Source organism: Mobula hypostoma, chromosome X1, assembly GCF_963921235.1.
Source record: "Mobula hypostoma chromosome X1, sMobHyp1.1, whole genome shotgun sequence".
Classification (NCBI taxonomy): domain Eukaryota; kingdom Metazoa; phylum Chordata; class Chondrichthyes; order Myliobatiformes; family Myliobatidae; genus Mobula; species Mobula hypostoma.
In genome coordinates, this window is record NC_086128.1 from 28,285,938 (window position 1) to 28,430,116 (window position 144,179).

Genomic DNA, 144,179 nt, shown 5'->3' on the forward strand with positions numbered 1-144,179 from the left:
CCTCTTCTGCACCCTCTCCAAGGCATAGACATAGACATAGACATACTTTATTGATCCCGAGGGAAATTAGGTTTCGTTACAGCTGCACCAACCAAGAATAGAGCATAAATATAGCAATACAAAACCACAAACAATCAAACAACAATATGCAAACTATGCCAGATGGAAATTAGTCCAGGACCAGCCTATTGGCTCAGGGTGTCTGACCCTCCACGGGAGGAGCTGCAAGTTCGATGGCCACAGGCAGGAACAATCTCCCGTGCTGCCCAGTGTTGTATCTCGGTGGAATATGGCCGGAGTCCAACAGCAAAAAGTTCAATGTCCGGTCTACAAACACGTTCTTCGATCGTAATATGACCAGGCTTGCACCATCTGTTGTTAACCAGAACAGCAAGCCCCCAACTCCTTTACGCTTACCACTCTCAGTGCACTTACGGTCAACCCGAACGGTCTGGAAGCCCTCCATGGAAAAGTTTTGGTTGGGTATGTCCACGTGCAGTCCAAGTGGAGAACTCCTCTTCTCCATAAGTCTCTGTTGTCTTGACCCAGTCCTCTTTCCTCACCTTTTTGATCCCCCTCTGCATCCTCTGTGTGTTTTCCTCCAGATTTCAGCCGGGGTGTCCGCCGCTCTGTTCGCTAAACCGGCCGGCATAAGCCTCAATATCCTTCCTATAGTGGGGCAACCAAAACTGTATGTAATACTCCAGATGTGGCCTAACAAGCGTCCTATAAAGTTGCAACACATCCTCTTGATTTTTGAACTCAATGCCTCGTCTAATAAAAGCAAGCATTTCATAAGCCTTCTTAACCCCCCTATCAACCTGTGTAGTCACTTTCAAGGAGCTATGAACTTGGATCCCAAGATCTCTCTGCTCACCAACACTTTTAAGGTTCTTTCCCTTAACAGTGTACTGTCTTCTTGCATTTGCTCTACTGAGGTGAAACACCATATTTATCTGGGTTAAACTCCAGCTGCCATTTCTCAGCCCATATCTGCAAATGATCTACATTGTGCTATATTCTGGAATGGTGCAATAATCATAGGGTTGTTGTGAAGGAAGATTTTAACTTTTCTAGTATTGATTGGCATCTCTTTAGCGCAAGGGGTTTAGATGGGGTGGAGTTTGTTAGGTGTGTTCAGGAAGGTTTCCTGACACAATATGTAGATAAGCCAACTAGAAGAGAGGCTGTGCTTGATCTGGTATTGGGAAATGAACCTGGTCAGGTGTCAGATCTCTTGGTGGGAGAGCATTTAGAGGTAGTGATCACAACTCTATCTCCTTTACCATAGCACTGGAGAGGGATAGGAACAGACAATTAGGGAAAACATTTAGTTGGGGTGGGGGTAATATGATGCTATTCAGCAGTAACTTGGGAGCATAAAATGGGAGCAGATGTTCTCAGGGAAACGCACAGTAGAAATGTGGCAAATGTTCAGGAAACATTTGCATGGCGTTCTGCATAGGTATGTTCCATTGAAGCAGGGAAAGGATGGTAGGGTTAAAGTACCATGGTGTACAAAGGATGTAGAAAATCTAGTTAAGAAGAAAAGAAAAGCTTATGAAAGGTTCAAGAAACTAGGTACTGTTAGAGCTCTAGAAAATTACAAGGTTGTCAAGAAGGAGCTTAAGAATGAAATTAGGAGAGCTAGAAGGGGCCATGAGAAGGCCTTGGCGACCAGGATTAAGGAAAACCCCAAGGCATTCTACAAGTATGTGAAGAGCAAGAGGATGAGCCATGTGAGAATAGGGCCAATCAGGTGCGATAGTGGAAATGTGTGTACGGAGTCAGAGGAGGTAGCAGAGGTAATTAATGAATACTTTGCGACAGTATTCTTCAGGGAAAAGGACCTTGGCAACTGTGGGGATGACTTACAGTGGACTGAAACACTTGAGTATATAGACATTAAGAAAGAGGATGTGCTGGAGCTTTTGAAAAGCATTGAGTTGGATAAGTCACCAGAACCAGATGAGATATACCCCAGACGACTGTGGAAAGCGAAGGAGGAGATTGCTGAGCCTCTGGTGATGATCAATAGGGACGGGAGAAGTAGTGTATATGGATCTCAACAAGTACAAAGCTCAGACATTACTACACACTGCCATTTCCCTTCCTGTAAGGCAATAAACCTGTAGTTTCTTTTCCTGGAGGCCTAATGTTAGCATCTTGCTCAAATGTCAAAATACTTTTATATTATTAAGACTGAATCACCTCAGGCAGCAATGGGAATACTACAGTTGGCATAAAGCTCTCTGAATTGTGATGTGACAGAGAAAGAGGGTATCATCTACTCTTGGTCATCAGATACATGTAGTGTATATGGATTTCAGTAAGGCATTTGGTAAGGTTCCCCATGCAAAGCTTATTGAGAAAGTAAGCAGGCATGGGATCCAAGGAGACCTTGTTTTGTGGATCCAGAATTGGCTTGCCCACAGAAGGCAAAGAGTGGTTGTAGATAGTTCGTATTCTGCATAGAGGTTGGTGACCACTGGTGTGCCACAGGGATCTGGTCTGTGACCCCTACTGTTTGTGATTTTTATTAATGACCTGGATGAAGAAGTAGAAGGGTGGATTAGTAAGTGTGCTGATGACACAAAGGTTAGGGGTGTTGTGGATAGTCTGGAGGGCTGTCAGAGTTTACAGCGGGACATCAATAGGATGCAAAACTGGGCTGAGAAGTGGCAGATGTAGTTCAACCCAGATAAGTGTGAAGTGGTTCATTTTAATAGGTCAAATTTGGAGACAAAATATAGTATTAATGGTAAGACTCTTGGCAGTGTGGAGGATCAGAGAGATCTTGGGGTCCGTGTCCATAGGACACTCAAAGCTGCTGCACAGGTTGACAGTGTTGTTAAGAAGACATATGGTGTGTTGGCATTCATCAGTTGTGGGATTGAGTTTAAGAGCTGAGAGGTAATGTTACTGCTATATAGGACCCTGCTCAGACCCCACGGAGTACTGTGCTCAGTTCTGGTCATGTCACTACAGAAAGGATGCGGAAACCATAGAAAGGGTGCAGAGGAGATTTACTAGGATGTTGCCTGGATTGGGGAGCATGCCTTATGAGAATAGGTTGAGTGAACTCGGCCTTTTCACCTTGGAACAACGGTGGATGAGAGGTGACCTGATAGAGGTGTATAAGGTGATGAGAGGCATTGATCGTGTGGGTAGTCAGAGGCTTTTTCCCAGGGCTGAAATGGCTAACATGAGAGGGCATAGTTTTAGGGTGCTTGGAAATACGTACTGAGGGGAGGTCAGGGGTAAGTTTTTCACACGGAGTGGTGGGTGCGTGGAATGCACTGCCAGCGACTGTGGTGGAAGCGGCTACAATCGGGTCTTTTAAGAAATTCTTAGATAGGTACATGGAGCTTAGAAAAAATGGAGGGCTATTTGGAAGGGTAATTCTAGGCAGTGTCTAGGGTAGGTTCCATGGTCGGCACAACATTGTGGGCTGAAGGGCCTGTAATGTGTTGTAGATTTCTATGTTCTATGTATTGTTTGCCATTCTTCTACACTATCCACAACTCCACCAATCTTGGTATCATTTGCAAATTTACTAATCCACCCATCTCCATTTTCATCCAGGTCATTTATATACATTACAAATAGCAAAGGTCCCAGCACCTGCAGAACTCCACTAATCACAGACCTCCAGCTCGAATAAGTCCCTTCAACCACTACCTTCTGTCTTCTATTGGCAAGCCTCTTCTGAATCCAAACAGCCAATTTGCCACGGACCCCAGGCATCCTAATCTTCTGGATTAGCTTCCCATGAGGGATTTTGTCAAATATCTCACTAAAATCCATATAGACAACATCCACTGCCCTACCCTCATCGATCTCTCTCGTTATCTTGTCAAAAAACTCAATCAAGTTGGTGAGACACGACCTGCCCCACACAAAGCTGTGCTGGCTTTCCCTAATTTGGTCATGGGTTTCCAAATACTCTTATATCTTATCCCTAAGAACTTTCTCCAGCAATTTCCCTACAACTGATGTGAGACTCACCCACCTACAGTTCCCGTGATTTTCCCTTGTTCCCTTCTTAAATAGGGGTACAACATTAGCCACTCGCCAGTCCTCAGGGGCCTCGCCTGTGGCTGGAGAAGACACAAGGATACTGTTCAAGGCCCCAGCGTTCTCATCTCTTGCCTCCTTCAATAACCAGGGGTAAATCCCATCAGGCCCTGGGGACTTATTCACCTTAATGCTCATTAGGAGACCCAACATTTCCTCCTTCTTGACCTCCAAACACCCTAACATATTTATACACTGATCTCCTGGTCCTCCATGTCCTTTTCCTTGGTAAATACTGAAGCAAAGTATTCACTAAGTACCTCACTCACATTCTCCTCATGCAAACAAATGTTCCCCCCTTTATCCTTGAGTGGTCCCACCCTCTCCCTAGTTATCCTCTTGCTCTTGATGTATGTATAGAATGCCTTGGGATTCACGATAATCGTACTTACATAGGACTTTTCATGGCCCCCTCCTGGCCTTCCTAATTCCCTTCTTTAGTTCTTTTCTGGCTCCTTTAATTCTCCTCATGAGCTTTGTCGATCCTAACTTCCAAAGCTTTACATACTTCTCCTTTCTCTATGGAACAACCTATTGTCCCCTCAGTTTTCAAGGTGACAACATTCATCCCAGGGCCAAAGGAGGCAACAGTAACCTGCCTAAATGACTATTGTTTGGTGACATTAACATCAACCATTACGAAATGCTTTGAGCGGCTGGTCATGGAGCACATTAAAGCTTTTCTCCCGGCTACACTGGACCCCTTCCTGTTTGCTTATTGCTCAAGTACATCCACTGATGATGCCATAGCCTCTGCCCCCCCCCCCAACTCTGTCCGGTTCCACCTGAAAAATGGGGTCTCCTATGCCAGACTGGTGTTTATAGACCTTATTTCGGCATTTGACACCATCACACCCCAGAAACTGGTGGGGAAACTGTCCTCGCTGGGTCTCAACACCTCCCTCTGCAACTGGATACTGGACTTCTTAACAGTCGGGTCACAGTCAGTCTGTGTGGGCAGCAACATCTCTAGTCCCATTACGCTGAGCACTGGCGTTCCCCAGGGCCGTGCGCTCAGCCCGCTGCTGTTCACACCACTGACGCACGACTGTGTCGCAGGATCCAGCTCAAACTGTGTCATCAGGTTTGCAGATGGCACAACAGTGACTGGCCTCATCAAGAACGACGATGAGAAGTGGAGCGGCTGGTGGATTGGTGTGAGAAGAACAGCCTGAGCCTGAACGTGGAGAAGACAAAGGAAATCCTTGCGGACTTCAGGAAGCTGCAGGCAAACCATCCTCCTCTGCGACTACATGTCTCCTCTGTAGAGAGAGGGTTAAGTGCACCAAGTTCCTGGGAGTTCACATCATGGATGACCTCACCTGGTCCCTGAGTATCATCTCCCTGAACAAGCAGGCACAGCAACACCTCCACTTCCTCAGAAGATTGAGGCAAGCAAGGCTCCCCCACCCGCTCACCTTAACTGCATTTTACAGGAGCATCACTGACTCTTCTTAGTTCCTACCTAATGCCCCCGTAATTTGCCCTGCTCCAATTTAAAATTCTCCCGCAAGGACCATACCTATCCTTACCTATAGCTATCCTGAAAATTAAGGAGTTGTGGTTACTGTTCCGGATCTGCTCACCCACTGAAAGGTCAGTCACCTGGCCAGGCCCATTACCCGACACCAGGTCCAGTGCAGCCCTCCTCTCATTGGACCATCCACATATTGATTTAAGAAACCCTCCTGGATACAATTAACATATTCAGCCCCATCTAAACCCCTTACAGTAAGAAGGTCCCAGTTTATATTAGGGAAGTTGAAATCCTCCATAACAACAATCCTAATATCTTTACACATTTCCTTAATCTGATTACATATCTGTTCCTCAATGTCCCAGTGGCTACTGGGGGACCTGTTGTACAATTCGAGCAGTGTGATTTCACCCTTCCTATTCCTGAGTTCTACCCAAATGGAGTCAGTGTCTGACCCCTCCATTATGGCTCCCCTCAGTGCAGCTGTGACATTGTCCTTGATTAGTAGTGCAATTCTCCCCAACCTTTTACCTCCTCCTCTTTCTTTTCTAAAACTTCAAAAAACTGGTACATGAATCACCCAGTCCTGCCCCTCCGTCAACCAAGTTTCAGTAATGGCTACAGCCTACAACCAGGATATAGGTTCCCCTCCAGTTCAGGTGCAACCTGCCCCTCTTGTGCAGGCCATCCCTTCCTCAGAAAAAGTTCCAATGAGCCAAGAACTTGAAACCCTGTCCACTGTCCTCCACAGCCACTCATTCATCCATGCTATCATCCCATTCCTACCTGCACTAGCCTGTGGCACAGGAACTAATACAGAGATTACTTCACATTGGATTTTTTTGCAACATTTTCTATGAACTCTAGAGACTGTTGTACGTGAAAATCCCAGGAGATCAGCAGTTTCTGAGATACTCAACCCACCCTGTCTGGCACCAACCATTTCATGGTCAAAGTCACTTAGATCACATTTCTTCCCCATTCTAATGTTTGGTCTAAACATAACTGGACCTCTTGATCATGTCCGCATGCTTTTATGCATTGGAGTTGCTGCCACATGATTGGCTGATTAGATATTTGCATTAACAAGATCCTGATTTTGATTTTGAGCAGGTGTACCCAATAAAGTGGCCATTCAGTGTATATGTACTTCGATAATAAATTTACTTTGGATTGTAATATGGAAGAAAATGGACAACACACCAATCCCACAGATAAGAAAATCTGCAGATGCTGGAAATCCAAGCAAAATACATAAGATGCTGGAGGAACTCAGCATCCATGGAAAAGATGAAACAGTTGATGTTTCGGGCCAAGACCCTTCATCAGGTCTGGAGAACAAAAGATGAGAAGTCAGAATAAGAAGGTGGGGGGAGGGAAGGAAGAGGTACAAGGTAGTAGGTGACAGGTAAAACTGGGAGGGGGAGGGGTAGAGTAAGGAGCAGGGAAAAAGATTGGTAGAAGAGATAAATGCCTGGAGAAGGGGGAATCTGATAGGAGAGGATCAAAGACCACAGAAGAAAGGGAATGGGAGGAGCACCAGAGAAAAATGAAGGGCAGGTAAGGAGATAAGGTAAGAGAGGGAAATGGGAATGGGGAATGGTGAAGGAGAGGTGAGGACAATTACTGGAAGTTTGAGAAATCGATGTTCATGCCATCAAGTTGGAGGCTACCCAGACGGAATATAAGGTGTTGTTCCTCCAACCTGAGTGTGGCCTCATCACGACAGTAGTGGAGGCCGTAGACTGACATATGGGAATGGGAAGTGGAATTAAATGGGTGGCCACCGGGAGATCCTACTTTTTCTGGTGGACAGTGCATAGCTACTCAGCGAAGCAGTCTCCCAATCTATGTCGGGTCTCACCGATATACAGGAGGCCCCATCGTGAAGGGTCTCTTCCCAAAATGTTGACTGTTTATTCCCCTCATTAGATGCTGCCTGACCTGCTGAGTTCTTCCAGCATCTACAAAATTTTTTGATGGAAAAATGGACAGTTGATGATTTGATTTGAGGCCCTTCAACTTCCTCGTCCCTGTGTAAAGAAATGCACTTTTGGTCAAACATGGCTCAAAATCAAAATGATTGCCATACACACATGTACATGTATGTGCAAGTGTAATGAAAATCTTACTTGCATCACAGGCACATAGCATTAGAGACACAATGTTCACAAGATAAACAAGCATAAATTATGCACAATTTTTACAATAAGGAACACAATTAGAATGTAAAAACTGAAGTGAATTGTAGTGCAAAGTGATCACAGTGTTGCTGTACTGAGGTGGTGATCAGGATTGCGTGGTTGCTTCAAGAGCTGAATGATTGAAGAGAAGTAACTATTCCTGAACCTGGTGATGTGGGACTTAAGGCTTCTGTACCTCCTGCCTGATAGGAGCTGTGAGAAGATGGCATGGCCTGGATGGTGGGGATCTTCTATGCTGGATGTTGCATTCTTGAGGTAGCGCGTCATGTAGATACTACTGGTATTGGGGAGGGATGTGCCCGTGATGTATTGGGCAGAGTCCACTGCTCTCTGCAGCTTATGTTCCTGCGCTTTTGAATTGCCATATGATGTAATCAGTTAGGATTATGCTCAATATTTCTTTTTGCTATCAAGTGTTGTTTACAGTTTGACCACAAGTCTATAGGACCCAACAACTTTAAAGATACTCAATAAATGGAAATTCTTATTGTATTGGATGCAATTCAATCCAAGCACTCACAATTTTAAAATCATACATTCTGTCCACATATTTATCTGTTTCCAGTATAAATTAGTGTGAACACTTTAAGAATGATATTTCATGGTGGAATCACAGGTGGGGGAGGTGGGGTAGTGGAGGAATAGAAAGGCATCAAATATCAGAATGGATAGCCTGCTCATTCCATTTTCTGAATAGGTGACTGACCTGAAGAGAAATAACTGTCCTGTGCATCTGCAGAGCCAGGACGTTTCCCTCAAGTGACAGGCACCAGAGTTGGCTGGGTTGCAGATGAACTATTGTACAAGGGAATGTTTTCAGTTTATTTAACACTGAAACTTGTACCTTGTACTTATATTGAGAAATAACCAGATTATCAGATATAGGAATATTCCAGATGTAACACAAACAGGAGAAAATCTGCAGAGCATTAGGGATGCCAGGCAAGATAGTGGAATGCTTCTCTTGCATGATGTGGGAAGGCAGGGAGCCCTCCAGTGTCCCTGATGACTATACCTGCAAGAAGCGCATTCAGCTGCAGCTTCTAGCAGGCCATGTTAAGGAATTGGAGCTGGGACTGGGTGAACTCCAGATTGGGAGGCTGAGTGGTTGACAGATAGAGAGGTAATTACACCCAAAGTGCAGGACACAGGTAACTGGGTGACCATCAAGAGGGACAAAGGGGATAAGCAGCCAGTACAGAGTACCTCTGTGATCATTCCCCTTAACAACAGGTTCACTGCTTTGGATACTGGTGTGGGGTTTGGCATAGCAAAGGAAAGCCACAGCAGTCAAGTCTCTGGCACTGAGTTTGGCTCCGTGGCTCAGAAGGGAGTGGGGAGAAGAGGTGAGCTGTAGTGACAGGGGATTCATTGGTTATGGGAACAGACAGGAGGTTCTGTGGATGAGAGTGAGATTCCCGGATGGTACATTGTCTCCCAGGTGCCAGGGTCTGGGGCATCTCAGATTGAGTCTACGGCATTCTTAAGTGGGAGGGTGAGCAGCCAGAGGTTGTGGTCCATGCCGGTACCGATGACAGAGGTAAGAAAGGTGACGAGGTTCTGTAAAGCGAGTTCAGGTAGTTAAGGGCTAACTTAAAGGACAGGACCTCCAGGGTTGTGATTTCAGAATTGCCACGTGCTCAGCCAAAAATAGGAAGATCATACAGTTTAGCACATAGCTAAGGAGATGGTGAGGGAGGGAGGGCTTCAGATTGTGGAGTGGTTGTGGGGAAAGATGTTATTAAGCCTTCGTTCAAAGTCGGGAATCAAAAGGTTAGGCATGGTAGGACTAAAATTCTCAGTTGTCTATATTTCAATGCAAAGGGTATTGTAGGAAAGGCGGATGAGCTTAGGACATGGATCAGAATTATGATATTCTAGCCATTAGTGAGAGTTGGTTGTAGGAGGGACAGGACTGGCAGCTCAATATTCTGGGGTTCTGTTGTTTTAGACTTGATAAGAGTGGGACAGATTAAGGAGGGAAGGATGACATTACTAGTCAGGACAGACTAGACAGCTCATCTACTGAGGCTTTATGGGTTTAACTGAAGAGTAAATAAGGTATGACCACGTTAATGGGATTATATTAAAGACCACCCAACAGTCCACGGGATTTAGAGGAGCAAATTTGTAGAGAGATCGCAGACTGTTGCAAGAAACATAAGGTTGTGATAGTAGGTGATTTTAACTTTCCACATATTGACTGGGATTCCCATACTGTAAAAGGACTAGATGGGATAGAGTTTGACAAATGTGTTCAGAAAAGTTTCCTTAATCAGTACATAGAAGTTCCAACTAGAGAGAATGTGATACGAGATCTCCTGTTAGGGAATGGGGCAGGGAAGGTGACAGAAGTTTGTGTGGGGGGAACACTTCGCATCCAGTGATCACAATGCCATAAGTTTCAAGGTAAATATAGAAAAGGATAGATCTGGTCCGTGGGTTGAGATTGTACATTGGAGAAAAAACAATTTGATGGTATCAAAAAGGATCTGACAAGTGTGGATTGGGATGGTTTGCTTTCTGGCAAAGGTGTACTTGGTAAGTGGGAGGCCTTCAAGAGTGAAATTTTGAGAATACATAGTTTGTATGTGCCTGTCAGAGTAAAAGGCAAGGATGACAGGTTTAGGAAACAACCTTGTTTTTGAAGAGATATTGAGGCCCTGGTTAAGAAAAAGGAGGTGTAGACAGGAAAGAACAAATGAGGTACTTGAGGAGTAAAGGAATTGCAAGAGGACAAATAATAAGGGCTAAAAGAAGACAGGTTGCTCTAGCAGACAAGGTGAAGGAGAATCTCAAGAACTTCTATAGATATATCAAGAGCAAAAGGATTGCAAGGCACAAGATTGGTTCTCTGGAAGATCAGTGTGGTTATTATTCATGGAGCCGAAAGAGATAGGGGAGATCTTAAGTGGATTTTTTACATCTGTATTTACTCATGAAATGGACACAGTCTGTAGAACTGAGGCAAAGCAGCAGCAAGGTCATGGACCCTATACAGATTACACAGGAGGAGGAGTTTGCTGTCTTGAGGCAAATTAGCTGAATAAATCCCCAGGGCCTGACAAGATGTTCAAGATGGATCCTGTGGGAGGCTAGTGCAGAAATTGAAGGGGCCCTAGCAGAGATATTGAACACATCCTTAGTTCCAGGTGAAGTACCGGAGGATTGGAGGATAGCTAATGTTGTTTCATTGTTTAAGAAGGGCTCTAAAAATAAGCCTGGAAATTATAGGCCAGTGACCCTGACATTAGTAGTGGGAAAGTTATTGTAAGGTATTCTAAGGGACCGGATATATGAGTATCTGGATAGACATGGACTGATTAGGGATAGTCACCATGGCTTTGTGCATGGTAGGTCATGTTTAGCCAATCTTATAGAGTTTTTCGAAGATGTTACCAAGAAAGTTGATGAAGACAAGGCAGTGGATGTTGTCTACATGGACTTTTAGCAAGGTCTTTGACAAGGTCCCACATGGGAGGTTGGTCAAGAAAATTCAGTCACTTGGCATTCAGGATGAGAGAGTAAATTGGATTAGACATTGACTTTGCAGGAGAAGCCAGAGAGTGGTAGTAGATGGTTGCCTTTCTGACTGGAGGCCGGTGACTAGTGATGTGCCACAGGGATCAGTGCTGGGTCTGTTGTTGTTTATCATCCAGATCATTGATATTGATGACAATTTGGTAAACTGGATCAGCAAAGTTGCGGATGACATCAAGATTGAGGATGTACTGGACAGTGAGGAAGGCTATCTCAGTTTGCAGCAGGATCTAAACCAGTTGGGAAAAATGAGCTGAGAATTTAATGCAGACAAATGGGAAGTATTGCACTTTGGGAGGACAAACCAACATGGGACTTGCATGGTGAGCGGTAGGGTATTGAGGAGTGTGGTAGAACAGAGGGATCTGGGAATACAGATGAATAATTCTTTGAAAGTGGCATCACAGGTAGATAGGGTCATAAAGAAAGCTTTTAGCAAATTGATTTTATATATCAAAGGATGGAGTACAAGAGTTGGGATGCTATGTTAGAACTTGTATAAGACATTGGTGAGGTCTAATTTGGAGTATTATGTGCAGTTTTGGTCACCTATCTTTAGGAAAGATGTAAATAAGTTTGAAAGAATGTGGAGAAAATTTATGAGGATGTTGTCAGGACTTGAGGATCTGTGTTATAAGGAAAGTTTGAATAGGTTAGGACTTTACTCCCCGGAACATAGGAGAATGAGGGGAGATTTGATAGAAGTAGATAGAATTATGAGGGGTATAGATGCGCTTTTTCCACTGAGATTGGGTGAGACTACAACGAGAGGTCATGGGTTAAGGGTGAAAAGTGAAATGTTTAAGGGGGACATGAGGGGGAATTTCATCACTGAGAGGGTGTGAGAGTGTGGAACAAGCTGCCAGCACAAGTGGTGGATCTAGGTTCAATTTCAACATTTAAGAGAAATTTGGATGGATGCATGGATGGGAGGGACTTGGAAGGCTATGGTCCAGGTCTGGGTTGATGGACTAGGCAGATTACCAGTTTGGCATGGACTAGATGGGCCAAAGGGTCTGTTTCTGTGCTGTACCTCAGGTGTGAATGTTTGGAGAAATCCAGAAGAGACCATGGTGGGTGTTAGTATTTTGTGATCCTGTAATACAATTCCTCAGTCATTATCAGGTCTTGTCCTCGCCTAGTTCTGGAGTCCGAGCCCGAGTCAAATTCCAGGTTCTGGGTCCTTGCCCAGTCTCTGGCTCGGAGTCCATACCCAAGCCTCGAAGTACCCTAGACCCCAAGCCAGTCTCCAAGCCTCGTGCCTCAAGACCCCAAGCCAGTCTCCAAGCCTCGAGCCTCAAGACCCCAAGCCTCCAGTCCTGCAGTCATGTCATGTCCTTGCCTGTTCTGCCGCCCAAGCCCGAGGTTCTGGATCCTTGTCCAGTCTCTGGCTCGGGGTCCAAGCCCAGGCTCCTAGTTCATAGTTCCTTGTCCGGTTTCCCTGTTTCTTGTCCATGTCCTAGCCCAGGTCCTGCTTCCTAGTACTTCAGTGTCTGTGTATTGCATTTGGGTCCATTCCCAATGCCCCCATTGTGACAGTAGTTACACCCAAAGTGCAGGACACAGGTAACTGGGTGACCATCAAGAGGGATAAAGGGGATAAGCAGCCAGTACAGAGTACCTCTGTGATCATTCCCCTTAACAACAGGTTCACTGCTTTGGATACTGGTGTGGGGTTTGGCATAGCAAAGGAAAGCCACAGCAGTCAAGTCTCTGGCACTGAGTTTGGCTCCGTGGCTCAGAAGGGAGTGGGGAGAAGAGGTGAGCTGTAGTGACAGGGGATTCATTGGTTATGGGAACAGACAGGAGGTTCTGTGGATGAGAGTGAGATTCCCGGATGGTACATTGTCTCCCAGGTGCCAGGGTCTGGGGCATCTCAGATTGAGTCTACGGCATTCTTAAGTGGGAGGGTGAGCAGCCAGAGGTTGTGGTCCATGCCGGTACCAATGACAGAGGTAAGAAAGGTGACGAGGTTCTGTAAAGCGAGTTCAGGTAGTTAGGTGCTAAGTTAAATGACAGGACCTCCAGGGTTGTCATCGCAGGATTGCTTCCCATGCCACGCACTGGTCAGAACTAGGAAGATCATACAGTGCAACACGTGGCTAAGGAGATGGAGCAGGAGGAAGGGCTTCAGATTTCTGGATCATTGGGCTCTCTTCCAGAGAAGGTGGGACCTGTACAGAGAGATGGTTTGCACCTGAACTGGAAGGGGACTAATATCTTAGCGGGAAGGTTTGCTAGAGCTGCATAGGAGGGTGTTTAAACGCAGGAGGGAGTTGCAGGAGGATGGGAACCAGAGCACCAGAACAGATAGTGGAGAGGTTGTGGAGAAAGATGTTGTTAAGCCTACAGAAGGAATGGAAAGGTCGAGCATGGTGAGACTAATGTTCTGATCTGCGAATATTTCAATGCAAGGGCTATTGCAGGAAAGGCAGATGAGCTCAGGACATGGATCAGCATGTGGAATTATAACATTTCAGCTGTTAGTAAGACTTGGCTGCAGATGGTTCAGGACTGGGTTCCAGGGTTTTGTTGTTTTAGACGTGATAGTGTGGGGGGGATTAAAGGGGGAGGGGTGGCATTACTAGAAAGGGAAAATGTCACAGCAGTGCTCAGTCAGGACAAAATGGAGAGCTTAGTGAGGCTTTATGGGTAGAACTGAGGAATAAGAAAGGTATGACCACATTAATGGGATTATATTATAGACCACCCAACAGTCCACGGGATTTAGAGGAGCAAATCTGTAGAGAGATCTCAGACTGTTGCAAGAAACAAAAGATTGTAATAGTAGGTGATTTTAACTTCCCACATATTGACTGGGACTCCCATACTGTAAAAGGACTGGATGGGATAGAGTTTATCAAATGTATTCAGGAAAGTTTCCTTAATCAGTACATAGAAGTTCCAACTAGAGAGTGCAATATGAGATCTCCTGACAGGGAGTGAGACAGGGCAGGTGACAGAAGTTTGTGTGGGGGAACACTCTGCATCTAGTAATCATAATGAAATTGGTTTCAAGGTAATCATATGTAACCCCCAGGGTTTGTTGGGCTGCGTTAGTCTAGGGACAGGCACTCTCCAGCCTGCCAAAATTGAGAAATCTCGTTTGTGTGGATGCGGCGAGATCTTTCCCCCTGTTACAAATCAGTACCACGAAATAACAAACAGTACACCATATGCAATTAAATGATTTAGCTTTATTTAATTTAACTAGAGGGTTAGTAAAGAAAACAAAAAGAAAAGGGCCCATTTTAATGGAACAGTCTAATGTGCACGTTGAAGCTCACAACTTTCCCGTCTGTCCGTTCTCCATCAATATCCCCCAGGCGTCGCCAACTTCTGACCCCATTCCAAGTCCACTCTGTCCTGCAGTCTACAACCTCTCCGTTCTCACATCTTCTCTCTCTATCTTCTGCTGGACAAAAGCCCGCAAATCCCTCGCTCTCTGGCACACAAGAAAGAAAAACACTCCCCTCATTGGATGCCTCAATTCCAAAGCCCCCGTTATTGCTAGTCATAATCCAAACACACTGCTGCTACAGAGAAACCATTACATTAGCAGTGAAACCTTTACCAGGGTGTTACACTCTCTCCCCACCAAATTTAGTCATGTCCTCATGACTTTGAGATAATTTGCCAACCCTTCCTGCAAAGCACAAAGTCCAACCCAGGTGTAAAAGGCAGTGACATAGCTCCTCACAGCAGTAGGGGTCACACTCTGTTCCCCTGGTGCTGCATGGTCCAACCTATCCGGTGGTCTCCTGATTCTGTGAGACCTCCATACCCCCTCATCTACCTCTTCATCTTCCAACACTACTGAGGATACTTCTGGTCTACCTGGCGAGGCCTCACCTGGCCTATCACTCGTGCCCACCTGCAACATGGACCTCTCTGTCCCTTGGCTAAGCCCCGCTTCATACCTTGCAGGGTCCCACGGCAACCCAGGCTGTCCACAGACGGCACCCCCCCCCCCAATTTCACGTGACTCAGCGTGAGAAGGGTTGGGAGTCTCTTTCTCAATCAGTGGGGAGTTAGCAAAAGGCAGCATATACCACACCCCCACGTCCTCATCCTCTGATTCAGTATCCCTGTCAGGGTGGGGGCTGGCCTAACCTCTCCTGCTGTGGGCCCTGCAGTCGCCCCACGTTGCTGCAGTGTCCTCTCCAGGTTGGGCTCTGGGTCAGAATGCAGAATCTTGACAGGCCCATTCCATAGAACCATAGAACATTACAGCACAGAAACAGGTCTTTTGGCCCTCCTTGGCTGTGCCGAACCATTTTTCTGCCTAGTCCCACTGACCTGCACCTGGACCATATCCCTCCATACACCTCTCATCCATGTACCTGTTCAAGTTTTTCTTAAATGTTAAAAGTGAGCCCACATTTACCACTTCATCTGGCAGCTCATTCCACACTCCCACCACTCTCTGTGTGAAGAAGCCCCCTCTAATGTTCCCTTTAAACATTTCCCCCTTCACCCTTAACCTATGTCCTCTGGTTTTTTTTTTCTCCCCTAGCCTCAGTGGAAAAAGTCTGCTTGCATTCACTCTATCTATACCCATCATAATTTTATATACCTCTATCAAATCTCCCCTCATTCTTCTACGCTCCAGGGAATAAAGTATTCAACCTTTCTCTGTAACTGAGTCTCTCAAGTCCCGGCAACATCCTTGTAAACCTTCTCTGCATTCTTTCAACCTTATTAATATCCTTCCTGTAATTTGGTGACCAAAACTGTACACAATACTCCAAATTCGGCCTTACCAATGCCTTATACAACCTCACCATAACGTTCCAACTCTTATACTCAATACTTTGATTTATAAAGGCCAATGTACCAAAAGCTCTCTTTACAACCCTATCTACCTGTGATGCCACTTTTAGGGAATTTTGTATCTGTATTCCCAGATCCCTCTGTTCTACTGCACTCCACGGTGCCTTACCATTAACCCTGTATGTTCTACCTTGGTTTGTCCTTCCAAAGTGCAATACCTCACACTTATCTGTATTAAACTCCATCTGCCATTTTTCACCCCATTTTTCCAGCTGGTCCAAATCCCTCTGCAAGTTTTGAAAACTTCCTCACTGTCCACTACACCTCCAATCTGTCAGGTCCTGGGGATTTATCTACTTTGATTTGCCTCAAGATAGTAAGCACCTCCTCCTCCTCCTCAATCTGTACAGGTTCCATGACCTCACTACTTGTTTGCCTTATTTCCATTGACTCCATGCCAGTTTCCTTAGTAAATGCAGACGCAAAACATCCATTTAAGATCTCCCCCATTTCTTTTGATTCCATACATAGCCGAGCACTCTGATTTTCAAGAGGACCAATGTTATCCCTTACTATCCTTTTGCTCTTAATATACCTGTAGAAGCTCTTTGGATTATCCTTCACCTTGACTGCCAAAGCAACCTCATGTCTTCTTTTAGCCCTTCTGATTTCTTAAGCTTTTTTTGCACTTTTTATACTCCTCAAGCACCTTATTTGCTCCCTGTTTCCTATACATGTCATACATCTCTCTCTTCTTCTTTATCAGAGTTCCAATATCCCTTGAGAACCAAGGTTCCTTATTCTTATTCACTTTGCCTTTAATCCTGACAGGAACATACAAACTCTGCACTCTCAAAATTTCCCCTTTGAAGGCCTCCCACTTACCAATCACATCCTTGCCAGAGAACAACCTGTCCCAATCCAACGCTTTTTAGATCCTTTCTCATTTCTTCAAATTTGGCCTTTTTCCAGTTTAGAACCTCAACCCGAGTACCAGATCTATCTTTATCCATGATCAAGTTGAAACTAATGGTGTTATGATCACTGGAACCAAAGTGCTCCCCTACACAGACTTGCGTCAGTTGTCCTAACTCGTTTCCTAATAGGAGATCCAATATTGCATCCCCTCTAGTAGGTACCTCTATATATTGCTTTAGAAAACTTTCCTGAACACATTTTACAAACTCTAACCCGTCTAGACCTTTAACAGTATGGGAATCCCAATCAATATGTGGAAAATTAAAATCCCCTACTATCATAACTTTATGTTTCCTGCAGTTGCCTGCTATCTCTCTGCAGATTTGCTCCTCCAATTCTCGCTGACTATTGGGTGGTCTGTAATACAACCCCATTAATGTGGCCATACCTTTCCTGTTTCTCAGCTCCACCCATATGGCCTCGGTTGACAAGCCCTCTAATCTGTCCTGCCTGAGCACTGCTGTAATATTTTCCCTGACTAGCAATGCCACCTCCCCACTCTTCATTCCTCTGCCTCTATCACGTCTGAAACATCGGAACCCTGGAACATTAAGCTGCCAGTCCTGTCCCTCCTGTAGCCAAGTTTCACTAATGACTATAATGTCTTAATTCCATGTGTCAATCCACGCCCTCAGCTCGTTTGCCTTCCCCACAATACTCCTTGCATTGAAATAGACACACCTCAGAAGATTATTACCACCACTCACAACCTTTCTATTTGTGACTTTGCGTGAACTCTTCACATTATTTATTTTCACCCCCACTCCACTATCTGCTCTGGCACTCTTGTTCCCATCCCCCTGCAAATCTAGTTAAACCCTCCCCAATAGCACTAACAAACCTCTCTGCAAGGATATTGGTCTCCCTGTAGTTCAGGTGTAACCCGTCTCTCTTGTACAGGTCCCACCTGCCCCAGAAGAATTCCCAATGATCCTGAAATCTGAAACTCTGCCCCCTACACCAGTTCCCCAGCCATGTGTTCATCTGCCAGAGCATCCTATTCCTACCCTCACTGGCACGTGGCGCAGGTAGCAATCCTGAGATTACCACCCTCGAGGTCCTGCTGTTTAACTTCCTACCAAGCTCTCTATACTCACTCCCCAGGACCTCCTCACTCTTTCTTCCTACATTATTGGTACGGATGTGCACCACGACATCTGGCTGGTCACCCTTCCACTTCAGAATGCTGTGCACGCGATCAGAGACATCCCTGACCCTGGCACCAGGGAGGCAACAAACCATCCGGGAGTCTCTGTCACGACCACAGAACCTCCTTTCTGCACCTCTAACTATCGAGTCCCCTATCACTACCGCTCTCCTCTTCTTCCACCCTCCCTCCTGCACTGCAGAACCAAACTCAGTGCCAGAGATCTGGCTACTGCAGCTTGTCCCAGGTAAGTCATTCCCCCCCCCCCCAAACAGTATCCAAATCGGTATACTTGTTGAGGGGAATGGCCACAGGGGAACCCTGCTCTGCCTGCCCTTTCCCCTTCCCTCGCCTGACGGTAACCCGATTACCTGTGCTCTGCTCCTTTGGCGTAACTACCTCCCTGAAGCTACTATCTATAAACACCTCATTTTCCCGAATGATCCGGATTCCCATCCTCTGGTTTCACCTGGAAAACTGGAAGGTTTGGCATCTGACTCTCCACCACATAGGGTGTAGCCGTCCAGTAGTCAGCCAACTTGTGCTTTCCAGGTAGCCCCAAATTCCTTATGACTCAGTCTCCCGGCAGGAGTTGGGAGAACCTCACTTTTGATTGTACCTCCTCTTATTTCCTTGATTCTGCTGGGCAGCCGCGACCCCAGCTAATTCACAAGCCCTTTTCAACTCTCTTCTCATATCAGACACATACTTCAGATAAGTCTTCGGTGGTAAGTCACCCTCGTCAGTCCCAAAACAAAGGTCAATGGATGACCTTGCCTCGCGCCCAAACATCAGATAATATGGCAAGTACCCAGTAGCTTCATTTCAGGTACATTGTAACTGTGGACCAGATGCCCGATATGTTGACTCCACCTGTTCTTCTTGCTGATCTCCAGGGTCCCGAGCATGTCTAGCAAGGTCCAATTAAACCTCTCAGGCTGGGGATCACCCTACGGGTGATAAGGCGTGGTCCTTGACTTCTCGACTCCAAGCGTGCCCAGTAACTCATTGATGAGTCTGTTGTCGAAATCCCATCCCTGATCACTATGTACCCACCTGTGAAGGCCATAATAGATTAAATACTTCTCCCATAACACTTTTGCCACCATGGATGCCCTCTGATCCTTGGTAGGAAAAGCCTGAGCATATCTGGTGTAGTGGTCCGTGATGATTAAGACATTTGCCTTGTTGCTGGCATTGGGTTCTATTGACAGGAAATCCATACACACCAGGTCCAGAGGCCCTGCACTCTGCAAGTGGGACAAGGGAGCTGCCCTCGCAGTGTCTTCCTACGTAAGCATCGAATGCTCGACTTGCAGTATTCTTCGACCTCCGACTTGATTCGGGGCCAGTAAAACCGGTCTCTGAGCAATCCATAGGACTTTTTCACACCCAAATGTCCAGGATCATCATGAAGTGACTTCAACGCAATCCTTCGATACTTCTCAGGCAAAACCAGCTGGCAATGCCAAGGTTGGTCTGGGGGTGATGTGATCTGGTATAAGATCTGGTTCTTCAATTCCAACCACGGCCGTTCTCTCAGTAATGGAGGCACCGATGCGTGTCTCGTCTTCTCCGCCTGAGCCATGTCTCCCTCTTCAACAACTGCCCAAATAGTACCGATGTCTGGGTCATCTCGCTGAGCAGCTGCCACTTCCCCAGAACTCAATTCCAGTAACTGATTTGTCTTCAGAGCAGTCAGGTTACAGTAAACTTGTGGAATGGCGACATCAGAAGCTCCCGATTGATCTACCGCTCAGTCCTGCCCTTGCCTTCCCTCAGCCTTCATGGTGATAGCAAACTGACACATGGCCTTCACCCCAGGGGCAGGAACACTCTCCCACTCCTCATCCCTGACCAGTCCCTCATGCGCCTGTCGGGGCAAAGCATCCGCATCAATGTTCCGGCTCCCCGGCCAGTACTTCAGGCTGAAATCATAGGCAGACAACGCCACCAACCACTGATGGCCTGAGGCATCCAGTTTCGCCGAGGTCGGGATATAAGTTCAGGGGGTTGTTGCCCGTCCTCACCTCAAACTTGGCACCATAGAGGTAGTCACTCAGCTTATCCACCACCGCCCATTTCAATGCCAGGAATTCCAACTTGTGCGTGGGGTAGTTTTTCTTGGAGGGTGACAGACTCTGGCTGACAAGTGCCACAGGTCTCAACCCAATGCCCTGATCCTGATACAGGACGCCCCCCAATCCCTCTCGGCTGGCATCCGTGCACAGTACATATGGCAATCGGGGGTCCGCAAAAGACAGCATCGGCGCCTGGGTCAGCAGCTCCTTCCGTGACTGAAAGGCCTCCTCACATTTTGCATCTCACCTTGGTCCAAAGGTCTCTGATGGGCGAAGATACCCTTAACCCTCCTCTCCTTTGTCCTCCTCCCTTTCTTCTCCAAGGGAGGGTAACTGCACAGAAGCTGATTCAAGGGGTGACTCACTTTCACGTAGCCTTTCAGGAACCTCAGAAAGTAACTATAGAGCCCAAGGAATGAGCACAGAGTGCTCACAGTCTGGGGCCTTGGCCAAGTGATCACCGCTCCTATCTTAGCCGGGTCAGTAGCTACTCCATTCCGTGAAACTATGTGACTATGTGCCCAGCATAGCTAACAAACATTTGGCAGAACTGGCACTTGTCCAGGGAAAGTTTGAACCCTTCAGCTTTCAGGCGGCCCAGCACCTTCAGTAGCCTCGCTTCATGTTCTTCCAAGGTGGATCCAAATACAATGAGGTCATCCAAATACACCAACGCCTTAAGCAAGTTCATATCCCCCACTGTCTTCTCCATGACCTGCTGGAAGGTTGCAGGGACTCCCGATATGCCCTGGGGGCATCCTTTCGAACTGGAAGAATCCCAGGGGACATATAAATGCCGTCTTCACTCTGTTGGCCTCACTCATCGGGATCTGGTAATATCCACTCCTCAAGTCCAGTGCACTGAACCACATCACACCACTCAGACTGGCCAACATGTCTTCGATCCTCAGGAACGTATACGGGTCAGGGATGGTGCACCTGTTCAGAGTTCTATAGTCCACACACATCCGTACCTTCCCATTCTTCTTCCTGGCCACCACTATTGGGGATGCATAGGGGCTTCTGGACTCAGTGATGATCCCAGCTTCCTTCAACTTACACAAATGCTGCTGAACATCCTCCACCTCTGCAGGGGCCAGTTGCCGCGACCTCCCTCTAAACAGGGTGTCCTCGGTCACCCATATAGTGTGACGCGCACTCTTGGAACAAACCACATCAAACCCGTCAGTAGAAAAGACACCTTCCAGTTTCAACATCTTCTCTACCATCCTCCTCTTCCAGCCCGCAGGTACCAGGGGGTCCCCAAAGTTGAATGACTCAGCGGTCAACTTTCTCCCTTTCGCAGATAGTTTCTCCCCGGCTTGTCTCACAGGGACACTAGACATTACCGTCACCAGGGGCATCTCCCACTTGAAGGTGACCTCCCTCTTCGTAGTGTTCCTGACGATCACTGCCATCCTGTTCGCTTGTACAACCGAGGGCTTCTGCAGTTTGGGCCTCACCAGTATCCCAGCAGGAAATCCCAACTCCCCCTCGTGGTCTTCTGGAGCGACCACTAAGGGGGCTTCGCCCTCAGGCACTCCGGGAAATTTGAGGTTTTCCATCACTCTCGCTACTTCCCAATTGGCTTTGACTGGGTGAACCACACAGTCCCTCGTCTAAGGTCATTATCCGGCCCAGTGCAGCCACGCACTTCCTCAAAAGCAGCTCGACACACCAGGTGAACGGACATTGTCTTCAGAAAGCTCTCTCCAGCTCTCTCCTTGCAGGCTCCCATGAGCCTTCTCACAACAGGAATATTTATTCCCACAAGAATTGAAACTCTGCCCCTCTCAATGGGATCCAGGCAAACCAGCGCTAATGTATCAAAGGCCTCATCGGCCTCCGAAAGCTCCAGCTTCACTGACAAATGACCATCATACGGATAATCACCCGCACTAAGACCCCAGATCTCTAGTGCACTGAATGGCGTCAATGGTAAATGTGTCAAATACTGGTTGTAAAATGAATGGTACGGCAAAGTGACCTGTGACCCAGTATTGAGTATGGCTCTAGCATAAATACCCTCTATCCATAGCGACACACTGGAGCTTGGTCCCACTAAGCCTTCAGGAATAGGGTCTTTTGCTTTCGGGAGTTCCTTGGTACATCGCTGGGAACGTGTTCTCCTAGAGACACCAGGCCGTTCCCTCACTGGGTCTCCTCTAAGTTTTCCCAACACCTCTCTCTGCTTAGGTACCCGGGGGGCTCATTCTCCTTCTCGCATGACATTGGCTGCTAGCAGCCCTCTGCATTGTTCGTCCCCTTGGGGAATCCGCCCCCCCCCCATCAGCTCCATCATATGGGAGGGAGGGATCACACCCGCTGAGAACAACCGGGACATCTCAGTCCTCTACCACTCCCTGGGGCAGGCTACCCGTGGTCACTTCACCGCAGGGGACCACTACTGAGGACTGTACCCTGCTGACGGATGCCTCCCACGCCTCCAATGCATTCTCCTCCTCTCATACCTCTCTGATCAGTTCAACAAATGAGGGAGGGGTTGCATCTTACAAGACAGTCAGAGACTCCAAGTAATCTGGTCCTGGGACCGGGCGCCCTTTGCTATCTGGTCCATTCTTAATTGATCCACCTCACCCGCCTGAATGACCCCTCTGCGCCACAAGGAATTTAACTGCCTCTCTAGCGGAAAAATGTAGGCAGAAAGCTTCTCCCCTTCTCCTGACGCGTGTTCTGTAACCCCGTCATGAGCTCTACTGGGCTCCCTGTCATGCCAAATTCCTTTTCCAATGCCCCCATAGAATCGACAGCTTGAGCTACAGGGTACCTCACCACATCAGCAGCCCGCCCACTCAAACTCTCAACCAATCTCTGTTGCTTTACATCATCAGAGCACTGCCACTCATCTAACAACAGAGAGGTCTGCTCCGCCCAAGCCTCATACTCCTCCTCCCCTTTAGGAGTGGGCGTTATTCCAGAGAATAGGCAGAGCGGACCATAGCAGGGACTTTGGACTGGGACATTTTTCCATTTATTCACCGGAGAGGTAAAGGTGGACTCTACCTCAAAATTCTCTGGGGGACAGGGACTAATTAGACATTCCAAATCCGACCACTCCTTCTCCTCACTCCCCAGAAACAATAGAACCCTGTCTTTGAACTCCTCGCCCCCAGCTACGGGAAATTCGACTTGTGATTCGGCCTACTCCGCTGCCGTTACGTCAGCGCTGGTCTGCAGTAAAATGAGGTCTGCGCCCGCCATTTTATCAAACCTCCGCCCAGCAATTGTAACTTAACAGGCGAATTAACAATTCATCCGGAGTACGAATATCTACCCCACTCAACACGCATGCATTAATTACCAGTAACCCCCCGTGGATGAACACCACCGCTCCACCCCAGCAGCATCCATACCAGCACAGACTTAAAGACGCAACCCACTGGTTCAATGCTCTGGCAATCACACAGCATCCAACGAAATCAATTCCAGATTGATACTCCCACAATACTAACCCTCAGGTTCGGCCGGCTGCGTTAATCTAGGGGAAGACAGCCTCTGGCCCGCCAAAATTGTGAAATCTCATTTGTGTAGATGCGGCATGATGTTTTCCCCTGTTACAAATCAGTACCATGAAATAACAAACAGTACACCATATGCAATTAAGCGATTTAGCTTTATAATTCTTAATTTGACTCGAGGGTTCGTTAAGAAAACAAAAAGAAAAGGGCCCATTTTAATGAAACAGTCTAATGCGCATGTTGGAGCTCACGATTTTCCTGTCCGTTCGTTCTCCATAGATTTCCCCCAGGCATCGTCATCTCCCGACCCCATTCCAAGTCCACTCAGTCCTGCAGTCTATGACCTCTCCGTTCTGGTATCTTCTCTCTCCATCTTCCGCCGAACAGAAGCCTGTGAATCCCTCACTCTTGGGCACACAAGAAAGAAAAACACTCCCCTCATTGGACACCACCAGTGGAGGTGTATGGAGGGATATGGTCCGTGTGCAGGTCAGTGGGACTCGGCAGAAAATGGTTCGGCACAGCCAAGAAGGGCCAAAGGGCCTGTTTCTGTGCTGTAGTTTCTATGGTTTCACACATTCCAAAGTCCCCATTATCTCTAGTCATAACCCAAACACACTGCTGCTACAGAGAAACCATTACATTAGCAGTGAAACCTTTCCCAGGGTGTTACATATAGAAAAGGACAGATCTAGTCCTCAGATTGAGATTCTAAATTGGAGAAAGACCAATTTTGATGATATCAGAAAGATCTGGCAAGTGTAGATTGGGACAGGTTGTTTTCTGGCAAAGGTGTACTTGGTAAGTGGGAGGCCTTCAAAAGTGAAATTTTGAGAGTACAGAGTTTATACGTGCCTGTCAGAATAAAAGGCAAGGATAACAGGTTTATTGAACTTTGGTTTTCGAGTGATATTGAGGTCCAGGTTAAGAAAAAGAAGGAGGTGCATAGCGGGTTTGAACAAATAAGTTACTTGAGGAGAATAAGAAATGCAAGAGAACACAAGAAGGAAATAAGAAGGGATAAAAGACGGCGTGAGGTTGCTCTAGCAGACAAGGTGAAGGGGAATCATAAGGGGTTCTACAGATATGTTAAGCAAAAGGATTGCAAAGGACAAAACTGGTCCTCTGGAAGATCAGGAGAGTAATCTATGTGTGGAGCCAAAAGAGACGGGGGAGATCTTAAATGATTGTTTGCTTCTATATTTACTCAGGAGATGGACACAGAGTCTGTAGCTGTGAGGCAAAGCAGCAGTGAGGTCACGGACCCTATACAGATCACAGAGGAAGTATTTGCTATCTTAAGGCAAATTAGGGTGGACAAATCCCCAGGGCCTGGCAAGCTATTTCCTCAGACCCTGTGGGACACTAGTGCAGAGCTTGCAGAGCCTCTAGCAGAGATACTTAAAACATCCTTAGCCACGGGTGGGGTGTCAGAGGACTGGAGGATAGTTAATGGTGTTCCATTGTTTAAGAACGGCTCTAAGAATAATCCAGAAAATTATAGGCTGGTGAGTCTGATATCAGTAGTGGGAAAGTTGTTGTCAGATATTCTAAGGAACCAAATATTTAAGTATTTTGATAGACAGGGTCTGATTAGGGATCGTCAGCACAGCTTTGTGCATGGTAAGTCATGTCTAACCAACCTTATAGAGATTTTCAAGGAAGTTACCAGTAAAGTTGATGAAGGCAAGGCAGTGGACGTTGTCTATATGGACTTTAGCAAAGCCTTTGATAAGATCCTACATGAGAGATTGTTCAGGAAGGTTCAGTTGCTTGGTATTCAAGATGAGGTAGTAAATTGGATCAGACATTGCTTCACAGAGAGTGGTAGTAGATGATTGCCTCTCTGTGTGGAGGCCTGTGACTAGTGGTGTGCCATAGGGATCAGTATTGGGTCTCTTGTTGTTTGTCACCTATATCAACAATCTGGATGATAATGTGGTAAGGTGGATCAGCAAATTTGCAGATGACACCAAGATTGGGGGTGTAGTGGATAGCGAGGAGGGCTATCAAAGTTTGCAATGGGATCTGGACCCCTGGAAAAATGGGGTGAAAAATAGCAGATAGAATTTACTGCAGACAAGTGTGAAGTGCTGCACTTTGGGAAGACCAACCAGGGTAGGTCTTACACAGTGAACGGTAGGTATGATATCTGGGAATACATATCTATAATTCATTAAAAGTGGCGTCACAGGTAGATAGTGTTGTAAGGAGAGCTTTTGACACATTGGCCTTCATAAACAATATGTTGAGTACAGGAGTTGGGATGTTATGTTGAAGTTGTACAAGACATTGGTGAAGCCTAATTTGGAGTATTGTGTGCAGTTTTGTTCACCTACCTACAGGAAAGATGTCAATAAGATTGCAGAGAAAATTTACAAAAACTTTGCCGGGACTTGAGAGTCTGAATTATAGGAAAAGATTGAATAGGTTTGGACTTTATTCCCTAGAATGTAGAGGATTGAGAGGAGATTTGAGGGGTATAGATAGGGTAAATGCAAGCAGACTTTTTCCACTGAGGTTGGGTGAGACTACAACTTGAGGTCATGGTTTAAGGGTGAAAGGTGAAATGTTTCAGGGGACCATGAGGGAGAACTTCTTCACTCAGGGTGGTGAGAGTGTGGAATGAGCTGCCAGTGCAAGTGGTGGATGTGGGATCAATTTCAACATTGCAAAAAAATTTGGATAGGTAGATGGATGGGAGGCGTATGGAGGACTATGGTCTGGGTGCAGGTTGATGGAACGAGGCAGATTAATAGTTTGGCATAGACTAGATGGGCCAAAGGGCCTGTTTCTGTGCTATAGTGTTCTGTGCCTCTATGACTCCATGAAAAAAAAGTGTCTTCCTGGCAGCCCGGAAAGGAACAGCAGTAAGTAGGACGCCTCTGACCACATCTAAACGGTGCCCTCTGTTACATCTGCAGATAAACACAAGGTGCCCAGACACTCTACTCTAACCTGATTGCTCTTTAACCAGTCTGTGTCTGGTGTTGACAGAATATTCTGACTCAGTAAGGCCTATAAAAATTCTGTAAACAATAAAACATCCTGCGATGAAGAAAGATGCCCAATACAAATGCAATACCCAGAATCAAAGGAATGCCATTACAGTCCTGTGGTAGAGGCAATACTGAAGGAACACTGTAATCTGGGAGAGGCAATGCTGAGGGAGCAAGAAGGCAATGTTGATCATCAAAGATCCCTACCATCCAGGCCATGCATTAGGGTATTAATGCACTTTATTAGAACTAGCACAAATGCAATCCAGAAAGGAAAATATATGTCTGCAGTAGTAGCAGAACAGACATCAAAGTAATACTTATAATGCACTAAACAAGCCAATCTCTTACCACCCCCCCTCTCTATTCCCCATTCCCTTTTCCTTCTCTCACCTTATCTCCTTACCTGCCCATCACCTCCCTCTGGTGCTCCTCCCCCTTTTCTTTCTTCCATGGTCTTCTGTCCTCTCCTATCAGATTCCTCCTTCTCCAGCCCTGTATCTCTTTCCCCGTGAACCTGCTCCATGTTACGTTTTGGCACTGCAAATAGCAAGGTTTGTTGTTTGAGAAAAAAATGCATTTCTTTAAAAGGTTATTTAAACAAGAGGACCCCCGTGTGAGAGTAGCTGAGTCCAAGGGTGGACTGATAACAGTGAGGGCTTTGGAAGTCTCAATAACCCACCGATTGGTTATGGAATGCCAGTCATGCCCAGTGACTACTGACCTCATGTTATGAAATCATTAGAAAGACTGGTCTTGAACTCCTCCGGACCATCGTAAATCCATCACTGGACCACCTGCAGTTTGCTTACCAACCACACATTGGAGTTGAGGACGCCATAATCTTGCTGCTTCAACGGGCTTACACCCCTCTGGATGCGTCAAGCAGCACTGTAAGAATCACATTCTTTGATTTCTCCAGTGCTTTTAACACCATACGACCTGCTTTACTCGGGAGTAAGCTCATGGAGATGCAGGTGGATGCCCCACTAGTGTCCTGGATTACAGACTACCTGTCCAGACAGCCACAGTATGTGAGATTGCAGAGCTGTGTATCAGATACTGTGGTTAGCAGCACAGGGGCTCCCCAGGGGACTGTCTTGTTCACCACCTACACCTCAGACTTCATACACAACTCGAAGTCCTGACACCTGCAGAAGTTTTCGGACGATTCGGCAGTTCTGGGTTGTATCAGCTGGGGTCAAGAGACTGTGTACAGAAGAGTGGTGGACAACTTTGTTGGGTGGCGTGGGCAGAATCACCTGCAGCTCAACATCACTAAGACTAAGGAGTTGGTGGTGGACTTCAGGAAGGTGAAAACACCTTGCATTCCCATCTCCATCGAGGGAACAGATGTGGGAGTTGTCCAGGACTACAAATATCTGGGAACTCACCTGGACAATAAACTGGACTGGACTAAAAATACAGGGACTCTGTACAAGAAGGAACAGAGCCAACTGTACTTCCTGAGGAGACTCTGGTCAATCAATGTCAATCAGTACTAGGCTGCAGATGTTCCACGACTCAGTGGCGGCCAGCATTCGATTCTATGCTGTAGTCTGCCGGGGCAACAGGGTGAGAGCAGCCAATACCAAGAGGATCGATAGGCTAGTCAGGAAGACTGGTTCTGTTCTGGGGTGCAACCGGATTCCCTGGTGGTTGTGTCTGAGAGGAGGATGCTGCAGAAGTTACGGAGCGTTATGGACAATCCCTCTCACCCCCTCCATGACAAACAGAGGAGCACCTTTAGTAACAGACTGATTCCACCGAGGAGCATAACCGAATGCCACAGGAGATCCTTTCTCCCTGTGGCTATAAAACTCTACAACTGCTCCTCCTTACGTATGTAAGTATATAGTTTCATTGCACATCTGTATTCTGCACTTTAACTTTTTAATGCATATTTTGTATTTTTTTCACACCTCAATGCTTACATTTTGTATTTTTAAGTATATATTTCTGACTGAGCAACCTTGCAACAATAATATCCTTCAGGATAAATAAAGCTTTATCTTATCGTATCTTAGATTGGTCAGACCAGTTGGATTTTGCTGGGGTTAAAATTGGACACCACATTACGTCCATACTGAAAACGTTGGGTTTTCCCAGGAGAAAGGATAGCTGGCGAGATGCCTTCTGACTGTCTGCAGCAATTGTAAGATACCAGCACAAAATGATTGTGGGTCTTAAGTATGAGGTGGACGACCCAAATCAGCACTGTATCATTCTGAGCAAATCACTGTTGATGGCCCGACTCGGGCTGCAAAGTTTATAGAGATAGCTTGTCAGCTAATGAAGGTACAGCAATTAGAGGCTGCTCTCCTGTTAAGGTTCAAATTTTAATGTGGCGGGGCAATAATCCTGCTGTGTGGCTGGGGGGTGGGAATGTCTGGACTGGATGGTGAAACTGAGGGAGAGAGGATAGTGTGAACCTGCTTCAATGTTGCAGTATGTTGATATTTACTGGTGTCCTGCGTGTGTGTGTGTGTGTGTGTGTGTGTGTGTGTGTGTGTGTGTGTGGGGGGGGGTGGTGGTGTTTGCAGTGGGTCATGTGGAATGTGTCAGCATTTATAGGGTGTCCTGGGAAGTGTCTGCATTGACAGGGGCCCAGTGAATGTGTCGTTATTTACAGTTGACCCCAGTGAGCGTGTCGGTATTTACAGGGGGTCCCAGTGAGTGTGTCAGTATTTACAGGGCGTCCCAGTGAATGTGTCGGTATTTACAGTGGATCCTGAGCAGTGTGTCAGGATTTACAGATGGTCCTGGGAATGTTTTGGCATTGACAGGACACATCCCTGGGGAGTGTGTCAGTATTTACAGGGTGTCTGCGATGTGTGTGTCAGTATTTACAGGATGTCCCTGGAGAGTGTGTCAGTATTTAAAGGGGGTCTCCAGGAGGCTGTTGGTATGTACAGTGAGTCCAGGGGAGTGTAACACTATTTGGCGAGTGTCCCTGGGAACGTGCTGGTATTTTCAAGGGGTCCCCGGGAAGTGATTCAGTATTATAGGGGGACCCTGAGGATTGAGTCTATATTTACAGAGGGTCCCTGTGGAGGGTGTCAGAAGTTACGGCCGGTCCCCGGGGTGTGTGTCGGTATTTTCGAGGGGTCCTCAGAAGTGTGTCAGTATTTACAGGAGGTCCTGGGGAATATGTCTGTATTTGGATGAGGTCCTGGAGAACGTGTCAGTATTTATAGAGCCTCCTGGGGAGCGTGTAGCTATGTACAGGACTCCTGGAGTGTGTGTTGGTAATTACAGGGGTTCTTCAGGAGTGTGTCAGTACTTACAGGAAGTCTCTAGGATTGTGTTAGTATTTCTAAGGGGACGCAGGGTGTGTAACTGTATTTACAGTGGGTCCCAGGGAGTGTGCCAGTATTTACAGAGGATCTGAGGGAATGTTTCTGTATTTACAGGGTGTCCCGGTGGGGCGGGGGGGGGGTCAGTGTTTAAAAGGGGTCTCTAGAAGTCTGTCAGTATTTAAAGGGAGTATGTCACTATTTAGTGACTGTCCCCGGGAGTGCATCATTATTCACAGGGGCTCCCCTGGTAAGTGTCAGTATTTACAGAGGGTTCTAGTGAAGAATATCTGTATTTACAGCAGGTCCTTGGGACAGTGTAAGTCTTTACATATATAAGTGTAATGCCCTGATTCACTTGGTTCACATTTTTTCTCTGTTTGCTTTTCTGTTCTCTGTGTAAGCTGCTTGTTTGGGTTACTGTTGAAGATAAGAGTTAGGACAAACGTGTGCCATCCAATGGGGATGAACGGATTCAGGGGAGGTTTCTCTGGTGAGGGACACTAAGGTCAGGGTTGGGGCTTTTGAGAGGGGAGAAGAGAGAAGACGCTGGAGAGAAGAGGTCGGAGGAGTCGTTCCAGAGTGGGGCCATGATTCGATGAAGCCCGGGGAGATCAAAGGAGGATCGGTGAAGGGAAAACCGTGAGCTCCAACTTGTGCACATTAGACTGTTTCATTAAAATGGGCTCTTTTCTTTTTTGCTTTATCTTTACTAACCCTTTGTCAATTAAGAATTATAAAGCTAAATCTTTTAATTGTATGCTGTGTACTGTCTGTTATTTCATGCTACTGAGTTGTAACAGGGTAACAGATCACGTAGCATCCACACAAACGGGGGGATTTGGGGGGCTTGCGCTTCAATCTCCTACGTTTGGTGGGGCCGGAGGATGTCTTTCCTAGACTTATGCAGCCGACAGAACCAGAGTGTCACACAAGTATATTTATATATCGATATTTACAGGGACTCTCCTTCGAGTGGGTCACTATTGACCTGGGATTGTGGTGAGTGTGTCATTCTTTACAGGATTTGCCTAGAGAGAGTGTCAGTATTTACAGGGGGTCCAAGGGAACGGGTTGGAATTTACGGAGGGTCCCAGGGAGTATGTCAGTATTTGGAAATGGTCCTGGAGAATGTGTCGGTATTTACAGGTGGTCCCAGGGAATGCATCAGTATGTAAAAGGGGTCTTGGGGAATGTGTCAGTATTTACAGGAGGTCCAGGAGTATATGTCGGTATTTGCAGTGGGTCCCGGGGAGTGTGTCAGTATTTCCAGGGTGTTCTGAGGAGTTTGTCAATATTTACAAAAGGTCCCCTGGGTGTGTCATTATTTACAGGAGATCTCTGGGATTTGTGTCGGTATTTATAGGGTGTCCTGGGGAGTGTGTTGCTTTTTACAGGGGTTCGAGGTGTATTGCTGAATTTACAGGTGGATCCCAGAGAGTGTGTCTATATTTACAAGAGGTCCCCAGGGAATGTCAGTATTACTGGGGGTTTCCAGGATGTGTATCAGTATTAACAGGTGGTTCCCAGAGAGTGTATCAGTACTTGCAGGATGGTCTTTCCAGGAGAGTGTCGGTATTTACAAGGGACCCCAGGGCAAATGCCAGTAGTTATTGTGGATCCTCACCTAGAAGGTGCCAGCATTTATAAAGGTTATCCTATTGTGTTCCAATGTCTGAATGAGGAAGTGTCTATTGTAGCCATGTCAGCAGTTGCAGGGAACCCCAGGAGTTTTCAGTATTTACCAGGGACCTCTTTGGGACATTTAAGTATCTACAATAGATCCCCTGAATAGAGTTATCACTTACTGGGGGTCTGTCACATAGCGTTATAAAGCACACACTGGAGCAGAGTGATTGACAGTTTCCCGCAGGGAGAAGCACTGAGGGTGCAGTGAGGGAGGTGGATGAACACAGAGTAACCTGTATCCAGATCAAATCCACAGCAGATCATGCATTATAGCTGAAAAGCTCACCACAAGTTGATAAAGATTTTTAGTTCTAAGCCATGTTTATTCACTATTAATGCAAATAACAAAAACAGCAACATGTCAAAATAATGATTATCACCACCCAAGAGATCAATAAAAAAACACTGTGCCAAAATGGGAGCTGAGCCCCAAAACTCACTTTTGAGGAAAAAATAAAGGTTGTCAGTTAAAAGAGGAGATATACTGTAGATTTGACGGGGGTACACCATTGATCACATACCCAAATCACTACAATGACTACATGGCAACAGCACTGACTGTAAAACACATTGGGACATGTCCAAAGGGATGTAGAAGTGCTTTGGAAATGCAAATCTGTTTCTCTTTTCTCACAGGGGTGAATTTCCACTCCTTCAACTGCTGTAACAAATTGCGTTTCAAAAAGGTGTTTGTGCCAATACATTTAATCGCATCATTCATCGCCTTGTCTTTAAGCTTCCGGCAACGTGACCATCTTTGCTCTTCCGAGGGACCTTGCAAATAACCTAACTGCGATTTTGACTGAACCATTCCTTCAGTGTGAAAAACTGTACGTGTCACTCAGTTGTTTCAGGAAGGTGAGAGAGGGAAATTAGACAATTGCACATAAATCCACTGTTTTGGAAGTTACTGGAGTCCCCAGTCATTTATGGAATGACTGACTGAACACCACACCATTCAGATTTGACAATGCGCTAAAACTTATATTTTGAAGAGGTCACTCAACAAACAGGAGAATGTCTGTGAATGCTTCAAGGATTTCTAGGCAGCCCTTGGTAGTACCCCACAGAAAACCTTGTCACGCAAAGTTAAAGCTGTCAGCATTTAAGATGAGCAGTTGAATAACCTAGGCATGGGAGACTATAGGCCAAATGCTAGAAGATGGGATTAATATTGTAAGTATAGGTGCCCACTGATCAGTATGGACAAGATGGGCTGAATGGCCTGTTTCTGTGACTCTATGGAATTGAAGATGATGTTGACTTAACCAAGAAATAGACTGGGCAGCTGCCAGTCAAATTCCTTGATTTAGGATGGAAACTTCAGAAAGGTAGAAGGAGGCAGTAGATGAAGCATATTCTGCCTGGAGGTCAGTCACCAGCCGCATTCTGCAGGGATCTGTTCTGGGGCCCCAGCTCTTTGCAATTTTTATAAATAATTTTGATGAATAAGTGGAGAGGTGGGTAGTAATTTTGCAGATGACACAAAGGTTGATGCAGTTCTGGATAATATAGAAGGCTGTTGTAGATTGCAACAGGACACTGACAGGATGCAGAACTAGGATAAGAGAAGTGGCAGATGGAGTTCAATCTGGAAAAGTGTGAAGTGATTCACTTTGGAAGGTCAAACTTGAAGGCAGAATACAGGGTTAATGACAGGATTCTTAGCAGTGTGGAGGAATAGAGGGATCTTGGTGTCCACGTCCATAGATCCATCAAAGTTGCTGCACAAGTTGATAGGGTTGTTAAAAAGGCATATGGTGTGTTGGCCTTCATTAGTGTGGGGGTTGAGTTCAAGAGCAGTGAGGTAATGTTTCAGCTCTATAAAACTCTGGTTAGACCACACTTGGAGTATTCTGTTCAATTCCAGTCACCTCATTATAGAAAGGATGTGAAACTTTAGACAGGGTGCAGAGATGGTTTACAAGGATACTGTGTGGATGATAAGCTGAGTGAACGAGAGCTTTTATCTTTGAAGTGAAGAAGGATGAGAGGCAATTTAATAGAGGCATACAAGGTGGTAAGAGACATAGATAGTGGACAGTTAGCATGTTTTTTCAAGGGTGGCAATGGCTAACATGAGAAGGCATACTTTTAAGGTGACTGGAGGAAAATATAGGGGGAGGGGCTTGCATGGAACGTGCTGCTAGCGGTGGTGGTAGAGGCAGATACATTAGGGACATTGTAGGGAACCTTAGATATAGTCACATGAATGACAGAAAAATGGAGGGTTATCGGGGAGGGAAGGGTTAGATTGACCTTGGAGTAGGTTAAAAGGTCGGCATAACATCAAAGTGCATTTATTGTGCTGTATTGTTCTATGTTCTACTGTATGTTCAACAACCATCAGTGACTCCTGCAGTGGTCAAAATAGAGGTTACTTATTTAGAGATACAATGCGGAATAGGGAATAGGCCCTTCTGGCCCTTTGAGCCGTGATGCCAGCAACCCACCAATTCAACCCTAGACTAATCACAGTACAAATCACAATGACTAATTGTGAATACTAACTGGTACATCTTTGGACTGTGGGAGGAAACCAGAGCACCCGGGGGAAGCCAATGCATTCCATGGGGAAGATGTACAAGCTCCTTACAGAAGACATTGGGATTGAACTCTAATACCCTGACCTGTAATAGAGTCACAGTAATCACCACCCTACTGTGGCACCAGCAGCCCAGTCAAAACTTTCCCAGGTTCTTCCACAACAATGGTTCTGTACAAGTGAGAGACAGAAAGATGATCAACCCAGCAAGTTGCTGCACCAACTAAAGCCACTGCTGTAGAGCTTCAAAGAGGTTTGATATCAACGGGTTTGCGCTCTCATAGTGGTGTTGAAGTTGTTCACTGTGGTCATCTGGCAATAAACTGAAGATTGATCTCCTGCTCTGGCACCAGCAGAGTTCTGGTCATTGGCTTCACAATGCTGCCCTCAACCTCCTGTCTCACTTCAAAGTGGGTCAGGATCTGAAAAGGAAATGGCACGTCATGTCAGGTACTTGTTCATTGAGAAAGAGGACTTTGTGCTCTTCATAGTAATTCTGGCTGTTGAAAGGTTAAACTGCAAAGACCAGCTGTTCCCCCCTAAGAGTGATGGCTAACCCTTTCAAACATCCACAGCAAGTGAGGATTCAATATGTATTTCCTCTGGATGAAGAAAGAGTCCAGAACAAATCTCTTCAACTTAAAATTGGAACCAGTCTTCGGGGGGGTGGGGGGAATGTTGGGAAGCATTTCCTCACACAGAGGGAGGAATGGGTTTGCGCTCTCATAGTGGTGTTGGAAGTTGTTCGCTGTGGTCATCTGGCAATAAGTTGAAGATTGATCTCCTGGGAGGGAAAACTCTGAAACTTTCCCTCCCTAAAAGACGGACAGGTTTTCCTTAATTAAGGAAGGAGAATGGCGCAGAAGCAGAAGAGGGGGCTGAATGGTCTCTTCTGTCCCCGTGTAACCAGCTACGGGTCTGGAGTCACATATAAACCAGACAAGCCAAGAAGGACAGATCTGTTCATTACTAATTGCTCATTCCTCTCAAAATAAGAGCAGACCGGTAGATTTATGGTCACTGGTACGGATACCAACCTTTTATTCCTGTTTTGTAATGATATTTTAAGAACTGTATTTAAATTCCCAGTTTCCAAAGTGGGGTTAGAACTTGCTTCTTCTGCCCCTTAACCATCACACCATCCAATTCTATCAGGCTTAGCAAAGTGTGAATTCACCACAGAATTCATCACAGGCAAAGCTCTCCCCACCATTGAGTACATTTCCATGGAACGCTGCCACAGGAAAGCAGCATCCATCATCAAGGACCCCACCACCCAGGCCAGGCCCTCTTCTTGCTACTATCACGAAGGAGGAGGTACCAGAGCCTTGGGTCCCACACCACCAGGTTCAGAAACAGCTATTACCCCTTCGTCATCAGGCTTGTGAACTGATGTGAATAACTTCACTCACCACAACTCTGAACTGATTCTACAACCTGCAGACTCACTTTCAATGACTTTTTAAAACTCATGTTCTCAGTACTATTTTACATTTGCACAGATTGTCTTTTGCACATTGGTTGCTTGTCGGTCTTTGTTTGCTTATGTAAAGTTTTTGTAAAATTCTGTTGTATTTTTTTCCTCTGTGAATGCCTGCGAGAAAATGAACCCCAGGGTCATTTATGGTAACATATACACACTTTGATAATAAATTTACATTGAACTTTGAACTTTTGAGTTAAAATCCCCTAACTTACTCGCACTAGAGCCAGGTAGACCTCCAACTCTGCAATTCTTCTGCCAATACAGCTTCGCTTTCCAAAGCCAAAAGGGATGGAAGCATAAGGATGGAAACTTCTGTCCTTGTGAAGCCATCGTGTTGGCTGGAAACAGTCAGGGTTAAGGAAGATCTCTTTGTCTCGTGAGGTTGCATAGTGACACAGCGTGATCAGGGTCTGGACAGAATAACAGAGACCATTCAAAATCAGCAGGGCTTCATCAGAACAACAACTTGAGTCCCTATCTCACACCTACTGGTCACCAACAAAATTTGATACTCAGAGAAAACATGGGCGACAGATAGTTCAAAGGGAGATGCAAGAGACTGCAGGTGCTGGAATCTGGAGCAAAGGTTGCTGCTCAATGTGGAAATCATTTTCCTCATTCACTATTTTATATATTTTTCTACGTACATATGCAATAGAACATGCAAAGGGATTTGATATGGTAAGAACTACATTTAAATCTATTACGTGGTCTCAGGGTAGATGCAAAGTTGGTGCCAAATATGGGGCAAACCTCTCCAGGAGCCATCAGTGTGAAAAAAAAGGTCAGAAATAAATCCATTGGGGAATTCATGAGGAACTTCTTTCACTGAACAGTGGTAGGAAAGTGAGATTTGCTGAGAGTGGTGGAGGGAAACATCAGAGGTAGATCCAAAGCAAAAGTTGATAAACCCTCAAGGAGCGGGGAATCGAAGTATGAGGGTGATAGGAGGAGAAAGGTGGAGGGAAGTTTCTGTGAAGCAAATTGAAACACAGCAGAGGGACCAAATGGCCTGCTTCTGTGTAGTGAACAAGTGGGTGTGTCTGTCCCAAAAAGGAGATAGCGCGAATCTATACGAGACAGTGCGAATCTAAGCCAGTGAGGCAGCTCGCAAATCTATGCTAGAGAGAGGGAGAGTGCCAATCTATGTGAGACGGAGAGAGAGAACCTATGCAAGACAGAAAGCAAATCGACGCGAGATGGGGAGCGAATCTATGCGAGAGGGAGAGTGTGAATCTATGTGAGGAGAGCACGAATCTCTGCAAGAGAGAGAGCGAATCTACGCGCGACAGAGCGAGTCTACGCACGAGAGTGAGAGCGAATTGACGCTCGAGAGTGAGAGCGAACCTACACGCGAGTGTGAGAGAGAGCGAATCTATGCAAGAGAGAGAGAGAGAGAGAGAGAGAGAGAGAGAGTGATCTTACACGCGAGAGAGTGAGAGCGAATCTACGTGTGAGGGAGAGGGAGCGAATGTACGCTTGAGAGAGAGCTAATGTATGCACGAGAGAAAGAGAACCTACACGTGTGAGGGAGAGAGATCGAACATACGGGAGAGTGAAAGCAATCTTACGCATGAGAGAGAGAGTGAATCTACACGCAAGAGAGAGCGAATCTACACGAGAGTGAGAGAGAGCGATCCTACGCACGAGAGAGGGAGCGATCCCACACGCGCACGAGAGAGGAGTCTACGTGCGAGAGAGAGAGCGCGAGAATCTGCGAGAGAGAGTGAGAAAGTCAATCTACGCGCGAGGGAGCGAGCAACTCTACGCGAGAGAGAGAGAGAGAGAGAAAGCAAACCTACCCGTGAGTGTGAGATAACGCGAACGTTCGCGCGAGAGTGAGAGAGAGAGCGAACCTACATGCGAGACTGAGAGACAGTGAACCTACGTGCGACAGAGAGAGAGCGAGCGGGAACATAAGCGCGAGAGAGAAAGAGTGAACCTACACGTGAGACAGAGAGGGAATCTTTGGGCAAGATGGAGCGAGCGACTCTAGGCACGAGAGAGAGAGCAAATCCACGTGCGAGAGAGAGAGAGCGAATCTACGCGGGAGAGAGATCTACATGGGGGAGAGAGAGCGCGAATCTACGCAAGAGAGTGAATGCACGAATCTACGCGTGAGAGAGAAGCAAATCTACACGCGAGAAAAAAGCAAGCAAATCTACGAGTGAGAGAGCAAATCTTTGCGCGACAAAGAGAGAGCGAACTTACGTGCGAGAGAGAGAGAGCGAATCTACGAGTGAGAGAGAGACAGAGGGAATCTACACGCAAAAGCAAATCCACACGGGAGAGGAAGGGAGCGAATCTACGTGAGAAAGAAAGGGATTGAACCTATGCGTGACAGTGAGAGAGAGCAAACCTCTGCGCGAGAGTGAGAGAGAGTGATCCTATGCGCAAGAGAGCAAACATATGCGCCGAGTGAGAGAGAGCGAACCTACGCGCGAGAGTGAGAGAGAGCAAACCTACACGCGAGAGTGAGAGCAAACCTACACGCGAGAGTGAGAGAGAGGGAATGTACGCGAAAGAGTGAGAGGGCGAATCTACGCGAGAGAGACAGAGGGAATCTACGTGCGAGTGAGAGAGAGGGAATCTACACACGAGAGGCAGCGAGCGACTGTGCGAGAGACTGAGAGAGAGCGAATCTACGTGGAAAAGTGAAGGGCAAACCTACGCTAGAGAGAGAGGGAGCGAATCTATGCGTGAGAGAGAGAGAGAGAGAGAGCCAACCTGCGCGCAAGAGTGAGAGAGAGCGAACCTACGCACGAAAGTGAGAGAGAGCGCGAACCTACATGTGAGACTGAGAGACAGCGAACCTATGCGCGCGCGAGAGAGAGAGCGCGCGAGCGGGAATCTACGCGCTACAGAGAAAGAGTGAACCTATGCGTGAGACAGAGAGAGAAGGAATCTACGCGCAAGATGGAGCGAACGACTCTAGGCACGAGAGAGAGAGAGCAAATCCACGCGCGAGAGAGCGAATCTACGCGGGAAAAAGAGCGGGAGAGTGCTAGGCTACGTGGGGGGAGAGAGATCGCGAATCTACGCAGGAGAGAGAGAGTGAATCTATGCACGCGAGAGAGAGTGAATCTATGCACGCGAGAGAGAGTGAATCTACACGAGAGAGAATCTACGCGGGAGAAGGCGGGAGCGAACCTGCGTGTGAGAGTGACAGACAGCAGACTTCCGCGCGCGCGAGAGAGAGCAATCCTGCGCGCAACATAGAGATAGCAAATCTGCACGGGCGAGGGGGTGAGAGAGCGAATCTACGCGAGAGAGTGAGAGAGAGCACATCTACGCGCGAGAGTGAGAGAGAGAGCGAATCTACGCGCGCGCGGGAGAGGGAGCGGATCTACGCGCGCGCGGGAGAGAGAGAATCTACGCGCGAGGGAGAGAGCGCGAATCTACGAGTGAGAGAGGGACGGGGGAATCTACACGCGCGAGAGAGACAGGGAATCTACGCGGGAGAGTGTGAGAGAGCGAACCTACGCGCGGGAGTGAGAGAAAGGGAATCTACGCGTGAGAGAGCGAATATACGCGGGAGAGTGAGAACTTACGCGCGCGAGAGACAGAGAGCGAATGAATCTACACGCGCACGAGAGCGCGAATCTACCTGCGAGTGTGAGAGAGAGAGAGCGAATCTAAGCGCGCGAGAGAACGAACCCACACGTGTGTGAGAGAGAGTGAACTTACACATGAGAGAGACAGAGAGAGAGCGAATCTGCACGGGAGATGACGTGAGAAAGCGAATCTGCGCGCGAGAGGGGGCGTGCGCAAATCTACTCGAGAAAGACAGCGAATCTACGCGACAGGCAGAGCGAAACTCAGAGAATCAGAGAGGCGCAGAGAGAGCGCGACTTCGAGGGAGTCGGAAAAAGCGTAAATGTCAGGGAGGCAGAGCGAGCGCGGCTGCGAGGGTGTCAGAGGGGGGCGGCTGCGAGGGATTCAGAGCAAACGCGGGTCCGAGCGAGTCAGACAGAGCGCGACTCCGAGGGAATTAGAGAATTAGAGAGAGCACGACTCCGAGAGGATCGGAGGGAGCGCGAGTGCGGGGAGGGGAGGGGGTCCGAGGGAGCGCGAGACCGAGGGAATTGGAAGAGAGCGCGAGCCCGAGTGTTTCGGAGAGGACGCGAGCCCGATGGAGTCGGAGCGGGCGCGAGTCCGAGGGAAACGTAAGGAGACGAGTCCGAGGGAAACGGACGGAGCCCGATTCAGAGAGAGTCGGGGAGCGCACGAATCAGAGGATGTCATAGAGAGCGCGAGTTCGAGGAAGTCATAGAGAGCGCGAGTCCGAGGGAAACGGAGAGAGCGCGAGTCCGATGGAAACGGAGAGAGCGCGAGTCCGATGCAAACGGAGACAGCCCGAGTCCGATGCAAACGGAGACAGCCCGAGTCCGAGGCAAACGGAGACAGCCCGAGTCCGAGGCAAACGGAGAGAGCGCGAGTCCGAGGGAAACGGAGAGAGCGCGAGCCCGTGGGAAACGGAGAGAGCGTGAGTCAGGGGGCGTCGGGGAGCGCACGGGTCTGAGGGGATACGAGGGAGCGCGGGTCTGAGGCGATCAGGGCGAGCGCGGGTCTGAGGCGATCAGGGCGAGCGCAGTTCTGAGGCGATCAGAGGGAACGCGGTTTTGAGGCGATCAGGCTGAGCGCGGTTCTAAGGCGATGACAGGGAGCGCGGTTCTGAGGCGTTGAGAGGGAGCGCGGTTCTGAGGCGATCAGGGCGAGCGCAGTTCTGATGCGATCAGAGGGAACGCGGTTTTGAGGCGATCAGGCTGAGCGCGGTTCTAAGGCGATGACAGGGAGCGCGGTTCTGAGGCGATCAGCGGGAGCGCGTTTCTGAGGCGATCGGAGGGAGCGCGGTTCTGAGGCAATCGGAGGGAGCGCGGTTCTGAGGCAATCGGAGGGAGCGCGGTTCTGAGGCGATCGGAGGGAGCGCGGTTCTGAGGCGATCAGTGCGAGCGCGGTGAGAAACCATAGAAAAAACAGAAACAGGCCTTTTGGCCCTTCTTGGCTGTGCCGAAGCATTTTCTGCCTAGTCCCACTGACTTGCACACGGACCATATCCCTCCATGCAATTCCCATCCATGTATCTGTCCAATTTATTCTTAAATGTTAAAAAACAACCCGCATTTACCACCTCGTCTGGCATCTCATTCTGTACTCCCACCACTCTCTGTGTGAAGAAGCCCCCGCTAATGTTCCCTTTAGACTTCCTCCCCTCACCCTTAACTCAGGTCCTCTGCTTTTTTTCTGCCCTTGCCTCAATGGAAAAAGCCTGCTTGCATTCACTCCATCTATACCCATCATTATTTTATATACCTCTATCAAATCTCTCCTCATTCTTCTACGCTCCAGGGAATAAAGTCCTAACCCATTCAACCTTTCTCTGTAAAGGAGTTTCTCAAGTCCCAGCAACATCCTTGTAAACCTTCTCTGCATTCTTTCAAACTGTGGCGATCAGCGGGAGCGCGGATCTGAGGCGATCAGGGCGAGCGCGGTTCTCAGGCCATCAGAGAGAGCGCGGGTCGGAGGCGATCAGAAGGAGCACGGGTCTGAGAGGATCAGGGCGGGCGCGGTTCTGTAGCGATCACAGGGATCGCAGTTCTGAGGAACAGAGGAAGCGCGGTTCTGAGGCGATCAGGCCGAGCGCGTTTCTGAGGCGATGACAGGGAGCGCGGTCCTGACGCGATGAGAGAGCGCGCGTTTCTGAGGCGAGCAGGGCGAGCGCGGTTCTGAAGCGAGCAGAGGGAGCGCGGTTCTGAGGCGATCAGCGGGAGCGCGGTTCTGAGGCGATCAGCGGGAGCGCGGTTCTGAGGCGATCAGCGGGAGCGCGGTTCTGAAGTGAGCAGAGGGAGTGCGGTTCTGAGGCGATCAGGGCGTGCGCGGTTCTGAGGGGATGGCAGGGAGCGCGGTTCTGACGCGATGAGAGGCAGCGCGGTTCTGAGGCGAGCAGGGCGATCGCGGTTCTGAGGCGATCATAGGGAGCGTGGTTCTGAGGCAATCAGAGGGAGTGCGGTTCTGAGGCGATCAGGGCGAGCGCGGTTCTGAGGCGTTCAGGGCGATCGCGGGTCTCAGGAGATCAGGGCGGGCGAGGTTCTGAAGCGAGCAGAGGGAGTGCGGTTCTGAGGCGATCAGCGGGAGCGCGGTTCTGAGGCGATCAGGGCGGGCGCGGTTCTGAAGCGAGCAGAGGGAGTGCGGTTCTGAGGCGATCAGAGGAAGCGCGGTTCTGAGGCGATCAGGCCGAGCGCGTTTCTGAGGCGATGACAGGGAGCGCGTTTCTGAGGCGAGCAGGGCGAGCGCGGTTCTGAAGCGAGCAGAGGGAGCGCGGTTCTGAGGCGATCAGCGGGAGCGCGGTTCTGAGGCGATCAGCGGGAGCGCGGTTCTGAGGCGATCAGCGGGAGCGCGGTTCTGAGGCGATCAGCGGGAGCGCGGTTCTGAAGTGAGCAGAGGGAGTGCGGTTCTGAGGCGATCAGGGCGTGCGCGGTTCTGAGGGGATGGCAGGGAGCGCGGTTCTGACGCGATGAGAGGCAGCGCGGTTCTGAGGCGAGCAGGGCGATCGCGGTTCTGAGGCGATCATAGGGAGCGTGGTTCTGAGGCAATCAGAGGGAGTGCGGTTCTGAGGCGATCAGGGCGAGCGCGGTTCTGAGGCGTTCATGGCGATCGCGGGTCTCAGGAGATCAGGGCGGGCGAGGTTCTGAAGCGAGCAGAGGGAGTGCGGTTCTGAGGCGATCAGCGGGAGCGCGGTTCTGAGGCGATCAGGGCGGGCGCGGTTCTGAAGCGAGCAGAGGGAGTGCGGTTCTGAGGCGATCAGAGGAAGCGCGGTTCTGAGGCGATCAGGCCGAGCGCGTTTCTGAGGCGATGACAGGGAGCGCGTTTCTGAGGCGAGCAGGGCGAGCGCGGTTCTGAAGCGAGCAGAGGGAGCGCGGTTCTGAGGCGATCAGAGGGAATGCGGTTCTAAGGCGATCAGGGCGAGCGCGGTTCTGAGGAGATCAGGGCGGGCGCGGTTCTCAGGCGATCAGCGGGAGCGCGGTTCTGAGGCGATCAGCGGGAGCGCGGTTCTGAGGCGATCAGCGGGAGCGCGGTTCTGAGGCGATCAGGGTGAGCGCGGTTCTGACGCGAGCAGAGGGAGTGCGGTTGTGAGGCGATCAGAGGGAGCGTGGTTCTGAGGCGATCAGAGGGAATGCGGTTCTAAGGCGATCAGGGCGAGCGCGGTTCTGAGGAGATCAGGGCGGGCGCGGTTCTCAGGCGATCAGGGCGAGCGCTGTTCTGAGGAGAGCAGGGCGAGCGCTGTTCTGAGGAGAGCAGGGCGAGCGCGGTTCTGAGGCGATCAGCGGGAGCGCGGATCTGAAGCGATCAGGGCGAGCGCGGGTCTGAGGAGATCAGGGCGAGCGCGGTTCTGAGGCGATCAGGGCGAGCGCGGTTAGAAACCATAGAAAAAAACTACGGCACAGAAACAGGCCTTTTGGCCCTTCTTGGCTGTGCCGATCCATTTTCTGCCTAGTCCCACTGACCTGCACACGGACCATACCCCTCCATGCATTTCCCATCCATGTATCTGTCCAATTTATTCTTAAATGTTAAAAAACAACCCGCATTTACCACCTCGTCTGGCATCTCATTCTATACTCCCACCACTCTGTGTGTGAGAAGCCCCCAACTAATGTTCCCATTAGACTCCCCCACTCCCTTCACCCTTAACCCATGTCCTCTGCTTTTTTTCTGCCTTTCCCTCAGTGGAAAAAGCCTGCTTGCATTCACTCTATCTTTTCCAATCATTATTTTATATACCTCTATCAAATCTCCCCTCATTCTTCTCCGCTCCAGGAAATAAAGTCCTAAACTATTCAATCTTTCTCTGTAACTGAGTTTCTCAAGTCCCGGTAACATCCTTGTAAACCTTCTCTGCATTCTTTCAAACTTATTTATATTCTTCCTGTAATTTGGTGACCAAAACTGAACACAATACTCCAGATTCGGGCTCACCAATGCCTTATACAACCTCTTCTTAACATTCCAGCTCTTATACTCAATACTTTGATTAATAAAGGCCAATGTACCAAAAGCTCTCTTTACGACCCTATCTATCTGTGACGCCACTTTTAGGGAATTTTGTATGTGTATTCCCAGATCCCTCTGTTCTACTGCACTCCTCAGTGCCTTACCATTAACCCTGTATGTTCTACCTTGGTTTGTCCTTCCAACGTGCAATACCTCACACTTGTCTGTATTAAACTGCATCTGCCATTTTTCAGCCCATTTTCCCAGCTGGTCCAAGTCCCTCTGCAGGCTCTGAAAACCTTCCTCACTGTCTACCACACCTCCAATCTTCGTATCATCAGCAAATTTGCTGATCCGATTTACCAGATTATCATCCAGATCATTGATATAGATGACAAATAACAGCGGACGCAGCACTGATTCCCGTGTCACACCACTAGTCACAGGCCTCCACTCGGAGAAGCAATTCTCTACTACCACTCTTTGGCTTCTACCATTGAGCCAATGTCTGATCCAATTTACCACCTCTCCATGAATACCTAGCGACTGAATTTTCCTAACTAACCTCTCATGAGGGACCTTGTCAAAGGCCATACTGAATTCCATGTAGACAATATCCACTGCCTTCCCTTCATCCACTTTCCTGTTAACCTCCTCGATAAACTCCAATAGATTGGTCAAACATGACCTACCACGCACAAATCCATATTGACTCTCCCTAATAAGTCCCTGTCTATCCAAATGCTTGTAGATTCTGTCTCTTAGTACTCCCTCCAATAACTTACCTACTACCGACGTTAAATTTACGGGCCTATAATTTCCCGGATTACTTTTCGATCCTTTTTTAAACAACGGAACAACATGAGCCACTCTCCAATCCTCCGGCACCTCACCTGTAGACAGTGAAATTTTGAATATTTCAGCCAGGGCCCCTGCAATTTCAACACTAGTCTGTTTCAAGGTCCGAGGGAACATCCTGTTAGGTCCCGGGGATTTATCCACTTTAGTTTTCCTGAAGACAGCAAGCACCTCCTCCTTTTCAATCTGTACAGTTTCCATGATCTCACTACTTGTTTCCCTTAATTCCATAGACTTCATGCCAGTTTCCTTACTAAATACAGACGCAAAAAAACCTATTTAAGATCTCCATTTCCTTTGGTTCCACACAGAGCCGACCACTCTGATCTTCAAGAGGACAAATTTTATCCCTTACAATCCGTTTGCTCTTAATATACCTGTAAAAGCTCTTTGGATTATCCTTCACTTTGACTGCCAAGGCAACCTCATGTCTTCTTTTAGCCCTCCTGTTTTCTTTCTTAAGTATTTTCTTGCACTTCTTATACTCCTAAAGCACTTTATTTACTCCCTGTTTCCTATACATGTCATACAACTCCCTCTTCTTCTTTATCAGAGTTGCAATAACCCTTGAGAACCAAGGTTCCTTATTCCTATTCAATTTGCCTTTAATCCTGACAGGAACATACAAACACTGCACTCTCAAAATTTCTCCTTTGAAGGCTTCCCACCTGCCAATCACATCTTTGCCGGACAACAACATGTCCCAATCCACGCTTTTTAGATCCTTTTTCATTTCTTCAAATTTGGCCTTTTTCCAGTTCAGAACCTCAACCCTGGGAACCGATCTTTCCTTGTCCATGATCAACTTGAAACTAATGGTGTTATGATCACTGGAACCAAAGTGCTCCCCTACACAGACTTGCGTCAGTTGTCCTAACTCATTTCCTAACAGGAGATCCAATATTGCATCCCCTCTCGTTGGTCCCTCTATATATTGATTTAGAAAACTTTCCTGAACACATTTTTCAAAACTCTAAACCATCTAGACCCCTAACAGTATGGGAGTCCCAATGAGTATATGGAAAATTAAAATCCCCTGCCGTCACAACTTTATGTTTCCTGCAGTTGCCTGCTATCTCTCTGCAGATTTGCTCTTCAATTCTCGTTGACTATTGGGTGGACTGTAATACAATCCCTCTAATGTGGCCATACCTTTCCTGTTTCTCGGTTCCACCCTTAAGGCGATGGCGGTTCTGTGGCGACCAGCGGGAGCGCGGATCTGAGGCGATCAGGGCGAGCGCGGTTCTCAGGCCATCAGAGAGAGCGCGGGTCGGAGGCGATCAGAAGAAGCACGGGTCTGAGAGGATCAGGGCGAGCGCGGTTTTGTAGCGATCACAGGGATCGCGGTTCTGAGGCGATCAGAGGAAGCGCGGTTCTGAGGCGATCAGGCCGAGCGCGTTTCTGAGGCGATGACAGGGAGCGCGGTCCTGACGCGATGAGAGAGCGCGCGTGTCTGCGGCGAGCAGGGCGAGCGCGGTTCTGAGGCGAGCAGAGGGAGCGCGGTTCTGAGGAGATCAGCGGGAGCGCGGTTCTGAGGCGATCAGCGGGAGCGCGGTTCTGAGGCGATCAGCGGGAGCGCGGTTCTGAGGCGATCAGTTGGAGCGCGGTTCTGAGGCGATCAGGGTGAGCGCGGTTCTGAGGCGATCAGCGGGAGCGCGGTTCTGAGGCGATCAGTGGGAGCGCGGTTCTGAGGCGATCAGAGGGAGCGCGGTTCTGAGGCGATCAGGGCGTGCGCGGTTCTGACGCGATGAGAGAGCGCGCGTTTCCTAGGCGATCAGGGCGAGCGCTGGTCTGAGGCGATCAGGGCGAGCACGGTTCTGAGCTGATCAGTGCGAGCGCGGTTCTGAGGCGATCAGGGCGATCGCGGGTCTGAGGAGATCAGGGCGAGCGCGGTTCTCAGGCGATCAGGGCGAGCGCAGTTCTGAGGCGATCAGGGCGAGCGCGGTTCTGAGGCGATCAGCGGGAGCGCGGATCTGAGGCCATCAGTGCGAGCGCGGTTCTGAGATGATCAGAGAGAGCGCGGGTCTGAGGCGATCAGAAGGAGCACGGGTCTGAGAGGATCAGGGCCAGCGCGGTTCTGAAGCGATCAGAGGAAGCGCGGTTCTGAGGTGTTCAGGCCGAGCGCGTTTCTGAGGTGTTCAGGCCGAGCGCGTTTCTGAGGCAATGACAGGGAGCGCGGTTCTGAAGCGAGCAGGGCGAGCGCGGTTCTGAGGCGATCACAGGGAGCGCGGTTCTGAGGCAATCATAGGGAGCGCGGTTCTGAGGTGATCAGAGGGAGTGCGGTTCTGAGGTGATCAGGGCGAGCGCGGTTCTGAGGCGATCTGGGCGAGCGCGGTTCTTAGGCGATCAGGGCGAGCGCGGGTCTGAGGAGATCAGGGCGAGCACGGTTAGAAACCATAGAAAAAAACTACGGCACAGAAACAGGCCTTTTGGCCCTTCTTGGCTGTGCCGATCCATTTTCTGCCTAGTCCCACTGACCTGCACACGGACCATATCCCTCCATGCACTTCCCATCCATGTATCTGTCCAATTTATTCTTAAATGTTAAAAAAACAACCCGCATTTACCACCTCGTCTGGCATCTCATTCTATACTCCCACCACTCTGTGTGTGAGAAGCCCCCAACTAATGTTCCCATTAGACTCCCGCCCTCCCTTCACCCTTAACCCATATCCTTTGCTTCTTTTCTGCCTTTGCCTCAGTGGAAAAAGCCTGCTTGCATTCACTCTATCTATACCCATCATTATTTTATATACCTCTATCAAATCTCCCCTCATTCTTCTCCGCTCCAGGAAATAAAGTCCTAAACTATTCAATCTTTCTCTGTAACTGAGTTTCTCAAGTCCCGGTAACATCCTTGTAAACCTTCTCTGCATTCTTTCAAACTTATTTATATTCTTCCTGTAATTTGGTGACCAAAACTGAACACAATACTCCAGATTCAGGCTCACCAATGCCTTATGCAACCTCATCATAACATTCCAGCTCTTATACTCAATACTTTGATGTATAAAGGCCAATCTACCAAAAGCTCTCTTTACAACCCTATCTACCTGTGACGCCACTTCTAGGAAATTTTGTATCTGTATTCCCAGATCCCTCTGTTCCACTGCACTCCTCAGTGCCTTACCATTAACCCTGTATGTTCTACCTTGGTTTCTCCTTCCAACGTGCAATACCTCACACTTGTCTGTATTAAACTGCATCTGCCATTTTTCAAAATTTCTCCTTTGAAGGCTTCCCACCTGCCAATCACATCTTTGCCGGACAACAACGTGTCCCAATCCACGCTTTTTAGATCCTTTTTCATTTCTTCAAATTTGGCCTTCTTCCAGTTCAGAACTTCAACCCTAGGAACCGATCTTTCCTTGTCCAAGATCAGCTTGAAACTAATGGTGTTATGATCACTGGAACCAAAGTGCTCCCCTGCACAGACTTGCGTCAGTTGTCCTGACTCATTTCCTAACAGGAGATCCAATATTGCATCCCCTCTCGTTGGTCCCTCTATATATTGTTTTAGAAAACTTTCCTGAACACATTTACAAACTCTAAACCATCTAGACCCCTAACAGTATGGGAGTCCCAATCAATATATGGAAAATTAAAATCCCCTACCGTCACAACTTTATGTTTCCTGCAGTTGCCTGCTATCTCTCTGCAGATTTGCTCTTCCAATTCTCGTTGACTATTGGGTGGACTGTAATACAATCCCTCTAATGTGGCCATACCTTTCCTGTTTCTCAGTTCCACCCTTAAGGCGATGGCGGTTCTGTGGCGATCAAAGGGAGCGCGTTTCTGAGGCAATGGCAGGGAGCGCGGTTCTGACACGATGAGAGGCAGCGCGGTTCTGAGGAGATCAGGGCGAGCGCGGTTCTGAGGCAATCAGGGCGATCGCGGGTCTGAGGCGATCAGGGCGATCGCGGGTCTGAGGCGATCAGGGCGAGCGCGGTTAGAAACCATAGAAAAAAACTACAGCACAGAAACAGGCCTTTTGGCCCTTCTTGGCTGTGCCGATCCATTTTCTGCCTAGTCCCACTGACCTGCACACGGACCATACCCCTACATGCATTTCCCATCCATGTATCTGTCCAATTTATTCTTAAATGTTAAAAAACAACCCGCATTTACCACCTCATCTGGCATTCTCATTCTATACTCCCACCACTCTGTGTGTGAGAAGCCCCCAACTAATGTTCCCATTAGACTCCCCCACTCCCTTCACCCTTAACCCATGTCCTCTGCTTTTTTTCTGCTTTTCCTCAGTGGAAAAAGCCTGCTTGCATTCACTCTATCTTTTCCAATCATTATTTTATATACCTCTATCAAATCTCCCCTCATTCTTCTCCGCTCCAGGAAATAAAGTCCTAAACTATTCAATCTTTCTCTGTAACTGAGATCTCAAGTCCCGGTAACATCCTTGTAAACCTTCTCTGCATTCTTTCAAACTTATTTATATTCTTCCTGTAATTTGGTGACCAAAACTGAACACAATACTCCAGATTCGGGCTCACCAATGCCTTATACAACCTCTTCTTAACATTCCAGCTCTTATACTCAATACTTTGATTAATAAAGGCCAATGTACCAAAAGCTCTCTTTACGACCCTATCTACCTGTGACGCCACTTTTAGGGAATTTTGTATCTGTATTCCCAGATCCCTCTGTTCTACTGCACTCCTCAGTGCCTTACCATTAACCCTGTATGTCCTACCTTGGTTTGTCCTTCCAACGTGCAATACCTCACACTTGTCTGTATTAAACTGCATCTGCCATTTTTCAGCCCATTTTCCCAGCTGGTCCAAGTCCCTCTGCAGGCTCTGAAAACCTTCCTCACTGTCTACCACACCTCCAATCTTCGTATCATCAGCAAATTTGCTGATCCGATTTACCAGATTATCATCCAGATCATTGATATAGATGACAAATAACAGCGGACGCAGCACTGATTCCCGTGTCACACCACTAGTCACAGGCCTCCACTCGGAGAAGCAATTCTCTACTACCACTCTTTGGCTTCTACCATTGAGCCAATGTCTGATCCAATTTACCACCTCTCCATGAATACCTAGCGACTGAATTTTCCTAACTAACCTCTCATGAGGGACCTTGTCAAAGGCCATACTGAATTCCATGTAGACAATATCCACTGCCTTCCCTTCATCCACTTTCCTGTTAACCTCCTCGATAAACTCCAATAGATTGGTCAAACATGACCTACCACGCACAAATCCATATTGACTCTCCCTAATAAGTCCCTGTCTATCCAAATGCTTGTAGATTCTGTCTCTTAGTACTCCCTCCAATAACTTACCTACTACCGACGTTAAATTTACGGGCCTATAATTTCCCGGATTACTTTTCGATCCTTTTTTAAACAATGGAACAACATGAGCCACTCTCCAATCCTCCGGCACCTCACCTGTAGACAGTGACATTTTGAATATTTCAGCCAGGGCCCCTGCAATTTCAACACTAGTCTGTTTCAAGGTCCGAGGGAACATCCTGTTAGGTCCCGGGGATTTATCCACTTTAGTTTTCCTGAAGACAGCAAGCACCTCCTCCTTTTCAATCTGTACAGTTTCCATGATCTCACTACTTGTTTCCCTTAATTCCATAGACTTCATGCCAGTTTCCTTACTAAATACAGACGCAAAAAAACCTATTTAAGATCTCCATTTCCTTTGGTTCCACACAGAGCCGACCACTCTGATCTTCAAGAGGACAAATTTTATCCCTTACAATCCGTTTGCTCTTAATATACCTGTAAAAGCTCTTTGGATTATCCTTCACTTTGACTGCCAAGGCAACCTCATGTCTTCTTTTAGCCCTCCTGTTTTCTTTCTTAAGTATTTTCTTGCACTTCTTATACTCCTAAAGCACTTTATTTACTCCCTGTTTCCTATACATGTCATACAACTCCCTCTTCTTCTTTATCAGAGTTGCAATAACCCTTGAGAACCAAGGTTCCTTATTCCTATTCAATTTGCCTTTAATCCTGACAGGAACATACAAACACTGCACTCTCAAAATTTCTCCTTTGAAGGCTTCCCACCTGCCAATCACATCTTTGCCGGACAACAACATGTCCCAATCCACGCTTTTTAGATCCTTTTTCATTTCTTCAAATTTGGCCTTTTTCCAGTTCAGAACCTCAACCCTGGGAACCGATCTTTCCTTGTCCATGATCAACTTGAAACTAATGGTGTTATGATCACTGGAACCAAAGTGCTCCCCTACACAGACTTGCGTCAGTTGTCCTAACTCATTTCCTAACAGGAGATCCAATATTGCATCCCCTCTCGTTGGTCCCTCTATATATTGATTTAGAAAACTTTCCTGAACACATTTTTCAAAACTCTAAACCATCTAGACCCCTAACAGTATGGGAGTCCCAATGAGTATATGGAAAATTAAAATCCCCTGCCGTCACAACTTTATGTTTCCTGCAGTTGCCTGCTATCTCTCTGCAGATTTGCTCTTCAATTCTCGTTGACTATTGGGTGGACTGTAATACAATCCCTCTAATGTGGCCATACCTTTCCTGTTTCTCGGTTCCACCCTTAAGGCGATGGCGGTTCTGTGGCGACCAGCGGGAGCGCGGATCTGAGGCGATCAGGGCGAGCGCGGTTCTCAGGCCATCAGAGAGAGCGCGGGTCGGAGGCGATCAGAAGAAGCACGGGTCTGAGAGGATCAGGGCGAGCGCGGTTTTGTAGCGAACACAGGGATCGCGGTTCTGAGGCGATCAGAGGAAGCGCGGTTCTGAGGCGATCAGGCCGAGCGCGTTTCTGAGGCGATGACAGGGAGCGCGGTCCTGACGCGATGAGAGAGCGCGCGTTTCTGAGGCGAGCAGGGCGAGCGCGGTTCTGAAGCGAGCAGAGGGAGCGCGGTTCTGAGGCGATCAGCGGGAGCGCGGTTCTGAGGCGATCAGCGGGAGCGCGGTTCTGAGGCGATCAGTTGGAGCGCGGTTCTGAGGCGATCAGCGGGAGCGCGGTTCTGAGGCGATCAGTGGGAGCGCGGTTCTGAGGCGATCAGAGGGAGCGCGGTTCTGAGGCGATCAGGGCGTGCGCGGTTCTGAGGCAATGACAGGGAGCGCGGTTCTGACGCGATGAGAGAGCGCGCGTTTCTGAGGCGATCAGGGCGAGCGCTGGTCTGAGGCGATCAGGGCGAGCACGGTTCTGAGCTGATCAGGGCGAGCGCGGTTCTGAGGCGATCAGGGCGATCGCGGGTCTGAGGAGATCAGGGCGAGCGCGGTTCTCAGGCGATCAGGGCGAGCGCGGTTCTGAGGCGATCAGGGCGAGCGCGGTTCTGAGGCGATCAGGGCGAGCGCGGGTCTGAGGAGATCAGGGCGAGCACGGTTAGAAACCATAGAAAAAAACTACGGCACAGAAACAGGCCTTTTGGCCCTTCTTGGCTGTGCCGATCCATTTTCTGCCTAGTCCCACTGACCTGCACACGGACCATATCCCTCCATGCACTTCACATCCATGTATCTGTCCAATTTATTCTTAAATGTTAAAAAAAACAACCCGCATTTACCACCTCGTCTGGCATCTCATTCTATACTCCCACCACTCTGTGTGTGAGAAGCCCCCAACTAATGTTCCCATTAGACTCCCGCCCTCCCTTAACCCTTAACCCATATCCTTTGCTTCTTTTCTGCCTTTGCCTCAGTGGAAAAAGCCTGCTTGCATTAACTCTATCTTTTCCAATCATTATTTTATATACCTCTATCAAATCTCCCCTCATTCTTCTCCGCTCCAGGAAATAAAGTCCTAAACTATTCAATCTTTCTCTGTAACTGAGTTTCTCAAGTCCCGGTAACATCCTTGTAAACCTTCTCTGCATTCTTTCAAACTTATTTATATTCTTCCTGTAATTTGGTGACCAAAACTGAACACAATACTCCAGATTCAGTCTCACCAATGCCTTATACAACCTCATCATAACATTCCAGCTCTTATACTCAATACTTTGATGTATAAAGGCTAATCTACCAAAAGCTCTCTTTACAACCCTATCTACCTGTGACGCCACTTCTAGGAAATTTTGTATCTGTATTCCCAGATCCCTCTGTTCCACTGCACTCCTCACTGCCTTACCATTAACCCTGTATGTTCTACCTTGGTTTCTCCTTCCAACGTGCAATACCTCACACTTGTCTGTATTAAACTGCATCTGCCATTTTTCAAAATTTCTCCTTTGAAGGCTTCCCACCTGCCAATCACATCTTTGCCGGACAACAACGTGTCCCAATCCACGCTTTTTAGATCCTTTTTCATTTCTTCAAATTTGGCCTTCTTCCAGTTCAGAACTTCAACCCTAGGAACCGATCTTTCCTTGTCCAAGATCAGCTTGAAACTAATGGTGTTATGATCACTGGAACCAAAGTGCTCCCCTGCACAGACTTGCGTCAGTTGTCCTAACTCATTTCCTAACAGGAGATCCAATATTGCATCCCCTCTCGTTGGTCCCTCTATATATTGTTTTAGAAAACTTTCCTGAACACATTTACAAACTCTAAACCATCTAGACCCCTAACAGTATGGGAGTCCCAATCAATATATGGAAAATTAAAATCCCCTACCGTCACAACTTTATGTTTCCTGCAGTTGCCTGCTATCTCTCTGCAGATTTGCTCTTCCAATTCTCGTTGACTATTGGGTGGACTGTAATACAATCCCTCTAATGTGGCCATACCTTTCCTGTTTCTCAGTTCCACCCTTAAGGCGATGGCGGTTCTGTGGCGATCAAAGGGAGCGCGTTTCTGAGGCAATGGCAGGGAGCGCGGTTCTGACACGATGAGAGGCAGCGCGGTTCTGAGGAGATCAGGGCGAGTGCGGTTCTGAGGCGATCAGGGCGATCGCGGGTCTGAGGCGATCAGGGCGATCGCGGGTCTGAGGCGATCAGGGCGAGCGCGGTTAGAAACCATAGAAAAAAACTACAGCACAGAAACAGGCCTTTTGGCCCTTCTTGGCTGTGCCGATCCATTTTCTGCCTAGTCCCACTGACCTGCACACGGACCATACCCCTCCATGCATTTCCCATCCATGTATCTGTCCAATTTATTCTTAAATGTTAAAAAACAACCCGCATTTACCACCTCGTCTGGCATCTCATTCTATACTCCCACCACTCTGTGTGTGAGAAGCCCCCAACTAATGTTCCCATTAGACTCCCCCACTCCCTTCACCCTTAACCCATGTCCTCTGCTTTTTTTCTGCCTTTCCCTCAGTGGAAAAAGCCTGCTTGCATTCACTCTATCTTTTCCAATCATTATTTTATATACCTCTATCAAATCTCCCCTCATTCTTCTCCGCTCCAGGAAATAAAGTCCTAAACTATTCAATCTTTCTCTGTAACTGAGATCTCAAGTCCCGGTAACATCCTTGTAAACCTTCTCTGCATTCTTTCAAACTTATTTATATTCTTCCTGTAATTTGGTGACCAAAACTGAACACAATACTCCAGATTCGGGCTCACCAATGCCTTATACAACCTCTTCTTAACATTCCAGCTCTTATACTCAATACTTTGATTAATAAAGGCCAATGTACCAAAAGCTCTCTTTACGACCCTATCTACCTGTGACGCCACTTTTAGGGAATTTTGTATCTGTATTCCCAGATCCCTCTGTTCTACTGCACTCCTCAGTGCCTTACCATTAACCCTGTATGTCCTACCTTGGTTTGTCCTTCCAACGTGCAATACCTCACACTTGTCTGTATTAAACTGCATCTGCCATTTTTCAGCCCATTTTCCCAGCTGGTCCAAGTCCCTCTGCAGGCTCTGAAAACCTTCCTCACTGTCTACCACACCTCCAATCTTCGTATCATCAGCAAATTTGCTGATCCGATTTACCAGATTATCATCCAGATCATTGATATAGATGACAAATAACAGCGGACGCAGCACTGATTCCCGTGTCACACCACTAGTCACAGGCCTCCACTCGGAGAAGCAATTCTCTACTACCACTCTTTGGCTTCTACCATTGAGCCAATGTCTGATCCAATTTACCACCTCTCCATGAATACCTAGCGACTGAATTTTCCTAACTAACCTCTCATGAGGGACCTTGTCAAAGGCCATACTGAATTCCATGTAGACAATATCCACTGCCTTCCCTTCATCCACTTTCCTGTTAACCTCCTCGATAAACTCCAATAGATTGGTCAAACATGACCTACCACGCACAAATCCATATTGACTCTCCCTAATAAGTCCCTGTCTATCCAAATGCTTGTAGATTCTGTCTCTTAGTACTCCCTCCAATAACTTACCTACTACCGACGTTAAATTTACGGGCCTATAATTTCCCGGATTACTTTTCGATCCTTTTTTAAACAATGGAACAACATGAGCCACTCTCCAATCCTCCGGCACCTCACCTGTAGACAGTGACATTTTGAATATTTCAGCCAGGGCCCCTGCAATTTCAACACTAGTCTGTTTCAAGGTCCGAGGGAACATCCTGTTAGGTCCCGGGGATTTATCCACTTTAGTTTTCCTGAAGACAGCAAGCACCTCCTCCTTTTCAATCTGTACAGTTTCCATGATCTCACTACTTGTTTCCCTTAATTCCATAGACTTCATGCCAGTTTCCTTACTAAATACAGACGCAAAAAAACCTATTTAAGATCTCCATTTCCTTTGGTTCCACACAGAGCCGACCACTCTGATCTTCAAGAGGACAAATTTTATCCCTTACAATCCGTTTGCTCTTAATATACCTGTAAAAGCTCTTTGGATTATCCTTCACTTTGACTGCCAAGGCAACCTCATGTCTTCTTTTAGCCCTCCTGTTTTCTTTCTTAAGTATTTTCTTGCACTTCTTATACTCCTAAAGCACTTTATTTACTCCCTGTTTCCTATACATGTCATACAACTCCCTCTTCTTCTTTATCAGAGTTGCAATAACCCTTGAGAACCAAGGTTCCTTATTCCTATTCAATTTGCCTTTAATCCTGACAGGAACATACAAACACTGCACTCTCAAAATTTCTCCTTTGAAGGCTTCCCACCTGCCAATCACATCTTTGCCGGACAACAACATGTCCCAATCCACGCTTTTTAGATCCTTTTTCATTTCTTCAAATTTGGCCTTTTTCCAGTTCAGAACCTCAACCCTGGGAACCGATCTTTCCTTGTCCATGATCAACTTGAAACTAATGGTGTTATGATCACTGGAACCAAAGTGCTCCCCTACACAGACTTGCGTCAGTTGTCCTAACTCATTTCCTAACAGGAGATCCAATATTGCATCCCCTCTCGTTGGTCCCTCTATATATTGATTTAGAAAACTTTCCTGAACACATTTTTCAAAACTCTAAACCATCTAGACCCCTAACAGTATGGGAGTCCCAATGAGTATATGGAAAATTAAAATCCCCTGCCGTCACAACTTTATGTTTCCTGCAGTTGCCTGCTATCTCTCTGCAGATTTGCTCTTCAATTCTCGTTGACTATTGGGTGGACTGTAATACAATCCCTCTAATGTGGCCATACCTTTCCTGTTTCTCGGTTCCACCCTTAAGGCGATGGCGGTTCTGTGGCGACCAGCGGGAGCGCGGATCTGAGGCGATCAGGGCGAGCGCGGTTCTCAGGCCATCAGAGAGAGCGCGGTTCTGAGGCGATCAGCGGGAGCGCGGTTCTGAGGCGATCAGTGGGAGCGCGGTTCTGAGGCGATCAGGGCGTGCGCGGTTCTGAGGCAATGACAGGGAGCGCGGTTCTGACGCGATGAGAGAGCGCGCGTTTCTGAGGCGATCAGGGCGAGCGCTGGTCTGAGGCGATCAGGGCGAGCACGGTTCTGAGCTGATCAGGGCGAGCGCGGTTCTGAGGCGATCAGGGCGATCGCGGGTCTGAGGAGATCAGGGCGAGCGCGGTTCTCAGGCGATCAGGGCGAGCGCGGTTCTGAGGCGATCAGGGCGAGCGCGGTTCTGAGGCGATCAGGGCGAGCGCGGTTCTGAGGCAATGACAGGGAGCGCGGTTCTGACGCGATGAGAGAGCGCGCGTTTCTGAGGCGATCAGGGCGAGCGCTGGTCTGAGGCGATCAGGGCGAGCACGGTTCTGAGCTGATCAGGGCGAGCGCGGTTCTGAGGCGATCAGGGCGATCGCGGGTCTGAGGAGATCAGGGCGAGCGCGGTTCTCAGGCGATCAGGGCGAGCGCGGTTCTGAGGCGATCAGGGCGAGCGCGGTTCTGAGGAGAGCAGGGCGAGCGCGGTTCTGAGGCCATCAGTGCGAGCGCGGTTCTGAGGTGATCAGAGAGAGCGCGGATCTGAGGCGATCAGAAGGAGCACGGGTCTGAGAGGATCAGGGCCAGCGCGGTTCTGAAGCGATCACAGGGAGCGCGGTTCGGAGGCGATCAGAGGAAGCGCGGTTCTGAGGTGATCAGGCCGAGCGCGTTTCTGAGGCAATGACAGGGAGCGCGGTTCTGACGCGATGAGAGAGCGCGCGGTTCTGAAGCGAGCAGAGCGAGCGCGGTTCTGAGGCGAGCACAGGGAGCGCGGTTCTGAGGCGATCATAGGGAGCGCGGTTCTGAGGTGATCAGGGCGAGCGCGGTTCTGAGGCGATCTGGGCGAGCGCGGTTCTTAGGCGATCAGGGCGAGCGCGGGTCTGAGGAGATCAGGGCGAGCACGGTTAGAAACCATAGAAAAAAACTACGGCACAGAAACAGGCCTTTTGGCCCTTCTTGGCTGTGCCGATCCATTTTCTGCCTAGTCCCACTGACCTGCACACGGACCATATCCCTCCATGCACTTCACATCCATGTATCTGTCCAATTTATTCTTAAATGTTAAAAAAAACAACCCGCATTTACCACCTCGTCTGGCATCTCATTCTATACTCCCACCACTCTCTGTGTGAGAAGCCCCCAACTAATGTTCCCATTAGACTCCCGCCCTCCCTTCACCCTTAACCCATATCCTTTGCTTCTTTTCTGCCTTTGCCTCAGTGGAAAAAGCCTGCTTGCATTAACTCTATCTTTTCCAATCATTATTTTATATACCTCTATCAAATCTCCCCTCATTCTTCTCCGCTCCAGGAAATAAAGTCCTAAACTATTCAATCTTTCTCTGTAACTGAGTTTCTCAAGTCCCGGTAACATCCTTGTAAACCTTCTCTGCATTCTTTCAAACGTATTTATATTCTTCCTGTAATTTGGTGACCAAAACTGAACACAATACTCCAGATTCAGGCTCACCAATGCCTTATGCAACCTCATCATAACATTCCAGCTCTTATACTCAATACTTTGATGTATAAAGGCCAATCTACCAAAAGCTCTCTTTACAACCCTATCTACCTGTGACGCCACTTTTAGGAAATTTTGTATCTGTATTCCCAGATCCCTCTGTTCCACTGCACTCCTCACTGCCTTGCCATTAACCCTGTATGTTCTACCTTGGTTTCTCCTTCCAACGTGCAATACCTCACACTTGTCTGTATTAAACTGCATCTGCCATTTTTCAAAATTTCTCCTTTGAAGGCTTCCCACCTGCCAATCACATCTTTGCCGGACAACAACGTGTCCCAATCCACGCTTTTTAGATCCTTTTTCATTTCTTCAAATTTGGCCTTCTTCCAGTTCAGAACCTCAACCCTAGGAACCGATCTTTCCTTGTCCAAGATCAGCTTGAAACTAATGGTGTTATGATCACTGGAACCAAAGTGCTCCCCTGCACAGACTTGCGTCAGATGTCCTAACTCATTTCCTAACAGGAGATCCAATATTGCATCCCCTCTCGTTGGTCCCTCTATATATTGTTTTAGAAAACTTTCCTGAACACATTTACAAACTCTAAACCATCTAGACCCCTAACAGTATGGGAGTCCCAATCAATATATGGAAAATTAAAATCCCCTACCATCACAACTTTATGTTTCCTGCAGTTGCCTGCTATCTCTCTGCAGATTTGCTCTTCCAATTCTCATTGACTATTGGGTGGACTGTAATACAATCCCTCTAATGTGGCCATACCTTTCCTGTTTCTCAGTTCCACCCTTAAGGCGATGGCGGTTCTGTGGCGATCAAAGGGAGCGCATTTCTGAGGCAATGGCAGGGAGCGCGGTTCTGACACGATGAGAGGCAGCGCGGTTCTGAGGAGATCAGGGCGAGCGCGGTTCTGAGGCAATCACGGCGATCGCGGGTCTGAGGAGATCAGGGCGAGCGCGGTTAGAAACCATAGAAAAAAACTACAGCACAGAAACAGGCCTTTTGGCCCTTCTTGGCTGTGCCGATCCATTTTCTGCCTAGTCCCACTGACCTGCACACGGACCATACCCCTCCATGCATTTCCCATCCATGTATCTGTCCAATTTATTCTTAAATGTTAAAAAACAACCCGCATTTACCACCTCGTCTGGCATCTCATTCTATACTCCCACCACTCTGTGTGTGAGAAGCCCCCAACTAATGTTCCCATTAGACTCCCCCACTCCCTTCACCCTTAACCCATGTCCTCTGCTTTTTTTCTGCCTTTCCCTCAGTGGAAAAAGCCTGCTTGCATTCACTCTATCTTTTCCAATCATTATTTTATATACCTCTATCAAATCTCCCCTCATTCTTCTCCGCTCCAGGAAATAAAGTCCTAAACTATTCAATCTTTCTCTGTAACTGAGTTTCTCAAGTCCCGGTAACATCCTTGTAAACCTTCTCTGCATTCTTTCAAACTTATTTATATTCTTCCTGTAATTTGGTGACCAAAACTGAACACAATACTCCAGATTCGGGCTCACCAATGCCTTATACAACCTCTTCTTAACATTCCAGCTCTTATACTCAATACTTTGATTAATAAAGGCCAATGTACCAAAAGCTCTCTTTACGACCCTATCTACCTGTGACGCCACTTTTAGGGAATTTTGTATGTGTATTCCCAGATCCCTCTGTTCTACTGCACTCCTCAGTGCCTTACCATTAACCCTGTATGTCCTACCTTGGTTTGTCCTTCCAACGTGCAATACCTCACACTTGTCTGTATTAAACTCCATCTGCCATTTTTCAGCCCATTTTCCCAGCTGGTCCAAGTCCCTCTGCAGGCTCTGAAAACCTTCCTCACTGTCTACCACACCTCCAATCTTCGTATCATCAGCAAATTTGCTGATCCGATTTACCAGATTATCATCCAGATCATTGATATAGATGACAAATAACAGCGGACGCAGCACTGATTCCCGTGTCACACCACTAGTCACAGGCCTCCACTCGGAGAAGCAATTCTCTACTACCACTCTTTGGCTTCTACCATTGAGCCAATGTCTGATCCAATTTACCACCTCTCCATGAATACCTAGCGACTGAATTTTCCTAACTAACCTCTCATGAGGGACCTTGTCAAAGGCCATACTGAATTCCATGTAGACAATATCCACTGCCTTCCCTTCATCCACTTTCCTGTTAACCTCCTCGATAAACTCCAATAGATTGGTCAAACATGACCTACCACACACAAATCCATATTGACTCTCCCTAATAAGTCCCTGTCTATCCAAATGCTTGTAGATTCTGTCTCTTAGTACTCCCTCCAATAACTTACCTACTACCGACGTTAAATTTACGGGCCTATAATTTCCCGGATTACTTTTTGATCCTTTTTTAAACAACGGAACAACATGAGCCACTCTCCAATCCTCCGGCACCTCACCTGTAGACAGTGACATTTTGAATATTTCAGCCAGGGCCCCTGCAATTTCAACACTAGTCTGTTTCAAGGTCCGAGGGAACATCCTGTTAGGTCCCGGGGATTTATCCACTTTAATTTTCCTGAAGACAGCAAGCACCTCCTCCTTTTCAATCTGTACAGTTTCCATGATCTCACTACTTGTTTCCCTTAATTCCATAGACTTCATGCCAGTTTCCTTACTAAATACAGATGCAAAAAAACCTATTTAAGATCTCCATTTCCTTTGGTTCCACACAGAGCCGACCACTCTGATCTTCAAGAGGACAAATTTTATCCCTTACAATCCGTTTGCTCTTAATATACCTGTAAAAGCTCTTTGGATTATCCTTCACTTTGACTGCCAAGGCAATCTCATGTCTTCTTTTAGCCCTCCTGTTTTCTTTATTAAGTATTTTCTTGCACTTCTTATACTCCTAAAGCACTTTATTTACTCCCTGTTTCCTATACATGTCATACAACTCCCTCTTCTTCTTTATCAGAGTTGCAATAACCCTTGAGAATCAAGGTTCCTTATTCCTATTCAATTTGCCTTTAATCCTGACAGGAACATACAAACACTGCACTCTCAAAATTTCTCCTTTGAAGGCTTCCCACCTGCCAATCACATCTTTGCCGGACAACAACGTGTCCCAATCCATGCTTTTTAGATGCTTTTTCATTTCTTCAAATTTGGCCTTTTTCCAGTTCAGAACCTCAACCCTAGGAACCGATCTTTCCTTGTCCAAGATCAGCTTGAAACTAATGGTGTTATGATCACTGGAACCAAAGTGCTCCCCTACACAGACTTGCGTCAGTTGTCCTAACTCATTTCCTAACAGGAGATCCAATATTGCATCCCCTCTCGTTGGTCCCTCTATATATTGATTTAGAAAACTTTCCTGAACACATTTTTCAAAACTCTAAACCATCTAGACCCCTAACAGTATGGGAGTCCCAATGAGTATATGGAAAATTAAAATCCCCTGCCGTCACAACTTTATGTTTCCTGCAGTTGCCTGCTATCTCTCTGCAGATTTGCTCTTCAATTCTCGTTGACTATTGGGTGGACTGTAATACAATCCCTCTAATGTGGCCATACCTTTCCTGTTTCTCGGTTCCACCCTTAAGGCGATGGCGGTTCTGTGGCGACCAGCGGGAGCGCGGATCTGAGGCGATCAGGGCGAGCGCGGTTCTCAGGCCATCAGAGAGAGCGCGGGTCGGAGGCGATCAGAAGAAGCACGGGTCTGAGAGGATCAGGGCGAGCGCGGTTTTGTAGCGATCACAGGGATCGCGGTTCTGAGGCGATCAGAGGAAGCGCGGTTCTGAGGCGATCAGGCCGAGCGCGTTTCTGAGGCGATGACAGGGAGCGCGGTCCTGACGAGATGAGAGAGCGCGCGTTTCTGAGGCGAGCAGGGCGAGCGCGGTTCTGAAGCGAGCAGAGGGAGCGCGGTTCTGAGGCGATCAGCGGGAGCGCGGTTCTGAGGCGATCAGCGGGAGCGCGTTTCTGAGGCGATCAGTTGGAGCGCGGTTCTGAGGCGATCAGGGTGAGCGCGGTTCTGAGGCGATCAGCGGGAGCGCGGTTCTGAGGCGATCAGTTGGAGCGCGGTTCTGAGGCGATCAGAGGGAGCGCGGTTCTGAGGCGATCAGGGCGTGCGCGGTTCTGAGGCAATGACAGGGAGCGCGGTTCTGACGCGATGAGAGAGCGTGCGTTTCTGAGGCGATCAGGGCGAGCGCTGGTCTGAGGCGATCAGGGCGAGCACGGTTCTGAGGTGATCAGGGCGAGCGCGGTTCTGAGGCGATCAGGGCGATCGCGGGTCTGAGGAGATCAGGGCGAGCGCGGTTCTCAGGCGATCGGGCGAGCGCGGTTCTGAGGAGAGCAGGGCGAGCGCGGTTCTGAGGCGATCAGGGCGAGCGCGGTTCTGAGGCGATCAGCGGGAGCGCGGATCTGAGGCGATCAGGGCGAGCGCGGTTCTGAGGCCATCAGTGCGAGCGCAGTTCTGAGGTGATCAGAGAGAGCGCGGGTCTGAGGCGATCAGAAGGAGCACGGGTCTGAGAGGATCAGGGCCAGCGCGGTTCTGAAGCGATCACAGGGAGCGCGGTTCGGAGGCGATCAGAGGAAGCGCGGTTCTGAGGTGATCAGGCCGAGCGCGTTTCTGAGGCAATGACAGGGAGCGCGGTTCTGACGCGATGAGAGAGCGCGCGGTTCTGAAGCGAGCAGAGCGAGCGCGGTTCTGAGGCGAGCACAGGGAGCGCGGTTCTGAGGCGATCATAGGGAGCGCGGTTCTGAGGTGATCAGGGCGAGCGCGGTTCTGAGGCGATCTGGGCGAGCGCGGTTCTTAGGCGATCAGGGCGAGCGCGGGTCTGAGGAGATCAGGGCGAGCACGGTTAGAAACCATAGAAAAAAACTACGGCACAGAAACAGGCCTTTTGGCCCTTCTTGGCTGTGCCGATCCATTTTCTGCCTAGTCCCACTGACCTGCACACGGACCATATCCCTCCATGCACTTCACATCCATGTATCTGTCCAATTTATTCTTAAATGTTAAAAAAAACAACCCGCATTTACCACCTCGTCTGGCATCTCATTCTATACTCCCACCACTCTCTGTGTGAGAAGCCCCCAACTAATGTTCCCATTAGACTCCCGCCCTCCCTTCACCCTTAACCCATATCCTTTGCTTCTTTTCTGCCTTTGCCTCAGTGGAAAAAGCCTGCTTGCATTAACTCTATCTTTTCCAATCATTATTTTATATACCTCTATCAAATCTCCCCTCATTCTTCTCCGCTCCAGGAAATAAAGTCCTAAACTATTCAATCTTTCTCTGTAACTGAGTTTCTCAAGTCCCGGTAACATCCTTGTAAACCTTCTCTGCATTCTTTCAAACTTATTTATATTCTTCCTGTAATTTGGTGACCAAAACTGAACACAATACTCCAGATTCAGGCTCACCAATGCCTTATGCAACCTCATCATAACATTCCAGCTCTTATACTCAATACTTTGATGTATAAAGGCCAATCTACCAAAAGCTCTCTTTACAACCCTATCTACCTGTGACGCCACTTTTAGGAAATTTTGTATCTGTATTCCCAGATCCCTCTGTTCTACTGCACTCCTCAGTGCCTTACCATTAACCCTGTATGTTCTACCTTGGTTTCTCCTTCCAACGTGCAATACCTCACACTTGTCTGTATTAAACTGCATCTGCCATTTTTCAAAATTTCTCCTTTGAAGGCTTCCCACCTGCCAATCACATCTTTGCCGGACAACAACATGTCCCAATCCACGCTTTTTAGATCCTTTTTCATTTCTTCAAATTTGGCCTTCTTCCAGTTCAGAACCTCAACCCTAGGAACCGATCTTTCCTTGTCCAAGATCAGCTTGAAACTAATGGTGTTATGATCACTGGAACCAAAGTGCTCCCCTGCACAGACTTGCGTCAGTTGTCCTAACTCATTTCCTAACAGGAGATCCAATATTGCATCCCCTCTCGTTGGTCCCTCTATATATTGTTTTAGAAAACTTTCCTGAACACATTTACAAACTCTAAACCATCTAGACCCCTAACAGTATGGGAGTCCCAATCAATATATGGAAAATTAAAATCCCCTACCATCACAACTTTATGTTTCCTGCAGTTGCCTGCTATCTCTCTGCAGATTTGCTCTTCCAATTCTCATTGACTATTGGGTGGACTGTAATACAATCCCTCTAATGTGGCCATACCTTTCCTGTTTCTCAGTTCCACCCTTAAGGCGATGGCGGTTCTGTGGCGATCAAAGGGAGCGCATTTCTGAGGCAATGGCAGGGAGCGCGGTTCTGACACGATGAGAGGCAGTGCGGTTCTGAGGAGATCAGGGTGAGCGCGGTTCTGAGGCAATCAGGGCGATCGCGGGTCTGAGGCGATCAGGGCGAGCGCGGTTAGAAACCATAGAAAAAAACTACAGCACAGAAACAGGCCTTTTGGCCCTTCTTGGCTGTGCCGATCCATTTTCTGCCTAGTCCCACTGACCTGCACACGGACCATACCCCTCCATGCATTTCCCATCCATGTATCTGTCCAATTTATTCTTAAATGTTAAAAAACAACCCGCATTTACCACCTCGTCTGGCATCTCATTCTATACTCCCACCACTCTGTGTGTGAGAAGCCCCCAACTAATGTTCCCATTAGACTCCCCCACTCCCTTCACCCTTAACCCATGTCCTCTGCTTTTTTTTCTGCCTTTCCCTCAGTGGAAAAAGCCTGCTTGCATTCACTCTATCTTTTCCAATCATTATTTTATATACCTCTATCAAATCTCCCCTCATTCTTCTCCGCTCCAGGAAATAAAGTCCTAAACTATTCAATCTTTCTCTGTAACTGAGTTTCTCAAGTCCCGGTAACATCCTTGTAAACCTTCTCTGCATTCTTTCAAACTTATTTATATTCTTCCTGTAATTTGGTGACCAAAACTGAACACAATACTCCAGATTCGGGCTCACCAATGCCTTATACAACCTCATCATAACATTCCAGCTCTTATACTCAATACTTTGATTAATAAAGTCCAATGTACCAAAAGCTCTCTTTACGACCCTATCTACCTGTGACGCCACTTTTAGGGAATTTTGTATGTGTATTCCCAGATCCCTCTGTTCTACTGCACTCCTCAGTGCCTTACCATTAACCCTGTATGTCCTACCTTGGTTTGTCCTTCCAACGTGCAATACCTCACACTTGTCTGTATTAAACTGCATCTGCCATTTTTCAGCCCATTTTCCCAGCTGGTCCAAGTCCCTCTGCAGGCTCTGAAAACCTTCCTCACTGTCTACCACACCTCCAATCTTCGTATCATCAGCAAATTTGCTGATCCGATTTACCAGATTATCATCCAGATCATTGATATAGATGACAAATAACAGCGGACGCAGCACTGATTCCCGTGTCACACCACTAGTCACAGGCCTCCACTCGGAGAAGCAATTCTCTACTACCACTCTTTGGCTTCTACCATTGAGCCAATGTCTGATCCAATTTACCACCTCTCCATGAATACCTAGCGACTGAATTTTCCTAACTAACCTCTCATGAGGGACCTTGTCAAAGGCCATACTGAATTCCATGTAGACAATATCCACTGCCTTCCCTTCATCCACTTTCCTGTTAACCTCCTCGATAAACTCCAATAGATTGGTCAAACATGACCTACCACGCACAAATCCATATTGACTCTCCCTAATAAGTCCCTGTCTATCCAAATGCTTGTAGATTCTGTCTCTTAGTACTCCCTCCAATAACTTACCTACTACCGACGTTAAATTTACGGGCCTATAATTTCCCGGATTACTTTTCGATCCTTTTTTAAACAATGGAACAACATGAGCCACTCTCCAATCCTCCGGCACCTCACCTGTAGACAGTGACATTTTGAATATTTCAGCCAGGGCCCCTGCAATTTCAACACTAGTCTGTTTCAAGGTCCGAGGGAACATCCTGTTAGGTCCCGGGGATTTATCCACTTTAGTTTTCCTGAAGACAGCAAGCACCTCCTCCTTTTCAATCTGTACAGTTTCCATGATCTCACTACTTGTTTCCCTTAATTCCATAGACTTCATGCCAGTTTCCTTACTAAATACAGACGCAAAAAAACCTATTTAAGATCTCCATTTCCTTTGGTTCCACACAGAGCCGACCACTCTGATCTTCAAGAGGACAAATTTTATCCCTTACAATCCGTTTGCTCTTAATATACCTGTAAAAGCTCTTTGGATTATCCTTCACTTTGACTGCCAAGGCAACCTCATGTCTTCTTTTAGCCCTCCTGTTTTCTTTCTTAAGTATTTTCTTGCACTTCTTATACTCCTAAAGCACTTTATTTACTCCCTGTTTCCTAAACATGTCATACAACTCCCTCTTCTTCTTTATCAGAGTTGCAATAACCCTTGAGAACCAAGGTTCCTTATTCCTATTCAATTTGCCTTTAATCCTGACAGGAACATACAAACACTGCACTCTCAAAATTTCTCCTTTGAAGGCTTCCCACCTGCCAATCACATCTTTGCCGGACAACAACATGTCCCAATCCACGCTTTTTAGATCCTTTTTCATTTCTTCAAATTTGGCCTTTTTCCAGTTCAGAACCTCAACCCTGGGAACCGATCTTTCCTTGTCCATGATCAACTTGAAACTGATGGTGTTATGATCACTGGAACCAAAGTGCTCCCCTACACAGACTTGCGTCAGTTGTCCTAACTCATTTCCTAACAGGAGATCCAATATTGCATCCCCTCTCGTTGGTCCCTCTATATATTGATTTAGAAAACTTTCCTGAACACATTTTTCAAAACTCTAAACCATCTAGACCCCTAACAGTATGGGAGTCCCAATGAGTATATGGAAAATTAAAATCCCCTGCCGTCACAACTTTATGTTTCCTGCAGTTGCCTGCTATCTCTCTGCAGATTTGCTCTTCAATTCTCGTTGACTATTGGGTGGACTGTAATACAATCCCTCTAATGTGGCCATACCTTTCCTGTTTCTCGGTTCCACCCTTAAGGCGATGGCGGTTCTGTGGCGACCAGCGGGAGCGCGGATCTGAGGCGATCAGGGCGAGCGCGGTTCTCAGGCCATCAGAGAGAGCGCGGGTCGGAGGCGATCAGAAGAAGCACGGGTCTGAGAGGATCAGGGCGAGCGCGGTTTTGTAGCGAACACAGGGATCGCGGTTCTGAGGCGATCAGAAGAAGCACGGGTCTGAGAGGATCAGGGCGAGCGCGGTTTTGTAGCGAACACAGGGATCGCGGTTCTGAGGCGATCAGAGGAAGCGCGGTTCTGAGGCGATCAGGCCGAGCGCGTTTCTGAGGCGATGACAGGGAGCGCGGTCCTGACGCGATGAGAGAGCGCGCGTTTCTGAGGCGAGCAGGGCGAGCGCGGTTCTGAAGCGAGCAGAGGGAGCGCGGTTCTGAGGCGATCAGCGGGAGCGCGGTTCTGAGGCGATCAGCGGGAGCGCGGTTCTGAGGCGATCAGTTGGAGCGCGGTTCTGAGGCGATCAGCGGGAGCGCGGTTCTGAGGCGATCAGTGGGAGCGCGGTTCTGAGGCGATCAGAGGGAGCGCGGTTCTGAGGCGATCAGGGCGTGCGCGGTTCTGAGGCAATGACAGGGAGCGCGGTTCTGACGCGATGAGAGAGCGCGCGTTTCTGAGGCGATCAGGGCGAGCGCTGGTCTGAGTATATGGAAAATTAAAATCCCCTGCCGTCACAACTTTATGTTTCCTGCAGTTGGCTGCTATCTCTCTGCAGATTTGCTCTTCAATTCTCGTTGACTATTGGGTGGACTGTAATACAATCCCTCTAATATGGCCATACCTTTCCTGTTTCTCAGCTCCACCCATAAGGCAATGGCGGGTCTGAGGCGATGAGGACGAGCTCGGTTCTGCGGCGATCATAGGCAGCGCGGGTCTGAGGCGATCAGGGCGAGCGCGGTTCTGAGGCAATCAGGGCGAGCGCGGTTCTGAGGCGATCAGCGGGAGCACGGATCTGAGGTGATTAGAGGGAGCACGGTTCTCAGGTGATTAGAGGGGGCACGGTTCTGAGGCGATCAGGGCAAGCGCGGTTCTGAGGCAATCAGAGGGAGCGCGGTTAGAAACCGTAGAAAAAACTACAGCACTGAAACAGGCCTTTTGGCCCTTCTTGGCTGTGCCGATCCATTTTCTGCCTAGTCCCACTGACCTGCACACGGACCATATCCCTCCATGCATTTCCCATCCATGTATCTGTCCAATTTATTCTTAAATGTTAAAAAACAACCCGCATTTACCACCTCGTCTGGCATCTCATTCTATACTCCCACCACTCTCTGTGTGAGAAGCCCCCAACTAATGTTCCCATTAGACTCCCCCACTCCCTTCACCCTTAACCCATATCCTTTGCTTTTTTCTGCCTTTGCCACAGTGGAAAAAGCCTGCTTGCATTCACTCTATCTTTTCCAATCATTATTTTATATACCTCTATCAAATCTCCCCTCATTCTTCTCCGCTCCAGGAAATAAAGTCCTAAACTATTCAATCTTTCTCTGTAACTGAGTTTCTCAAGTCCCGGTAACATCCTTGTAAACCTTCTCTGCATTCTTTCAAACTTATTTATATCCTTCCTGTAATTTGGTGACCAAAACTGAACACAATACTCCAGATTCAGGCTCACCAATGCCTTATGCAACCTCATCATAACATTCCAGCTCTTATACTCAATACTTTGATGTATAAAGGCCAATGCACCAAAAGCTTTATTTACGACCCTATCTACCTGCAACGCCACTTTTAGGGAATTTTGTATCTGTATTCCCAGATCCCTCTGTTCTACTGCACTCCTCAGTGCCTTACCATTAACCCTGTATGTTCTGCCTTGGTTTGTCCTTCCAACGTGCAATACCTCAGAGTTGTCTGTATTAAACTGCATCTGCCATTTTTCAGCCCATTTTCCCAGCTGGTCCAAGTCCCTCTGCAGACTATGAAAACCTTCCTCACTGTCTACCACACCTCCAATCTTCGTATCATCAGCATATTTGCTGATCCGATTTACCAGATTATCATCCAGATCATTGATATAGTTGACAAATAACAGCGGACGCAGCACTGATTCCCGTGTCACACCACTAGCCACAGGCCTCCACTCGGAGAAGCAATTCTCTACTCCCAGTCTTTGGCTTCTACCATTGAACCAATGTCTAATCCAATTTACCACCTCTCCATGAATACCTCGCGACTGAATTTTCCTAACTAACCTCTCATGAGGGACCTTGTCAAAGGCCATACTGAATTCCATGTGGGCAATATCCACTGCCTTCCCTTCATCAACTTTCCTGTTAACCTCCTCAAAAAACTCCAATAGATTGGTCAAACATGACCTACCACGCACAAATCCATATTGACTCTCCCTAATAAGTCCCTGTCTATCCAAATGCTTGTAGATTCTGTCTCTTAGTACTCCCTCCAATAACTTACCTACTACCGACATTAAATTTACTGGCCTATAATTTCCCGGATTACTTTTCGATCCTTTTTTAAACAACGGAACAACATGAGCCACTCTCCAATCCTCCGGCACCTCACCTGTAGATAGCGACATTTTAAATATTTCAGCCAGGGCCCCTGCAATTTCAACACTAGTCTTTTTCAAGGTCCGAGGGAACATCCTGTCAGGTCCCGGGGATTTATCCACTTTAATTTTCCTGAAGACAGCAAGCACCTCCTCCTTTTCAATCTGTACAGTTTCCATGATCTCACTACTTGTTTCCCTTAATTCCATAGACTTCATGCCAGTTTCCTTAATAAATACAGACGCAAAAAACCTATTTAAGATCTCCTCCATTTCCTTTGGTTCCACACATAGCCAATCACTCTGATCTTCAAGAGGACAAATTTTATCCCTTACAATCCGTTTGCTCTTAATATACCCGTAAAAGCTCTTTGGATTATCCTTCACTTTGACTGCCAAGGCAACCTCATGTCTTCTTTTAGCCTTCCTGCTTTCTTTATTAAGTATTTTCTTGCACTTATTATACTCCTCAAGCACTTTATTTACTCCGTTTCCTATACCTGTCATACAACTCCCTCTTCTTCTTTATCAGAGTTGCAATATCCCTTGAGAACCAAGGTTCCTTATTCCTATTCAATTTGCCTATAATCCTGACAGGAACATACAAACTCTGCACTCTCAAAATTTCTCCTTTGAAGGTTTCCCACCTACCGATCACATCTTTGCCAGAGAACAACCTGTCCCAATCCACGCTTTTTCGATCCTTTATCATTTCTTCAAATTTGGCCTTCTTCCAGTTCAGAAACTCAACCCTAGGAACCAATCTATCCTTGTCCATGATCAAGTTGAAACTAATGGTGTTATGATCACTGGAACCAAAGTGCTCCCCTACACAGACTTGCGTCACTTGTCCGAACTTATTTCCTAACAGGAGATCCAATATTGCATCCCCTCTAGTTGGTCCCTCTATATATTGATTTAGAAAACTTTCCTGAACACATTTTACAAACTCTAAACCATCTAGACCCATAACAGTATGGGAGTCCCAATCAATATATGGAAAATTAAAATCCCCTACCGTCACAACTTTATGTTTCCTGCAGTTGGCTGCTATCTCTCTGCAGATTTGCTCTTCCAATTCTCGTTGACTATTGGGTTGACTGCAATACAATCCCTCTAATATGGCCATACCTTTCCTGTTTCTCAGCTCCACCCATAAGGCAATGGCGGGTCTGAGGCGATGAGGACGAGCTCGGTTCTGCGGCGATCATAGGCAGCGCGGGTCTGAGGCGATCAGGGCGAGCGCGGTTCTGAGGCAATCAGGGCGAGCGCGGTTCTGAGGCGATCAGCGGGAGCACGGATCTGAGGTGATTAGAGGGAGCACGGTTCTCAGGTGATTAGAGGGGGCACGGTTCTGAGGCGATCAGGGCAAGCGCGGTTCTGAGGCAATCAGAGGGAGCGCGGTTAGAAACCGTAGAAAAAACTACAGCACTGAAACAGGCCTTTTGGCCCTTCTTGACTGTGCTGAACCATTTTCTGCCTAGTCCTACTGACCTGCACACGGACCATATCCCGCCATACAACTCCCATCCATGTATCTGTCCAATTTATTCTTAAATGTTAAAAATGAACCCGCATTTAACACCTCATCTGGCAGCTCATTCCATACTCCCACCACTCTCTGTGTGAAGAAGCCCCGCCCAATGTTTCCTTTAGACTTCCCCCCCTCACCCTTAACCCATGTCCTCTGGTTTTTTTCTGCCCTTGCCTCAGTGGAGAAAGCCAGCTTGCATTCACTCTATCTATACCCATCATTATTTTATATACCTCTATCAAATCTCCCCTCATTCTTCTACACTCCAGGGAATAAAGTCCTAACCTATTCAACCTTTCTCTGTAACTGAGTTTCTCAAGTTCCGGTAACATCCTTGTAAACCTTCTCTGCATTCTTTCAAACTTATTTATATCCTTCCTGTAATTTGGTGACCAAAACTGAACACAATACTCCAGATTCGGCCTCACCAATGCCTTGTGCAACCTCATCATAACATTCCAGCTCTTATACTCAATACTTTGATTAATAAAGGCCAATGTACCAAAAGCTCTCTTTACGACCCTATCTACCTGTGACGCCACTTTTAGGGAATTTTGTATCTGTATTCCCAGATCCCTCTGTTCTACTGCATTCCTCAGTGCCTTACCATTAACCCTGTATGTCCTACCTTGGTTTCTCCTTCCAATGTGCAATACCTCACACTTGTCTGTATTAAACTCCATCTGCCATTTTTCAGCCCATTTTTCCAGCTGGTCCAAGTCCCTCTGCAGGCTCTGAAAACCTTCCTCACTGTCTACTACACCTCCAATCTTTGTATCATCAGCAAATTTGATGATCCAATTTACCACATTATCATCCAGATCATTGATATAGATGACAAATAACAATGGACCAGCACTAATCCCTGTGGCACACCACTAGTCACAGGCCTCCACTCGGAGAAGCAATTCTCTACCACCACTCTCTGGCTTCTTACATCGAGCCAATGTCTAATCCAATTTACCACCTCTCCCTGTATACCTAGCGACTGAATATTCCTAACTAACCTCCCATGCGCGACCTTGTCAAAGGCCTTACTGAAGTCCATGTAGACAATATCCACTGCCTTCCTTTCATCCACTTTCCTGGTAACCTCCTCGAAAAACTCCAATAGATTGGTCAAACATGACATACCATGCACAAAGCCATATTGACTCTCCCTAATAAGTCCCTGTCTATCCAAATGCTTGTAGATTGTGTCTCTTGGTACTCCCTCCAATAACTTACCTACTACCGACGTTAAATTTACCGGCCTATAATTTCCCGGATTACTTTTCGATCCTTTTTTAAACAACGGAACAACATGAGCCACTCTCCAATCCTCCTGCACCTCACCTGTAGATAGCGACATTTTAAATATTTCAGCCAGGGCCCCTGCAATTTCAACACTAGTCTGTTTCAAGGTCCGAGGGAACATCCTGTCAGGTCCCGGGGATTTATCCACTTTAATTTTCCTGAAGACAGCAAGCACCTCCTCCTTTTCAATCTGTACAGTTTCCATGATCTCACTACTTGTTTCCCTTAATTCCATAGACTTCATGCCAGTTTCCTTAGTAAATACAGACACAAAAAAACCTAATTAAGATCTCCTCAATTTCCTTTGGTTCCGCACATAGCCGACCACTCTGATCTTCAAGAGGACCAAAATTTTATCCCTTACAATCTGTTTGCTCTTACTATACCTGTAAAAGCTCTTTGGATTACCCTTCACTTTGACTGCTAAGGCAACCTCATGTCTTCTTTTAGCCTTGCTGCTTTTTTCTTAAGTATATTCTTGCACTTCTTTTACTCCTCAAGAACTCTATTTACTCCGTTTCCTATACATGTCATACAACTCCCTCTTCTTCTTTATCAGAGTTGCAATATCCCTTGAGAACCAAGGTTTCTTATTCCTATTCAATTTGCCTTTAATCCTGACAGGAACATACAAAGTCCACACTCTCAAAATTTCTGCTTTGAAGGCTTCCCACCTACCGATCACATCTTTGCCAGTGAACAACCTGTCCCAATCCACGCTTTTTAGATCCTTTCTCATTTCTTCAAATTTGGCCTTCTTCCACTTCAGAACCTCAACCCTCGGAACCAATCTATCCTTGTCCATGATCAAGTTGAAACTAATGGTGTTATGATCACTGGAACCAAAGTGCTCCCCTACACAGACTTGCGTCAGTTGTCCTAACTCATTTCCTAACAGGAGATCCAATATTGCATCCCCTCTAGTTGGTCCCTCTATATATTGATTTAGAAAACTTTCCTGAACACATTTTTCAAAACTCTAAACCATCTAGACCCCTAACAGTATGGGAGTCCCAATGAGTATATGGAAAATTAAAATCCCCTGCCGTCACAACTTTATGTTTCCTGCAGTTGGCCGCTATCTCTCTGCAGATTTACTCTTCCAATTCTCGTTGACTATTGGGTGGACTGTAATACAATCCCTCTAATGTGGCCATACCTTTCCTGTTTCTCAGCTCCACCCATAAGGCAATGGCGGGTCTGAGGCGAACAGGGCGAGCGCGGTTCTGAGGCGATGAGGGTGAGCTCGGTTCTGAGGCGATCATAGGGAGCACGGTTCTGAGGCGATACGTGGGAGCGCAGGTCTGAGGCGATCAGGGCGAGCGCGGGTCTGAGGCGATCAGGGCGAGCGTGGTTCTGAGGTGATCAGGGCGGGCGCGGTTCTAAGGCGATCATAGGGAGCGCGGTTCTGAGGTGATCGGTGGGAGCGCGGTTCTGAGGCGATAAGCGGGAGTGCGGTTTTCAGGCGATCAGGGCGAGCGCGGTTCTGAGGCGATCAGTGGGAGCGCTTTTCAGAGGAGATCGGAGGGAGCGCGGTTCTGAGGCAATCGGACGGAGCGCGGTTTTCAGGCGATCATGGGGAGCGCGGTTCTGAGGTGATCAGGGCGTGCGTGGTTCTGAGGCGATCGGACGGAGCGCAGTTTTGAGGCAATCATGGGGAGCGCGGTTCTGAGGTGATCAGGGCGGGCGCGGTTCTGAGGCGATCAGGGCGGGCGCGGTTCTGAGGCGATCAGGGCGAGCGCGGTTCTGAGGCGATCAGGGCGAGCGCGGTTCTGAGGCGATGACAGGGAATGCGGTTCTGACGCGATGAGAGGGAGCGCGGTTCTGAGGCGATCAGGGCGATCACGGTTCTGAGGTGATCAGTGCGAGCGCGGGTCTGAGGCGAACAGGGCGAGCGCGGTTCTGTGGCGATCAGGGCGAGCACAGTTCTGAGGCGATGAGAGGGAGTGCGGTTCTGAGGCGATCAGGGCGAGCGCGGGTCTGAGGCGATGAGAGGGAGTGCGGTTCTGAGGCGATCAGGGCGAGCGCGGGTCTGAGGCGATGAGGGCGAGCGCGGGTCTGAGGCAATGACAGGGAGCACGGTTCTGAGGCGATCAGAGGGAGCGCGGTTAGAAACCATAGAAAAAACTACAGCACAGAAACAGGCCTTTTGGCCCTTCTTGGCTGTGCCGATCCATTTTTTGCCTAGTCCCACTGACCTGCACACAGACCATATCCCTCCATGCACTTCCCATCCATGCATCTGTCCAATTTATTCTTAAATCTTAAAACAGAACCCGCACTTACCACCTCGTCTGGCATCTCATTCTATACTCCCACCACTCTCTGTGTGAAGAAGCCCCCACTAATGTTCCCTTTAAACCTTCCCCGCCTCACCCTTAACCCATGTCCTCTGGTTTTTTTCTGCCCTTGTCTCAGTGGAAAAAGCCTGCTTGCATTCACTCCATCTATACCCATCATTATTTTATATACCTCTATCAAATCTCCCCTCATTCTTCTATGCTCCAGGGAATAAAGTCCTAACCTATTCAACCTTTCTCTGTAACTGAGTTTCTCAAGTCCCGGCAACATCCTTGTAAACCTTCTCTGCACTCTTTCAACCTTATTTATATCCTTCCTGTAATTTGGTGACCAAAACTGAACACAATACTCCAGATTCGGCCTCACCAATGCCTTATACAACCTCATCATAACATTCCAGCTCTTATACTCAATACTTTGATTAATAAAGGCCAATGTACCAAAAGCTCTCTTTGCAACCCTATCTACCTGTGACGCCACTTTTAGGGAATTTTGTATCTGTATTCCCAGATCCCTCTGTTCCACTGCACTCCTCAGTGCCTTACCATTAACCCTGTATGTTCTACCTTGGTTTGTCCTTCCAACATGCAATACCTCACAGTTGTCTGTATTAAACTGCATCTGCCATTTTTCAGCCCATTTTTCCAGCTGGTCCAAGTCCCTCTGCAGACTATGAAAACCTTCCTCACTGTCTACTACACCTCCAATCTTTGTATCATCAGCAAACTTGCTGATCCAATTTACCACATTATCATCCAGATCATTGATATAGATGACAAATAACAGTCGACCCAGCACTGATCCCTTTGGTACACCACTAGTCACAGGCCTCCACACGGAGAAGCAATTCGCTACTACCACTCTTTGGCTTCTTCCATTGAGCCAACGTCTAATCCAATTTACCTCCTCTCCATGTATACATAGCAACTGAATTTTCCTAAGTCACCTCCCATGCGGGACCTTGTCAAAGGCCTTACTGAAGTCCATATAGACAATATCCACTGCCTTCCCTTCATCCACTTTCCTGGTAACCTCCTTGAAAAACTCCAACAGATTGGTCAAACATGACCTACCATGCACAAAGCCATGTTGACTCTCCCTAATAAGTCCCTGTCTATCCAAATGTTTGTAGATTCTGTCTCTTAGTACTCCCTCCAATAACTTGCCTACTACCGACGTTAAACTTACCGGCCTATAATTTCCCGGATTACTTTTCGATCCTTTTTTAAACAACAGAACAACATGAGCCACTCTCCAATCCTCCAGCACCTCACCTGTAGACAGCGACATTTAAAATATTTCAGCCAGGGCCCCTACAATTTCAACACTAGTCTCCTTCAAGGTCCGAGGGAACACCCTGTCAGGTCCCGGGGATTTATCCACTGTAATTTTCCTCAAGACAGCAAGGACCTCCTCCTTTTCAATCTGTACAGTTTCCGTGATCTCACTACTTAATTCCCTTAATTCCATAGACTTCAAGCTCGTTTCCTTAGTAAACACAGACGCAAAAAACCTATTTAAGATCTCCCCTATTTCCTTTGGTTCCGCATATAGCCGACCACTCTGATCTTCAAAAGGACCAATTTTATCCCTTACAATCCTTTTGCTCTTAATATACCTGTAAAAGCCCTTTGGATTATCCTTCACTTTGACTGCTAAGGCAACCTCATGTCTTCTTTTAGCCTTCCTGATTTATTTAAGTATTTTCTTGCACTTCTTATACTCCTCAAGCACTTTATTTACTCCCTGTTTCCTATACATGTCATACAACTCCCTCTTCTTCTTTATCAGTGTTGCAATATCCCTTGAGAACCAAGGTTCCTTAATCCTATTCACTTTGCCTTTAATCCTAACAGGAACATACAAACTCTACACTCTCAAAATTTCTCCTTTGAAGGCTTCCCACCTCCCGATCACATCCATGCCAGAGAACAACCTGTCCCAATCCACGCTTTTTAGATCCTTTCTCATTTCTTCAAATTTGGCCTTCTTCCAGTTCAGAACCTCAACCCTAGGACCAGATCTATCCTTGTCCATGATCAAGTTGAAACTAATGGTGTTATGATCACTGGAACCAAATTGCTCCCCTCCACAGACTTGCGTCAGTTGTCCTAACTCATTTCCTAACAGGAGATACAATACTGTATCCCCTCTAGTTGGTCCCTCTATATATTGATTTAGAAAACTTTCCTGAACACATTTTACAAACTCTAAATCATCTAGACCCCTAACAGTATGGGAGTTCCAATCAATATATGGAAAATTAAAATCCCCTACCATCACAACTTTATGTTTCGTGCAGTTGTCTGCTATCTCTCTGCAGATTTGCTCTTCCAATTCTTGCTGACTATTTGGTGGTCTGCAATACAACCTCATTAATGTAGCCATACCTTTCCTGTTTCTCAGCTCCACCCATAAGGCGAGCGCGGTTCTGAGGCGATCAGGGCGAGCGCGGTTCTGAGGCGATCAGAGGGAGCGCGGATCTGAGGCGAGCAGAGGGAGCGCGGTTCTGAGGCGATGAGAGAGAGCGCGGTTCTGAGGCGATGAGAGAGAGCGCGGTTCTGAGGCGATAAGAGAGATCACGGGTCTGAGGCGATCAGAGGGAGCGCGGTTCTGAGGCGATGAGAGAGAGCGCGGTTCTGAGGCGATGAGAGAGAGCGCGGTTCTGAGGCGATGAGAGAGATCACGGGTCTGAGGCGATCAGAGGGACCGCGGTTCTGAGGCGATCAGTTGCTGAGCGTTTCTGAGGCGATCGTGGCGAGCGCGTTCCTGAGGCGAGCGGTTCGAGCGCGTTCCTGACGCGATGAGAGAGAGCGCGTTTCTGAGGCGATCGGGGGGAGCGCCTTTCTGAGGCGATCAGGGCGAGCGCGGTTCTGAGGCGATCAGGGCGAGCGCGGTTCTGAGGCGATCAGAGGGAGCGCGGTTCTGAGGCGATCAGAGGGAGCGCGGGTCTGAGGCGATCAGGGCGAGCGCGGTTCTGAAGCGATCAGAGGGAGCGCGGGTCTGAGGCGATCAGAGGGAGCGCGGGTCTGAGGCGATCAGGGCGAGCGCGGTTCTGAGGCGATCAGAGGGAGCGCGGGTCTGAGGCGATCAGGGCGAGCGCGGTTCTGAGGCGATCAGAGGGAGTGCGGTTCTGAGGCGATCAGAGGGAGCGCGGGTCTGAGGCGATCAGGGCGAGCGCGGTTCTGAGGCGATCAGAGGAAGCGCGGTTCTGAGGCGATCAGAGGGAGCGCGGGTCTGAGGCGATCAGGGCGAGCGCGGGTCTGAGGCGATCAGGGCGAGCGCGGTTCTGAGGCGATCAGAGGGAGCGCGGGTCTGAGGCGATCAGAGGGAGCGCGGGTCTGAGGCGATCAGAGGGAGCGTGGTTCTGAGGCGATCAGAGGGAGCGCGGGTCTGAGGCGATCAGAGGGAGCGCGGGTCTGAGGCGATCAGGGCGAGCGCGGGTCTGAGGCGATCAGGGCGAGCGCGGTTCTGAGGCGATCAGGGCGAGCGCGGGTGTGAGCGAAACAACCAATTTCATAACATTGGTCAGTGTTAATACACCTGATTCAGATTCTGCGTTTCCCTTGTACTACCTAGATGTAGTGACGTGGTGGAATGATTTCTGTTGATGGCATACAAAACAAATTTATTTCACTGTACCTTGGGACACATAATAAACCAATGAGCAATTTGTTATTAGTGCATTTCTGAGGGCAATCTCGCTCGTTGAACCAAAGCATTTGTTTTCAGAAATACAGCAAATTGTCAGAAGCAGAAACTAAACAGTACAGTAAAACAAGCCCTTGGTCTGGCACCATTGATGGAATGGAGGGTTGAGACAGGGGTACGGCAGAGACAAACAAGCAATTCTGTTCCCTTGGATGAGTAGTTAAAGTTCGGCTGTGGAAGGGTGACTCCGTGTGCAGCTTGAACATGTGCCCTCGTTAAGAGCAGGTTTCTAGCCACTTGAATGCCAGATGTTGCCCATGCCCAGGCAGTGAACTGGGCCCGTAACAGCTAGCTGTGATTGGGGAAGCTTCAAGTACGTCTGCTCCTCACCTCTGCACATGCTGCTTCTTGGAGCTCTCTCGCCTGTCACACCCTGTATTAAACAGTGCAGTAGAACATCCTGAACCCACTGTAGAGTTTGTAAACAAAAAAAAATCTTACTTTTGGGGGAATGAGGTATTCTCCAATTTGGACATCTTTATCTGGAATCACACGAGCATTACCTGGTATTACAGGATAAAGCCTAAAAAGAGCAAACGGTACATTATACGCATGTTTCAGCTTTCAGTAACACGTCAGCAGTTAAGGACGACTCTCATTCCACCACACCCGAGGCCGAGGGGGACGGAAGGGTCAGCTGGGCTCTCAACACATCCTCGGCACTGTGCTACCTCCCCTCCAGTCTCAGAACTACTCTGGGAGGTGATCAGAGGACGGAATACCAGAAAGCTGACGGATGAGGAGACGGTGGGGGCAGAGGGCGGTGGATAGGAGGTGGACATGGATATCGGCTGTGCACACTCGCCAGGTAGCAACACCCACTCTTCCCCGTCACCTCAGTACTTCCTTCACGACAGCTTTCAGAAGGGGTATCTTGGTCACGTCAGCAGCGGAAGGGATGGTCTTGTCGCCAACCATCTCTTTTATTTCCCGGTGTAGGGCTGCCTGAATGTCTGGATGGCGGGCCAATTCATAAAGGGTCCACGACATCGTGCAGGATATCTAACCAAATGGAAAAAAAAATCAAGTTAGACTCAGCACTGGGAATAACACTGGGCTCCCAGTTTCAGTTTCTTTCTGTCACTGCTGTCAGTTTTCAGTGACACTACTGATAGTGCCGCTGCCCGCCCCCCCCCCCCCACCTTCCCCACCAGCTCCAGTTATCACGGTCGGTTCAATCCTGACCTCGGGAGGTAGGGAGGTGTATGTGTGTGTGTTCAAGAGCCTGCTTCCTCCCATATCCCTATGACATGCGGGGTCGATGGGTTAACTGATCATTATAAATTATCCCCCAGTATGAGGGTGAGGGGTAGAATCTGGGGAAAGTTTATAGGAATAAGGGAACAACAACAGGGAACATTAGTGGGGAATTGGGATTACTGTGAGCTGGCATCCATTAGTGGGAGAGCCTAGGACTGGAAGGCACAGCCTCAGATTTGAAGGACATCTCTTTAGAATGGGGTGAGGAAGACTTTTTTTAGCCAGAGGATGGTAAATCTGTAGAATTCATTGTCACAGAGAGTTGTCTAGCACAAGTCATTGGGTATATTTAAAGTGGATGTTAATAGATTCTTGATTGGTGAGTTGTTATGAGGAGAAGGCAGGAGAATGGGGTTGAGAGGGGGAAAATGGAATGGCAGAGCAGACTCTATGGGCCAAATGACTTAATTCTGCTCCTATGTGTTATGGCCTATGGAATTCAATGGGCCAAAGTGGCTTCCTTCTATACTGTATTATATAAGATATGGAAGGTGAGAAAGGCCTTGAATTACCCCTTTGACTCTGTGGACATTGAGTCGTGTCCCCAGCTGAAGATAAACCACTTGCTCAAGTTCAAGGACAGAACTTTGAGACTGAGGTCTTCAGTGATCTAGGCTGCGTATCGGTGGGTAGTTCTCACATCTCTGCCTGGAGGCTGAAGATTGAAGATCCACCTGCAGACTCTCAAAGAGCAATCCAGGGTGATGCTCTAGTACAGTGCTGAGGGAGTGCCGCATTGTCAAAGGGGGAGAATGCAGTGCACTGTCCAAGAGTTGTGTTGCACTGCCAGAGGGGGCGCCACACTGCGGAAAGAATAAGGGCTCAGGGAGTTGCACTGTCAGAAAGGATCGGTATCAGCATCGTGGGAGTGCCACACTGTCAGAGGGGCAGTACCAGATTGCTAGAGGTTGCACCTTCTGGATAAAACATTACACCATGGTGGGTGCAAAAGATCCCAATATTTTGAAAAGAAAGGAAATTGTAGTCAGTATTTAATCCTCAAGTGTCTCTTCTAAGATAAACTACCTGATCCTCATCATATTTTGGGTTTGTGGTATCTTGCTGTGCATAAATTGGCTGTCCTGATTCTTGCATAACAAGAGTGACACCGCTTCAGAAGTTCTCATTTGGTGGTGAAACACTTGAGATGTCCTGAGATGGACATGAACGATGCAGTGGAAATACAAGTCTCACTGTGATCCTCTAGGTGGTTGTGATTCTCAGGTCCTGCCCTATCTGCAACTTTGCATCAAGTTAACCACTGCGCACCCCCCCCCCCGCCCCCCACACCTACCAGGTGATAAAGCCTGCAGCTCATGGAAGTAAACAATGACACATGCTTACAGTGTCCACACCAGCCAGCAACAACTCGGTGATGTTTCCGTAAATCGTTTTCATTGGAAGATTCTGGGATGACAGGAAGTAGGTCAGGTACTTTCCCTCGACTGGTTGGCTCCTTGCTAACTTTTGTTGAATTTCAGCCATCCTTCTGTCAATGTGCTGTTTGGCTGCACAGTGAGAGTACTGTAAGTTTCAAGGAGAAATAGATACCTGCGTTGTTTTTCTGATTGTCACTTCACACAACAAACGAGAGGAGTCTAGGCTCTTTAAGTAAAAATATTCATTTTTCAGGATCAGTGCATTGCTGGCAAGGCTAACATTTATTGCTCATCCCTAACTGGCCATTTTCCAAGTCAACTCCATTGGTAGGTTTGGGGTCACATGGAGAAAGAAACAGCAGATTTCCTCCCCTGATGAATAGGGTTCCTTTAATAATCCAGTCCTTTGAGGCCATAATTACTAACAACTGGTTCAGTTTACTTTAAAATTTTAGATAATCAACTGAAGTTAAGCTACAATGGTGGGATTTGAAATTAAGAAATTAGGTCTCTGGATTTCTAGTTCTTTGTTGAGTTTATATAAAATTATGAGGAAAATTGATAGGATAGATAATAAGAATCTTTCTCCTGAAGACAAGAAGACATAGATATAAGGTAAGGAGGAGGAGGTTTAACGGATATGAAGAGGAGTTTATTTCCTCAGAGAGGGGTTGGAATCTGGAATGCACTGCCTGAGAGTGTGATGGAGGCAGAGACTCACACAACATTTAAGAAGTATTTAGACAATCTCTTCAATCACCAGGACAGAGAAAGCTATGGACTAAGTGCTGAGAAATGGAATTAGTGTTGATAAAAATGATGGTCATGGTGGGCTGAATGGTTTGTTTCCACATTGAATGATCCATGGTCTCAGTAATGGGGATGTATGAATTCTAGGCTTGGACCTCCAAATAAAATGACCCCTATAAATCCCATCTGAAGGAACATCAACACTAGGAAGCTTGACATCAAGGCACTTACTAGCACACCATACCAAGGCACTGTGCCAGGGCACTTGTTACCTCTCAGCACCAGGACACTGTAAAGGTAGTAGGGGCCCTGAATTATGGGGCCACATCTGAAGACGGTAAGCATGGCTTTCAAGCTGCATAAAGCAATGCAGAGACAGGGTTTTTACTGAAATTTGGCTCATATTATGTCTGACCCCATTTCTTTTGACTTTGGAAGAATGAAGGGTGGTGTTATTGAAGATATATTGCAAGGAAGGCATGACAGGGGAGATAGACAACAGACAATAGGTGCAGGAGTAGGCCATTCGGCCCTTCGAGCCAGCACCACCATTCACTGTGATCATGGCTGATCATCCACAATCAGTACCCTGTTCCTGCCTTCTCCCCATATCCCTTGACTCCACTATCTTTAAGAGCTCTATCTAACTCTTTCTTGAAAGAATCCAGAGACTTGGCCTCCACTGCCTTCTTAGGCAGAGCATTCCACAGATCCACAACCCTCTGTGTGAAAAAGGTTTTCCTCAACTCTGTTCTAAATGGTCTACCCCTTATTCTTAAACTGTGGCCTCTGGTTCTGGACTCCCCCAACATCGGGAACATGTTTCCTGCCTCTAGCGTGTCCAATCCCTTAATAATCTTAAATGTTTCAATCAGATCCCCTCTCATCCTTCTAAATTCCAGTGTATACAAGCCCAGTCGCTCTAATCTTTCAACATGTGACATTCCCGCCATCCCTGGAATTAACCCAGTGAACCTATGCTGCACTCCCTCCATAGCAAGAATGTCCTTCCTCAAATTTGGAGACCAAAACTGCACACAATACTCCAGATGGGGTCTCACCAGGGCCTTGTACAACTGCAGAAGAACCTCTTTGCTCCTATACTCAACTCCCCTTGTTATGAAGGCCAACATGCCATTAGCTTTCTTCACTACCCGCTGTACCTGTATGCTTACTTTCAGTGACTGATGAACAACGACACCCAGATCTCGTTATACTTCCCCTTTTCCTAACTTGACACAATTCAGATAGTAATCTGCCTTCCTGTTCTTGCCACCAAAGTGGATAACCTCACATTTATCCACATTAAACTGCATCTGCCATGCACCTGCCCACTCACCCAACCTATCCAAGTCAACCCGCATTCTCATAACATCCTCCTCACATTTCACACTGTCACCCAGCTTTGTGTCATCTGCAAATTTGCTAACGTTACTTTTAATCCCTTCATCTAAATCATTAATGTATATTGTAAATAGCTGCGGTCCCAGCACTGAGCTTGCGGTACCCCACTAGTCACTGCCTGCCATTCTGAAAAGGACCCATTAATCCCTACTCTTTGTTTCCTGTCTGCCAGCCAATTTTCTATCCATGTCAGTACCCTACCCCCAATACCATGTGCTCTAATTTTGCCCACTAACCTCCTATGTGGGATCTTATCAAAGGCTTCCTAAAAGTCCAGGTACACTACATCCACTGGCTTTCCCATGTCCATTTTCAGAGTTACATCTTCAAGAAATTCCAGAAGATTAGTCAAGCATGATTTCCCCTTCGTAAATCCATGCTGACTCAGACCTATCCTGCTACTGCTATCCAAATATGCCACTATTTCATCTTTTATAATTGACTCCAGCATCTTCCCCACCACTGATGTCAGACTAACTGGTCTATAATTGCTTGTTTTCTCTCTCCCTCCTTTCTTAAAATGTGGGATAACATTAGCTACCCTCCAATCCACAGGAACTGATCCTGAATCTATAGAACATTGGAAAATGATTACCAGTGTGTCCACGATTTCTAAAGCCACCTCCTTAAGTACCCTGGGATGCAGTCCATCAGGCCCTGGGGATTTATCAGCCTTCAGTCCCATCAGTCTATCCAACACCATTTTCTGCCTAATGTGAATCTCTTTCAGTTCCTCCATTACCCTAGATCCTCTGGCCACTATTACATCTGGTAGATTGTTTGTGTCTTCCCTAGGAAGACAGATCCAAAGTACCTGTTCAGCTCGTCTGCCATTTCCTTGTTCCCCATAATAATTTCACCTATTTCTGTCTTCAAGGGCCCAACTTTGGTCTTAATTAATCTTTTCCTCTTCACATACCTAAAGAAGCTTTTACTATCCTCCTTTATATTCTTGGCTAGCTTACCTTCGTACCTCATCTTTTCCCCCCATATTGCCTTTTTAGTTATCTTCTGTTGCTCCTTAAAAGTCTCCCAATCTTCTGGCTTCCCGCTCATCCTTGCTATGTTATACTTCCTCTCTTTTATTTTTATACTGTCCTTGACTTCCCTTGTCATCCACAGTCACCCTTTACTCCCCTTAGAATCTTTCTTCCTCTTTGGAATGAACTGATCCTGCACCTTCTGTATTATTCCCAGAAATACCTGCCATTGTTGTTCCACTGTCATCCCTGCTAGGGTATCTTTCCAGTCAACTTTGGCCAGCTCCTCCCTCATGGGTCCATAGTCCCCTTTGTTCAACTGTAAAACTGACACTTCCAATTTTCCCTTCTCCCTCTCAAATTGTAGATTAAAACTTATCATATTATGGTCACTACCTCCTAATGGCTTCTTTACCTCAAGTTCCCTTATCAAATCTGCCTCATTACACAACACTAAATCCAGAATTGCCTTCTCCCTGGTAGGCTCTAATACAAGCTGCTCTAAGAATCAATCTCTGAGGCATTCCACAAACTCCCTTTCTTGGGGTCCAGTACCGACCTGATTTTCCCAGTCTACCTGCATGTTGAAATCCCCCATAACAACCATAGTATTACCTTTATGACATGCCAATTTTAACTCTTGATTTAACTTGCACCCTATATCCAGGCTACTGTTTGGGGACCTGTAGATAACTCCCATTAGTGTCTTTTTGCCCTTACTGTTTCTCAGTTCTATCCATACTGACTCTACATCTACTGATTCTGTGTCGCCCCTCGCAAGTGATTGAATTTCATTCCTCACCAACAGAGCCACCCCACCCCCTCTGCCAACCTGTCTGTCCTTTTGATAGGATGTATATCCCTGAATATTCATTTCCCAGCCCTGGTCCTCTTTCAGCCATGTCTCTGTTATTCCCACAACATCATACTTGCCAATTTCCAACTGAGCCTCAAGCTCATCCACTTTATTTCTTATACTTCATGCATTCATATATAATACTTTTAATCCTTTTAAAGTAATACTTTTACTCCCCTCACCTTTCACATCGATTCCTATTGCACTTGGCCATACTCTCCGATCCCTTCCTGATCTTTCTGCCCCTTTAATTCTGTTGTCTTTCTTAACTTTTCTTATTCTCTCTTTCCCCTTAACTCCATCCTTACATTTCCAGTTCATCCCCTCCCCACCACTACTTAGTTTAAACACACCCGTGCAGCAGTGGCAAACCTGCCTGCCAGAATGCTGGTCCCCGTCTGTTAAGATGCAACCCGTCCCTTTTGTACAATTCATCCTTACCCCAAAACAGATCCCAGTGGTCCAAGAATCTAAATCTAAATCTAAATCCCCACCTCCCGCAGATGTGAGCACGTTTTCAACAGTCTCAAATGAGGGGACACAATTACAGGGTCGTTAGTGGTGGAGGGGTCACTTAACAATAAAGTTCATCAGGATCACTTCTCTCAGAGGGAGGGGAATCTCTGGAGTTCTCTACCCAAAGATATTTGAAGCTGAATCACTGAGGGAAACTAAAGAGGAGGGAGATAATTTTTTTGGGAAAAAAATGAATTGAGAGCTGTGGGGAAGTGGTACAGAAGAAGAGGGTGGGCTTGAGGGATCAAGTGGCCGATACTTGCTCCTATTTTTGCCCCGATACTTGCATCTCAGTGTGGTATGGCAATTGTCCTGTATCGGACCGCAAAGCACTCTAGCGGGTGATGAAAACTGCCCAGCGGAATATCGGCACCCAATTGCACACCATTGAGAACATCTACCATAAATGCTGCCTGGGCAGGGTGGAAAGCATTATCAAGGATGCAGCTCACCCTAACCATGGACTTTTTACTTTCCTCCCATCCGGTAGGCACTACAGGAGCCTCTGCTCCTCCACCAGCAGGCACAGGAAGAGCTTCTTCCCTGAGGCTGTGACCCTGCTGAACCTCACGTCACAGCACTAAGCAGTATTGCATCCATATTGTACTGTCTCAGTACTTTTATATTTGTGTGCTGTAGCACTTACTTTTTATTCGCAGTTATTTTGTAAATAATACTATTCTTTTGCACTTCTGGTCAGATGCTAATTGTGTTTCATTGGCTTTGTATCTGTACTCGGCACAATGACAATAAAGTTGAATCTAATCTAATCTAATCTATCAGTTCTGCCTCTCTACTCATGCCAAACCCTTTTAAGATCCATCCTTGTCAAACACAGCTCCTGTGGCCTCAGAATTGACATCACTGTCTCTGCCGCACCCGAAGAGAAAGAACCCCACACAGACAACATTCCCAGTCCACTCGCTTAGCCTAAGCGTGTTGCCAAAGCAAGTTCCTCACCAAAAGCAAATATGTAATCCCAGCAGGCGACAAATCTCCTCCAGGGTTCCGGATAGATTTTGTGTAGGAACTTGGGCATCGCCATGGTGAGGAGTGTCATTTGGAACATGGTGCTAATTGAGTGGATGAAATCCTCCGTCTCTTTGGAAACCTCAGTCTTGAGGCAGCCAATTCGGGTCTCAAAGAGCACTGCGGAGATACCTAAGAGGGTGGGCAGTGAATTAAAAACCACGTCAAGGAAATGCACTGTATAATTTGGTGTGGTTCAGCACAGTGTTCTGTTCTTTTGGAACTTAACCAAAGCTATCAGAGGCTTTTCATTTTGCTCCAGTTCAGGAGTGTGGTGTCTATAAGCTGTCCTGTTGGTTCTCATGGGCCTCAGAGCCAGAGCTGACCTTAGGCCACAGATAACATGCCCCACTTCTTTAATACCCCTCAACGGGCTTGGGATGTTCCAAAGTGCTTTGCAACCTATCAAAGTGTGCAGTCACCAACAAAAACCAATGGCAGCCAGGGTGCATAGCACAATCCCATGAATAGTGGTATGACGGGGACCTGGCCCAGCTGCTTTAATGCTGGTGGGCAAGGGTGGGTTTCAGAGGACAGCATGGAGCCAGAGGAGTGCAGCCAACAGGGAGTGATGGATGGGTCATCAATAATTCCCTGCCCATCACTGGAAGGAGGTGGGATAACACATGACCACTGGGAGAAGGACCTCATTAGTTGCCTCCCAGTTTAGCTGCCATAGTGGGGATCTAAACTCTCTGCTACAGCAGAGGTAGCATCATGCAAAAAACAGGCCCATCCTCTGGAATTCCTAGTTGGATTAAGATAGCATCTCCTGCAAGCGAGACAGATTGGAATGAAGAGATAGAGGGAAGAAAACATTGCAGATGCTGGAAATCCAACTTAAACTATGAAATGATACGCAGCAGGTCATGCAGCAACTGTGGAAAGGGCAACAGAATTAACATCTAGAAGGAGATTGATTGCTGGGCTAAAGAGGTTTGGAAAGTGTCTGTTTATTAGTTAGCCCTCACCTTCCAACCCAAACTTGTAGAACTCTGTGGCCAGGTCTTTCACCAGGTGTTGACTGCTGCTTGTCCTCTGCCTGTGCAGATGGAAGATCAGGTCAGTGACGACCTTGTTGAGGATGTCGCTGTATGCCGCTACTTCCTTTGGCTTCAGCATGTGCTTGCTGAGTGTGCTGCGCAGCTTCTGCCACTCCTCGCCCTCCCTGTTAGAAAGAGAAGCTTGTAAGCACAGTTAAGAGAAGCCTCAGTGGCCCATGGCTGGCTATGGGTGCCTTTACGGACACTCACTGGCATTGCCTTCCATTGACTAAACCAGTGGGCAACACTTTACAGCTACTGAACCTTCCTGAGTTCCAGCTACCTTCACACTTGCTAATCCATTCTTTCTTTGGAAGCAGTTGGCTAATTCCCTTCAAGAGGACATCGTCTATCTGCGGACATGCACAACATGGACAATATGGTCAGGGCTTGGAGGAAGAGCGGTCTGGGTTTCTCAGTTGGATGTCTGGACTCCAAGGATTAAATTACAAGGAGAGGTTCCACAAACCAGGCTTCTGTTTCCGGACTTTGGAAGGTTAAACGTTTGATGTTTGCAGGATATTAAGGAGACAGATACTATTTATTCAGCCTGAGAAGTTTGGGGCCAAGGGGCAGGGTCCAAAAATTCCAGCCAAGGTTTCAGGTGTGGTGTTTGGAAAGCAGAGGGAAGAGGGAATGGGGAACCCTTCCCAAACAGAGACCAATGTTGGGATGATTGTTAACCAAAGCCTACAGCAGCCATGATCTCACCGATTGGTGGAACATTGCTGAGAGGGGTTGAGTAATCTTTTTTGATCCAGGGCAACAGGCTGGAGAGGGGCTGAATGACCTCCTTCTCTCAGTGTGACAGGCTCAAGCTGAGGAGTCTCCGCTCATTCCAATGTCTAACACAAAGAAAGAGAAGGAAAGACATTCATTTCTTAGGAGCCATTTAGCATAGGGTCACAAGGCACTTTGAGTCTTGGCCAAGGTAGCGTGTTGTGTCTTTGAGCAAGGCACTTAACCACACACTGCTCCAGTCCACCCAGCTGAAAATGGGTACCGGCAATTGCTGGGGGTTAACCTCGCAATAGACTAGCGTCCTATCCAGGGGGTAGTCTCGTACTGTCAGTCGCTTCATGCCACAGAAACTGGCATAAGCACCGGCCTGATGGGCCACAAGGCTCGGGACAGACTTTAACTTTAATGCAGGGCACTACAGCACAGAAACATGCTCTTTGGCCCATCTATTCCATGCCAAACTTATTCTGCCTAGTCCCATCGATCTGCATCTGGACCATATCCCTCCCATCCATGTACCCATCCAAACTTCTCTTAAGCATTGAGATCGACCCCACATCCACCACTTCCACTGGCAACTTGTTCCACACCCTCACCACCCTCTGAATGAAGAAATTCTCCCTCAGATTCCCCTCAAATATTTCACATTTCACCCTTAACCTATGACCTCTAGTTCTAGTCTCACCCAGCCTCAGTGGAAAAAACCTACTTGCGTTTACCTTCGTAACTTTGTATACTTCTATCAAATCTCTCCCCATTCACTCATGCTCCAGGGAATAAAGTCTTAACATATTCAGCCTTTCTCTATAACTCAGGTCCTCAAGTCCCAGCAACATCCTTGTAAATTTTCTCCGTACTCTTTCAATCTTATTGATATCTTTCCTGTAGGTAGGTGACCAAAACTGCACACAATATTCCAAATTAGGCCACACCAATGTCTTCTGCTACTTCAACACGTCATCCCAACTCCTATACCCTGATTTGTGAAGGCCAATGTGCCAAAAGCTCTTTACAACCACGTCAGGAGCTCCCAAATACATTTACAGAGGAGTGAACAAAAGAGGCCGCAGATGCTGGAATCTGAAACAACACAAAAGGCTTTGGAGGAACTCAATGCGTCAGGCAGCATCTGTGGATGAAAATGGACAATTAATGTTTCGGGCTGAAGCCCTCCATCTGGACCGGAAAGAAAGGGAAAGATAGCCAGTAAAGAGGTTAAGGGCTGGAGTATGAGCTAGAAATAAGAAATGCAACACTAAATATTTCACCTGGGCAGTCTCTAACCTGAACTTTGAATTCTCAAACTTCTGGAAACTGTGCCCCTCTGACCCCTTTCTGCATTTTTTTTCCCTTTTGTTTTCTCCTCCTGGTGCATTTGGCCCCCGTCATCCTCATTCTTTCATCTTTCATCTCCCTTACCCTCTGTAATTACCTGCCAGTCAAAAGCTGCTTCCACTATGCCGGTTGCTGATTGGCCCCTTCGAAGGATATAGTCACTCCCTCCCATTGGCTGGTTTACACACCACGGCACTGGCTTCTAGTTTTGGGCACCCAACGGGTATAAGAAGAGTGTGGGCAAGATGCTCTGTCTCTTTTCACTACAGGTTCCCCTTCAGACTGGGTCATGACCAGGATTGAAGGACCATTGGTGAGGGAGTGCTACAGAAAGGAGGGCCTGTGTGCACACTTAGATAAGTACCTGTTTGTTGAATGTTTATTGTTGTAGTTGTGTAACTTGGGGGGAACTTAACGAAGTACCTGCTTGAGTTAGAACTATTACTGAATGTTTAGTATCATAGTTTTATAACTTAGAGGGCTTAGATAGGAACTTATTGACTTAGATGCTTTCACTTAAGAGTATTTCACTACTTGCTTGTTTACTCGCTTAACATGTTTACTCGTGACCAGTGTCTCCTGTCCCATGTACTGAATTCGCGAATCTCCTTCCCTGTAACTCCCTTTCCATCCACCTATTACCCACCATTTCCCCTCCCCACCCCCTCCCTTTATTCCATAGTCTACTCTCCTCCATCAGATTCCACCTTCTTCAGTGCTTTGTCACTTCCACCATCACCTCCCAGTTTTTGACATCATTCCTACCCTCATCTATTTATCAACTCCCTCACCAAGATCTGCCTATCACCTGTCATACTCCAATGAAGAGTCTCAATCCAGAATGTCAACTTTCCATCTCCGCTTGACAGATGCTGCCTGACCTGCTGATTTCCTCCAGCTTTGTGTGCTGTTACAGAGGTGTTGTCACCATTGTGTAGCAGGAAACATGGCAGCCAATTTTGCATACAGCAAGTCCCACAAACAATGACAACCAGCAAATCTGCTGTACCAATTGCGGCCATTTCCTATATTTCCTTGCAACATAAAAGGAAGCCAATGCTGGTTCACAAAGTAATCATATTTCCGCAGCAATTATTCTTGTAACCTATTTTCCCTGTATTGCTATCAGCTCCTCCAAAACTGCACAGAAAAGACAATTAACCCACCTATCTGCACATCTTTGGAATGTGGGAGAAACTGGAGCATAGAATATTACAACACAGTACAGGCCCTTCAGCCTGCGATATTGTGCTCGTCTGGTTGTGTTTTTACTAATATTCTATATGTGCCAGTACATGCAAGAACTGGGTCTCTAAGCCGTCGTATCACCTAGCGGGCATTGGCCGTCTGGGGCAGTTAAGAGATGACCTCGGTGGGTTGGGAAGTCTGGACTATATACATGCATATTCTGGGTTGTTGTATTTTTACTAATATTCTATATGTGCTTGTATTTGTAAGGACTGGACCTCAAAGCTGTGGCGTTACCTAGAAGGTGTCGGGGCAACTCGACAGATAATATCGGTGGGCTGGGCAGTCTGGACTATGTACATGCATATTCTGTGTGGTTGCATTTTATTGATATTCTATATGGATTAATTGAGTTGTATGTGTGAGGGCTGGGCATCTAGTCATGGTGCTGCGGGGGTGGAGGCAGGGGGAGCTGTCGGGACTCCATTATTCCATGAATGGGTTCTTGTGTGTGAGTGTTGGTGCTGTGTTTTGCATCTTGACCCCGGAGTAACACTGTTTCATTTGGCTGTATTCATGTATGGTAGAATGACAATTAAACTCAAATTGAGCTGAAATGAATTAACCTCCTCGAAGATTAACCTAACCACTCCCTTCCACATAACCTTCCATTTTTCTTTAATCCATGTGCCTATCTAAGAGTCTCTTAAATATCCTCTATTACCACCCTTGGCAGCACACTCCATCAAGCCATCTCTCATCCTCCTTCACTCCAAGAGAGAAACCCTAGCTTGCTCAACCTGACTTCAAAAGTCACGCTCTCTAATCCAGGCAGCGTCCCAGTAAATCTCCTTTATATGCTTTCTAAGCTTTCATATCCTCCCTATAATGAGGCAACCAGAACTGAACACAATACTCTTTAAGTGTGGTCTAACCAGAGTTTTGCAGAGCTGCAACATTACCTCACAGCTCTTGAACCCAACACCCCCTCTCCCCCCAAACTAATGAAGGCCAACACCTCATAGGCCTTCTTAACCAGTCTTGAGCATCTGTGGGAAACACCCGGGAACGTGCAGACTCCATGCACAGGCAGTGCCAGAGGCTGGGATTGATCCTGGGTCACTGGAGCTGTGAACCAGCAGCTTCACCAGCTGTGCTGCCAATGTGTTCAAGGGGGAAGATAAACACCAGGTGGAGCCGGTCACTTCCGGAAGTCACAGCTGTGGGATGCATTGTGGCCATTGAGAGGGCAGACAGGTTGTCAATTTAACAGCTCATCTGAAAGTCCAGTTCTTATGCTGGGCCATGATTGTAACATTGCACCTGAATGAAGGTTAGCATAGTGACCACCGACTCGAGTCCCCAGCATCGACCCTTATCCTTCTGTGACCCTTTTGCGGATGACACAACACCCCTCTGAGTGATCTCAGCACAAACAATGATCTGTGCAAATTTACTGATGGGCACCTTGTCCGGGGCAGCATGGTAGTGCAATGCTTTACAGAGTGAACAATTGATAGATCATCATTCAATTCCCTCTGCTGTTTGTAAGGAGTTTGTACGTTCTCCCTGTGACTGTGTGGGTTTCCTCCACGTGCTTCAGTTTCCTCCCAAATTCCAAAGATGAACAGTTAGGGTTAGTAAGTTGTGAACACGCTATGTAGGTGCTGGAAGCATGAAGACAGTTGTAGGCTGCCCTCAGCACATGCTCGGACTGTGTTGGTCGTTGACACAAATGACACATTTCACTGTTTGCTTCAATGTACAAATAAAGCTAATCTTTCATTAGGTCCCTAGATGACCCTTTGTGTACCAGCAGCTGCATTGTGCACAGCAAGATCTCACTTGGGAGTTGGAGAAGAGAATGGAGACAACAGAACATTGAGAAATTAAAAAAAGAAACAGCAGATGCTAGAATTCTGAAATGAAAACTGGAATCCCTTTGGATCTGTGGAGAAAGAATCAGTCATCAATCCAATATGTTAACTCTGTTTCTCCCTCCACAGGTCTTGCTGAGTGTTTGCAACAACTTCAGTTGTTGCTGCAGAATATTTGTGAAGACATTGGAATGCTCTCCACCACCTACCCTGCTCCTAATTGACCAATGGGACAGGAGACAGGCCTGGGGTTTAACTCCTCCTGTAAGTAGGTACGGAGACATACACTCACCATCGGCAGCCATTGCATGCAGGCACACACCCGCAGTGGTCTACTCACGCAGTGAGGAGCCCATACGCGTGCCCTCTGTGTTGTCTGTAGTCTTTCCAAGATGATAAGTCTGATCGGACTGGGTGCTGGCCTTCCTGCCGCAAGACTTGTTCAATTAACACTGGATCTGCAACGTGTACAGTGAGGATAGGACCAAAATGGGCTTTCCACACTGGCCCATACTTCGCCTTGCCCTCGAGCTGTTAAACAAGATGGTAAAGTGGCTGAAGGCATTTGCATGGTAACCCTTTTACCCTTAACTTTTTAGTTCAGCCTGAATCAGAGCACCTTAAAGGAAAAATCTATTTCAAAAGGTGATCTGAAGCAAACTGACTTACACAGCACAGCATAGTCTACTTCATCCAAATCAGCCCAACCCACAGACCAGGCCATGTATCTCAAAGTCAGTAGCTGACTGAACTTTGATGTACTTAAAAAAACATTGGTTGGACATCCATTGATAGTTGATAGTTGAAGATTTATTTTCCCAAAAATATACTTTATTCACAATATATACAGTAAATATAGTCAGGCCATCTACATTCATTGAAACCAGCCCTTGGAACACAACAGTACAGCACAGGAACAGGTGCTTTGTGTCTAAACTAGTAATTAAACACCTAACTAAACTAATCCCTTCTGCTTGCACATTGTCCATATTCCTCCACTCCCTGCACATTCATATACAGTACCCTATCTAAGAGTCTCTTAAACACCTCTGTTATATTTCTGGTGTATCACAGGAACCAGCCTCCCCTCCATAGACTCTGTCTATACTTTTCACTGCTTCACTAAAGCAGCCAGATAATCAAAGACCCCAGCCGCTATGGACATTGCTGCTTCTTCCCTCTCCATCGGGCAGAAGGTATAAAAGCCTAAATGAAAACAAGTACCAACAGGCTCAAGGACAGCTTCTATCCCACTGTCATCAGACTCTTGTATGATAAGATGGACTTGGCCTCACAATCTACCTCAATGTGATCTTGCACTTTATCTGCTCTTTTTACCTCCTCTTTTTCAGTAGATTTTAAACTTTATTCTGCATTGTTATTGTTTTACCTTATTCAAGCTCAATACACTGTGTAATGATCTGATCTTTTCACTGTACCACAGTACATATGACAAAAATAAACCAATTCCAATACCTCCACCACCACGCCTGGCAGAGTGCCCCAGGAACCCACCGCTCTCTGTGTAAAAAAAAACTTGCCACACATATCTCCTTTGAACTCACCTTCCTCCCATCTTAAGTATACTCTATGTCCTCTAGTATTAGCCACTTCGACCCTGGGAAAAAGATACTGGCTGTCTTTCGTAATCTTAGAAGAAGAAGAAAGCCCTTAACTCCGAGTGGAGTCATCGGGACACTGTCATGACGGCATTTTTTTTAGCAGGCTTTCTTATTTTTACAAGGCCGAGTTGCTAGCTCGACGTTCAACCCAGCACGGATAGAAAGCGTGCAAGAGAGCCAGCTGGATTCGAACTCGGGAGCCTTCGCTCCGAAGTCCGGCGCTGATGCCACTACGCCACCAGCCGGCATCTTTCATAATCTTATGCCTCTCATAATTTTATAAACCTATATCAGGTCTCCCCACAAGCTTCCAATGTTCTGGAATAAACAGCCCAAGTTTGTCTTACCTGTCCTTATAACACGTGCCCTTGAATTCAGTCAGCATCCCTCTTCTATACTAATTCAATACATTCTCTTACAGAAGGTCAACACCATTTTTCTCTTAAACATTGCACCAGTGAAGTGTTAGGCTGCTACATAGGTCAATGTTCAAGAACAGAAGGGCCCTAGTCTCTGACCCAACAATGCCTTGGGAGAATCTTCAGCAGGTCAGGAGAGCAGCTCACTATCACCTTTTTGCTGGGGGTGAATAGTGTGGCATTCCCAGAATGGATAAAGACAGAAAACACTTGTGAATATTCTAGTTTTACTCAGATTATAGGGGAAAGAATTTACAGGTGCTTAAAGTAGAGTTAAATGGTTGATTTATGTAAAGAGTCCTTGACAGAATAGTTAGAGGATTAATGAGGTGAGGTGAGGAGCTTCCCGTTCGAACACCAGGAACCACATTTTCTAGCCAGTACTGTTCCCATACCAATATTGCATGGAGCCATGTTACATTTTTCTGGGAAATTCTTGATGCAAGGATTTGAAGGAGACCATTTGTTCAGGAACAACACTGCCTTGACAACAACATAGGATTATATCGGATATGCACCATTCAGACCCATAAATCTATTTGAGGCTGCACTTGATCCTCCTCCTGCCTTCATCTAAATCTATCAGCTTGACCCTCTGTCCCCTTCCTCCTCATGTGTATCCATACTATTCACTTCAATCACTGTTCTCCCCGTGATCGCATAGGTTCCCTCCGGGTGCTCTGGTTTCCTCCTACATTTCGGGTTAGGGTTAGTCAGTTGTGGGCATGCTACATTAGCACTGGAACCATGGCAACACTTGCAGTCTCACCCTCACTGGTCATTGATACAAAAGGCGCATTTCACTGTATGTTTTTGTTGTGATATTTTGACGTACATGTGACAAATAAAGTTAATTTCTGAATTACCCATCCTGTAAAAGCAACCAATTTGAGGACTCTGGATCATGTCCTTTCTGACCGTCCAAAGGCCTAGAGACACTCAGAGACAGAAGTTCAAATCTCACCATGGAATTTAACTCATTGAACTAAATCAATCCAGGATTTAAGAAAAAAATGCCAATCTCTCTTATTCATGTAATTCAGAGAAGGAAATCTACTATCTGGTCTCTATGTGATATCAGACCCAACAAAAATGTGGTTGCTTATTGACTGCCCTCTGAAAGTGCCTAGCAAACTATCCAGTTGAAGAAGCAATTAAGGGATAGGCTTTAGTAAAAAAAAAACAGTCTTGGGCAAATCAAGAAGACTGAACACAATTAAATACCCAGGAACTGATGATCTGCAGCTCAAGATTTTGGCTATGGGGATAGAGGGTGCTCTGCTTGTCCTCTTTCAAAATTCCACAGATTGTAGAACAGGTCCTCCAGATTGAAAAATAGCAACAGGTCATTTTCATCTGAAACACTGTATTCAGGTCTGGTCTCCATACCTGAAAAAGGATATACTTGCAATAGAAAAGGAAAGGTATGTCACATCCAGGGTTTCTCTGGTTAACAGACGATTTCCCTCCATGCCTCTCTAACGTAGTGGGGAATCGCATACGAGGCAAGTTACAGCAGTGGTTTGCCATCTCCCATTGCCTTCTGCCGGGTGAGTTTCCAAAGAAAGTCACCAGCTTGTAACCCAGCATGGATGGAAAGCGTGCAGGGAAGCCGGCTAGCTGGATTCAAACCCGGAACCTTTTGTCCCAAAGTCCGACGCTGATGCCACGACGCCACCAGCCAGGTCACTTGCCATAGAGAGAAGTAAAATTCACTTGATTATTTCTTGGGACGGAGTGTTTGTCATCTGAGGAAAGATTGTGCAGACTGGGCTTACTATACTGGTGTGGCATGGTAGCACAGTGGTTAGCATAACACTTTACAGTATCAGCGACCGGGGCTCAATTCCTGTCACTGTCTGTAAGGAGACAGGAATTCACCTTTTCCCCGTGACTGCAAGTGCTCTGGTTTCCTCCCAAAGTCCAAAGACGTACTGGTTGATAGGCTAATTGAACATTATAAATTGTCCTGTGATTAGGCTAGGGTTAAATAGGGGATTGCTGCATGACTTTAAGGACCGGAAGGGCCTATCCCATGCTGTATTTCAATAAATAAATAAACTCTGGAATTTAAATGGATGTGAATTTTACTGAAACATGTAAAATTGTTATGGGGCTTTAGGGAATAGATGCAAGAATGGCAATTCCCTTGTTTGGGGTGTCCAGAATCAGGGTTCAGTCTCAGAATAGTCAGCCATGCAGAAAAGGATGGGAGGAAATTTCTTCAGCCAGAGAGTGCTCGACAAGGTTTGTCCTCAGCCTCCTACTCTTTTCACTGTACACTCACGACCATATGGTCAGATTCTGCTCTAATTCCAGCTATGAGTTTGCAGTTACTGCATTAGTGGGCCACATCTCAAATAATGATGAGTTGAATCACAAGAAGATAGAGAGTTAATAACATGGTATCATGACAACAACCTTTCCCTCAATGTTAACAAAACAAAAGAGATGGTCATTGACTTCTGAAAGCTGGGCAGTGCACATGCTCCCGTGTACATCAACAGCAGTTGAGATTGAGAGGGTTGAGAGCTTCAAGTTCCTCAGAGTGAATATTATCAGTAGCTTGTCCTGGTCTAACCACAACCAAGAGCTTCTTCAGGAAGCTAAAAAAAAAGGCATGTCCCCACTGACTCTTACCAATTTTTATCTACAGTACTATGCAAAAGTCTGAAGCACATACTGTATATATAGCTAGGGTGCCTAAGACTTTTGCACAGTACTGTATGCACCATAGAAAGCATCCTATTTTGATGCATTAGAGCTTGGTATGGCAACTGCTCTGCATGTGACCACCAGATAGAATGGACATGGAGAGGATGTTTCCAATAGTGGGAGAATCAGAATATAAGGACATCCCTTTAAAACAGATAAGGAGGCCAAGTCATTGGGTATACTTAAAGTGGAAGTTGATAGGTTCTTGATTAGTAAGGGTGTCAAAGATAACAGGGAGAAGGCAGGAGAATGGGGTTGAGAAGATTAATAAATCAGCCATGATTGAATGGCAGAACAGACTCGATGGGTTGAATGGCTTAATTCTGTTCTTATGTCTTATGGTCTTATACTTAAGACAACATCATCAAAGACCCCACCCACCTCAGACATTCTCTCTTCTCCGTCTCCCATCGGGCAGAAGCTACAAAAGCCTGAAAGTACACAGCACCAGGCTCAAGGACAGATTCTATCCCACTGTTTTAAGATTATCAAATAGTTCCCTAGTATGATGAATTGGAGTCCTGACCTCACAATCTACTTCATTATGATCCTACCTTTTACTGTTTACCTGCACTGAACTTCCTCAGTAACTGTTGCACTCTGTTCAGACATTCAGACACTACAGCATAGAAGCAGACTTTGGCCCTTCAGCCTTTCTAGTCCATGCTGAACTATTAGTCTGTTTAGGATTACTATTGCTATTGCTTTTCCTTGTTCTACCTCAATGCATTGTGTAATGATCTGATCTGTATGGACAGTACACAAGACAAGCATTTCACTGTATCCCAATACATGTGATAATAATATACCAATTTTAATTCTTTTGGAATTCTGTACTCAAGAGGCTCAGTCACTGAAAGGGAGAAAGTGATAAACTTCTCTATATTAAGGGAATAAAGGGATATGGTCTTACTGCAGAAAATGATTTAGAAGAGGCAATGAGATTATAGATCACTAATTATCTCATCAAATGAGAGAACAGCCATAAGAGACCAAGTGGCTTGGTCAGGATCAGAATAAATAAGTCCCATGTTATCTGCACTCAGAATCAGAGGGGAGGCAATGAAGTCACACTCAGGCTGTTGTTGTTCCTTTCCACACCTTGTGGCACATCGGGCAGCAATCTTGCCGTTTCTTTAGCATTTTTGCAAACTCAGAAGAACAAAGAGTTTTCACAGAGGTACACCATTTTATGAAGAGGGACATGGAAAGTTCTTGAAGAGAGCTAGCACTGGCACAATGGGCTGAACAGCTTCCTCCTGTGCTGTACTGCATGATTGCAAGTTCAGTTAGTATGAACTACTATGAACTAATAACACAGTCAAGGCTCTGATATCCTGGGACGAAGTTGTGTAATTATACAAGGAGATCCTTTTGAAGTCAGTCATATGGGAACATTTTAAAAGAAGTTAATAGTTACCTATATGCAAATTTTCTTAAATGTTTTGTATTTCAAACTAGACAGAGACATAAACAGTTTCCAAAAAACAGTATAAATTTTGTTTAAAAGTTACCCTTTGATGGACCCAAATCTCTGCCTCCAAGTTTTAGAGAAACACACAGGAATTTTTGTTCTGTATAGCATCGAAATTTCCATTTTCGCCCAAAAGAAAAATTCTAGAAGCAAAATGCTAAAATTCTGGAAATAAGAATAGAACATGCTGGAAATACTCAGCAATTCAGTCAGTATCCAATAGTCATGGTATTGCCATCCGGACTAGATGCGTTTATAATTACTTTAGAACACTTCGTTCTTACCTGCAGCTCATGTAACCTGGTCATCCCCTTATTGAAGAAAAGATCGTAGGCAAAGCGTATAGTGCTAGGACCCGGCATGTCTGCCACAGTTTTCAGCTTCTTGTGTTTTTTGACCGGCATGGGTTTCGCCACCTTCTCCACAACATACCTGCAGCTCACAGTGAAGCGGTTAGCTAGCTTTGGAAATAAAGACATAGTTCTAACCTGTTAAAACAATGCAAATATCTTCACCTTCATCCCGCTCGCTTTATATTGATAGAGCGCCGGCTGTCAAACAACACTTGGTGGCGGGGGAATAAACGGCTCAATGGACTGACCAATCAGCAGAGACGCTGCGGTCTTATCTCTCCCACTATGAACATTAATAAGTGGCCAGGCCAATCCGGAGTGGCAAGCAAGTTCTCTGTTGTTCGGTCAGATATTTCGAAGGAAACTCCAGGCACCCCAGCAAGCAGTGGCAATGATAGTTAGCGGCAAGCAAATAAACCTTGGGGATAAGATCACAGAGAAAAGAAAACGTACAACGGCTGCACACCTGCTGATTTGCAAACCAGACCGCATATATTTCTTTTTGTCTGAGTGAGAAAGCGGGAACATTTCCAGGCCAAAATTAAAACAAAATATTTCAGAACCATTAAATGTTCTCATTTGTCAGAGAAAACCCAAAGTATACGATGGAAATCTCGGAGAATAAGATTGGGTGTCTCAACACTCCCTCCTCCGTCTGTTTTATTTCATTTATGTAAAGCTGTTCGATTTTATAACTACATCGATACATTTGTTATTCTACCGAAATCATAGTTAGGATTCTGGTTCCGGGTTTCACCCGATTTGGTCTCGTATTCGCACTTCACAAGAAAGTTTCGTTCTTTCAAAGGTTTGAAAGCTGTTGATCATTTCCCCATCCTTCGCCAGAGTTAAAGGGCAAAACCACTGTGGGTTTGAAGAGCTTTGTTAGTTTTACGTTAATATTTCCCTGCTTTAAGCTAGAGGCAGGTAAATTTTGAGATCCGAAGTTCCAGATGAATTTCTTATAATTCATGGCAGAAAGAAGCTTTGGGACTGGTGAGGTTTCACGGACTGGGTGTAGCTTTAATGAGACACAAAGGCGCAGGGAAGAATGAATGGAAAATACTGAGGTTTAAAGGACGTTCCAAGACCCCATAATAACAAGTGTGCCCACTAATCGTCAGAGGACTCGGTGACACGTACTGCTCCGTGGACAGAGTACACGCAAGCATCAACAATGATGGGGCAATGTTACAAATGGAAAACTACAAGAAGAAAGCATTCGATTACAGTGTCTTGCAACACGTACCGGGATAATGTCCTGGACTGAGCAGTACACAAATTACAACAGAATCCCCTTTAGTGACATTCTGTACTGATTTCCAAATCACCAAATGAAAAAAAAATCTGCACGGATCTTGAAAGGGTCCATTCCATGAATCAGATTTCACCACAGTTTTATGCTTTGATGAGGGAGGTGGGAAAGTTCTGTCCCCTTCCACAGCCAGAATGTACCTGGTGCAGAGAAATTTATTGCTCATTCCCAATTGCCCTTGAGAGTGTAAAGAGTTCTGTTTGAACCACTGCAGCTGTGAAGGTGCTCTCAGTGTGATACAGGAAGAAAACCATAAGACAGAGGAGCAGAATCAGACTATTTGGCCCATCAGGTCTGCTCCGCCATTTCATCATGGCTGATTTATTATCCCTCTCAACCCCATTCTCCTGCCTTCTCCTTGGAACCTTTGATGCCCTGACAAATCAATAACATATTAACTTCCGCTTTTACTATACTCAGTGACCTGGTCTCCACATTTATCGCTGGCAATGAATTCCACAGATTCACCACCCTCTGGCTAAAGAAATTCCTCCTCATCTTTGTTCTAAAGGGACATCCTTTTATTATGATGCTGTGCCCTCTGGTCCTAGACTCACCCACTATGGGAAACATCCTCAGAAGAAGAGAAAATGCTGGAAATACTCAGCACGTCAGGCAGCTGCTGTGGAGAGAGAAACAGGAGCTCAGTCCGAGACCCTACATCAGAACAAGGATCTGAAATGTTAACCTTATTTCTCCTTCCACAGCTGCTATCTGCTAACTGCTAACTGTTTCCAGCATCTGCACTCTCCCCTCCCGCCCCTTTCTCACACTGATTTTAATCAGGGAGTTTCAGGATTTAGACCCAGCTACATAGGAACTGTGATACATGTCCAAGTTGGGTTGGTATACCACTTCGAGGGGAACATTCTGTGCCCAGTGCTACCCACACAAATACTCAATTTGCCCTCAATTTTGCACCCAGACTAGCTGGAGAGTTCTAATGGATTATGCAGGACTGCAAGGCATCAAAGTCCAAAAACACTGTAAATGCAAATACACATTAAATCTGCCCCTCCCCCCCCCATGAGTTTTGTCAACAATGCCACAATGACCCACAGGAAGGATTGGATTGCAGAGCTAACTAACATGATTGGAAAGCTCATGGGAGCATGAGTTGTTGAATTACTCTGACTTGTACATGGCTACTGTCAAACACTCGTTAGCTTAAGGCTTCAAGATAAATTATAGTGTCAGAAAGGGAGACTTGTATTTCTGCTGCACCTTCTATGCGCTCAGGAAGTGTAGTAAGTATTGTAAAATTGGACATAGTAAGGTCCCACAGACTGCAATGTAATAATGACTCCAGCTCTGCTTTAATGATTTGGAATAAATAGTGGTCCAAAAATTCACTATTCTTCAAAACAACATGACAGATTCTCCATACCAACCTGAGAGAGCAGGCAAAGTCTTGGTTTACATCTCCTTGGAAGGGCAGCACCTCCTCAGTGGAATTGAACATTGCACAGTGATCAGCAACCAACATATTTCTGACCTTTCTAATGATGAATTTGAAGATGGCCAGGCTTGGAACACTGTCCTGAGGGGCTCCTGCAATGATGCCCTGGGGATGAGATTACTGACAACTGCAACCACATTGTGCAAGGTATGACTTTAACTAATGGAGTGTTTTCTCCTTAGTACCCACTGACTTTGGTTTCACCATGGCTTAATGACTAGGCCAGTCATATTCACCTTTCCTCTAGATTCCAGGTGGTGATGAGGTTTGGGGCCACGTGTTCACTGGACAATATTAAATTCCATTTGTAACTCCTCAGTGAATGAACCAATCCATGCCTACAGGCAACAACCTAGACATCATTCAGGCATGGGCTGATAAATGGCAAGTGACATTTCATTGTGAAAGTATGAGGCAATGACCACCTCCAGCAGGAGGGAGTCTCACTACCCATCTTTGAATGGGTAGTTAGGATGGCATTGCCATTTTCAAGACCCCAGCCATTAATATCCTGACCAGAATCTCAACTGATACAGCCACATACTGAATATACTGTGGCTACAAGAGTCAAACAGAGGCTGGGCATCCTGTGGCAAGTGACTCACTGATGGAATATTATATTATTTACTTGTCTGGATGAGGACAACTCCATCAGCAGATCCCAAAAGAATTATTACACTTTTTAAAAGTTATTCAAGAAACTTTAGCTGTTGGAAAAATACTATAGGAATCCTGACACAAGTCCATTTTACTCATTTACGAACCTTGCCTTCTTTGAGCACTAATACTGCTTTGTATTGTAATGTTTCTTTAGTAAGCAAAGATGTAATCAGTGCTTACAAGATAATTTTGTGGCAATATTCTTAAAACTCAATTAACATCATGTCTTAATGGTCATTTTAATAATTCAGCTGATTTACAAATCTTCCAGGTTCCAAATCTAGCCTCATTTTGATATTTAAAGCAGCCACATTTTAAATTTGTTAAGTCAACAGTTAGATAGAATGAATAGTTCAACAACATTGGACTGGGCTTTATCATTAATGATCACAAAACCAGGTTGTGTACAATTATATTTTAATCACACTCCTCACCTAATTACTTGTTTTAAATACACTCAGCAAATTATAAGAAACCTTGTGTTCAGTGATAAGATTTTGTTTCTGTTTGCAGAATATATTGAATCTACGCACAGAGCTTTGTATAGATTTAGTCTTTCTGCCATACGGAATAGGCAGTCAGATCAAGCCAAGTGACACAGATTCTTATGCAAATACTTTGTATTTTCTCCACATCCCAACTCATTTAATTGTTCCAATCTGGGCAGATTACCAGGGTAGAGTTTTCTACCTAGGCTTTGTTTAACATGCAAACACAACCCATCAAGATCAATAGATGTAATCCTGCATTGTAGTCATGGTGACCAAGTCAAACAACTAACTATGCAAAAATAACTCAAAAATTCCTTTGTTCCTATTATTTCACGAATCAATATCAATAATTATAAATATGTTTGATTCCAGCTACAGAAGCTGCCATGAATTCTGCAATCCGCGATTGTGGCCCATCAGCCCTGATTTCCTCACTCTGCCATTAACGAGTGTGTCTTCAGACAGTTGGACCATTCCCCAGCACCCATCCTCCCTTACAGACACTGCCCATTCACAACACGCTGGAGGAACTCAGCAGGTCAGGCAGCATCCGTGGAAACGATCAGTCAATGTTTCGGGCCGGAACCCTTCGTCAGGACTGAAGAGGGAAGGGGCAGAGGCCCTACAAAGAAGGTGGGGGGAGGGTGGGAAGGAGAAGGCTGGTAGGTTCCAGGTGAAAAACCAGTAAGGGGAAAGATAAAGGGGTGGGGGAGGGGAAGCAGGGAGGTGATAGGCAGGAAAGGTGAAGAAGGAATAGGGGAAAACACAATGAGTAGTAGAAGGAGGCGGAACCATGAGGGAGGTGATAGGCAGCTGGGGGAGAGGGCAGAGTGAAATAGGGATAGAGGAAGGGAGGGGGAGGGAATTACCAGAAGTTGGAGAATTCTATGTTCATACCAAGGGGCTGGAGACTACCTAGACGGTATATGAGGTGTTGCTCCTCCAACCTGAGTTTAGCCTCATCATGGCGGTAGAGGAGGCCATGTATGGACATATCTGAATGGGAGTGGGAAGCAGAATTGAACTGGGTGGCTACTGGGAGATCCTGTCTGTTTTGGTGGACGGAGCGGAGGTGCTCGATGAAGTGGTCTCCCAATCTGCGTCGGGTTTCACCGATGTAGAGGAGGCCGCACCGGGAGCACCTGATGCAGTAGATGACCCTAACAGACTCACAAGTGAAGTGTTGCCTCACCTGGAAGGACTGTTTGGGGCCCTGAATGGTGGCAAGAGAGGAGGTGTAGGGACAAGTGTAGCACTTACGCTTACAGGGGTAAGTGTCAGGTGGGAGATCCATGGGGAGGGACATGTTGACCAGGGAGTCGCGGAGGGACCGATCCCTGTGGAAAGCGGAGAGGGGTGGAGAGGGAAAGATGTGCTTAGTGGTGGGGTCCTGTTGAAGGTGGCGGAAGTTGCGGAGGATAATGTGCTGGATTCGGAGGCTGGTGGGGTGGTAAATGAGGACAAGGGGAAATGGAGGAGATGCGGGTGAGGGCATCATTGATGACGGCAGAAGGGAAACCACGATCCTATGGTTCTCAAACCTATGTACCATTTTTATGTCACTATTTTCCATTGAACTTTGTGCTTAATTGTCACAATTATGTACTCAGTCACTAAATGTCTCTGTGCAATAAATCTTCCATCTTGGGTAGTAAATGAATTAATTTGTCACAGAGTCACATAACACAGAAACAGGCTTCAATCCACCATGTCCATGCCAACCATCAAGTTACTACTGATACCGATTCAACTTACCAGCACTTAATTGACAGTGTTCTATGCCTTGGTGAAACAAGTCCTTGTCCACGTACCTAGATGTTGTATGTCTCTGGCTCTGCCACCGAGTTCCAGATTCCAACTATGCTCTGGGAGTAAAATAATCCTCCTCAAATCCTCTCTAAGGCTCTTATCCCTTACCCTAAACCTATGCTCTCATATCGAGCATCAATGCTGTGGGGAAGTTTCCAACTATATACAGTATGTCACTTGTAAATTTTGTATACCTCTATCAAGTCTCCTTTCGGCCTCCTATGCTCCAAACAAAACTACCCAAATTATCCAGTCCCTCCTCATAGCTGAAAACACCCTGATGAAACTCCTCTGCAATCACATTTTTTCAACCGGAATTACACACGGTATGCCATTGAACCTAACAAATAGTTTATAAAATTGGATCACGACCTTCCTGCTCTTATGTTCAAATGACCCAAAGTTTATGTTGAGAAACTAATTTTACTTAACATGAAAGGGTTGACTTAAAAAAAAATAAATGCACAAACCATGCCATTCACTTTTTCAGTATATTTCATCCTTTGATGTGTGGGGGCATGAATTTTGTTTCTATTCCAGAGTTTGCATTCTGCTGCATCTGCTTTCTGTAACAGCAAATTCAGAGTGATAATCCACTGCTGACACCTGCAAAACTCCCATTAATTATAATATACCCATTAGCAAGCTTGATAATGAAGCAAGATTCTTGAGAGGAATCTTTCTTACAAGTGCTAATCGCTGAGATATTTTTCAGCATTGAGCTGAAATGAAGAAACATGGGGAAAAAACTGCTATGAAACTAAGCCAGCAATCTTATCGCTCAGCTATTTAGTGCCAATAGTACCAACCATAAATAAGTGAGTATTTAGCAAAATACTTCATAAACTAGCTCTTGCTCATTCAACAAGATCATGGATGATCTTCTAACTCCTCTCTGCATTGCTTGTCTTACTTTAATTTGTCTACATGTGCAAAACGTAGTTATTACTGGGCTAGTAATTTATACTTTGAGTAATATTCTTGAGACACAAGTTCAAATCCCAGCAGCACCTTTGGAAAGTAAATCCAGTTAATTAAATAAATTTTGAATTAAAAAGCAGGCTTCGGAAAAATACCTGGCAATCATGAATTGATCTGCTTCACTAATGCACCTGAGGAAATATGTTATTCTTATCCTTTCTGGCCTGTCCGTGATTTCAGACCTACTAATCAAGGTAATTTCTTTATTACTCTTGAAATAGCCCAGGAAGCCACTCAGTTCATGGGCAATAAACACCAGCCTTGAGCATTGCCCACATTCCACAAATAAATAGCAAAAAAAGATTGGTATAAAGCTTTTTTGGCCCATATTAGTAATCTTTTGTGGTAATGATCAAGTATGAACAAAAGGAATATTGCATGATACAAATCATAATTGGAATTTTACCCTTGAAAACAAATGTGGAAACACAAATCTCAGGGTATGAGTCAGGGCAAGGGCTATAGAGTGCTTTGTAAACAAGATAAAAAAAGCTTTAAAATAGAGATATTGCTTAATCTGGAGCCAATGTAGTTCACCAAGCACGTGGGTAATGGGTGAACAGGTCTCTGAGCATTAGTACACAGACAACAGAGTTTTGAATGACCTTATGTTTACAGAAAGTAAACTCTGGGTCAGAACACGGAGAACGGCCTTCTCACAAACAAGAAAAAATCTGCGGATGCTGGAAATCCAAGCAATACACATAAAGTGCTAGAGGAACTCAGTAGGCCAGGCAGCATCTATGGGGGAAAAAAAAGAGTACAGTTGACGTTTCAGTCCGAGAGTCTTCTGATACTTTGCAAGTCAAGTCACTTTTTATTGTCATTTCAACCATAACTGCTGGTACAGAACATAGTAAAAATGAGACAACGTTTTTCAGGACCATGGTGCTACATGAAACAATACAAAAACTACACTGAACTACGTAAAACAACACAGAAACTACACTAGACTACAGACCTACCCAGGACTGCATAAAGTGCACAAAACAGTGCAGGCATTACAATAAATAATAAACAAGACAATAGGCACAGTAGAGGGCAGTAGGTTGGTGTCAGTCCAGGCTCTGGGTATTGAGGAGTCTGATGGCTTGGAGAAGAAACTGTTACATAGTCTGGTCGTGAGAGCCCGAATGCTTCGGTGCCTTTTTCCACATGACAGGAGGGAGAAGAGTTTATATGAGGGGTACATGGGGTCCTCCGTGCTGTTTGCTTTACGGATGCAGCGTGTGGTGTAAATATGGCGGGAAGAGAGATCCCGATGATCTTCTCAGCTGACCTCACTATCCGCTGCAGGGTCTTGCAATCTGAGATGGTACAATTTCCGAACCAGGCAGTGAGCTGCTCAGGATGCTCTCAGTACAACCTCTGTAGAATGTGGTGAGGATGGGGGGTGGGGGGGTGGGAGATGGACTTTTCTCAGCCTTCTCAGAAAGTAGACACTGCTGGGCTTTCTTGGCTATGGAGCTGGTGTTGAGGGACCAGGTGAGATTCTCCGCTAGGTGAACACCAAGAAATTTGGTGCTCTTAATGATCGCAAGTGACCTTTCCTCATTTGTGAGGCTGTACAGTGTGTTTCAAGCTCAAAAGTAGCGACAGGCCTTCCTGTGTACTGATTCACCAATTACTGCAAGATCAGCCAGAGTGGGAAATTCTAGTTCATTATTCTCCTTTTACAACATAGACAGAAACCAACCAAAGCATTAATGCATGAGAATGGCAAACTCAGCACTCTCCAGCAATCATTTGAATATTTAGCACCAGTGTTACCCTCGATCACTAAATGATATCTGTTATCATATTAACAATAGACCTGACAAGTATTAAGCTCACCAACATCCTTCAAAAGTTTTAATAGCTGTACCCAACACAGCTAGCTCAGATGTTATTTACTGTCATCATCTGTGTAGTGTAGAAAGGAAGCCTTTCTGCCCACTGTATCTGTGCCAGTTCTTGTACATTTGGCTCCATTCCCTCTATTTCTGTTTCTCCATGGTGGTACTTTATAAAGACATGAAACACTACAGTACAGAAACATGCCCTTCACCCCATCTAGTCCCAGCGACCTCCACCTAGACCATAGCCCTCCATACCACCCTCGTCCATGTTCCCTATCCAAATTTCTCTTAAATGTTGAAATCAAACCCACATCGACCACTTCTGCTGGCAGCTCTTACCACGCTGTGAAGAAGTTTCCCCTCATGTTCCCCTTAAACATTTCACCTTTCACCCTTAACTCATGGCTTCTAGTTCCAGCCTCACTCAGCCTCAGTGGAAAAAGCCTGCTTGCATTTACCCTATCTATACCCCTCAAAAATTTGCATACCTGTCAAATTTCCTCTCAATCTAGGGAATAAAGTCCTAACCTATTCAACCTTTTCCCTATAACCCAGATCCTCAAGTCCCAGCAACATCATCATAAATTTTTTCTGCACTCTTTCAATCTTATTGATATTTCTTCAGTAGGCAGGTGGCCAAAACTGCACGCATTACTCCAAATTAGGCCTCACCAATGTCTTACACAACTTCAACATCCCAATTCTGATACTCAATACTTTGTGATTTATGATTTATAAAAGCCAATGCATCAGAAGCTCTCTTTCAACCCCAACTAACCATGATGCTACTTTCAACGAATTATGGACCTGTATTCCCAGATCCCTTTGTTCTACCGCATTACTCAGTGCCCTGCCACTCACTGTACAAAATCTACCCTGGTTGGTCCTACTGAAGTGCAATATCTCGTACTTGTCTGCATTAAATTCTGTCTGCCATTTTTCAGCCCACTTTTCCAGCTGGTCCAACGTTAGTCCTGACGAAGGGTCTCGGCCTGAAACGTCGACTGTACCTCTTCCTAGAGATGCTGCCTGGCCTGCTGCATTCACCAGCAACTTTGATGTGTGACGCACAAAGCCTTGTTGATTATCCCTGTGTATCCAAATACTAATATATCTGGTCCCTTAGAATACCTTTCAATAACATACTCACTATTGATGTTAGACTCACCGGCCTATAATTTCCTGCCTTATTCGTAGGGCCTTTCTTAGACAATGGAACAACATAAGCTATTTTCCAATCTCCTGCACCTCACTGTTGCTAAGGACTTAAATATCTCTGCTAGGGGCCTTACAATTTCTGCACTAGACTCTACACTAGATTCTACAAGGTCCGAGGGAACATCTTGTCAGGCCCCGGGGATTTATCCACCCTAATTTGCCTCAAGACAGCAAACTCCTCTTCTTCTGTATACAGTCCATGACCTCACTGCTGCTTTGTCTCACTTCTATATGCTCTGCATCCGTCTCCTGAGTAAATACAGATGCAAAATATCCCTTTCAGATCTCCTCCATCTCTTTCGGCTCCATGCATAGATGACCACTCTGATCTTCAAGAGGACCAATTTTGTTCCTTGCTATCCTTTTTCTCTTAATATAATCTCAACATTCAAAGTAAATTTATTATCAAAGTAAATATATGTCACCATATATAACCCTGAGATTCATTTTCTTGTGGGCAATCACAGGAAATACAAGAAATATAATAGAATCAATGAAAGATCGCACCCAACAGGATGGATAGCAACCAATGTGCCATAAAAAACACAACAAACTGTGCAAATACAAAAAAAAGGAAAGAAAGGAAATAATAATAATTTTCTTCTTCATGTACCTTGCATGTACGCTTGGGTGATCATGGCTCTTCACATTGAACGATCCCTCACAACGTCAATGATATCTCGCACACTTAGATTTGTTAGTTCTTTCACAGTGTCCATATATTTCCTTCTTTGCTTTCCTCTTCCACGTTTCCCAGGCATACGGCATTGTAATGTAAGGCATTCTATTTCTCACTTTCTGATGACATGGCCCAGAAAATTAAGTTTCCTCTCATTTAATGTTCTCATTAAAGATCTTTTTGTATGGGCACGTTGGAGTACTGTCTCATTAGTTACCCTATCTCTATATGATATTTTCAGCATTCTTCTAAGAAACCACATTTCTGTTGCTTATAAGTTCCTTTGGAGTTCTGGTGTTATAGTCCATGTTTCGGAAGCATACAGCAAGATTGACTAGATGTAACATTTTAGTAGCCTAAGCCTTGTTGTCATAGAAATGTGTCTGTTGGTAAAAATGGGTTTCATTTTTTGGAAGTTGGTTTTGGCAATGGCAATTCTTCTTTTTATTTCTACTTTACTTCTAGCATCTTGTGATACAAAGCTACCAAGGTAATGAAAGCTGGTCTTTTGTTCGATCTCTAGGTTGCCAATGTACAATTGGCAGTTGGGAGTATCCTGCTGTTTTGATATTACCATACATTCGTCTTTTTCACAGTTGATGGTTAGACCAAAATCTGCACTTGTTTGTACTGCTTTGTCTCGGAGGATTTGTGGGTCTTCTGCAGCACGTGCTATTAGGGTGGTATCGTCTGCATATCTTGTACTGTTGATGTTAACACCTCCAATTTTTATCCCATCTAGGTCTTCTATTTCTCTGAGAATCATTTCACTATAGATATTAAATAATTCTGGTGAGGCAACCCATCCCTGTCTAACTCTTCTTCGAATTTTAGTCCAACTGCTTATATTATCATCAATTTTTACTGCCACAGTTTGGTTTCAATATAAATTTTGAAGCAGTTGTTGGTCCCTTCCGTCAATGTTTAGTTTAGCGAGAGTTTGAAATAATTTTTCACGTTGCACTTTGTCAAATGCTTTAGTGAAATCAATAAAACATAAAAAGACATCATTTTGATATTCAATTGCCCTTTCTGAAAGCATTCGCAGTATGAAAGTTGTGTTCCTAGTTCCTCTATCCTCAATAAACCCATATTGCAGTTTAGAATTTTCTGGCCTTAACTTGTTTTTAATTTAACAGAACAATTCTCAACAAAATCTTTATAATGTGACTCATAATACTGATTGTTCTATAATTTTCACACTCAATAGTTCCAGGAATTTTTGGCAGTTATAAATACTGATTTCAAGAGATCATCAGGCAATATACCAGACTCATATATGCCATTAAACAGTTCAAAAAGAATATCTATGCCCAATCTTCTAGGGCTTACATCATTTCCACTTTTATAATAATAAATAAGCAATAAATATCAAGAACATGAGATGAAGAGTCCTTGAAAGTAAGTCCAGAAAGAGAATATGTAGGACCCTTGTAGAAGCCCTTCTTCACCTTGTCTGCTAGAGCAACCTCATGCTTCCTTTTAGCCCTCCTGATTTCCTTCTCAAGTGTTGTCTTGCATTTCTATACTTCTCAAGTGCCTCATTTGTTCCTACCTGCCTATATCTGCTATGCACCTCTTCCTCCTTAACCAGGGCATTAATATCTCTCGAAAATCAGGGTTCTTAGACCTGTTATCCTTGCCTTTTACTCTGACAGGAACATACAAACTCTATACTTTCAAAAGGCCTCCCATTTACCAAGTACACTTGTGCCAAAAAACAATCTGTCCAATCCACACTTGCCAGATCATTTCTGAGACTATTAAAATTGACCTATTTTCCATCTAAAATCTCAACTAGAGGACCACACCTATCTTTCTCTGTACTCATCTTCAAATTAATGGCATTATGATCACGAGATGCATGGTGTTCCCCTTTTGTCACCTGCCCTGTCTTATTCTCTAATATGAGATCTCGTATTGCACTCTCTCTTGTTGTGACTTCTATGCACTGACGAAGGAAACTTTCCTGACCACATTTGACAAACTCTTTCCCATCTAGCCCTTTTAGTGTGGGAATCCCTGTGGAAAGTTAAAATCACCTACTATCACAACCTTATGTTTCTTACAACAGTCTACGATCTCTGTACAAATTTGCTCCTCTAAATCTCGTGGACTGTTAGTTGGTATATACAAACCCCATTTCCAGAAAAGTTGGGATATTTTCCAAAATGCAATAAAAACAAAAATCTGTGATATGTTAATTCACGTGAACCTTTATTTAACTGACAAAAGTACAAAGAAAAGATTTTCAATAGTTTTATTGACCAACTTAATTGTATTTTGTAAATATACACAAATTTAGAATTTGATGGTTGCAACATACTCAACAAAAGTTGGGACAGAGTTAAAATAAGATTGAAAAGTGCACAGAATATTCAAGTAACACCGGTTTGGAAGACTCCACATTAAGCTGGCTAATTGTAGCAGGTGAGGTATCATGACTGGGTATAAAAGTAGCGTCCATCAAAAGCTCAGTCTTTGCAAGCAAGGATGGGTCGTGGCTCACCCCTTTGTGCCAAAATTTGTGAGAGAATTGTTAGTCAGTTCAAAAGGAACATTTCTCAACGCAAGATTGCAGAGAATTTAGGTCTTTCAACATCTACAGTATTGTGAAAAGATTCAGAAAATTCAGAGACATGTCAGCGCATAAAGGGCAAGGTCGGAAACCACTGTTGAATGCGCGTGATCTTTGAGCCCTCAGGCGCACTGCCTAAGAAACCTCTGTCCGCCAGAGAAAGCAGGATCTCCCAGTGGCCACACATTTTAATTCCACATCCCATTCCCATTTTGATATGTCTATCCACGGCCTCCTCTACTGTAAAGATGAAGCCACAATCAGGTTGGAGGAACGACACCTTATATTCCGTCTGGGTAGCCTCCAACCTGATGGCATGAATATTGCCTTCTCAAACTTCCGCTAATGCTCCACCTCCCTCTCGTACCCCATCCGTTATTTATTTATATACACACATTCTTTTTCTCTCTCTCCTTTTTCTCCCTCCATCCCTCTCACTGTACCCCTTGCCCATCTTCTGGATTTTTCCCCTCCTCCGCCTTTTCTTTCTCCCTAGGCCTCCTGTCCCATGATCTTCTCATACCCCTTTTGCCAATCACCTGTCCAGCTCTTGGCTCCATCCCTCCCCCTCCTGTCTTCTCCTATCATTTTGGATCTCCCCCTCCCCCTCCCCCTTTCAAATCTCTTACTAGCTCTTCCTTTAGTCCTGACGAAGGGTCTCGGCCCAAAACGTCCACTGTACCTCTTCCTAGAGATGCTGCCTAGCCTGCTGCGTTCACCAGCAACTTTGATGTGTGTTGTGAGAAACCGTCATGCTACTGTGACAATTATAGCCACCTGGGCTCAGGAGTACTTTGGAAAACCATTGTCACTCAACCCAGTCCGTCGCTGCATCCAGAAATGCAACTTGAAACTGTATTACGCAAGGAGGAAGCCATACATCAACTCTATGCAGAAACGCCAGCGAGTTCTCTGGGCCCGAGCTCATCTCAGATGGACCGAAAGACTGGAACCGTGTGCTGTGGTCAGATGAGTCCACATTTCAGCTAGTTTTCGGAAAAAACAGGCATCCAGTTCTCCGTGCCAAAGATGAAAACGACCATCCAGATTGTTATCAGCGAAAGGTGCAAAAGCCAGGATCTGTGATGGTATGGGGGTGCATCAGTGCCCATGGCATGGGTGAGTTGCAAGTATGTGAAGGTACCATTGACTCTGAGACATATATTAGGATTTTAGAGAGACATATGTTGCCATCAAGGCGACGTCTCTTCCCGGGACGTCCATGCTTATTTCAGCAGGACAATGCCAGACCACATTCTGCACGGGCTACAACAGCGTGGCTTTGTAGACACAGAGTGCGTGTGCTTGACTGGCCTGCTGCCAGTCCAGATCTATCTCCTGTTGAAAATGCATGGCGCATCATGAAGAGGAGAATCAGACAATGGAGACCACAGACTGCTGAGCAGCTGAAGTCTTATATCAAGCAAGAATGGACAGAATTTCCAATTGCAAATCTACTACAATTAGTATCCTCAGTTCCAAAACGATTAAAAAGTGTTATTAAAAGGAAAGGTGATGTAACACAATGGTAAACATGCCTCTGTCCCAACTTTTGTTGAGTGTGTTGCAGCCATCAAATTCTAAATTTGTGTATGTTTACAAAATACAATTAAGTTACACACATCAAAGTTGCTGGTGAACGCAGCAGGCCAGGCAGCATCTCTAGGAAGAGGTACAGTCGACGTTTCAGGCCAAGACCCTTCGTCAGGACAGTTGATCAATAAAACTATTGAAAATCTTTTCTTTGTACTTTTGTCAGTTAAATGAAGGTTCACTTGAATTAACATATCACAGATTTTTGTTTTTATTGCATTTTGGAAAATATCCCAACTTTTCTGGAAATGGGGTTTGTAATATAATCCCATTAACGTGATCATACCCTTCTTATTCCTCGGTTTTATTCATAAAGCCTCACTAGATGAGCTCTCCAGTCTGGCCTGACTGAGAACTTGCCGCACATTTTTCTTGACTGGTAACTCCCCCCACCCCCCCCTAACTCTATCACCTTCTAAAACAATGGAACCCTGAAGCATTGAGTTGCCAGTCCTGTCTCTCCTGCAGCCAAGTCTCACTAATGGCTACAATGTCATAATTCCACGTGCTGATCCATGCCCTAAGCTCATCTGCCTTTCTTACAATACTCCTTACATTGAAATATATACAACTTAGAACATTAGCCCCACCATTCTCAATCTTTTGATTCCTGACTTTGTATGTAGGCTTACCATTGTCAATAAACACTGGAGGAACTCAGCAGGTCAGGCAGCATCTATGGAAACGAATAAGCAGTTGATGTTTTGGGCCGAGATCCTTCTTCAGGACTGTAAAGGAAGCTGGGAGATGCAATAAAAAGGTGGTGGTGGTGGGGGTGGGGGGGGAAGGAGGACTAGCTGGAAGGTGATAGGTGAAGCCAAGTGGTTGGGGAAGGTAAATGGCTGGAGAAAAAGGAATCTGATAGGAAAGGAGAGTAGACCAAGGGAGAAGGGGAAGGAGGGGGGCACCAGGGGGAGGTGATAGGCAAGTGAGTTGGGTGGTCAGAGTGGGGAAGAAAGAAGGGGGAGGGTAAAAATTACCAGAAAGAGAAATCGATGTTCGTGCCATTAGGTTGGAAGCTTTCTTGACAGAATATGAGGTGTTGCTCCTCCACCCTGAGAGTGGCCTCAGTGATAAAAGAGGCGGCCATTATCTGACATGTCAGAATGGGAATGGGGATCAAAGTTAAAATGGTTCACCACCAGGCAAAAAAAAAAATCATGAGGATATTACTTGATGGCTTGAGTTATGCTAAGTGTCTGGATAGGCTTGGACTTTTTCCCCCAGAGCATAGGAGTTGAGGGGTGAACTTAGAGGTATATAAATCATGAAGGGCGCAAGCAAGGTGGCTTGCCACAGTCTTTTCCCCAGGCAAATCAAAAACTAGACGATGTAGATACAAAATGAGAGGGGAAAAATTTAAAAAGGGATCCAAGGGGCAATTTTGCCACAAGAGGGTGGTGGGCATGTAGAATAAGATGCCAGAGGAAGTTGTAGAGGTAGGTACAATTACAATGTTTAAAATACATTTGGACAGGTATATGGATTGGAAAGGTTTAGAAGGATATCAGTCAAATGCAGGCAACTGAAACTAGCTTGGATAGACATGGTGATTGGCGTGGACAAATTGGGCCAAAGGACCTGTTTCCAATAATGTGCAAGCCTATGACTCAGAAAATTCAGTGGAGTAGGCATGCCTGAGACTAGACTTCTGAAACTCACTATTCCGACCTCTGTCATAACAAGAATACCTGGTGTACAGAAGAAAGGGTTCAAGGATGATCATTGAGAAAGTGCAACGTCCCCACCAACTCCAGAGAATCTCTGGCTCACAACTGCTCATGATAGAGGAGGAGAATGCAAGTTGGCACTAAGAACCAGACCCATGCATTGGAAGCCCAGTGGAAGGAGTGCACATTTCTCAAACCATCCACTAATGATGTCAAGTACCTCTAGTCCATTATTATTATAACTATTACACACACTAAAGATTTCAACTCTGCCAATTGGGAGGGCAACCAAGTATCATCCTCAAATATGACTGCCTGGAGAAATGTCTCCAGCTTGCATTTGCCCTATGATGCCACACACACTGTGATACTAAGCAACAAAACCACAGTAGATGGTATCTCAGTACAGAACAAGATCAAATAAGGCAGATGGGGCTCATCAGCCATGGTTGGCAGTTCACCTCAGAGGAGGGAAATTCTGATCTCAAATCTCCACTGCCTTGCAGTTATACTCACTCATGAGGAAGGCTTTGGGAGTAACTCTGAGGACAAAATCTGGAGCTGGAGTCCCGAAGGCAGTCCTACATTGAGTTCAACAGTGACTGGCAAAATCTACAATGCCGCTGATGCCAAACTGTATTGGTCTCAGCCGTTCCTTTGGATTCATCAGCTGTGTGTGTGTGTGTGGGGGGGGGGGGGTTACTACATGGGCAACAGCTTGCTCTCCACATTGTACTACCCTGGCTTGCTTATCATATAGACTGCTGGGGCCGAACACCACAGTCAACCCCAACCAATGGAGGGCCTCACCAAGGCTGTATTTTTGCCTCATTCTTACTCACTACAGTGCTGCATTTCATATTCAACAAGCTTTCCGGTAGAGATAATTTTCAGAACCATTATCAGCTCCACCTCAGAACTCCATTTTCAGTAGTTGAGCTGCAGTATACAGATCATGCACACTTACATGTATGCTCAGGGACTGGGCTCCAAGTTGACTTGATCATTACAGCATAGAAGTGTGTGGGGCTTCCACTCAAAACCTGTAAGACTCTAGCAGCCTGTCCTGTTGCACCACATGGCCCTCTGATAATAAAGCTGCATAACAAGGCCATTTCCTGTGTCTTGGAAACCATCTCTCAAAAGGCTGATATCAACAATGAAAAGTATCATTAAAGATACTATCCACCCTGCAAACTACCTTTTCTGTAAGCTCCCTTCTGGAAAGCACTATAGGGTATTAAAACAAAAACCATGTCATCTTAAAGGTTTCTTCCTCCAGACAGTTAATCTGATCAACCATTCAAGTTAACTCACTTCCCCACCCCCCCACCACCTCCACCATTTATAACCCCAATCATTGTACTGCAAGCATTTTAAACCACTTTTTATAATAGTTTATATTGTAAATACACTGGTACGAGGGCTGATTGATAAGTTTGTGGCCTAAGGTAGAAGGAGTCAATTTTAGAAAACCAAGCACATTCATTTTCAACATAGTCCCCTCCTACATTTACACACTTAGTCCAGCGGTCGTGGAGTATACGGATCCCTTCTTTGTAGAAGTCGGCGTCTTGGACCTCCAGAAAGTGGTCCACAGGAGGAGTGATTGATAAGTTTGTGGCCTAAGGTAGAAGGAGATGAGTTATACAGCTCTCGTTACTTGTACATGCAGTTCAACTCTGAGTGATTATGCAGAAAGTTTGAAGTTAATAACTCATCTCTTTCTACCTTAGGCCACAAACTTATCAATCACCCCTCGTATTTATGTACTTAACGCACATTTTATTCCCTATTTAATTCTTTATAATCGTTGAATGGTGTTGTTTGTGTTGCATGTCACACCAACACACCACAGCAAATTCCTAATACATGTAAATGTACATGGCAAATAAAGTCGATCCTTGATAATCTATGCAGGCCATTTTGTGTCATCTGAGGAAAAAGGGTGTTGCGGTTTAAGACCTCAAACCCAGTGAATGACTCATGGCATACTGACAGCAGTGATCCCTGCACTCCTATATGCTACTGAGACCTGGAGTCTGTTTGAGACACTGGGGAGAGACCACCAACAATATCACTGTGAAATCCTCCAAACCCACTGGCAGGAGAAGCAAGCCATCATTAGCATCTTCTCCCAGGCTAACAGCCCAGCACTGAGGCCCTAATTACAGTCAGCCAGCTGCTTTAGGAAGATGACAGCACTTGCATGGCCAACATCAGACTCCCAAAAAAGAATTTAGTGCATTCCTGGCATATATGATGAATCATCTCCCCTGGGGCTTCCAGCCGAATATAGGTATTGATTATAACTGACGTTTCAAAGACAAACTCTGTCAACTTCTTCATCCCCAAAGATGGCAGAGTTTGTCATCAAAATGCTGGTTATAATTGATACAGTACCTGTACCCGGCTGGAAGCCCGAGTAGAGTTTATTCGTCAGACTCCCAAAGTTTATATCCTATTCAAAGCTCCATCATAACATAAGATTAGCAGATGAATAGAAGAAAAAATGAAGATAATCTCAAACCTTCTTCAAAGTACAACATCACCAGACTTTTGGAAACAAATGGCCACTCAAACTGGAGGAGCAGCATTGCAGGTGACACCGACACACATGAAAGCAGTGTGTAAATGGCAGGAGGAATGCACCACCCCTACAAACGACCCAATTGACCACCTCTCCTGCAGCAATGTCTGTGGACCCCACATTAGTCTCATCAATCACCTCAGAACAGAAGTAGAAGCAAGTCATCCTCGAGTCTGACAGTACCTATGAAGAAAGTATTGCTGGAAATTCAAACACTTTTACTGACTAAAATATCTTTTACCGACTTAAATTTTAATTTAAGCCTGATGCATAGCAAACAGTAACTGCATATATTCCAATTTCTTGAGATGTGTTCACTATCTCGTGGTATTGCTCACATGATGTACTGTTATTGAAAGAGTGAAATTGCAGCAATATTCTTTAAGGTCCATCCAATGGTTCAGTAAAAAGAGCTTTTGGTCATTCATAGTGCAATTATTGTCCAAAATTTGTGTAGTTATGATCTTTTCATACAAGGCCAGGCTAATTGTAATAAAGGGAGAGAAACTTGCATTTCACAAATTGAAATACTTTACTGAACACACACAAGCTATGAACAGAAACCTGCAGTTTTGAAATTCTGAATGCAATTTCATAAATTTCCTTATTCCACCCAAAATGACAGGAGCTTCATAGCTTGAAAATGCAGGCAAAAGTAAACAAAATGGGAGAAGAGTGTCTGCATACGCAGAACAAAATACAGATATCCCTTCTTAAACTGTTTTCATTTGTAAAGATGCAAGAACAAGTCTACAAAACACTCTTTACAACCAAAAAGAACCCTTACCCAATTAACATATTCTAAGTCAAAAGTTTGAAAGGCTTTAAACATTTCTGGTTCTTTACAGCCTTAACTCACATGATGACCTTTCAGTTAATTATTATCTTTTTCTAAGTCTTGTGCTATAATTTCTGACCCACCTGTCTGAAAACGGCAATTTTGACTTAAATGGCCAAAAATTTGGTATCTAGGACAGAACAATAAACTTGATCTACGACTGCTGTCAAAGTATGCATGAGCTAGTTGAATCTGGTCCATTATCAAAGTCTACCACACACAATGTAGGTTCATAGGTCTTAAATGATTAGATTAGCAAAGATGTTGCAATGAACCCGAAGCCTACTGTGGGAAAGCTCTAATATCAGCACAGGCACTGAAACAATTTGGCAGTGGAACCAGCTTTCTCAAAACCTGATTCTTTAAGAGAATGCAAGTGGAGGTGTTTAGAACACTGAACTGCAAATCATTACAAACATCCGAGGGACCTTGGTGTACAAGGCCAAAGGTGCCCAAAATAATGGGACAGCTCAGATTGGTATGGAGGTTAAGGTGGATATGGGTCTTTATTGGCCAAGCTGCAGAATATAAGGTTATGGTACAATTTTATAAGACATTGGTTAGGCCACTGCTGCATATTGTGTGCAGTTCTGCTAACCATACTTTGGAAGGACATGGTTACACTGGAGAGCGTATAGAGGTGATTCAACAGGATGTTGTGTAAAATGGAGTGTTTCAGTTATGAGGACACACCAGATAGGCTGCGTTTTGTCCTTGGAGTGAAAGAAACTAAAGAAAGACCTGATAGAGGTGCTCAAAGTTATGAGGAGTGAGGATTGGGTAGATGGAAGGAAACTTTTCCCCATTTCAGAGGTGTCCAAAACCAGAAGGTTAAAGATAAGATTGGGAGGTTCAAAGGGGATCTGAGGAAGGATTATTTCACTCACTGGGTGGATGGAATCTGAAACACACTGCTTGAAAAGTTGATAGAGGCAGAAACTTTACATTTTATCTAGATGAGCACGAATTACCAACACACAGAAAGCTATGGACGAAGTACTAGTAAATGGGATTGGTGTGGATAGGTACTTGATGGTTGGCATGGGCATGCTGGCTGAAGGTCACGTTCCTCCACTGTACAATTATATCCCATCTTTTAAAAATGTTATCCAGCAGGACAGATAGGAATATGAATAAAAGGATAAAGAAAATTTTGACTTTGATTAAGATCTAAGGTTATACCTGCCATATAAATAATGACAACAATTTTGGTTTTAAAGGTAGCTCACTTAACTCTGAAATATTTTCTACGCTGCAAATGGTCAATCTAGGCACCTCAAAGTCCCAGGAATAGAAAAATAAATGGATAAACAGTTGGTCTATTATTGGTGGCAAATGTAGAGGGAGGAAATTTGGCCAGTCCAGTGGCATATTGCTCCTTTGGTGCCAAATGATTTTTATTTGAACAAAAAAAGTTCTCACCTTTGAAACCTCCAACAATGCATCACTCCCTCAGTTCCACACCACACAGCCAGCCAAATTTCACATTTCTGAAATAGGATTTGAATCCATACCCTTCTGACTTGGCAAATCATATAAACCGGAGGTGGATTGCACCAAGGACAGTTATACCAAAAGTTCAAAGTAATTTAGGACAGTAACATAGCATTGAGCACATCTGATAAATTCCCTAAGGTGTCAAGAGAAAAAGCCGTCATTTTCTTTTTTTAAATGATCACAGGATGCTCCAAAGCTTCTAAATTATTTCTGAAGTGCGATTGCTGTTGCAATTCAAGTAGCAGTGATAGAATGTGCAGGTATAAGCAAATGTCTCAGAATCAACAAGTTATCACACCTATCTCACAGCAACAATACAAACATGCTAGAATAAACAGCAGATATGGTGATAACTTGCAGGAAATCACACTGAATAGTTTGCATCACATCAGGTAATTAAGTATTCCTTATTTTTTTGGGAATCTTTGGGAAAAACAGAACATCTCAAAAATGATATATAAGGAAACAGATTTTCAATGCTTCCCCTGTCGGCACACTGAAATACCTACCCACATGTGAGTATAGTTATCAACTTTTTCCATGCTAGTTTTCTTTTATCTGGTTTTATAATAAAAAAAGTGAAATGGAACTCTTTAATGTAGCATCTCTGATTTATGCGGCTAAAATAGAGGACACCAAGTGTGTTCCAACCAAGCAGTGTGTTTTTCTACAGTCACTTTCCTTGTAAATCAAGGCAAAGGGTGCTCTTCTCAAGACTTTTCCCCTTCAGTTTTTAGCTTCGGGTTTTTCCCCTCAATTCGTCGGAACACTGCAGTAAAATTCTGTCCACCACTCCTTAATACTTTTTTGCCTTCTTCTGTACATACACCCAGACGATCGACAATGATATCATCCTTCTAGATTAAACAAAACAAGATAGGCGTCAGAAAAGTAGCCTCCATTGCTGCCATAGTCAGTCTCCAACTATGAACAAAGGGGAAAAGAATGGGAAACTAGATAGCACAATAAATTACACAGGGATAACTAAAAAATAACACCTTGCCTCAAAACACAGCAAAACACCACAAAGTGCAACAAATATGATGTAACAGAAAGAAAGGGAAGAGAGGAGATAATCTGAGAAGATTCTACTGTATACAACTAAAGCATGCTAACAAAGCCATGGCCAACCTTTCAATTTGACTTTTGCAAATCGTACTCATGCAAGATTCCCAATAGTTCAGAGTCAAAGGGAATCAAGACTCCATAATTTTATTGCTTTTAGGAAATAATTCTAAGTCAGTATAAGACTCAAGTTGATTTTATATCCACTCAAAGTGTGGACTCCTTTGCAAATGTATGTTTCTGTGAACAAAGGCAAGATAGCAACTGTTGGCCTAATTAGCTGAGTGTCCCAAAGCTGAGAAGGGGAGAAAAAAAAAGATTCATTTTTCAGATTCCTGTAATGATTGATAAGGCAAGAACAGGATGGGGTTAGCAAGGCTAAATAAGCTGTACAACTTCAGTTTAGCTTCTATTAAAGCACCAGTGACACAAAAGAAATTGCAGTCTTGCAAAGTTGGCATAAAAAGTGGAAGATGTTTGTAAAACAACTGAAGCACAAAGCATTATTAATATATATTACATTTTTGAGATACACCCAAGACAAAAGACAATTTTAACTTTGTAGTAAATTTGTGTGTAGCTCTCACCAGATCCTCTAGTTGTGCTCTTTCAAACAAGGGGTGCTCTGTGAAGTGTTTGACCATCCACTCATGTACTTCCTGCACATCAGTAATGGTATAAACTAAACCCTAATGTGGAAAAATGCAAATAAATAGTTATATAAAATCATAAGAGAAATATATTAAATGTGCCCTTGTGGCACTGCAACTTAGCAAAACTGTATGTCGATATATGTATTTTTAAAAAACATTTACTCATTTTAAAATGTTTATATTTTTCTTTAAATGTTTACTTTAGACTTCTAATTTCTGTATTAATACTGTTAATTGGTTGGCCCTGAATTGAGGAACATGCAAACACAAACCCCAATTCAATCCAATCAGACCAGCCTAACTTGCAATTGACAAAAATCTCAAAAAATCATCCGAAGATGTAGAACAGCATTATCAAGAAAAATGTTGACACCAGAGTTATGAATGATCCAATTTCCTCCGACAAAGACATATTGGTTAGGGTTAGTAAGTCATGAGCATGCTATGATGGCACTGGAAGAATGCGACACTTGCTCAAAGTTCACAATAAATTTATTATAAGGTGCATATATGTTAACATATACTACCCCAAGATTCATTTCCTTGCAGGCATTCACAGTAGAAGAAATACAATAGGACAGACAACAGTTAATGTGCAAAAAAACTGTGCAAATACAAAATGAGATGGGAAAAAATGTAATAAATATTGAGATAACAAATATGCCAGTCTATACTCTCCACCCCACATCTATAGAAGGTTGTCAAAGTTTTAGATGACATACTGAGTCTTCACAAACTTCTATGAAAGTAGAAAATCTTTGTATATGCACTTACGTGCTGGACCCAGAACAGATCCTCTGAAATGATAACACCAAGGAATTTAAAGTTGATGACCCCCTCCACCTCCAATCCCCCAATCAGGAAACTCTCACGGAATTCTGGTTTCCTCCTCCTTAAGTCAATAATCAGCTCCTTAGTCTTGCTGACACTGAGTGAGATTGTTGCTGTGGCACCACTCAGCCAGATTTTCAATCTCTCTTATACGCTGATTCAGCCTACAACAGTGGTGTCATCAGTAAACTTGAATATGGCATTGGAGCTGTGCTTAGCCTCACAGTCATAGGTATAAAGTGAGTAGAGCAGGGGACTAAGCACACAGCCTTGTGGTGCACCTGTGCTGATAGAGATTGTGGAGGAGATGTGGTTGCCAATCCAAACTGACTGGGATCTGCAAGTGAGGAAATCAAGGATCCAATTGCAGAAGGAGTTATTGAGGCCCAGGTCTTGAAGCTTATTTGAGGGGATGATAGTATTGAATGAAGAGCTGTAGTCAGTAAAGAGCATCCTGATGTATGCACCTTTGCTGCCCAGATGTTCCAGGGTCGAGTGAAGAGCCAATGAAATGGCATCAGCTGCTGACCTGTTGTGATGGTAGGTAAATTGTTCAATCGCAGGCTGCCTCCAGCACATCCTCGGACTGTGTTGGTTGTTGAGGCAAATGATGCATTTCGCTCTATGTTTAGACGTACAAATTAAGCCAATCTATTAGGTCAGATGACAAGACCTTACAAAGAGGGGAAAGGAGGGTAGAGAGGTTTAAGGGAGGGAATTCCAGAGCTTGGTGCTCAAGCAGTTTAAGACATGTCTAACTATAATGGAGTGATTAAAAGCAAGGGATGCTCACATGGAAGTATTAGAAGATATCTTGAAGAAAAATAAGGCGGCAGCAAAGAGAGGGCTCAGAAACTACATGTGAGCTTGCTTGAGCATTTAATAAATGCATGTGCTTCGGTTCAGCCAAAATCTAAATTCTCTATTTGTTACCCTTCGTTAAGAAAGAATATACTGACTTTGGAGACAGTCCAAAAGATATTCAGTAGGCTAATTCCTGGGAGGAAAGTGCTGTCCTATTTAAGAGCAGCTAAAGAAATTAGATCTATATTATTTGGAGTTCAGAAAAATAAGCGATCCTATTGCCACATGTGATTCTGAGGAGACATGACTGGTTAGCTATTAAGATGATTCAATTAGTGGGAAAGTGTTGAATGAATGGACATAGTTACAACGGAGTGGCCATTTAAAACTGAGGTGTGTTGGAACTTGCTCTCATAGGGGCAGGGGATCTCTACAGGCTGGATCATTTTTTTAAAAAAGTACATATATTTAAAAAAACATGGAATTAAGGGCTATGGGGAACTGACACAGCAGAAATGAGGCCTGGGGTAGATTAGCCCCGATCATATTGAATGGGGGGGGGCTGCCTGCCTACTCCTGCTCCTGTTTTCTTATATTTTGATGAACAGACTGACTATTGCAGGCTTCGTATCAGTTATTAAGATTAAAAAATTCTTTACACCCAATTTTACTTGAACTTTTCCCAAGAATGAAGCCTGTTAGAATATGCCTTCCAAACACATATGGAAAGAAAGGGCTCTTACCCCCACACGCAGAACATAGGCGTACTCAGCCAGCAACGTTGAGCTAATAATCCGCCATTTGTGTTTTGTCTTCTTAAAATGTGGATCCGGAAAAAGAAAGAACATCTTGCTCAGCTGTAAATAGAAACAAAGCCCTTTAAACTGAAAGCAATATACTTCCTAGAACATGAAGCTGGATAAATTTTAAACAATGTAGGAAACAGCCATAGATCATTCAGCCTCTCAACCCTTCTCTACTATTCAATAAGATCACCATTGCTTTCTCGTGCACTTTTCTGCTCATTTCTCATACCCTTTTACTCCAATGTCAAAAAACATCCATTCTCAGCCTTAAATATGTTAAATATAGATTTTTGAACCATGAACCTATAAACACGTGAACCAGCAACTTTTATGTGCGTTGCTTGAAATTCCAGCATCTGCAGATTTCCTCGTGTTTGAACCTCATTATTCCCTTTTTTGCACTATTAATTTGTTTGTAATTTACAGATTTTTTTTACATCCTTGCAACATACTGCTGCAGCAAAACAACAAATTTCACATATGTCAATGAAATAAATCTGATTCAGATTCAATGGCTAACCATTCATGGCCCTCTTCATTAGAGTATTCAAACAGTCAATGATTAAACAAGCAAATGGTTTCTGAAATACTCAGTAATTCAAGAGTTAAACTTCATGGGACAAGAGCATCACTAACAACAGTGACATTTAATGCCTGGTCCTTAAATGCCCCCAAACAGAGTTATTTGCTTGCCTAATTCAGAGGGTAGCCGACAGTCACATATACACCAGATGGCATATTTCCTCCCTCAAAAGACAGGGCTGAACCAGATATAGTGCTTTATTGTTGCTACACAGGCCAGGATTCATGATCTAGACAAACAACAGTAATGAGTGAGTGCTAAACAACAAAGGCACCTGTCACAAAAAAAACATTAAATCAAGGTCCTTCCTACCTCTTGGGTGGATGCAAAAAAATCTCACAGCTGCTCATTTCAATTCCAGACTGAATAGAATTTAAACACTCATCTGCTTTGGTGGAATTTTAACTTGTGTCTGGACCATTAGTTGAAGTTTCTGAATTACTATTTGAGTTACATAACCAGAATTGGCTACCGAATGAGCTAAGCACCGTACCTGTCCCTTGTTGAAGAAGTTTGGCAAGTACTTCATTGCGTTGCTTCTGATGCAAGCGATGTTCTGGTATTTTCCAGGGTTTGAAGCTCTTAGGGATTTGATCCGATCTATGACATAGTCAGATACCTTCACTCTGATTTCTAGCCCCAGAATTAGTGAATTGGGAAAGAGAGGAGATAACTCCACTGTAAAAAAAAATTTCCTCATTATTGTTGATCTTGCTGAATTTCCTGGAATGATGGAGATTTGATGGACACCGATTTAAGCCAAGCATCAAACAATTCTGCCCATATTCTATCTCTTCCTCCACGTGGTACAAGTAAAGCATACAAAAATCACTGCTGTAAATCTCTACAGAGGTAAATTGGCTTAAAGAGGCACCAGAAGATTCTCATGAAAGCCTAAGACCTAACTAAAGCAAGCTACTGAGTGATTGATAGCTGTGGTTTCATGGTCCCACACCATGGGCACATAATCCAGGTGAAGACTCCAGTACAATACGAAGCGAGTGCTCCACTTGCAGAGATGCCAGTTATCACCAATCATCCACTGTGCCTTGAGACATGGATATTTCGACAATTCATCAATACAAAATAACCCACCTTTGGGGTTACATAATTCTGACTTTTGGAATGGTAATTATTCCACATCCACGTCAATTTATTAATAAAGATTATCAGAAGGGCTGGAATCCAGTCTCAGCAACATCCTCCTTGTTAATAAGGATAGATCAACTGGGCTGGGGCTGTTTTTGTTGGAACAGAGATGGCAGAGGGGAGATTTATTGATGTCTGTAAAATTAAAAGACCTGAATGTAGTGTGCATAGGAAAAGTCAAATTCCCCTACCAGAGAGCTCAATACCAGGGGCCGATTGGCACATTCGGGAAAAAATTGCTCAGAAGAGTTGAGGGTAATAGAGAGTAAGGGTTTGGAGCTTGTTGCTTGAAAAGGTTGTGGAAGTAGAGACGCACATCATCTGTGTGAACACGTGATGTAATACAGGCTATTTCCTTATCTGGAGACAGCCTGTACCTGGAGTCCTCTGGTACGATATTGGTTTCTAACAAATTACTAAATATTTCTAGTGATGCCTCTGACATCTCTTCCTCAGATGCTCCTTTTCTACTTCCACTTGCCCTATTACCATCACAGTAGCACAGCAGTTAGCATAACGACACGATAAGAAGAGCATAACGACACGATAAGAAGTGCCAGCGACTAAAATATTGGGTTCAATTCCTGCCACTGTCTGCAAGGAGTTTGTATGTTCTCCCTGTGACCATGCGAGTTTCCTCCAAGTGTTCCAGACTCCTCCCACATTCCAGGAGACGTACAGGTTAGGGTTAGTATGTTTCGGGCAAGTCACGTTGGTGCTGGAAGCATGGCAACACATGTGGGCTGCCCCCAGCACATCCTCGGACTGTGTTGACTTCACTCCATGTTGCCACACAAGTGACAAAGCTATTCTTTAAAATCTTCTTTCACCTTCCACTATCAAACTTTCTCCTCTGCTTCTACCTACCTCAGACCTTGCCTTTCATTCTCTTCTCCCCTCCCCAGTTTTACTGCATCTCGAATGATCTCTCTCTTAAAATTTACTAGTTCTGATGAAAGGCCACCAAACTGTAATATTAATTTATCCCCATAAAAGCTACAATTTCAGAACTTATTGTGTTTTAACGCTACTCGTTCATGATCTTCAATTTTAAAATGCCCTCCAGGGTTTTTCTGAAATTAACATAGACAAGGAGTTAATCACAAGGGAAAATGCAACTTTCAATACCTAGGCTTAGTGAAATCTCGTGAAGCCACAGAACACTGGTCCAATAACACATACTTACCCAGTAGGCCTCCATAGCCACACCCTATGTCTGCAAATTCCACTTGAAATTTCAAATTATTATCGGTTACATCTTTGTCATCATCGTGATGATCCTTGTCAGAGTGTGGTTTGAAGTATTCAGGGTAGTACTGAGACCAATCCATCTCCTCAGGCCTAACAGGGCTGGAGACAAAATACAACAGAATTCACATCCACAATAAATGCATCTTCATCATTCCAATGATCAATGTTTTATTCCCTGCCCCCAGCCTCAGGTAATATAAAGAATAAAAGGGTAGATGGGAGAGAGTAGGTCCTCTTAGATACCAGCAGGGCCATCTATGTCTCCAGCTGCAGGAGATGGGTGGGAATTATTTTCTGAATATTTTTCTTTGATGCTAACTGAGGAGAAAATCGTAGTTGCTCAAGGGATAAGGGAAACTGGTGCAGATATTTTCCAGGGAGGAGATATTTGCTGGCTTGCAATGCATTACTGTGGATAAATCCCCATGACAGGTGTAGACTATTTTCTAAACTGCTTCTGTTTTATGGTTATAAGCATGTGCAGCCTTGGACTTTGAGGAGAGTAGAGAAGAAATTGCAGAGGCCCTTGCAGAAATATTTCCTTCACTGTTGGCCACTGGTGAAGCTCCCAAAGTCTGTAGGATGGCTAATGTTGTTCTGTAGTTTAAAAAGGAAAGTAAGAACAAGCTAGCGAATCACAGGTGGGTCAGCCTGACAACAGTAGTGGGGAAGTTACTGGAGGGAATTCTGAGGGACAGGAACCACTAGCATTTCAACAGACAGAATCTGATTAGGAGACATTGGCGTGGCTTTGCGTGTGGAAAGTCATGTTTGACAAACCTTTAATTTTCTGAAGAGGTAACTAAAAGGGTAGATAAGGGCAGGGCAGTGGATGTCGTCTATTTGGGCTTTTACAAAGGCATTCGACAAAAGTAACTCCACCATGGACAGTCCCAAGCCCGGCTGCATAAGGAGAAGAGTTGGGCATGGGGCTAGCAAACCCATCCCGTAAAAACCCAGAGCTACAGAAACACAAACACAAGCTCCAAACACCTCATCCTTGGGAGGAAGGATCTTCGATGGGCTACACCTGCGGACAACTTGAAAGACTGGCCCGGGACAGAGGACTCAGGTGAGTTGCCTATGCCCCAGTTGGGGTGATGGGTTTAAGTAAGGAAATACTGTACTGTGCAAAAGTCTTAGGCATATTATATGAGCTAGGAAGCCTAAGACTTTTGCACAGTACTGTAGTAATTTTATGTATTACACAGTATTGCTGCCCAAAAAAAAACAAATTTCATGACATGCGTGAATGATGATAAACCTGATTCTGATGCGGGTCTCTATTGTGGACTGAGAGTGGGAAAGGGGCAGGGAGAGTGGAATCAGGGTTGGGACAAGGGGAAGGGAGAGTGGACGGAACGGATGCACCAGAGAGACATTCTGTAATGATCAATAAATGACTTTGCCTGGTCTCTGAGGGCTGGGTGTGTCGGCACTCATGCCAGCCTCCCATCCCTGGCACTCCTTCTCTGGCACCTGTCCTAGACCCCTCCCGCAGCGCCCCACTCTCACCATTCCCAACATCCTTTGCTCCCACCAGATTTACAAGCCCACTCTCTGCTCCACTATATATGTGCCTAAGACTTTTGCACAGTACTGCAGGTTTGACAAAAATCCCCACATGGTGAGCTGGTCTGGAAACTTAGGTCCAATGGAATCCAGGAAAAGCTAGCTCAGTGGATTCAAGGTTGGCGCTGAGGTCAGAAGCGGAAGGTGGTGGGTGAAAGTTGTTTCGCAGAATGGAGGTCTTGGAACCGTTGTTTTATTTAAATAAATGATTTGGATGAGAATGCAAGGTTGTTATAGTTGGTGGTGGGGGTAAGCTCCCACTCCCTTTTAAACGCTCCAATACCGTGCGTCTCAAATAGCCTCTGACAACCAAGTCCAGCTCCTGGCCTTCATGTGTGGCTTAGCTCCTAAGCCCAGCGGAACTATTTCTACTGACAGGAGAAGGCAAAGGCGGGTTACTGGCGCCTTAAAACCAGTCGCTTCGGCAGATGAGGCTCATTGGCCGTGGCTGGCAGCCCATCCAGAAGGAAAACTCTGATCTTAAACCTCCACTGACTTGCAGCTATACCCACTCATGGGGAAGGCTTTGGGAATAAACCTTGAGGGAAAAACCTGGAGCTGGAGACCCTAAGGCAGTCCTACATTGAGTTCAATGCTGACTGGCAACTCCTGTGAAGCTGCTGGTACTAAACTGTATCGGTCTCTGCAGTTCCTTTGGGTTCATCAGCTGCATGGTTAACAGCTTGCTCTCCACGTCGCACTGCCCCCGCTCTCGTATGACAGCTAGAACGCAACATCCATGGTCAACCCCGATCAACAGAGGGCCTCCCAAATGCAAAAGGACTGATCAGTAAACCTATGTTTGACACAAAATAAGGCATTGTTGACAGTGAAGATTATCAGATTACAGGGGGACCTTGATTAGTTTGGGAAGTGGGCTGGGGAGTGACAAATGAATTTCAATAGAGACCCACAAGAGATTCTGTAGACGCTGGAAACCCAGCGCAATATACACAAAATAAAGGAAGATCTCAGCAGGTCAGGCAGCATCTATGGAGGGGCATAAACAGTCGATGTTTCAGGCTGAGACTCTTTATCAGAACTGAAAAGGAAGGGGGAAAGAAGCTAGTGGGGGAGGGGAAGGAGTACAGTCGGCCCTCCTTATCCGCGAGGGATTGGTTCCAGGACCCCTCGCGGATACGAAAAAGTGCAGATGCTCAAGTCCCTTATTCAACCTGTCTAAATGTGGTGGATCTTAGGACCCAGCAGAACCCCGGACCTTATTTAACCAGTCTCAGTGCGGTGGACATTAGGACCCGGCGGCAGAGCTCTGAATCCACAGTGTTTCTGTTCATGAAAATAATCACAATCGCGATTTAAAATAAAGCGGAAATAATAAAGCGATTGGAAAGAGGTGAAATACCATTGGTCATTGGAAAAGCATTAGGCTACAGTCGGTCAACGATCAGAACAGTTTTAAAGGATAAAGTGAGAAAAGCCCTGCCCCGATTAAAGCTACAATTATTAATAAGCAACGCAGTGGTTTAATTATTGGGTTTTGGGTTTTTGATGCTCCACATCAACCCGGCACGGATGGAGAGCGCGCTCGGGAGTGATTTGTCACTGGATTGAACTCGGGAACTTCCGTTCCCAAGCCCGGCGCTGAAACATACGTTTTTTAAGTGTTTTATATGCATAGAAAGGTAAAATATATAGTATATACTAAGACAAACGTTTGACTAACTGACGCTAAATAATACCGGATGTACCTGTTCCGACTTACTTAGTAAAAGAACTTCCGGTTTTTTTTCAATCCCGATCCACGATAACCTACTCACATCCTCCCATATACTTTAAATCATCTCTAGATTACTTATAATACCTAATACAATGTAATTGCTATGTAAAATAGTTGTTATACTGCATTGTTTTAGGGAATAATAATCATGATAAGAAAAGAAAGTCTGTATATGTTCGAACAATGAGTGCTGGAAGAGCACTTCCGGGTTTTCTCGATTCGCAGTTGGTTGAATTCGCGCATGCGGAACTCGCGGATAAGGAGTGCCGACTGTACAAGTTGGCAGGTGATAGGTGAAGTCAGGTGAGGGAAAGGTGGGTGGGGGAAGGGAATAATGAGGAAGCTTGGAGGTGATAGGTGGAAGTAAAGGCCTGAAGGACGAGGAATCTGATAGGAGATTAGACCATGGGAGAAAGGGAAGGAGGAGGGCACCAGAGGGAGGTGATGGACAGGTGAGAAAAGAAAGAGGGGTACCAGAATGGGGAATGGAAACTAGAGAAGGGAAGGGAGAGAAATTACCATAAGTTAGAGAAATTGATATTTATGCCATCAGATAAGTGTGAGATAATATATTTTGGAAAGTCAAACCAACATAGGGCTGATACTGTGAATGGTAGGGCACTATGGAACAGAGACATTTAGGAGTATAAGTACATAGTTTATTGAAAGTGCCATGACAAACAGACAGTGGTGAAAAGGGTGTCTTTCACCATCTTCACAGGCCTTCATTAGTCCGGACATTGTGTATAGGAACTGGGATATTATGTATCAGTTGTGTAAGTTGTGAGGCCACGTTTGGAGTCCTCTGTACAGTTTTGATCGCCCTGTAATAGGAAGGATGTGATTTTTAAACTGGAAAAGTGCAGAAAAGATTTACGAGGATGCTGCCAGGACTAGAAGACCCAAGTTATCAGGAGATGCTGGCTTGACTGGGTTTTCATTCCCTGCAGCGTAAAAAAATAAAGAGTTTTATAAAATCATGAGGATGTTGTTGCCAGGTCTGGAGGACCAGAATTATATATAAAGATTGAATAGGTTAGAACTTTATTCCCTAGAACATAGAAGGTTGAGGGGAGATTTTATAGAGGCATGCAAAATTATGAGAGGTGGAGATCAGATAAATGCTAACAAGCTTTTTATACAAAGGTTGGGTAAGACTGCAACTACAGGTCATGGGTTAAGGGTGAAAGGTGAAAAGTTTAAGGGGAACACGAGGGGGAAACTTCTTCACTCAGTGTCGTGAAAGTGTGGAACAAGCCGCCAGCACAAGTGGCGCACGCAAGCTCAATTTCAATGTTTAAGAGAAGGTTGGATAGGTACGTGGATGGTAGGGGCTATGGAGAGCTATGGTCTCAGTGCAGGTTGTTGGGAGTAGGCAGTTTAAATTGTTCAGCACAGACTAGATGGGCTGAAAGGCCTGTTTCTGTGCTGTACTCTTCTATAATTCTGTAAGAGATTTTGATAAGTTGGCCATTAACAGTCTTTTCCCAGGCATAGAGACCAAAACTAGGGGGCATAGGCTTAGAGTGAGAGGGGAAATATTTAAAAGGGACCTGAGAGGCAACTTCTCCATGCAGACGATGGGGGGGGGGGGGGGTATAATGCAAAAAGCTACCAGCAGAAATGGTTGAGATAGATATAATACTGTAATTTAAGCAGCATATGGAGGGGGAGGGGTCAGTGGGATATGGGCCGAACGTAGTAAAATTGACTAAACACGAGAAAGTCTGCAAATGCTGGAAATCCAAAGCAACATACACAAATTGCTGGAGGAACTCAGCCAGTCAGGCAGCATCTATAGAAATAAATAAACAGTCGACGTTTCGGACTGAGAACTGGGGAAGAAGATGCCAGCACCGTGGTCGGTATGGACCGGTCAGGCCAAATGGCCTGTATCCTTACTGTATCGCTCTATAACGCACTCCCTTTCTTTACCTTCATCCCACTTTTCTTTCGCCCCTCATTCCCGATCACTCTTTTACCACTACCCATATCATCATCATCCAATACCACTACGACTCACTATTCGAAGGCGTGATCCGCCATTGGATTGGAGTGAGCACGCTGCCGATAGTAACGTTTCTGAGGAGCCGGCACCGCCATCCTCGTGATTCAACGAGAAGAAACAACCCCGAAAATTGCAATTGAGAAAAGCACTCGCACGGCGTCCACAGTCCGGCGCGTCCAAAATGCGTCATCGGCGCGCGCCAGGAGTCCTCACGTGCGACTCCTGAGAGCCTGGGGCGTCCAAAATACATCATCGGTACGCGCCGGAGTGCGCCCCCTATCAGTCCAAATCGGCTGTTGCTATGGAGATTTGAAAGAAAACGCGAAGTCTGAATGTGTTCGTATTGTCTGTGTAAAGTATGGAAAAATTGCAAGACAAATGTGACTCTGCATTATAGTTGTCTTATAGTTAGAATGCTGAATATGCTGGGAAACGAATAAAATCAGAAATGCTGGAAATTTTCATTCTATCAGGCAGCATCTGTGGAGACAGGAAAACAGTTAAAGATTCTTTAATGTCACTTCAGTTCAACGTTGCACTCCTAAAATCAACTGGATCTCCTTCACTGTTCCAACGAAGCTCAACTTAAACTAAAAGGATAGCACCTTCTCTTTAAAATGGGCACATTACAGCCTGCAGGCTTCAATACTGAGTTCAACAATGTCACATAACCAGCATTTTTTTTGTAGAATCCTAACTTATTTTTATTAGTATTATTTTTAGATAACAATTCTTCCCCCATTGGTACATTCTCCAGGCTTAATTTAACTTTCACCTTGGAGTATTGCCCTTTATGTAATTTAACCACACCTGCCTTCCACCCTTGAACAGACCGGATGTGTGGTAGAGGCTGGAGAAAATTCCAAACGTATAAACGGGAGGGGAGAGGTGAGAAGTAAAATGAGAAATTTAAAATTGAATTATTACTTAACTAGGAGAAAGCACTGAAAAGTTTAACGTAGCATAAGGGTTCTCAGACCAATATGAACAGATAAGGCCAAGTCAAAGAGTTGAGTCTTAAAAGGAGAGACGGGGGAGGTCATGATTGGAATACTGCATTCCTCCTACATTTTCTACAATAATACATGGCTATAGTCCTACCTGTTTAGCAATGGGAAATGCAGGTCCCAGACTTTATGTGAAGGAAAGCAAAGTGAAGAAATTATTACATTCAGGTCACAAAAGTCAGTTCCAGTTCTAACCCATAGGACCAATGTCTCAAAGTAGGATAAAAAAAATCATGTGTAGATGACCCACAATGAAAAACAGGAACCATTCCATTCTTCATTAAATCAGCTTCATCAGTGGTAGATGGAAAAAACAAACCTGACTGAATCGAACACGTGGTTCAGCAATATATACTTAGTCAGTCTGTGATGTGTGAAATTAGGAAATTACTTTTTTAACCTGACCTGATTACATGATTGGCAGTAGCTCTCAGTTAAAAGAGCCATTAGGATTTTGTGGAGTCTGTATTAATTGTCAACCAAAGTGATGCTTCATGATATTGTTGTGACCCAGAATTCCCAGGTGATTATGAAGTTTTCCACGTGTAGGTTGAACCCTTTAAAAATGCTCCTCCTTTGGATGCCTGCTAGTTATTTCTCTAATCTCCACACATGGCTGACAAAGCCAAGGTTTTCCAAGCATTTGAGCTATTTTTCTCTGGGGTTAAAGATTAATGCAGTTGCTGTTCACCACCTCACCTCCAGGATTCAGTTATGGATGTCCAGTCCCTATATACTTCCATCCCCCATCAGGAAGGTCTCAAAGTTCTCCGCTTCTTTTTGGATTCCAGACCTAATCAGTTCCCCTCTACCACCACTCTGCTCCGTCTAGCGGAATTAGTCCTTACTCTTAATAATTTCTCCTTTGGCTCCGCCCACTTCCTCCAAACTAAAGGTGTAGCTATGGGCACCCGTATGGGTCCTAGCTATGCCTGCCTTTTTGTTGGGTTTGTGGAACAATCTATGTTTCAAACCTATTCTGGTATCTGTCCCCCACTTTTCCTTCGCTACATTGACTGCATTGGCGCTGCTTCCTGCACGCATGCTGAGCTCGTTGACTTTATTAACTTTGCCTCCAACTTTCACCCTGCCCTCAAGTTTACCTGGTCCATTTCCGACACCTCCCTCCCCTTTCTAGATCTTTCTGTCTCTATCTCTGGAGACAGTTTATCTACTGATGTCAATTATAAGCCTACTGACTCTCAGAGCTATCTGGACTATTCCTCTTCTCACCCTGTCTCTTGCAAGAATGCCATCCCCTTCTCGCAATTCCTCCGTCTCCGCCGCACCTGCTCTCAGGATGAGGCTTTTCATTCTAGGACGAGGGAGATGTCTTCATTTTTTAAAGAAAGGGGCTTCCCTTCCTCCACTATCAACTCTGCTCTTAAACGCATCTCCCCCATTTCACGTACATCTGCTCTCACTCCATCCTCCCACCACCCCACTAGGAATAGGGTTCCCCTGGTCCTCACCTACCACCCCACCAGCCTCCGGGTCCAACATATTATTCTCCGTAACTTCCGCCACCTCCAACGGGATCCCACCACTAAGCACATCTTTCCCTCCCCCCCCCGCTTTCCGTAGAGATCGCTCCCTACGCAACTCCCTTGTCCATTCGTCTCCCCCATCCCTCCCCACTGATCTCCCTCCTGGCACTTATCCTTGTAAGCGGAACAAGTGCGACACATGCCCTTACACCTCCTCCCTTACCACCATTCAGGGCCCCAGACAGTCCTTCCAGGTGAGGCGACACTTCACCTGTGAGTCGGCTGGGGTGATATACTGCGTCCGGTGCTCCCGATGTGGCCTTCTATAAATTGGCGAGACCCGACGCAGACTGGGAGATCATTTTGCTGAACACCTACGCTCTGTCCGCCAGAGAAAGCAGGATCTCCCAGTGGCCACACATTTTAATTCCACATCCCATTCCCATTCTGATAAGTCTATCCACGGCCTCCTCTACTGTAAAGATGAAGCCACACTCAGGTTGGAGGAACAACACCTTATATTCCATCTGGGTAGCCTCCAACCTGATGGCATGAACATTGACTTCTCTAACTTCCGCTAATGCCCCACCTCCCCCTCGTACCCCATCCTTTATTTATTTATATACACACATTCTTTCTCTCTCTCTCTCCTTTTTCTCCCTCTGTCCCTCTCACTATACCCCCTTGCCCATCCTCTGGGTTCCCCCCTCCCCATTTTCTTTCTCCCAGGCCTCCTGTCCCATGATCCTCTCATATCCCTTTTGCCTATCACCTGTCCAGCTCTTGGCTCCATCCCTCCCCCTCCTGTCTTCTCCTATCATTTTGGATCTCCCCCTCCCCCTCCCACTTTCAAATCTCTTACTAGCTCGTCTTTCAGTTAGTCCTGACGAAGGGTCTCGGCCTGAAATGTCGACTGTACTTCTTCCTAGAGATGCTGCCTGGCCTGCTGCGTTCACCAGCAACTTTGATGTGTGTTGCTTCAGTTACCTTTTGTCTTGATCATAAAGAGTGGAGCAGGAATTTCTGAATATATTTTGAGACTTTGACTCCTGGTTTTAGATACTTCAGACAGGGGAAACATCACCCTTCATCTACACTGTCAAGCCACATAAGAATTCTGTGTGTTTCAACTGTGGTCATGTTTAATTTTTTTAACTCTGTAAAGTACAGGTGCAGTCTGTTTACTCTCTCCTCATATGACACCTTCCCCTCCCTCCCCTCCTTCTTGATCAAATAGTAGACCCTCTCTTCCTCTGTCACAAGTGTGCCCTTCCTTAAGTCAGAAGTCTGGAACCAGACACAATATTCAGAGGAGGGACTCTTCATTAGACCTGAGAAAGGGATTTAAGATGTATGTACACACTTCTTTGAAAGTAGCAAGACAAACGTTTAAAAACGTTTATGGGTTTTATGAACATAGGTGTCGAGTCCCAATGCTAGGAAATCATGATGAACCTTTATAAGACACAAGTTTACCACAACCGGAGTACTGTGTTCAGTTCTGTGTACTGCATTTTAGAAGCAATCTGCAAAAGAGACTGACCAAAATTATTTCAGGAATTTGGAACTTTTGGCAGAGATCTTTGTGCCTTCGTTAGCCATGGGTGACGTGCGTTGTATTCTGATGTTTTAATCCGAGGTTCTTCCAGAAGTCAGGAAAGAGGCACAAAACGTGTTGCTTCACGATCGTTTTATTAAGCATTGATAGAACAAAGGAATGTTGAAAAGACGGTGATAGACGTCTACTAAGTGAAGGGAAAGCTCTAATTAAGATGGCGCCTAGTATAGAATAGCTAGTTTTTATACCACAGAGATAAGGAAAGATCCCATTCATAATTGTAGATAAGAGTCAACCAATGAGAAAGCACTTATTCAAGTAATACAGGACAAAGAAGCTTCCAGAGCTTTCCAGAATTATACTTTGTCTAGCCACTAGAGGCATGTTAAACTGTTATATGCATATAAGAATTACTCAGAATACAAGCAGATAATAAATTGTTAAACTGCAAAGAAAATAATGAAACAGTCTAATCTAAGAATTAAACAGTTAGATCCAAAAATGCCCTCTTTGATTCTAAGTCACACATTTAGAATCATTACATCTGAAAATTCAGAGGTAGAAAAAATTAAAATATTTGCATTAAGTATAAAAAATCAAAAATAAAATTGTTAAGTTATGAAATATCCAAGGATATATATTCAGAAGGCTGGAGGGAGGCTAATGTTTTCTTTTTTTTAGAAGGACATCAGGGATAAGCCAGAGAACTAGAGGCTGGTGAGCCAAACATCTGTGGTAGAAAGGTCATGGGAAGGGATTGGAGGGACAGCATCTATTTGCATCTGGAAAGACAAGGACTGATTACAGATAGTCAGCATGGATTAGCGCAAGGAAAATCATATCTTGTGAATTTGATTGAGTTTTTTTTTAAAAGAGGTGACCAAAATGATTGATAAGGATGGCAGATATTGTCCTCATGGACTTAAAGCAAGTCCTTTGACAAAGTTCTTAGAACACATGGGATCCAAGATTAACTAACAAATTGGATACTAGGTTTGCGATAGGTTGAAAGTAGGGGACTGATTTTCAGATTGATGGCCTCTGATTAGTGGTGTACTGCAGAGACAGGTGCTGGGTCCTTTCTTGTTTTATGTATTAATGATTTGGATGACAATGTAGACATTATGATTAATAAGTTGCAAATGACAACAAATTCATGGTATAGTGAAGAAAGTTGTTGAAGGTTACAACAGGATATAGACCAACTGGAAATGTGGGCAAGCGATTAGTAGATGGAATTTAACTTGGGCAAGTGCGAAGTGTTGCATTTTGCTAAGTTAAACCAAGACATGACATACATGGTGAAAAGAGGACCCTGTGGAATATTGTTGAACAGAGAAACCTTTGAGTACAAGTGTATGGTTCCCTGAAACTGGCAACACAGGTTAGGCCACATTTGGAGTATTGCGTGCACTTCTGGTTGCCCACACTGTAGGAAAGATGTGATTAATTTTGAGTGTATGCAAAATAGGTTCACAAGGATGTTGCCTGGATTACGAACACATATTGACAGGTAAGGTTGAGATAGAGTTAGATAAAATTATGAAGCATAGACAGGATTGATAGCCAGGGTCTGTTTTCCTTGGTAGAGGGTCTAAAACTACAGAGCATAGGTTTAAGGTGAACAAGATGACATTTAAAGAGGATCTGAGGGTTAGTTGACATCTGGAATCAGCTTGCAGAGATGGTGGTGGAGGCAGGAAGAATAACAGGTGGCTTCTGAAGAGGTACTTTAATGAGCACAGAGGGATATGAAATTAATGCAGAAAAATGGGATTAGCATAGCTAGACATGATGGTGCCATTCATAAACACAAGAGATTCTGCAGATGCTGGAAATCTTGAGCTGTTGCTCATGATGGGCCATTCCTAGAATTATCCAGGTCACACTAGTGCTTTGAGTGCCTTGAAGGCAAATGCATTGTTAGCATTCATTTCGAGAGGTCTAGAATATTACAGCAAGGATGTGATGCTAAGGCTTTATAAGGCATTGGTCAGACTGTACTTGGAGTATTGTGAGCAGATTGTGGCCCCTTATCTAAGAAAGGAGGTGCTGGCATTAGAGATGGTCCAGAGGAGGTTCACGAGAATAATTCCAAGAAAGAAGTGGTTAATGTAAGAGGAATGTTTGATGGCTCTGGGCCTGTACTCACTGGAGTTTAGAAGAATGAAGGAGGATGTCATTGAAACCCACCAAATATTGAAAGGCCTAGAAAGAGTGGATGTGGAGAGGATGTTTTCTATAGTGGGAGTGTCTAGGACCAGAGGGCACAGCCTCAGAATCCAAGGATACCTTTTTAGAACAGAGATGAGGAGGAATTTCTTTAGCCAGATGATGGTGAATCCATGGAATTCATTGCCACGGATGGCTATGGAGGGCAAGTCATTGAGAATATTTAAAGTGGAGGTTGATTAGAGCTTGACAGATTCTTGATTAGTAAGGGCATCAAAGATTATGGGGAGAAGGAGGAAGAATGAGTTTGAGGGGGGAATATAAATCAGCCATAATCGAATGGTGGACCAGACTCAATGGGCCAAATGGCCTAATTCTATTCTTAAATTTTATGGTCTTATAGAAATGTGTCCGTCATGGCTGTCTGATGCTGTACCAGATTTGGGATGGTCTATTGTTGGGACAGTAAATGCCTCATCCCATTTCATGGTCTTCCTCTAAATTCCTCCTTCTTCATGCCTACAAAACTCCCCATGGTACTTTTTCCTACCTCAACACCAGCTCTCTTAAGCCCTTCCCTGTCTCACATCTAATCCTGGATGAACAGTGATTTCCTCTAAATAAATATTGGGAAGATAATCTGTCTACTGTATTCAGTCCTTGAAGCCTATAACTCCTTTATGATCTCTGGGCTCCTCCAAATGTGACCTCTTCGGCAATTCAGGTTTTAATCACTCCACCAGTAGTAAGCATACCTTCAGCTACCTGGGTCCCAAGTTCTGGAATTCCCTCCTTAAACCGTTTGTCTTCTCTTTTCTCCTTTAAAATGCTTTCAAAATCTACCTCCAACCAAACCTTCTCTAATAAATCCTTGTCAAGTTTTACCCAGTTCTTTAGTCTGATAAAGTTCCCATCCTTTGGGATATTTTCCTGCAATTCAAGTTACAAAATAAATGCAAGTTGTAATATTACTAATAAACGCACAAGGATTTAGGTTAATCACCTCGATTTGTTTTTGTGACACTAAGCTGTAACCCGCTTATTTGTGAACACACTCCTGTACCAGTATTCTGCAGTGTGATCTTTAAATGGGTCATTTATTCAATCCATGTATAATTCTGATGAAATCCTGCAAATGGCAGAAGTTAACAACAGTGGATTTCAGGTCAACATGGGCAGTTATGCCAAAAATACAAAGTACAGTGATGCAATGACATGGAACTCAAGGCAGTGACCTGTTCAATGCAAAATGTTGTTTTTATTTATAAATATAATCATAGTGCTATCAAACAGGTGATGTACCTCTGTTTAGAATAATAAGAAAGTTATGATTGATAGACATTAATGAACTAGCTATGATCTAATGACAAATCCAACAGTTTGACGGTCCATATGTTTTTTTTTAATTCCAAGGTATTAAATGTACAGATTTTATGAACCTCAGCTGCTGTGACTTTTGTATTTGTATCACTTTGATTATTAATAAAGGCCTTTGCAATACAAGCAACTTCACCAATATGACTTTGAATAATAATATTTGGAGATTTCAATCATTCATTTATAATTGGAAGTAAGTTCTAGCTGCCATGTATCTCTGTCCCATTAACCACACCCCTCCCAAAGCAAAAATTAGTAAACTAGGTCATCTGACATAGAATAATAATGCTGTTACTAAATTAGCAATCCAGTGGCTTGATCTGGAGACACAAATTCAAGTTTCACTAAATTAATTTTGTGATATATTGACAGTGATTGTGAAACTACTGAATTGTCATAATAACATTATTCAGAGAAAATGTCTGCTATCCCTAAGTATGTTACCTTACACTTCCCTAGACTGATTTCTATTTGCCATTTTTCTGCCCAACTAACTACACCATTTATATATTTCTGCAGTTTAAAACTTTTCTCCTCACTGTCAACCACATGACTAGTTTTTGTATTATTTGCAAACTTCTTTATCACGCCCTGTGGTCCTATCACAAAAACAGCCATTACCTTTTGTTTCCTGCTATGAAACCAGTTTTAGGTCCGACTTACCATTCTTCCCTGGATTCCATGGGCTTTTACATTTTGATAACCTGACACATGTGACTTTGTCAAAAGCTTTGCTTAAATTCGTGTAGCCTACATCAAATGCACTGCATTTGTCAACCCTTCTTATCTCCTCAAGAAGTTCAATTGATAGTTAGATACAAAATTCCCTTAACAACCTGCGCTGACTGCCCCTGATTAATCTGTGCCTTTATAAATGGAACTCAATACTGTCCCTTAGAATTGATTTCAATAACTTTGGAGTAACTTTGGTATTCATCCCCCTGCTTTTTGTAATTTATATTAATGATTTAGATCTAAATATTGGGGCACGATAAAGACATTTGCAGACAATTCAGTAATTTGCCCAGCACTAAAATTGAACTGGCAAGAAATTATTCCTTCTCCCCTTTTTAAACAATAGTACACAACAGCAAAGCTATTACCTCAGTAAAGAACCAACATAATCAAAAACACCACCCACCCAAGACATTCTCTCCTCCCTCCCGTTCGGCAGAAGGTACAAAAGCCTGAAAGCACATGCCACCAGACTAAAGTACAGCCCATATCCTGCTGTTATAAAACTATCAAACTGCCCCCTAGTTTAATAAAATGGAGTCTTGACCTCACAAAATATCTTGTTGTGGTCTTGCACCTTATTGTCTGCCTGCACTGCACGTTCTCTATAACTGTAACACCTGATTCTGTATTCTGTTATTGCTTTTCCTTGATACTACTTCAATGCACTAATGCGTTGAAATGATCTGTGTAGATGGCATGCACACAGGCACCACAGTAGCATAGCGGATAGTGCGATGCTATTACAGCTCAAGGTGTTGGAGCTCAGAGTTCAATCCCTGTGTCCTCTATGTCAACTCCGTGGAATGCGTGGTTTTCCTCCAGGTGCTCCACTTTCCTCCCACAGTCCAAAGACACAATAGATAGGTTCATTGGTCATTGTAAATTATTCCATGATTAGGTTAGGGTTGTCGGGGGTTGCTGGGCGGTGAGGCTTGAAGGGCCAGAAGCGCTTATTCCAAGCTGTATCTCCAAATAGATAAATGTAATAACAATAAACCAATTTAGCAATTCGGTCCTCCAATCTGTAGCCAGATAAGGTTGAAAAATTGTAGTTATAGTCTGCACAATTTCCAGTGTGGAAGCTATCTGTCCAGTCAATGGTAGGGTTGTAACCACCTTCACAGAAGAGGGGAATGACACCATTGTGGTAGTTAAAGCAAATGAGTTTACGTATTTAATATGGAATGGGATGAACATCATAAAAGAGAATGTCGTAAAGTGTTTATTGTCTTTGAAAATGGATAAATAGTAGGGCTCAGGTGAAATATATCCAGGCTATTATAAAAGCAGGTCACCTCTGCTTTCTCAAGGACATTTAGGAATGGGCAATAAATATTGCCTTTGTCATCGATGCTCACATCCTGAAAAATGAACTTAAAAAGCTATGTACATCATCCAGCAAAAAAAAAGTTTAGCAAGCATCCCTTGAGGCCATTTTCACAAATCCTCTCAGAATTTCCAGAAGCTGATACAGTGGAACAGGAGAAATTCATAGGCATTCCCAGGCACTCAGCAACTCGTAAATGTGGTTTCAAGGTTTGAGAGTTATTTTAATGTATCAGTCTTTGTGAACACAGGAAAGATTCAGCAAACTGCTTATCATTTCTCATCAGCAGAGAGAATGAATCATTTCCTCAGAATCAGAATTAGGTTTAATATCACTGGCACGTCATGAAATTAGTTGCCTTTGCACCAGCAGTAAAATCCAATACGTAATAATAGAGAAAAAAACTGTTTTTAGTATTTGGTAGCATTGCCTTTAAATTGTTTAACTTGGGTCAAACGTTTTAGGTAGCTTTCCACAAGCTTCTCAATTTTGTTCCACTCCTCCAGACAGACCTGGTGTAACTGAGTCAGATTTGTAGGCCTCCTTGCTCGCACACGCTTTTTCAGTTCTGCCCACAAATTTTCTATCGGATTGAGGTCAGGGCTTTGTGATGGCCACTCCAATACCTTGATTTTGTTGTCCTTAAGCAATTTTGCCACAACTTTGGAGGTATGCTTGGGGTCATTGTCCATTTGGAAGACCCATTTGCGACCGAGCTTTAACTTCCTGGCTGTTGTCTTGAGATGTTTCTTCAATATATCCACATAATTTTCCTTCCTCATATTTTGTGAAGTGCACCAGCCCCTCCTGCAGCAAAGCACCCCCACAACATGATGCTGCCACCCCCATGCTTCAAAGTTGGGATGCTGTTCATTGGCTTGCAATCCTCACTCTTTTTCCTCCAAACATAATAATGGTCATTATGGCCAAACAGTTCAATTTTAGTTTCATCAGACCAGAGGACATTTCCCCAAAAATTAAGATCTTTGCCCCCATGTGCACTTGCAAACTGTAGTCTGGCTTTTTATGGTGGTTTTGGAGCAGTGGCTTCTTCCTTGCTGAGCAGCCTTTCAGGTTATGTCGATATAGGACTCGTTTTACTGTGGATATAGATACTTGTCTACCTGTTTCCTCCAGTATCTTCACAAGGTCCTTTGCTGTTGTTCTGGGATTGATTTGCACTTTTTGTGCCAAAGTACCTTCATCTCTAGGAGACAGAATGTGTCTCCTTCCTGAGCGGTATGACGGCTGCGTGATCCCATGGTGTTTATACTTGCGTACTGTTGTTTGTACAGATGAACGTGGTACCTTCAGGCGTTTGGAAATTGCTCCCAAGGATGAACCAGACTTGACATCATTTTCTGATCTCAATCCGATTGAAGATTTGTGGGCAGAACTGAAAAAGCGTGTGCGAGCAAGGAGGCCTACAAACCTGACTCAGTTACACCAGTTCTGTCTGGAGGAATGGAACAAAATTCCAGCAACTTACTGTGAGAAGCTTGTGGAAAGCTACCCAAAATGTTTGACCCAAGTTAAACAATTTAAGGGCAATGCTACCAAATACTAGCAAAATGTATGTAAACTTCTGACCCACTGGGAAAGTGATGAAAGAAATAAAAGCTGAAATAAATCATTCTCTCTACTATTATTCTGACATTTCACATTCTTAAAATAAAGTAGTGATCCTAACTGACCTAAG

The 144,179-nt window shown here is 45.4% G+C and overlaps 2 protein-coding genes across 4 annotated transcripts; both read right to left on the reverse strand.

Moving 5' to 3' along the window:
* Positions 1 to 32,054: 32,054 nt before the first annotated feature.
* Positions 32,055 to 105,032, reverse strand: LOC134340530 (25-hydroxyvitamin D-1 alpha hydroxylase, mitochondrial). 3 transcript variants are annotated; one of them, XM_063037865.1, is made up of 10 exons: positions 104,819 to 105,032; positions 99,070 to 99,217; positions 92,896 to 93,086; positions 87,343 to 87,539; positions 86,303 to 86,503; positions 80,802 to 80,965; positions 79,033 to 79,199; positions 78,639 to 78,720; positions 35,984 to 36,181; positions 32,055 to 34,707 (listed from the first exon to the last, which is right to left on the reverse strand). In XM_063037865.1, the coding sequence occupies exons 2-10, from the start codon at positions 99,187 to 99,189 to the stop codon at positions 34,594 to 34,596; spliced, it is 1,434 nt and encodes a 477-aa protein (XP_062893935.1). In that variant the 5' UTR covers positions 99,190 to 99,217; positions 104,819 to 105,032; the 3' UTR covers positions 32,055 to 34,593. The 3 variants fall into 3 exon arrangements, with proteins under 3 accessions (XP_062893935.1, XP_062893934.1, XP_062893933.1); XM_063037864.1 differs by lacking the exon at positions 104,819 to 105,032 and adding an exon at positions 99,301 to 99,330; XM_063037863.1 differs by lacking the exon at positions 104,819 to 105,032 and having other exon boundaries at positions 99,070 to 99,316.
* Positions 105,033 to 117,345: 12,313 nt separating this feature from the next.
* On the reverse strand, positions 117,346 to 132,981 carry mettl1 (methyltransferase 1, tRNA methylguanosine). The gene is made up of 6 exons (XM_063037355.1): positions 132,830 to 132,981; positions 127,432 to 127,595; positions 125,590 to 125,774; positions 124,451 to 124,564; positions 122,007 to 122,108; positions 117,346 to 121,211 (listed from the first exon to the last, which is right to left on the reverse strand). The coding sequence occupies exons 1-6, from the start codon at positions 132,907 to 132,909 to the stop codon at positions 121,065 to 121,067; spliced, it is 792 nt and encodes a 263-aa protein (XP_062893425.1). The 5' UTR covers positions 132,910 to 132,981; the 3' UTR covers positions 117,346 to 121,064.
* Positions 132,982 to 144,179: the final 11,198 nt, after the last annotated feature.

What these genes read in the sequence shown, in the direction of transcription:
- LOC134340530 (XM_063037863.1), bottom strand. Translation starts at nt 99,264, where the DNA reads ATGTCTTTATTTCCAAAGCTAGCTAACCGCTTCACTGTGAGCTGCAGG. An exon ending in GGATTACATATTTGCTTTTG is followed by an intron (nt 80,966 to 86,302) that starts GTGAGGAACTTG and finishes CTCACTGTGCAG; the next exon opens with CCAAACAGCACATTGACAGA. An exon ending in AATACCTCATTCCCCCAAAA is followed by an intron (nt 36,182 to 78,638) that starts GTAAGATTTTTT and finishes TATTCTGTCCAG; the next exon opens with ACCCTGATCACGCTGTGTCA.
- mettl1 (XM_063037355.1), bottom strand. Translation starts at nt 132,909, where the DNA reads ATGGCGGTGCCGGCTCCTCAGAAACGTTACTATCGGCAGCGTGCTCAC. An exon ending in GCGGATCACGCCTTCGAATA is followed by an intron (nt 127,596 to 132,829) that starts GTGAGTCGTAGT and finishes TTTTGTCTCCAG; the next exon opens with CCCTGTTAGGCCTGAGGAGA. An exon ending in CCTATGTTCTGCGTGTGGGG is followed by an intron (nt 122,109 to 124,450) that starts GTAAGAGCCCTT and finishes TTTCCACATTAG; the next exon opens with GGTTTAGTTTATACCATTAC.